Here is a 144179-nt window from a genome sequence, read left to right as displayed (position 1 = left end):
AATTCAAACAGTTATCATTTGTTATGTACTTTATATTTTTTCCAATATGCGATTTCCATCAAGCCACGACATTAAAAATGACATGCTGGTGAGAGAAAAAAATCTTTTAAAAAAATACACCGAATCATGAATAAAAAAATAAGTAGACAGTTTGAATATAATACAGTTAAAGTTGGACTAATTTTTTTGGGAGTGGATATTTGTTACAAATGTGACATGTTAACTAGTAAGCGAACTCAATACAATTAACAAACTCCTCTACCAGTTGAAATATTAATCTTGACTGAATGTTTTACTCTGTATTTAATGATTTAGATTATTTCTGTCAGGTAAAAGTAAATTGATTCTCCTGAGCATGCCGTCATTTCGAGTACGCAGCGGGAGCAGCTCTAAAATTAATACTTTACATCGAGGGTTACGCCTTCAATGTTGATATGATAGTTGTTTCTCGTTTTTTGGCGCCCTTCATAGCTTGCTGTTTGATGTGAGCCAGGGCTCCGTATTGAAGATAGTACCGTGGCCTATAATGGTTTACTTGTATAAACTGTGACTTGGATGGAAAGTTGTCTCATTGACACCCATCCTTTCTAGATTTTTTTATGTGATATTTTTAAGAAGTTACTTTTATCAAACAAATATATAATTATTACATATATGCCAACATCGATGTACGCATTTAATAGACTCTTTCGTATATTATATGTTGTGACCATCAATTCAAATACTATGCACGTACAAATGATAATCAAATTTGTATTAAACTATAGTATATGGCTATGGGTCTCCTAAAATCAGAATCGTCTTTGAAATCACAACCACACAACATTAAAATGTAAATAAAACTATATTCCGCATGATATGATTACAAAGGACAAGGTTCACTTATGGCCCAAAATGGCCTAGAATATCAATTTTATCATAAAACACCAAAATGTTCAGAATTTTTTTCCAAAATAGGTCTATTTCAAAAGCCATAATGCTGAATAAATCAGTTCTATTCATAAAAGTACTTAGTACTCTCCAAATTAGGCCCATTTTGGACATTTATTTAAAATATGTTGATTTTGTGCAATTTTCAGACCTAAAAGCTTTAGGAAAACCTTGGCCGCCACCTACGATCCAAAATGTTTTGTGACCAAAAAATTACAATTTTGATATAGAACTCATCAATATAAAAACGTTTTCGATCGTGGATGGCGGCCAAGGTTTATTATGCCAAAACAATTAAAATTTTGGAAAAAAATTACCAAAATTGACCTAAAATACAAATAATGTATATTTCAGGGGTCATAGATTCAAAAAATTATAAAGGAAGGTGCCAAAAATGTATATTTCAGTCTTAATAGTATTATCACAAGTATTTCTATATGAAATTTGTAATTTTTTGGTTCGGTTTAAAAAACATAAAACAATTTAGGACCAATTTCAACCGTTCGTGAATAGTAATTATCATATTTTCTTGGAGTGATGCATTATTGAAGTGTTTCTGTTGTATTTATATGACCAGGTTTATTTTCGCTATACTCGATTCAAGCACCTGGCGGACTTCGACTCGGCGTTTTTTTTTTGTAACCATGCATGTGTAAAGCAGAATTTCTACTTATTATCATTATATTTTAATAATAAGGAAATATCAAATTAATTTCAAAGGGACACTACTTCATTGAACTATGAAAAGACATTCTCTGTTTAATCCATACCTTATTATTAAGGTAAGAATTATCTAGGTAGAAGTGCCTACAAGTCAAGATTTTGCATAGTTGATAATTTCTTAGTAGCAAAAAGATACGCAACGCGAAGCCAAGGTTGACAATGCGTTTTTCGAGGGGTACCAATCTGCTCTATCACCCTCTCAGCTATGTGTTATTTAATTTATTATACTTGATGTTCTATCATTATAGTCTTTTACAGATTAATTTTATTTTCTATGACGTCACGTACATAAAAACGTTACGGGTATTAACAAAACAACAAAAGTTAAGCAAGATATTTAATTTTTTATTTTGACAGTCAAATAATAAAATCTGAGCCAAAACGGAGAACTTAAGCATTGTGTTTAATTACTTGATGTACTTTCAATTCATTGTCCTTTGAACTATCGGTTTGGATATGTCCAGACGAGAGGGTAACATTCAAAAAAATTGTCACCCTCTCAGCTATATGATACAGTAAATTTTTGGATTCGAGCGTCACTGATGAGTCTTTTGTAGACGAAAAGCGCGTCTGGCGTATATACAAAATTTAGTCCTGGTATCTATGATGAGTTTTTTAATAACACCCTCGTATCAGCCAATCATAATATGGCATTTTTACGTGAAGTATAATAATATATAAATAACACATAGCTGAGAGGGTGATAGAGTAGATTGGTACCCCGAGAAAACATTGTCAACTGTGGCTTCGCCATTTAATTTATTATACTGAATGTTCTATTATTATTGCCTTTTACAGATACATTTTATTTAAAAGTATTGTCAAGGGACGTCACGTACATAACAACATTAGGGGTACGTATTAGAACAATCAACAGAAAAAAATTGATAAAATCCCAAATAAAATCTTGTTTACATAAATGTCGATCGTGTTGCTTATCAAGAATGTGTAGTGTAAATACTGACACACATCATCTAGTGCAGGGGCTCTACAAAGGGAAAGGCAAATTAAATTAGAATAAAACTAAAGATTTCCGTCATCTGCATAAAATAAATTATTAAAATAACGTACTTGCCTTTATTTTGACAATCAAATAATAGAATCAGAGCTAAAATGTAGAACTTAATGCATTGTCTTAAATCAATTTGATGTAAATTCAATTCAAAATCCTTTAAATTATTGATTTTTGATTGGTCTGGACGAGAGGGTAACATTCAAAAACATTTGTGATAGAGTAAATTAATACCCTCGTATTAGCCAATCAAAATACAGCATTTTGACGGGGAGTAAATTAACGTACAGTTATTATAGTAGTGCTGTCAACGGTTAATCGTTTAACCCGTAAACCGTCGGAAGGACCGAATACCGAATACTAAATACGCTAACTGGTTTACCGATTTTTGTTCTTCAATTTTATCAGATTTGATATAGATGTGTAATGAAATCATCAAACATTGTCAAACTAATTTTGTTCTATATATTTAAAAATTATTAGTGGTAATTAATTGGACAGATCAATTTTACAGTATATTGATTGCTATTCTTAATAAGTACGCATAATTAGTATAAATATTTTTATAATCAGTGTCTGTAACTTTAAATCAGAGTTTAAATAAATATTACGATTTACTTTTATATTATTTCAATTTTGATCTTATATTGCGTAGATCTACACCTGAATGTGCAACCTCCGTCGTTCAAGGCTTTGCCATACTATTAACGAAATACCAACTCAAAAATTGGAAAATGCAACTCAACGTGAATGTACTAATGTAAACTTGATGATACAAGTAACATACTTAATAATATCAAACTGAAACACTCACCGCTATTTTCTAAGACATCAAGACAAAATGAAAGAATAATCGATTTCAGACGTTTTCGATTCGATGAAATCAAGATGGTTTTTAGATTTCAATCTGAAGTTAATACAAACGCCATAGTAGATACAGTGTATTGGATTATTAAAAGTCGAGGAATTTTCACAGACAAGCCTTATGATAACACAGGACAACATTCAATTCATCATATTATAGCGTACATTTGTAGGGTACTAAAAATAAGACTTCTTAATATAAAATTAAACTACGGGGTAACCGGTTATAATTAATCGGTCGAACGATTATCCGAGTAACCGTTTAGACAAATCTGCACGATTTGACAACACTTGTTATGTATATTTTCATAAATGTATTTTTAACAGAATGGCAAGAAGAAAGCGACAAGAGTATCATACTTGCAACATCGTCAGCATCTCAAACAATTACCAATACAGGTACGTGAAAACTCCAATAAAGCAGGTTTTAATTCAGAATGCACGTTTCGTATACATAACCATAATCGATGGCGCTAAAATCCCTGACCATATGAACCACTTTATTGATAAGCATTAAAAACTAAATATTTCAAAAAATGATGTCATCTCTAGCTGAAGATCATTTATGTCTGGACAATTTAGCCATTCAAATGAAAATATTTTTGAAACGGTACAATTACAGAAGATGATCGTATCGATGATAGTTCATGTATAACAAATGTGTAAGCTGGAGATATTTTCAAAAACGAGTTACATTGATTTATATTTTTGAATTATTCTCAACAAAAAACAAACCAACACTTTATAGATTTCATGCGTCCGAAAAGCTGTCTTGGATTAACATTCACCAGGAACGCTCAAACCCACTTCTTTTGCAAGCTTATGACGTAAAAGGTCCGAAACAGTTTAAATAAAATTGAGAATGGAAATGGGGAATGTGTCAAAGAGACAACAACCCGACCAAATAAAAAAAAACAGCAGAGGGTCACCAACAGGTCTTCAATGTAGCGAGAAATTCCCGCACCCGGAGGCGTCCTTCAGCTGGCCCCTAAACAAATATACAATAGTCCAGTGATAAAGAACGCCATACTAATTTCCAAATTGTACACAAGAAACTAAAGTTAAAAAAATACAAGACTAACAAAGGCCAGAGGCTCCTGACTTGGGACAGGCGCAAAAATGCGGCGGGGTTAAACATGTTTGTGAGATCTCAACCCTCCCCCTATACCTCTAACCAATGTAGAAAAGTAAACGCATAACAATACGCACATTAAAATTCAGTTCAAGAGAAGTCCGAGTCTGATGTCAGAAGATGTAACCAAAGAAAATAAACAAAATGACAATAATACATAAATAACAACAGACTACTAGCAGTTAACTTACATGCCAGCTCCAGACTTCAATTAAACTGACTAAAAGATTATGATTTCATCATATGAACATCAGGCACAATCTTTCCCGTTAGGGGTTTAGTATCATACCATCATAACATATATGAGAAGAACATAACCCGTGTCATGCCAACAACTGTTTTTAGAATAAATGTGTTTAGTTCCGATGCAAAGACCTTATCAGTGACTCAATATTAACGCGCAAATATGCAATCTTTAATGACTTGACAACAGTATCGTAATTATATCCCTTCTTAATAAGTCTATTCAAAGGTTTTGTTAGTTTCTGAGGTGAATACTGACACCTTTGTGCTTTATAAAGAATATTTCCATAAAAAATTGGATGTGAAATACCTGAACATATTAGAAGTCTGCATGTCGAGCTATATTTACGAATGATGTCTTTATACCGATGATAAAATTTAGTAAATGTTTTGACTAGTTTGTGATATCGAAAACCCTGGTGTAATAATTTTTCAGTAATACATAAATTTCTCTCGTTAAAATCTAAAACATTATTACATACACGAGCGAATCGTACAAGTTGAGATATATAAACACCGTAAGATGGTGACAAGGGAACGTCACAATCTAAAAACGGATAATTAACGATAGGAAATGAAAAATCATCCCTTTTATCATAAATGTTAGTGATATAGATATAGATCGAGAAAAGGGCAGTGGTCATTGTTAGTATTAGCTTTATATAAAGTAAGTTCACCGGATAAATTTCATTAATATACATACTGAAGTCGTCATTATTGAGAGCCAAAATATCATCCAAATATCTAAAAGTATTATTAAATTTGTTTATCAGATGTTGTTTCGATGGGTCTTTGCTTATTTTTGTCATAAATTGTAACTCATAACAATGCAAAAACAGGTCCGCAATAAGTGGTGCACAGTTAGTCCCCATTGGAATTCCGATAATCTGACGATATACGGAATCCCCAAAGCGAACAAAAATGTTATCTAGTAAAAATTCAAGGGCATATATAGTATCAAAGCATGTCCAATTAACATAGTTTTTTTGTTTATTGCTACTAAAAAATGACCTAAAAGAGTTTGAACATATATATTCACATTCTGATTTTTTGAATGCCCATTTAATTAGGTGTGTGAATTTTTTCTTAATGAGAATGTGAGGCAATGTGGTATACAGGGTAGAAAAATCAAAACTTTGAACAGATTCAAAATCACCAATATAAGCAGGCAATTTATCAAGTACTTCCAACGAGTTCTTGACACTCCAAAAGTAATTTATTCCACTATTTTCGAAGGCCTTATTTGAACAATTTATTATCAGGTTTTTAATTGTACCAAGTGTGCTGGTAAGAAGAATAGACAATTTAGTTGTTGAACAATGGCTTGAAGACGAAATAAATTTATATTTGTAAGGGGTTTTGTGTAGCTTCGGAAGCCAATACATAGTTGGGACTTTCATTGTATTTGGCTCTGCTTGTAAAGCGGTGGCTAAAAGTTTATGTTTGTTACAGATTTCGTTTTCTGAAAATGGAGTCAGTTGGAATGTTGGTGAATTGGTGATTTCCTTTTTCAGAACCTCAATGTAAAATTTACGTCAAACAATAATAATATTATTAGTGTCTATTGGGGACAATAGGGGGTACGTTAACATGTTAACAACACCTCGATTTTGGCAATGTGTCTAATGTGAGGTTTTAAGATTTTATAATTATGTGAATAAAACATTGCAACAACCTGCAAAAAAATAGAAGTTATCAAAATCGATATTGTAAAGATTAAAAGAGTCGTGTGCATAATTTTATACCATATTTATGTTATTTGTGTCCCATGTAGATATAGTTGTGAACGAAAAACAAACCACTACAACAAATAGTTGTAATGCTAGGAAAATAAATCAATATTTCAGTAAATGGAGCTTTATTTTGATCAATATCTGTAGTTCAATAAATTCGTATGATTTCTTTTACAGTGCAATATTTTTTACTTTTTATCAAATTAAAATCAGTTTTATGATTTCCGTTCATATTCTTACAAATTTGGGAAATTAATAAAACCCATGTGTTGATTTGAAAAAATAGAGTACATTATTTTTCAGAACATTTCTTTGGACTCTGTAATCTATCTGGAGTTTCAACATGCCCGTTACAATTGCCAGATTTCTGGTGAAAACAATACCAAAATTGAATGTTCTACTCTTACGTCTGATTGTTTTGTTCACACATCGTTGTTCATAAAAATGAAATTTTGTGCGACTGTCATACAAGTGGGAGGTTTAGCTAGCTATAAATTTAGGGTTAATCCACCATGTTCTACGTAAGAAAATGTCTCTAGAAAGTCAAGAATATGCCAGTTGTTATTCAATCATTTTGATGTGTTTAAGTTTTGTGATTTCGCCATTTGATTACGGACTTTTCGTTTTGGATCTTCATTGTTTTTTACTTATAAGTTACCTTTTACAAAAAAGATATTACAACTTTAGTTCTTAAAATAGTCAAACATTCAGAACACGCAGATCAGATCACTAAAACCAAAGAAGTTTTTGACGGAAATGCATCGAACTCGAAAGTTGTCTATTCACTCAGCCAACGAGAAAATTGACAACCCTTTATGCTTACTTCAGTACATCAAAGATATAACAAAACAAATGTCAGTTCTTTGTGCGTTTTAAAATATACATGATAAGTATGAGTCTTATTTCATTGTATGAAGATGTAGCTGTTCATGATGTGATGCAATAAGAAAGAATCAGAGCTAAAGTTTCAATTTTCTAAAAACAAAAAAAAAAAACCAAAGGGACTAAGTTGTTGCTTGATTGATTAGTCTTTTATGCTACTTTCATCACTATTATTACACCCTTACCAAAATGTGTAAAACCATCACAAAAGTTCATCTACAGAATTTTAAAAGTGTTTCTTGATCTTTGTGAAAATTCCTCATCCTACAATAATATGGATATATAACGACCAGGGATCTCCATGACCTTTTTTATGATGGTGCACCTCCATCATTAAAATATCTTGCCCATTGTCAAATGAAACCTACCATTGTAAAATTATCTTCCACCGGCGTAAATCATCCCCACTATTGTAAAAAAAAAATAGTTTCACTAGCCGCTGCCATTTTAGTTTGAAATCATAATCATTGCATGTAATTGCATAACCCTTCAAGACAGACAACTGATTAATTGCGTCATGATATAACATTTCAGTAAATGCTAATGAAAATAGAGATTATTTTTTTCTAATTTAAATCCAGTTATAAAATTAAGAAGTCAAACACGTGCACGTTACACAATTAACATCCCCCTTTAAACATGTACAAAATTAGATGCAAATGCAAAACAGAACATAATAATGTACTGCCAAAAAATTAAAGTACAGCTATTAAAGATGAACAAAATTTGAACTTGATCTGTAACCTGTCATGATATAACTATTTATACCAATTAATAAATCAATATATTCATGCATGACAAAATACGTCTTGAAAGCTGAAAGATGAACACATAGACAGACAAAGAGCAAACCTAAAGTTCCCTTCCACTTCATCAGTAGTGGACTAATTTAGTAATTAGCAATATATCAACCTGCTTCCTTACATAGAAACAAAAGAATGAAAAACTTCTGATTAAACCATGCAGAAGACACAGCGTTTTGTCATGGTGATAGGTCCTCCATCATTAATTTTTCATCCATGAAGATCCGTGATTGACCAGAAGGCTCATTAATAAATACCTTGACATGGCACGGACAGGACAATGATACAGCTTATGAAACCTATGTATATAAATAAAAGAACAGAGTTCCAATGTCCCCCGCATTGCACTTATGAACAATTTCCAAAGGTCATAACTCATTTAAACAAGCATTCTGTATGTATTGCATGGTAATACATAGTCCCATACCAGTTAAAATTCATTGTATTAAAATAAAATTCTAACTTGATTTATAACTAGTGAAGGTGTAAACTAAATTACGTATACCAAGACATCATCTTCAAGCATGACAAATAAAAGTGTTTACAACTGATTATTTACTTGAATTTTATAAGTCCAAGGACCATTACTCTGCACGGAATCATCAGACCGGAACAAAAATCAAACATGATCTGTAACTTGTCGTGATAAAACTTACTACCAATTATGAAATCAATATCATTCAGAATGACAAAAGAGTGCAGAAAACTGATTATTTTATAGAATTAAGTCAAAGAACCATGATTTTGCACAAAAACATCAGACCGGATCAAAACTTGAACTTGGTCTGTAACTTGTCATGATAAATCAGTACACCAAATTAATATATCAAAGAATGACAAAAAAAAAAGTGCGGAAAACTGATAATTTTAGTGAATTTTCTAAGTCAAATGACCATAACTCTGCACAAAATTGTCAGACCGGAACAGACAGACAGACAGACGGATCCCCTTCAACTTCGCCAGTAGGGGACTAAAAAAGTCAATCATCACCAATATATGACTTGTCCAAGCTATTACTGATGGTAATTTATAGTATAATAATAAATATCTGGTAAGAATTGTACCTGCGAGAGCGCTAACGAGGCCATTTTCCATAATTTTTATATTTCCAAGGAACATAATTCTTTTAGACAAAGTCGACCATCCACCATTTTAGAACTTGTCCAAGATATTGCTGATATTAACCTGTAGTTTAAGTTTTATAAAAATATGGCAAGAACTGTACCTATGATAGCACTATTTTTCATAAATGTTAAATTTCTAAGGGGAATAACTCTTTTAAAAACAGTTGATCGTCTACCATTTTAGAAGTTCGAGATATTGCTGATATTAACCTATAGTTTAGATTTTATAAAACACTAACAAGGCCATTTTTCATAATCCTAATGCTTCAAAGGAACATAACTCTTTTAAAAAATTCGAGATAGCAAAATGTAAAAAGTAGGTCCCAATGAATTATTTTTAAACAGTTGCACTTTATCACTAAGGGTTATGGACATCATCTTGAACATGGGAAATGAGTTTTGATAAGATAAACCTTAGCTTGTGGGTGGTCAATAGACAATGGTCAGATTATTATACCATGGTGATAGTAAAAATATACAAAAATGAATTGATAGTTAGAGATTCAGCTACACTTAAACCAGAACACTTTCTGGACCTGGTCACTTGTTTTATATATTTTTTGGAGATCAATCTTGGAAACATTTGTTGTTCATATCAAATGTTATAAGACATTGTTTTTTCTGATTTCGTCCCCGGGGGTATCACCAGACCAGTATAGAAGTCAGCACTTCAGGGTTGACATGAATATCAATTATATGATCATTATAATTATATGATTATAAATTTCCTGTAAAAAAAACTTTGAACTTTTCGAAAAACTAAGGAGTTGCTTATCCCAGGAATAGATTACCTTAGCCGTATTTAGCATAACTTTTTGGAATTTTTGGTCCTCAATGCTCTTCAAGTTTGAACTTGTTTGGCTTTATAACTATTTTGATATGAGCGTCACTGATGAGTCTAATGTAGACGAAACGCGCGTTAGCATATAGATTCAAGTTACTGGTTTTGTATAACATACAATGTTGATGTACATGTATTATTTTACTAGGTTTGACTATTTTATCCATTTGTCTAAAAGCATGAGTTGACAGTAGGAATTTCTGTAGATGGACTTTTTCAGACTATTTTTTTATTTTTCATTTGTACATTCTGTTGATGAATGTATAATTTGCTCTAATGTTGTGGTTTTCTAGTAATTAGTTAAAGTAAGATTTTTTTTGTTATAATAAATATGTAAGTATGCTACGAAATAGTTCATAATCCTTTGTCATATTACTGTGACATGGAATAAATAAACTCATCATAGATACCAGGACTAAAATTTTACACTTACCCCAGACGTTCGTTTCGTCTACACAAGACTCCCCAGTGACGCTCGAACCAAAAAGTGTTTAAAAGGCCAAATAAAGTACGAATTTGAAGAGCAATGAAGACCAAATTTAAAAGTTTTTCCAAATAAAGCTAAGGTAATCTATTCCTGAGGTAGTTAAACCTTAGTATTTCTAAAAATTAAAGTGTTGTAAACAATTAATTTATTATTATGAACATATCAATGATAACTCAAGTCAACACAGAAGTGCTGACTACTGGGCTGGTGATACCCTCGGAGAAATATATCTCCACCAGCAGTGGCATAAATTTTCCGGAATATTATTTTCCCTAGAACAAATATTGCAGTATTTCTTTTTAATGAAATGAAGGGTTATGAATGTTTGATCCCAAGAGAACTTCTTTGAGACAGAACAAATATGACAAGCAATTTGTTACCAATAGCCATATGTCATCCATAAAGATTCAGTCTATCATATGTAAATAGTGCTTGACCTCATTGTCAATGTTCAGTGACTACTTGAAATATTTTTTAAATGTTATTTTCTCCCTCATTATAAGTGTGCTTGACCTCATTGTCAATGTTCAGTGACTACTTGAAATATTTTTTAAATGTTATTTTCTCCCTCATTATAAGTAATAAATTTGTATGTGCGTACCATGCAAGGTCCTCATGCCTGTCAGACTGTTCTCACTGGACCTCGACCTCATTTCATAAATCAGTGAACATGATTACGTTTTCGTGGTCCATATCTTAGACATTATAACCAAAAGGTCTATCATATTTGGTGGATGGAATGATTATCAGGTGTACATGTCCAACTGGCAGATGTCATCTGACCATGATGTCATGTTCATAGATCAGGTGTTAAAATTAAGTACTTATCTTTTGGTCTGTTTTTCTAATACTGTACATGCTGTTTACAAAAGGTCAACTATATTTGGTGTATGTTACCTGTTTTGTGACCTTCTGCTGTCGTTTTTTCTATGGTCGGGTTGTTGTCTCTTTGGCACATTCCCCATTTCCATTCTCAATTTTATTTTTAATATTTTACGATATACATGTCAATCTATTTGGTTTTATTACACTTTGAACTCATTTGCAAGGTTCACTGCTAAATGTTCAGTTTTCGTTTCTAAGCAAAAGGTCAACCATATGTGTTGAATTAAATGATTGTAGGGATTATATGTCTGTCAGGTATCATCTGACATTTCCCTATTGTGATGGTTCATTGGTCAATACTCAGTTTTCCTTGTAAATGTTTTTTTTTTCTTTGATAATTTACGTGATAGGTAAACTATAATGATAATATTTGATGCATGTAATGATTTTAAGGTGTACATATAAAAAAGAAGATGTGGTATGATTGCCAATGATACAACTCTCCACAACAGACCAAAATGACACAGGAATTAACAACTATAGGTCACCGTACGGCCTGCCACAATCAGCAAAGCCCATACCGCATAGTCAGCTATAAAAGGCCCGAAATGACAATGTAAAACAATTCAAACGAGAAAATTAACGGCCTTATTTATATGAAAAATTAACGAAATTTGTCTGTCAGGGTTCACCTTTCATTGACATCATTTTCATGGTTCATTGGTCAATATTAAATTTCCATGGTTATGTCTGTTTTTTTTTTATACTTAAAGCAGTAGGTCATCTATATTCGTTGTATGAATGATTGTATTAAAGGTGTACATTTATATCCGTTTTAATCATCTGACCTGGACACTTTTTTTGGGTGGGGGGGGGGGGGGAGGGGATCATAAATGTTAATGTAACAATTAAAACTTTATATTTAAGACTATCAACTTTAAATCTATGGTCAGTGTTGCAGGCAAGAGATTTCAATATGAGCACTATTATATTTACTTGTTTTCTCTGTACCTTGAATTTGCTACTAATCAAGAAAAAAATAAGATGGCTAAGTACTCACGAACCTGGGAAAATATGACATTATGGCTGTCCAACATTTAGAATCTGTATAATTGTATATACTTTGAGGTAATTTGATAAATGTGCAAAGGAAAGGAACTAGATTTAATATACAAACGAGTGATATCAACAGGGCTGTCGTGTAATAAAAGGAGTTGTCTTTCAGTGAGTGTCTTTTTCCGCAGGTTTGAGCATTCCAGCGAATAAAAACCCATATGTCAATGTAGCAAATGTTTTTCCTTATAACATGGTGGTTTTTTGGGAAGTATTATTTATTTTGATTTTTATAATATCACAAGCTGTTTGCACTCTAGTCTAATACAGCTGTTAGACAGTTTGAGATTCCTCAAATAATTTCCGAATATCAGATTAATTTAACATTGACATATTGAATAAATGAATTCTTTATTTTCAAAAGTAGTTACATTCCATATCAACACACACACATGTACATTTTGACACACAATAAACATCAGAGAACAATATTCTAAGATAGTGCAGTAGACAAATAATCAAATAATTAAGTGTGAACTAAGCTGCCAAACAGATTTCAAATAATTACACAATTTTGTTTTTATTTAGATTTTGTTTGATATCAAAACTTTAGATTTGTCATATTTGGCCACAAAAAATAATATTTTGCCAAAACTGCAGCCTTTCAATTAAAAAAAAGGACACACTAAAATAAAATGGCACTGATCTTCAACACTTTTCATATTACAAGTACGCAATATGTTTTTTCTCTTGGTAAATTTGTATACCCGACCTAAAAATTTAACATCATAGTACCACTACGTAGATTGTAAAAAGAAATGCGAGTTATATTTATAATCTACGTAATCTTCAAAGCAAAACTCTAATTTTATATTTAAGTACATAGTAAGTTCTCACATATCTGTTACAGATGCAAACCAGATTTGCATATACTAATCTTTTATTCTATCTTTTATAACATGTGTATAACATCTAACGATATGTGTATATAAGACTACTGATACCATACACAGTTTAAACCAATACATAACAACAGATGACGAACATCAGTGTCCAAATATATTCACCATTATTTGCACCTCTGAGCAACAATATATAGTTATCATACTCAAAAAGTGGTTACAACTTTACCAATATTTCATAATTTTTTGTTTCCTAATTACATACATAAGCAAACGCCCTAACTCGCCATACGAAATAAAAACCAAATCCAATTTGAAGTACTTTTACAAAGGATTAAAATAGATCGGCACAAACGGTTATAGATGTTTCAACATCGTTTTCTCGACGAAAACCCTAAATTTCCGAAGTATAATTTATCACAGACGCAACCATACTATTGAACAAGTCACATTTTTATGTCATGTATAAACCATTCGTAGACTTATTCAGTGCTTACAAGGATGTTGAACCTTGCAAGTCTTTTCGCTTCTGTGTTTGTTTTTTATTTCCATTAGAGTGTATCAGCGTACAAAAATATATGTACGAATCGACAAAGTTTAGATCTTCCTTGTAGAATTATTTTGCAATTACCGGTTGCCATCCATTTTGAAAAATCAACAACGTTCGTTTTGTTAACGTTCACCTGTATGTTCCATTTCTTACTGTAAATAAGTAGTTCATCAAGTAGTTCTCGTAACATTTTAGGAGATTTTCCAAATAATAAGGTATCGTCTGCAAATAGTATCTGAACTACCTAACATTTACTATGTCAACTGAAGGATTAATATTCATGTCTTCAATCTTGTCATTAATAAAAAAAAAAAGTAGAGGTGAACAGGGTTTCCCTTTTTTTCTCCTAGAATATTAACGAATGAGTCAGACAGTAAATCGACAGTTTTAACTCACGTTTTTACAGACGAACATACTGATCTAGCCATAGTCACAAACCTTGAGCTTACAGCACTCCGTAGTTGTTACCAAAATTTCTCTTGCACCAACGTACAACATGGATTAGTATTACGTTCATCGTAAACCAAAAAATGAAAAAAAAAAAAACATATAATTCCCAAAAATGTTCAAACGTTTTAATTTGAAGACAGTTTTAAATATTGTTCAAACGGTATAATCAAGAAACCCTATTATTTGTTGAATATACTGGCTATTTGACATTTGACTTTTGTGACTTCAAAATCAATAGATGTTGCTATGGTCTCAAGGGACATTAGCCAATCAAAGTGGGAATAGGATTCATAAACATTTGTTTTTTCTAAAACTTCATTCAATCCAAAATGGTTGAAAATGACATTACACATAATTTACCCAAAATTAGCCTATGCACATCATGTGACTGATCAAGTCCAAAATCAATATTGCCAAAAATTCGGTCTTTCAATAACTTCTTTAAACCATCGACCTCAAGATAAAAAATCATCTTGTCCAAGTCCCAATGGTGCAGCACAAAGAAGTCAAACCTTTTGAAAGATACAAATTAACACCACTCAATAAACAAAATATATAAAAAAAAAACAAATTCATGTCAGGACGATTTTAAAAGAATGCATTTAGTCCTTTTTATAAAAAAATAAGTTGAGATAAAAACGTAGGAGTGAGAGTGATTAATTTTTGCAGATACGTTTTTATTTTATTCAGGAGTGCGAGTAGGATGAGAGAATATTTTTTGGAATGATTTTGCAAAAATGTCATCAGTTTATTTTTTCTCAACTAACGCGGTATTTCTTGTCTGCTAGTTATGATATTGGAAATATTGTGTGTGGGTTTTTTTATAACACAAAATGACACAATTTATCTAAGCTTTGGTAGCACTTTTGATTTCTGAATTGAAAATGTTCCACAGCAGAGGATCGTTTAAATAAACAGTAATACGACATTCATATGTCAAGTATAAATATAATTGTGTCGTTCATCAGAAGTCAAAATCTAAAAAAATATATATGTGCTTCTCGTAGAAAATCTTCATAAGTTTTTTGTAATTTGTAATTTCATCCTTATATTTATAATAATAATCATACTAGTCTAAACATACATCCTCTGGTTCTACCGACATATATCGTTAATCGGGCAATTTTGTTGAATTCACAATTACTTACTATCTTAATTCTTTTGTTGGTTTCTTGTTTCTCAAAAGCATCCATAATTCATTAAATCCAAATCTTCTTATTTTTGATGTCATAACTTTCTTAGAGATAAAGACAAAATTGAAATGACACTATGCAAGCACTGTTTGAAAAAACTTCCTCAAACAACTTGATAATGATCTTACTGTAACCCATTTCTTCTAATAATTGATTTAATTAAGGCTTCCACTCTGTCATTTTGTTTTCGTCACCTGGGTGTACCATAATAATGTCTGCTCCACAATCTTAAAGTCAAATAATGAAAATTCATATGAGACCAATATATTCTATAAGAATTCTACGCCTTTCAAACACATTTCTCTTAGTAAGAACGCTTTTAAACTACTAATACACATATAGTTTTACGTGAATGTGTCAGGAAATATACGACAAGGCAACTAAAATACTGCTAGAAGAAAAGTTCAATTCTCCAACCATAGACATGCGTCTAAAAAGTAATGTATGTATTCCTGAATTCTATAACAGTTTCGAATGATTCTTACCAAATCCTTTAAATGCATGAATGAATCTTTATGACAGTAGCATAGCATGCTATGGCAAAAAATAACAACATATATTACATAATATAAAACATGAATAGACAGCAGAGAACAATAGTATAATACAATGACATGACATATAAAGTTATGAGACTATATTAGATCGAATATTCCAAGCAGATTTTACATAATTACATAATTTGATCGTAAGAGACTTATTGAAGTTTGTAGTATATTTAATAGTTTTCGATCATTAGACCAAGAACAATAATACTACGGTAAAAATTGTGTTCGTACAGATCTATAAGCTGGACAAACAAGAACAAAAAGGTATTAATTTTCAAGAACACACATTTTACAACATTCGCATTAACAATATTCTTTAGGAATATTATTTTGTTATATTATTCATTATAGATTTACAATCAAAACCCATAATATAATCAATTATAGAATGTGGTTATAGACTTTCCGAATTGATTTTCCTCTAAGTTCAGTATTTTTGTGATTTTACTTTTTGATAACAAAAGAAAATTAAAAATCCTTATAACTCCGTTCTGATTAAGCGAGAGTGTTTTTTTTTTTACTTTAGAAGTAAACCTACTCTAAAGCGTAAAGTAAAAATGTCGCGATTTTCTATGAAAAAGATATACGAAATATTTTGGCTGTTATTATTTTGGCGGATTCTAAAACTTTTATCAAAACCTTTGCGTATTCTCCTTTAAATTTGCGCAATTTATTTTGGCGGTTCTTTTCTATCAGTGAAAATCAACACCCCGCGAAAATAACCCGCTTTATGGTTTGAGGACGTTAAGGTTGATATTTCTGTCGTGTTTGTTTGAACTTGTCATATAAACTTGAAAGACTAAGCAACACGAACTTCGAAATGAATAGGGGCATGATCGTATGGGATATAAAACCATTTCCTGATCCTGTTAGTGGATTTATATTGACATGGAAAGAAGTATGCAACACTGTTGCTAGTGAGTTTTTAGTTAGAAAAGTGTTGCACTAAGTGTTTTCTTCCTGTCGATAATGTACGAAATTGTATTTCACAATAACAAAGAACCAACACAAATATGGAAAAAGATTTATGCATTCTAAAAGAACAACAGATTCCTGCAATATGCAATCTTGAAATAAAAACATGCAAGATATTAATTAGTAAACAGCCGTTAAGAATTTGAAGTCGCATCATATAGACGTTCTCGACTCATTCTGAAATTAACCTACATTTTCAAAATGGAATGTAACACTAAAGATGACACGAGTTTCAACATAACGTGTACAGGTGAAAAAAGAAAAACTTTATAGAAATAGTGTTTAAAATGTCGGTAAAAAATGTAATTATAAGTATTGAATGCTTCTTTAAGTAATTTTATGGGGTCGTTAAATCGTTGACCAGGCTCACATTTTAAGACAGCGGAAGCGCTTCATACAAAATGTACTTCGGTCAACGATTTAACTCTGAAAAAATTTACAAAAAAGGAGCATTTAATTCTTAAATCATCTAGGAGAGGGAATTTATACAATGAAAACTAATTTTGTTTTCCAATCACAGTAAAACTGTCATATTTGTGATTTTTATGTTATTATTTTCACGATTATATATTGTTTGCACAAAAACATATTGTCAATATTGGTATTGGCTTTGCTAATTGTTGAAGGCCGTATAGTTGTAAATTTCTGCGTCATTGTGGTTTTTGATGAAATGAAATGCTGATTGTAATAGGATTTGAAAAAAAGATAAAATTAACTGCCAGTACTCTTATACCGGTACTTATAAAGTCTCATTGCATCGTTGGTGCCACTGCTGGTGGACGTTTCATCCCCGAGGGTATCACCAGCCCAGTAGTCAGCACTTCGGTGTTGACATGAATATCAATTATATGGTCATTTTTATAAATTTTCTGTTTACAAAACTTTGAATTTTTCGAAAAACTAAGGATTTTCTTACCCCAGGAGTAGATTACCTTCGCCGTATTTGGCACAACTTTTTGGAATTTTGGGTCCTCAATGCTCTTCAACTTTGTATTTATTTGGCTTTTTTAACTATTTTGATATGAGCGTCACTGATGAGTCTTGTGTAGACGAAACGCGCGTCTGGCGTATAAAATTATAATCCTGGTACTTTTGATAACTATTTATTTGCCTTTTTTAATAGTACTTTGTTTTTCGTGATAAAATTATAAGTCACGCTCTTTTCACATGGTTGAGACAGACTCAACATACGTTGAACTGTTACACAAATGTCCAAGGTTATAAGGGGAAGTGCCACAAGTCAGAGCCTGTATTATAGTGGATTTTGTTGGTTGCTGTTTGTCATATATTCTTTTCGTTTATCATTTTTGTCATGCTTTATGTTTTTGATTTTCTGGTTTGAATTGTTTCTCATTTGTAATGTTGGGGTAATTGATAGCTGACTGTACTGTGGGTTTAATATTATAGTAAACGGCCGAAAAGCAACCTATTGATGCTAACACTCATGTCAGTCTGACTAGCGTCCTCGTTGGTAATCATACCACTTTACCCGATTTTTATATTGTAATGTTATTCATCTGGCAATATTTCACAAAATTAATGTTTCGGTTTAAAAGGTCATTGTTTGAGTTTAAAAATAGCAATTTTCTGGTACGAATAAGTAATTTTGTTTGTACAAAATGACAACAGAACGAAATAGTAATGGTCAGAACTAAACAGCTTAATTTGTTCGGACGCTCTTCATTCAACACATTTTTCAGTTGGGAGATTCTAAATAGGTATCGTGAAATTTTAAAAATGACACAATCTCAATTGTAACATGCTAAAATTATGAACAAATATTCGTTTAAATTCACCAAGTGGTTTTAGGAAAATAGGAGTAAGTTACCTGTTAGATTTGTAGTCTGGTGTGCACGTTTCCTTCCCTCTTTCTCTTTTAAAAGATTTACACATACATCATGATCGTTTTTAGGTGAATCTTCATAAGTTTTTAGAATATCTGCATCTGCGTAAGTTTAGAAATAAAACAAAACAAAAGATTACACACGCTGTAATGTCTCGCATGTTTACTGATCATGATTGAATTAATATTGAACATCTGAAGGGAAGTTTTAATTAAAGTATCATATAAACTTATTATGTAAATGAGGTAGATAATTGTCACACGAAGTCTGCCAGACAAACATACCATACAGCAAAGACATTTAACGTATTGCTTATTGTATCAGATAATCAGTTATAACCACAAATAACAAACATTGACAAAAAAACATAAAACAAAACATTATGTCGGATGAACCCAGATATACAAAAATGTACAAACACTTGCAAATATACCAAATATAGGTGACCTACTTCCGTCTGCAAAATTTAAGCTCGAAGAACTTAACATTTACCAAATTACCAAGAAAATGATGCCAACGACAAATGAACAAATGGAAATAACCAGTTGTGCTACCAAATTACTAGCTGTCATTTGTTTTTAACCTCTTTGTACATCATTTTGGTTTTTTATCATATAGAAGAATATAGATATATATATAAAAGACATTAGCGTTGACTGCTACATACTCAAATTAACAACAAAAAATAAGGTCCCAACAAGTTGTGTCGCAGGAATCCAAAATGTATAAATGTATGACCTAGCTATTTGTTTCACTCTTTAATTTGTATTGTAGTTTACAAAATCTTCCACTTATTTCGTTTTTCTTATAAATTTTTCTTGCAAATCGTGATTTTGTATTGATAAGTCTGCAACTATTTGAATAATATGTAAATCTACATTCTGAAGTTCTTCTTATGCTCTAGATACAAAGCAATTTTGTAATTCCAATAAAACATGGGCTGCAGGTGATTGATGTCACAATTGAAATTGAAACGTCAGTAGAACTTTGAGCAACGCCAGAGATCAAAATGGACATTTTTGATGGTGGTGCTTGGTAGTTAAATAAAATAGAATCATTCTAAAAATAAGTTTAAATGTATCCCTTCATTTGTATCGTTAAACTTTGATTTTCTATCACTTTATTGGTTCACTAAATCAGAATGTCTGCCTTTCGAGCAAGCGTCTTATATAGGTCCGCTTTGAAGTACAAAAGATCTAAATTTTCCTTTTAGGATCAAACTAATTCTATCATGCAATGCTCTATGCTCATTTAAACATGGGTAGGCATTATATTTGTCAACGTTTAACAACTCGCTTACGCTCGGTATTAAGATATTGACAAATATAATGCCTACCAATGTTAAAATGAGAATAGAGCACGGAATGAAATAATTATTTCTGAAATTATAGAGGAATAAAAAGAAATAGCAATTTTGGAATTACTTCAATCACGATTACATGAGCTTTTACATTACATGCACAGGTGAAAAAAGAAAATCTTGATCGAAGTAGTGTTTTCATGATCCTCGCAAAAAATGTATTTATAGATAATGAACACCTCTTTTAGTAAGTTATCGGGTCGTAAAAGCGTTAACCTTGTGCAAAGTTTTAGAAAGCGGAAGCGCTTCATACACAATGCACTTGAATCAACGCTTTCACTTCCCAATAGAATTACAAAAGGAGCATTCAATTCTTAAATCAGATAAGAGAGGAACTTACTTGTTTTCGAATCATTTAAAAATTGTCATATTTGTAGTGTTTTTGTAATTATTTTCACAATAAATTATTTTTAACACCAAAAACATCGCTAATCTTGGCTGTGCCGCGGTTGATGATATTTTATCGGGTATTATTTCTTCTCTAACATTTCTCTCAGCTTTGTTTTTCATGGAATGGAAACTGAGTCTTAGCACAGTTTTCCAACCACAAATCCGTATAGATACAACGTCAGTAAGTAAATTACAATAAACAGAAAATTTTTCAGTGCTGATCTTTATATTTTAGCAAGGCATTACGGATATAACTTTTGATAAAAATTTCTTATGTCGGACAACAAGTAGACAGGGGTTGTAAGATTGGATGCTTAGACAGACCAATGATTTGATGCCATGCGTTTGTTCTACAAGTGGCGCTGTGCAGCTTCAAAAACCAACTCTATTGAACAAATATTGATTAACTTAAAACTAAGGGGTGATATCTATTTGACTGTTATATTATATACTATATATTTTATACTATTACAGACCGTAGTTGTTGCAATTATGGTAAATGATATAAAATGAGACTGTCATCAAAGTGAGAGGGTTAGCGCTATAAAACCAGGTTTAATCCACCATTTTCTACATTTGAAAATGCCTGTACCACGTCAGGAATATGACAGTTCTTGTCCATTCGTTTTTTTATGTGTTTTGTTATTTGATTTTGCCATGTGATTATGGACTTCCCAAAATGATTTTCCTCTGAGTTCAGTATTTTTGTGATTTTACTTTTTACATCAGACCCGACAAAATGTTTTTATTAATTATGCTCATTTTGCAACCTAACTATTTTAATGTATTTGTACTTTTCGTTTAGTACTATAGCATAAACAATTCTGTTCCACATGAAAGACTAAATATGTTGGATTTTACATATTTTGGCCACGAGCATCACTGAAGAGACATGTTTTGTCGAAATGCGCATCTGTGCAGAAAATTGGTACCAATAATGTTATTATTCGTATGTACTTCCAAACCATATTCATGATATTGACCTCTAAACAAATTGTAAGCCAATATAAACCAACATGGTTATCTTTTTCAGGGAATTTCTATTTTAGCTTGTGTCACATTTGAATAATTTAAAAAAAAAAACAACACAATAACAGCTGTTAATAATTATAAGGACAGTCTATTTACTATTTAGGAAATCATTTTATTTTCTCAAAACGCACTATCTACATCTTGAAAAATCTTCAGTCAAAGCTTGGTAAAATGTCTTGAAGGTTTTACACCTTTATTGATATCTAAACAACACTAATCTCATGATGTAATGTTCAGTTCAAAGGAGATCAAGTTTTTTTCTTAGTTTCGTTGAGGGAAATCTGGTTAATCAATTATTCATCAGAAGGACCAAATATTGATGCTAGTGCACCATTGTTTGTAATGTTCCTTTTGATTGGATAACGTCAGCAATTTTCATGGCATTAATTCACATTTGATGCTATGAAAACACTCACAGCCAATGCAATGTACTTAATGTATGATTTGACTTCGCATTAGAATGGAGATAATAACCTTGTATTTTAAGCTCCGACGGAATCAATTGGTGATTTGATGGTCGCAAATTAAGCTTACTGGCGACGCGTTAGTTAAGGAAAATTAATTTGTGGCAATCAAATAAAAAAATGATGCCATTGGAGATTAAAATACAATTCAGTTATCTACTTTTAAATAACCATTTTTTGATCATGATAGATTTGATGTAAATGTAAATCAAATTGAAAATAACAATGCTAAATAATATATGACCATTGTGATATTTGATGAAATAAAATGGTAAATATAATTAGCTTTGAAAAAAAACCTATATTAACAAGCAGATCAGATGTTGTACTGTTACACCAATGTCCCAGGTAAGGTAAATTGTTGAGGGTTCACAAACATTACTATGTGTCTGCCATAAGTCTGAACCTGTTATATATTGATTTTTGTAGGTTGTTGTGTTCCATATTTTTTCTTTTGTATTTTTGTTTATTCTTTTGGTCATGATTTATTATTTCGATTTTGTACTGACTGTACTGTCGGTTTTCATGATCGTAAAAGGCCGAAAGGCAAACCTATTGATGCTAACGTTCACGTCATTCTGACTGTGATGGATAGTGTCCTCGTAAGTAATCAAACCACATATTCCTATTTTCCTACTGTTATGTTAGTCATCCGGCAATATATAACAAAATTACTGTTTCAGTCAAAAGGGTTTCGTTCGAGGTTGGTGCGAATACGTAATTTTGTCTGTACAAAATGACAACGGAACGAAATAACAAAGATCAGAAGTAAACAGCTTAATTTGTTAAGACGCCCTTCATTCAACATATTTTCGATTTGGAAGATTCTAAATAGGTATCGTGCAATTTTTAACATTAAATAATCTCAATTGTAACATGTTAAAAATATTAACAAATACACGTTCAAATCCAACAAGCGACTTCTTCGTCAATAGGTATAAATTACCTGTTATATTTGTAGTCTGATGTGCAAGTTTCTTTTCCTTGTTTTCTTTTTCAAGATTTACACATACACCATCATCGTTTTGAGATGAATCTGCAAAAGGTTTAAATATATCTGCATCTGCATTTGACGTATTGCTTATTGTATCAGATTAACAGTTATCACCACAAATACCAAACATTGGCAAATAAGAAGCAACCAACAACATGCCAACATTTTGTCAACATCAGATGTCCCCAGATATATAGACATGTTGAAACACTTGCAAATATATCAAATATAAGTGACCTACAGCCGTCTGAAAACTTGATGCTCGAAAACTTTACATTACACAAATTGTTTTTATCACATAGAAGATAAATTATGTTTATCACATACTCCAAATAAGATGTGTCGTAAATATCCAAAATTTATAAATGTATAAATAGGCTATTTGATTCACTCTTTACTTTGTATTATCGATTGGTAAATTTTCCACTTATTTCCATTTTCTAATAAATTTTTCTTGCAAATCGTGATTTTGTATTGTTAAGTCTGCAACTATTTAATAATATATGTAAATCTGTGATAGTTGAGGAATAAAAAGAAAAAGAAACGTCAGAATTACGTCCAATTTGCTTAATATATACACAAATACATAAAATGCATAAAATGCATAAAAAAGGTAAATTGATGCACAAGACAAGACGCACACGCGGAAATATTTCGTCTGGTTTTACTGGTTAATTTCATTTTGATAATCATAAATATATAGTTTAACTACAAGTATCACATAACACTAAATCAAAACAAATAAAACAATACACACAATCATTGAAATTTGAACAGCTATAACATGTACAATAACAATGCCTTCATTCGTTTTATATCATATTCGATACTAGATTTCATACAGAAATTTAATTTCAAATACTTACATCTTTTTTTTCTACGCCTGTTTTGTTTAAGTTTCAGTAAAAATACTACAGCGGCTATAAGTATAATTACAAAACCCATCAATGATCCAATTCTGCAAAATACAGATCGAATAATTAAAATGTTACATACAGTTATGCACATGATGAAGGTGGAAAAAGAATATACCTCGAATATATACAACAATACACACCATTAAAAATTGATTTTGGACCAGTTCTTTTGTCAGTGTATATTTGTTACACATGTGACATCAGCCATCGATGGTCCTTCAATCCTTCGAGCAAGCTAAGCAAATCAAGATTTTCCAAAAAATTAGGGCTTCATGTAATTGTACAGCCCTGTGTAAAGTTTCTATTGTTTGATTTTTTTTAGACTAAAATTAGTAACTGAATATTGCTTTACACTTTTTCTCTCTCACAATTTTCGTTTTTAAAATATTATGTGCACATGATAAAAAGAAAATGCTAAAGATTAAACAGTTTCAAAGCAATTAGAAAAACCAATTAGATATCAACTGATAACTTTGATGGTTTGATAGATCTTGACCTTCCAATAGTTTTGCAGTACAAAGTACTATTTTTCATTCCAAGATAACAAGAACAGTTTCACACCTTTATTCAATTCTAAGTCATGCTGGCTATTTGTATGTCTTGTTGATCTTTTAAATAGATGTTTAAAAGTGCGATCTCCTTCTATTGAACTATCAAATTAAGGAAGTATTCTTCTGATGTTTCAGTTTTGTTGAAATCACGTTCGGGAATGGTTAACAATAAGATAATATTGGAAATATCAATGAATTGTAAAAAAATATTATAATCAAACTAAATTCTGTGAACAAAATTGTGTACGTGCAAACAAGCATTTTTTAGTAATAAAATTGTAAACTTTTATTACCAATCCGCTCAGTGTCATCAGCTTAAATGTTGGGAAAATGTGTGAGGGATACAAAAAAAAAAAAACAAACGATTTTACAAAATTCTTAGATATGTATATTGTAACAGTATATTGCGGGTATCTATAGTATTGTTTTTTTTCCAATTTTGAGATAATTTTTTACCATTACTGTCAGAACGCTTTTAAATGAATACTTTGCTAATTTTGAATATTGTATCATAAACAACATAGTTCTCATGTTGGTGTTCAGTGTCTTTATGTAATTTTCTATGCTTCTTTTTATGTTTAAATATATGTTCTGTGTTTGTGTTTTATGATTGATTTTATTATCTGCACAGTGTTCTTGTAATACTTGAGACTATATCGCCAACGAAATAAATGTCATGCTTACACTATTCCAGCTATCGGTAATTCAGATCCAGATCTTGTTTCCTCATCTTGAATTAAAAAGAACAATATGTTGACTACATAATGGATATCTTGTACTGTTTCAACTACATTCATACCACTAACCTCTTCTTTTTTTTCTAATTGAGGTTCTAATCAAAGATTTTATACTACTATCTGACTTCTATTACGTTCACGCATCATTGTAAATATAACAGGAATTGATGAGACTGTCATCAAAGTGAGAGATTTAGCGCTTTAAAACCAGGTTTAATCCACCATTTTCTACATTTGAAAATGCCTGTACCACGTCAGGAATATTTCAGTTCTCATCCATTCTTTTTTGTTGTGATTTGTCATTTGATTTTGTCATGTGATCATGGACTTTCCGATTGGATTTTCCTCTGAGTTCAATATTTTTGTGATTCTACGTTTTACCATAATCATCTTGATGGACAGAAAACAATATTAAATCAATTCAAAATTAGCAATTACTTTGAATACTAAATAGCAAAATCACATAAGTACTAAACTCCGAGGAAAATTCAAAAAGGAAAGTCCCTAATCAAATGGCAAAATCTAAAACTCAAACACATCAATGTAATCTATCAAAATTAACCACCCTATTCATTGCTTTTTTTTTGTTAGATTTTTATTTAGGTGCGTTAAATCCACCCATAAAGGATGGCAAGATTTTTAGTATTGAACCGAATAGATTAACATTAACTCTGATGTAGAATCACGCGCTTGAAGTACATCAGTTGATCGGAATATAAATGTCACACAGGTAGAGATATACATTTGTAACATAGTTGTGTCATTCACAATATGAAAACAATATTGTCTAGGGTTCTTTTAGGCTATCCTTTGCAGAATGTAAATTATAAGTTTCCCTTGTTCTTCACGCGCTTGTCTTTATGTTTATTATGAATTTCTTTTAAAACAAAAGAGCCACGCCGTTATGTATTAAAGAAACACAAAAGGACATATAGACAAAGCATTCGCAAACTATGAAAGACACGAATACAAATAGTATGATACAACAATAACACAATGGATGGATGTTTAAGTACAGAGCTTCGCAATACGTATCAAAGAAACACAAAAAATCACACGGACAAAGCACATAAGCAAAAATGAAAGATTACATAAAAACTATAGAACAATAACACAATGATGGGATGCATCAGTACAGAGCCACGTCACATGGATATCACCATTATTATGGTTTTTCTTTTCTGTACCTTGTCTCATTGACGCACATACCACATCTACTTATCAAATATCAATTGTTGTTTTCCCAAAATAGGCTCTAACTGACCATTATTGATTAGAAAGTATGGTTAGATAAATACAGAAAAACGCTTCTAGCGAAAAATATTTATCAAATGTTATTTCAATATTTACCTCTGAAAACATCTGACTGGAGAAGAACTTTTTTTCGACTTTTATCAAAACCATATACACATGCATACTCTATGTTTATGTCTTCTTTTTGTATATTTTTTATAGTTAAACTGAATCCCGTACTATTGGTTGTTGCAGCATACTTGTCTGTAGACGTGTAATATTTAGAGTTTCGCACATCTAAATAAATTGTTTCGTAATCAGGATCATATTTAACCCATCCTGCTTCTTGAGTGCAGCAATCATCAATCAAACAAAATAATGTCAAATGTTCTCCATAACCTGACACTCTTTCATTAACAATCCAGTCAGGTTCTCCTTGTATAACTGCAAAATAATAATCAAAAGACAGATCCTATCTATTTTCAATAAACATATACGGGCAATGTTTAAGGTTGAATCTAAACGACCGTATGCTTATCGATACTTTTATTTCGGCATCTCACTTTATCTTTTTTGTAAAAGTATTTTCATACTCCTAACAATTGTTGTATTTAATTTACCTGTGTATATCTAACGCCGTTTTCTCAAATATTATTGTTTTCTTTTTGACATTGTTAACACCTCAACCTTTTTTTTTTATTATTCAATATCGTATTTATATTGTTTCATATATGAAACCTATTTATTATGTGTACAGTCGTATGACAAAAGTGAGTTCCCACTCAAAAAATGTCCTATCATTTCAACAAAAATCGATTTTTTTTCAAAACATAATTACAAAGTAAATCCATTAGCGATTTTTATAAGATAGATACCATTAGATGCAGAAATGTCTGAAGTTGCATTGTTTATTTGGCAAAAATTTTGATGAGTTTCATTTCCATTAGCTATTGCGTTAAACACAAATGTAATTTTTTACGATTTTAATTTAGTTAGAATGCATAGCAAACTTTTCAAGAATTATTTTTCTTTGTGTTCACCTCATCAGAAATTTAAAATAAGAATGAATAATATCATGGCCAAATAAACAATAAAACTTCTGACATTTCTGCATCTTATTATATATATATTTTATAAAAATCGTTCATAGATTTATTTGGTAATAATTTTTTGAAAAATATTGATTTTAGTTGAAATGACAGGACATGTTTTGAGTTTGGAACTCACTTTTGTCCAACGACTGTATATTTTAAAAGTTTTTTTTTTTATCGAGACCGTGATCGATTTTTTTCATATGCATATAAGAAGATGTTCGGTTTTATAATGGAAAATTCAGGGGTCTATACTCATCTCCCCTTGAAACACTAATACATTGAAATTTTTAATACACGGTGTCAAAATACCACTAGAAAGATATAGTACTGGTTAAAAGGGGGTTCAAATGCCACTGGAAAGATATAATGTTATAATATCTTTACAAACAAACGTTTTCCATGGTAGAATATCAAATAATACTTTCCCTGTGACATATTAATCCCCTCATTTTTCTTCTTACGAGTCATAATTTCAATTTATAATAACATTGAAACTACATTTTCAAGATGTTCTCTCAATACGATGATGAAAATAAATAACAACCAGTACATTGACTGAAAATCATCCCGGCTCCAGGCTATCAACAGTACGTAAGAATTCCCATTTATGATAATGTTTAAATGTCGTAGACAAGTTTAAACATTGCAATAAGTATCTGGCAGTAAAAACATATGATAGAACAGATTGTATATCACTTCATCTTAACCATGTTATTTTTATCTTCCACCTTTTTTTTTTATCATGAAAAATTTAGCTCTCCTTATACATGTCAGAATTTTGATATAAAATTATTAATTCTAAAACTGCTTCAACCATGATTGTATAACAGATTATTCAGTGTAAACAATGACAATATCAAAATTATAATGTAATAGTATAGTAATATAGGACCTGTGATTTTCAAGCCAATATTTTTAAAACTGAAAGTACAAATTTAAGATAAAAAAACATTCCATTATTTCAAGACGTACACCTTTGCAGTTAAAAATAATCACTAAACATTCCCCTTTACAAAAGTTGAATAAACCTCTCATTTAATCCTTGGAATTGACTTGCTTTAAGTAATCGAAGGGTATACACCCTATTGTTTGATTGTGCAAAACGGGTTTGATATTACTGTTCCCGGTTTTCGTATTGTTTGTTGTACTTACCATAAACCTGAAATATGATACAGTTAACACCAAAAAAGGTGCATGTCTGTAATATGCTCATTTCTATAATGTTTATCCAAATACTTTTCAGTATACGCTGTTCCCAAGTCATGGGGTTGGACAAACAGTGTCCCAGTCTACCTTTAACAAATTATAATAATTGATCACTCATTTGTTTAAAGGTCATACTATTGTCACAGTAGCATTCCTTTAACTATAAATAACTATTCGGATACGTTTTTGTCAATACATTGATTCACATTACTATAAAATGTGTCACGGTACTTTTCTATCCCAAATTCATGTATTTGGTTTTGATGTTATATTTGTTATTCTCATCGGATTTTGTCTAATGCTTAGTCCGTTACATTTTAATGTTGTGTAGTTGTTCTCTTATATTTAATGCGTTTCCCTCAGTTTTAGTTTGTTACCCTGATTTTGTTTTTTGTCAATAGATTTACGAGTTTTGAACAGCGGTATACTACTGTTGCCTTTACTCATACAGAAGTTACACGACTTAAATAATAAATAGCACATGTATAAATAAAAGAAAAACATAGTATGTTAATTGTGTAAAATAATTGAAATAAAAGATTAATGCAGACAGGACAACACATATGAATAAATATACCTTATAAACTTATATTACATGCTTTTGTTTATATATTTATTACTTCCTTTTAAAAATAAATAAGGCATATAAAATGCACTTGCATATTTGTAAAAGAAAATCAATTTTAGGATCAACACTCCTAGTTATACGGAATATGAAGAACTGATAATGATCTGATAATCTATTACTGTGGACTCAATATTACTTTTGGGACACCATACTGTTTCAGTTAACAGCACGAGATATAAAGTTAAACAGTGTTGAACCCTTTTCTAATTATGTAAACACTAAAATGTATGCTTTGATGATGTTTTCACAGAATATACAAAACCATTATTGTGTCATTTTGAAAAGAAAGGAGAGATGACTGAAAACATTACAGCTACTGACCACTTTCCTCTGCAAAAAATGTTTTTTTTTAAAACTTCATAACATATTTCTGGGATTAGAGTACCTTCAAATAAAGTAAAAGTGTAGGCTTAAGTTTGCAGAATGGTAAAACTTAGATAACTTTAACATTGCTTGTACGCTATTTCTGCTAATAGTGTTATATTTTATTTAAGAATTGAATGCTTCTTTTTTTAATTTCAATGGAGTGTGAAAGCACGGAATTCTAAAATTCTAAAAATGTGCGCATGGTCAACGCTTTTAAAACCCTATGCTATTATAAAAAGAAGCATTCAATACTTATAATTACATTTTTTTTAGCTAGGATCATAAAAATACGATTTCTATTTTGTTTAAAAAAAAAGTGTTTAATTAATTTACATGTGCACTAGGGAGACCTCGTGTTAAATTTCATTGTGTAATGAATGTCAATTTTAGAAGGATGCGAGATTGTTGTTAGCCAATCAAAATAACGTTATATAATGAAACGTACATGCAATGTAATTATTGTCGTTTGTAGGTATATAGGAACTAGAGAATCTAAAATACAAGTCCTAATAGTCGTCTCAGCAAGGAAAAGGTTCCCCAGAATATGAGTAACACTGTGTCGTTTTAGAAAAATCAAAATGAGAGACAACCGAATGGATTGTAGCTTATATCAGTTTTACCTGCAATACATATGTTTCCCCTTCATTTCATTTTTCCTGGATAAGAGTACCGACGTATAAATAATATAACATGTCTGCTAAGTTTTCAAACCAATTTAGATAAAGACTTATTCTAAATAATAGTATCGCCCGGGCTTGTCTAATCTTTATTTCTAATAACTGTGTGGTGCAAACAAAGTTTGGGGTATATAACAATCGTTCTGTCAGCTCATTTTTAGACCCTCAATGTATTTGCATAGGTATGCTGTGAGGAGTTTGTACATAATTCCAAAAACATTGTATTGTGTACGTTAGTTTGGAAAAAAGAAATCTGAAAGCATTGCATTTTCTCTAGCTAAGGCTTACGATCACATCCCGTTCTGTCGACCCTTGGCAAATATGCCAACATATATGATTACAATTGTATTGATGTGTGTTGGTGCTGGTAGTGCATCACAGGGTAATGTTATGTGTCTAGTGTATGGGACTGTCATGCCGATGTTTTATGCCGCTGGCTAGCAGTATTTTTTGCGAAAAGAAAGCCGAATGAGTAAGTCTTTCCTGCCAGTACCTAGCCTCTGCATTATCGAGACTTCAGCAGGAGTAGCCCCGCGGTAGCACACGGTAACTGATTGCACAAATCAGGTGAATCTATTGGGATCTCGGAGCAGCAAGAGCCCCAGAAAAGCATTGTGTAGGCTCATTGGTATGTGGACATGCCCTAGCACTCATTAACCTTGCCCTAAGTATGGGTAAGCTAGTCGGCCAGGAGAGGGTCGTCACAAGGTTGCGGCATTTTTCCTAAGAGATGAAAACTCTAAAATCAAAATCAACGGGTAAAGCATACTCGTAAGCCTAGGAAGGCATCTATCTATTGGAAAGAAAACCATAAACAAATAACCCTGGTTCACCGTGTTGGAGGTTGAGCTAGGGGTAATTCCCAGACCAAGACCTTGAAGTAAACATAGAAATTCCATCAAGATCAGAGACTATTAGAGCAGTAAAGAGCCTTAAAAACAAAAAAGCGCCAGGAAATTATAAGCTATCAACAGAACTATATAAATCAGATTCAGTCTTAACAGCGAATATTCTACACATACAATTCAAAAAGATTTGGCAAAATATCAAGATACCCAAAAACTGATCAGAAGGTAACATCATAAGACTTGCTAAGAAAGGCGATCTCACAAACTGTAATAAAAGAGGGACAAAAGATACCAAAGGGACAGTCAAACTCAGAAATCTAAAATAAACTGACAACGCCATGGTTAAAAATGAAAAAGACAAACAGACAAACAATAGTACACATGACACAACATAGAAAACTAAACAATAAACAACACGAATAACTTGAGAGGAATCAACTTATTACCAATCCCAAGTTAAATTTTAATCAAAATACTATAGATAAAATTAAAACAGCAATTGACAACAAACTCAGAAAAAAACAGCAATTGACAACAAACTCAGAAAAGAACAGGCAGGCTTTAGAAAAGGAAAGAGATGTTGCGACCACATATTTGTGCTACGATCCAAATGGCAGAGACAATTGATAATTAACTTTATAGACTTTGAAAAAGCCTTTGACAGCATACACAGTGAAGGCTTATGGAAGATCTTACAAGGCTATGGAATACCAGAAAAAATAGCACAACTTATCAAAATGTTCTATACAGAATTCAGATGCACTATAAGAACTTCATCAGACATCAGTTTTCTAGTAAAATCTGGAGTTAGTCAAGGCTGTTTTATATCTTTCCTTCTATACATAATAGTTGTCGATTGGGTAATGAAATCCACCATCAGCAGTAACAACACAGACATCAGATGGACTCTTTTTAACTACCTAGAAGATTGGGACTATGCAGATGGTCTGGCCTTACTGTCACATCTAGAAACACAAATGCAAGACAAAACAACTAAGTTACAAAAGAATGCAAGTATTATTGGACTGAATATCAACATCAAGAAGTCATGCCTCTTAATACCTCAGAGAATCCTTTAATTGATTTAAATGGGACACCCCTATATTGCACTTCATCTTTCACCTACTTGGGCATAGTTACATCTGAAGGAGGAGCCGACAAAGACCCCAAAGCCAGAATAGGAAAAGCAAGAAATGCATTTTTTCACATCTGGAAGTAACGCAACATCAGTAAGAACACCAAAATTAGACTTTATAACCGTTGCGTACTAGCAGTGCTGCTATATGGGATAGAATGCTGGAAAATGACAGAAGAAGACATCAACAAGCTCTCCAGTTTTAACACCGGTTGCCTAGGAACATCTGAAGGAAATTCTGGCCACGTAAGATCACCAACAAAAACCTCCATGAAACAACAGGTTCTAACAACATAGAGACTTTATTGAGGCAAAAAAGAGGGAGATGGATGGATTAGGTCTTAGAAAACCAGCGGAGGACTTGATCAGAGTCGTCCTAAGATGGACACCCGGAGGGAAAAGAAAAAGAAGAAGCCCCAAAACAACTTGGAGAAGAACAGTTGAAGCTGAAATGAAAGAACATGGAATCAGTTAGAGCGAAATAGAAAAGAAAGCACAGAACAGAGATTAGTGAAAAGATCTAGTCTTTGCCCTATGTATCTCCGGGCATAATAAGGAGTAGGTAGGTATATGATTACAATAATGCCCAATTCCGACATCACCATTCTTGACCAATGGAAGCACTTGAACTCTATTTAGTGTGGCGATGTAAAAATGGTTGTGTCTAGTGTTGACAAATTTCGTGAAGTAGTACCTGAAAATATATGTTGATATTCCAACAATTGCACGTGAAACATACCCAGAAAATTCAATAAGTTAATTAAGAACCTTTAGTGACCAAGTATCGTGCTACGTTTTGGCTGTAAATGCTTGTTAAACATGGTAATTGTTTATTTACATTTTATCTTTTACACATGATCACCATAAATATGCCTTTTGATATGATGCAGCAAGTCACAACTGCGACCAATACAAATCAATACACCGTGTCTCCGAAATTCTATCTTAATCCGCTTTGCAAACGAATGTGAAGGTATATAGGAATCAACCGGTCCGCACAGCTGTCTGTAGAATTAAGAACATATGTGTATTAACAAAACTATGATGTGACCAGTTGCACAGAATATAAGAACCCATTTTGTGTCAAATTTGGAAAGAAAAAGGAACATCTGACAGCATATCAATTACAGCCCCTTTCCCTGTGACATATATGTTCTCTTTATGTCATATTTTAAGGATATAATTATCAACATGAAAAGTAAAACTGCAGGCTAAATATATTTGCTTTATTCAACTCTAAGTATATTAAAAAAATAACAATATGGTCTTTAAGTTTTTTGTTGATATAAGTGTACTGTATTTCTTCATGTCTTGCAATCAAGTTTGGAGGTACATATAAACTATCCTGTCCAAACCACTGTTAGTGCAAAGTGTAAATATGTGATGTTAGCAGTTCCCCCAGATTGCAAGAAACAATGTATCATTTAAATAAAAAACCAGACATAATCGAGAGCATCGCAGCTACTCCCTCCTTTAACTGCAACAACATTTTTTAATTACTGGAGTAAGATGATTGACATTAATAGGTACATTGCATTCTGAAGACTGGACAATTTAGATGATAGCTTAATCTAAATAAGAAAAGCCTAGTCTCAGTATTATATCTGTTGAGTGTTTCTTGATAAATGTGTGTTGTAAAACAAACAAAATATCCCGTCTACTTGAATGTTAGTTCAAAATGTAAAAATATTTTTCAGTAGTATCAACAGAAGATAAAAAAAAAAAAAAATAAATAAAAAAAAATTCATATGAAGTTATAATATGGTATGGTGTTAATAACTTTTAGTTTATTTTTTTAAAGTGAACAGTCTCTTGGGTCGTGGCGTTAAACACAAATCAATCATTCAATCAATCCAAACCCTCTTCCATGAACTTCTGTATCTTTTCTCATAATCTTTAAAATTATCTAATAGTACAGGCAAATGCCTATCTCTATTTTAGGTTGTTCGAAGGTATTTCGACTTTTCTAGTTTTCCTAAAGTTTCCGATACAGATTATGTCAGGATTAAACCGTCTTGGAAGAAGAAGTAAAAATATTAAGGAGGAGGAAAGACGTAGAATGAACTGATTCTGAAAAATATATCAGCAAGTTAACATCTCTCTACCATCTCACTTATTATACAGTAACGTGCTTTCTGATTCTTTGTTGATTGTTTATCAAGTTCACGATAAACTTCGACACCGAAATCTAAAATAAATTATTCTATAATAATTGTATATGTTTTTGGTCAACAATCAACAAATGAAATATTTTTGGCTTTGTTATGGATATGAAAAATGTGCAAATTTTACCTATTTTGTATATAAAAGAGGGTCGAAAGAAACCAGAGGGACAGTCAAACTCATTAATCGTCAATAAACTGACAACGTCATGACTAAAAATGAAAAGGACAAAAGGCAAACAATAGTACACGTAACACAACATACAAAACTAAAGAATAAACAACACGAACCCCATCAAAAAATAGGGGTGATCTAAGGTGCTCCGGAAGGGTAAGCAGATCCTGCTTCACATGTAAATGTCGTGTTACTTATGAGCAAACAAATCCAGTAAATAGTCTAATTCGGTAGGTCACGTTTATGAAAGGGAAGAGGACTGTAGTTACGACGTACATGACGTAAGAAACATATCCGGTATCATTTGTGAAACGGTTATTCCATAACGGTCAACCAACTCGTGATGGCGTCCGTAAAATTTACGAAGAGATTATTTCAATTTCACCATTTGGAACTTTTGATTTAATAGCTTCCTTGTGAGCATGATCGGAAATGCAAGCACGGGAATATCGTATCAATTAGGAGATATACACCGTATACAGGTGCTGCTGGAATGTTGCTACTTAGAAATGGAATAAGTACTCGTAATTCCTATCTGTATCACTGGAACTGACTGGAATCCATCCATACACGTATTGATTTAATGTTTTTCATAAAAGTAAAAGTAGCCATTGTAAATTAGGATTTTAATATAAATTGCATCTTTTCTTTCGATGATTTTATGGAATAATTTCCTTAAAAAGTGTTGATGGAAAACTATATATTATCTTGAATTTGATAGTGTACCATACTTCGGTAAATATACACAAACCCAGCTAGAATCTTTAAGGAAAGTAGGCGGAGCTTAGCTATATTACAGTATGTTCCATGGCTAAAGCTCCACCCCATTTTATGAAATATACCCGCCTCTCATATTTTAAGAAACTAGACAAAACAATTAACTTAGAGAGAGAAAAAACAAATCATTTCTAATAATAGTGTTGTCTTAACATGCTTAAATGAGACATGATTTTAAATAACAGCCATTAAAAACCCAGACAAATAAGGAAATAATATGTTTTCTCAATAATACACAAATGAAGTTGTAATTGTCATGTTTTGCTCACTTAAGGGCATATCAAACAGTTTATTTTTGACGGTGAGAATTTTTTCCCTTGAAGATATTTCATTCTTCAATAGACAGAGAATCAAATTTTGCCAAAAAAAATATTAGTCGTCGATTTCGTTTTTTCAAAAAATACTGCTGAAAATTGAACATTTTTGCAATTTTGGAGTAAAAAACGTTTTTTATTTAAAAAAATTAAATAAGATTTTTAATCAACATATACTTATATAATGGGGCTCAAATTAAAGCAAAATAATTCAAGATGGTACGAAAAATCTAACTTTATCATTTAAAGCATTAATTCTTACTCAAATAAAGTCAAAAACGTTATGATGGACCCAAACAACGGCAAGAAATGAACATTAGAAATGCACATTTTTAATTTATTAACATATTTCTAACGGTGTCGATTTGGCCAAAGTGAGATATGTTATTCCTTGAAAAAAATGGAACGTCATAACGTTTTGAAAAATATTTGTCACCGTACTCGTTTTTGAGAAAAATCGAGAAATATGATATTGTTTACTAAATCCCTTCCGTAAGCCTCACAAATTGCGCCAAAAATTAAGACGTTTCGGGAAATAACGTTATATTTCCCCGCTAATTTTTTAAAGGCAGTGCAACGGCAGACAAATGTATTTATAGACTGTGACTTTGTTTGATAGTTGTCTCGATAGCACTCATATCTCATATCACATCTTCTTATTTATAACGAACTAGTATATGGACGAGATGAAAATTCAGTTAGTTTTACAATGAAGTGTTCTTCTTACACTGATTTATATTACACCGTCTATAATTTCACATATCGAAATTAACAAAGAGCTAGTGAAATTTTGCAACCAAACATTTGTCTAAAAACTCACTGACTCTGTATTATTTATTCATGTTGCAGTTTTGGGCTTTTTATTCTTTATAGGCTTCTATCTTTAACAAACATATGTATGTTGACTCTTAGTGTTTTAAATTGGATGTGTCGTTCGGTTTCTGTCGTATTAATGTATGTATATTGAAAATCTTTTCAAAACAAAAGGATTGATTGGACAGGATATAGAAATATTCACATTTCTGGACTTCTCACGTCCGACAGTATATCTTTGCTATAATTGGTTGCGGCCGTTTAGCTGCTAGAATGTATAAATTTACAGCCTTGTTTAGTCGCAATAAAAATGTCGTATATCCTATGCATAATGTAGTGAAAGTTTCGCGCATCTATACGTTTAAAAACCATTTAAATAAATGGTTCAAGGGATATCCGAACCTTGAATAAGATCTCTTAACAACAACAAATGTAACATGAATCTTCAAATAAGTCATATGTCTGATTTTAACACATTTGTTGCGCCATTTGCAGTTGTAGATGTCATGAAAAAAACCTTTAATTTACAAAACAGATCATAAAGACAATAACTTGAGAATAAACTCCACTTAGTTTGGCTGCATACAAGTAACCACTGGTGTAGACTTCTAAATAACTATATTATTATTGATTATTCAAACAAATAAATTCAAAGAGAAAGCTGCGGAAAGAAATTCTAAAATTTTCGTTTAAAAATAAAATATAGATAACTTTATTTTTTTTACCAAAACTGGAAAACTGTTTAAGACAATTATCAGTTGAGAACTAATGATTATGCATTACTATATTACTATATGCAACTAATAAATTGATTGCTTCCGTGCTCCAGTGGCAAATATATCAAGCATATTTACGGCGAGGCGAAAGTGGATCTGAATAAATGATCGATACATTATTAAGATAAAGGGTTTCCTAGTGGTAAAACGTATACCGTACTAGAATAAAGTTGAACAGTGATCAAAATCTTGAGTTAAGCTATTAGCCCCCCTCCCCCCCCTTTTGGATTATGATATTTCGATGGCTTTTTTTTTCCTATCATATTATGGAACCACTGGTTTTAAGAGGGGGTTGGTAATAAGTCAAGACTTACACCGTTTTTTTTATGTTTGTTAAATTATATTTATTTCCTCATACATAAGTGAACACTAAAATCGTCAGATATGTTTTACTTGTATGTCAGTGTATATATTACAATGTTGTCCTATTTCATTTTTTTTTATTACGGTGTCGTTTATCATTTAAAAAGCTTCTGTATATTAGCACTTCAACGCAAAGCTAGATGCTAGATGCAATGATACATGTTAGTTTATGTCGTATTTTATTTTTCTCAAGAGACCAATTTTTTTAATCTTTCTCAAGTCAAATCAAACTTCGAGATTTCTATCCTGAATGACAAAATCTCGGATAAGTTTGATAAAGAATTAATTACACTTTGTGTCGCATTCTAATGGAAAAATAAATTATTACGCATTTGTGCCCGTTGTTCTCTACTGTACTGTATATTGAAGATAATTTTAATAAAACGGAAACTGAAGTGAGTATGGTCTATAATTATAAAGATAATTGCAGTTCTTTTATAATGGACCAAGAGGACAACATTTTTTAAGATATGACTTCTATTTCTGTTAATATTCTGTATGAGTTTTCGGTCGATTCCCGCCGTGCCCTTTCCTTTGAGGAAAGAAACCGCCCTTGCCAGACGGCCATAGCCAATGGTGATCCTGTTATGACGTCGTTGAAACAACGTTAAATTACGGGAAACAATAGTCAACGGTTTCGTTTGTTATTACCTCCCCTGAAACTGTTGGATATGCCCTCAAAATAACGAAGCTGTGTTTACAAAAAGTTAAAAGGGAATGAACAACATGTAAAAGAAAAAAAAATATTGGACATATCTTGAAAATTATCAATAAAACAAAACTTACCGTCAATAGAATAATGTTTAATATCATTGTCAGGTGCGGATTTTGATGGTGCAAGGGGTACCCTTTTATCGAGATACATATGCAGATCGATTATTTTCAAGAGTGTAAGGCCCTTTGGAAGTATTGATTATATATTGAAAATTGCATTGTCAGTATTCTCATGTCAATGATGACAGCCAGAATATTTTGAAAATTATTTCATAGGTTTATATCAACAATGTCTTTGACATTTTCGAAAATAAGTCGTGATCAAATGTTTTAAACAAATGAACTTCATGGAAATATAAATTATAATGAAATCCGCATTGCATTCGATTTGAAGCCTTCATTCATCTAGTAAGATATTGATAAAAAGTTTTAAAGAACAAAAAAGTGCCTTTTTAGTTATTGCCCTTTTACCTTGGTTATTAAGATATGTGCAATACGGGGAACATTAGAACTGTAGTATTTTATTTACTAGTATATATATGTATACGTTATATACCTATGATACCACCCATTGGTTTATTGTCGGATTAGTTGGTATGAAATTTTCAGATGTGAACTTAACCAGTTGGGAGATAGAAATAGGAATTTATGGATATATCGAATATTGTTCTGCTTTTTCCAGACTTTATTATTAAATGAATTGTTAATAACAATATCCTGGTATATTATTGAAATCGTTTCCTGTTGTTGCTAATTATGAAGCGAAACAACATATATAACACAAAATATGCGATACAGAATTATGTTTATTGCTGTACAAGTAACATGACACCTATATCGATCTATCTAACTTTGTATCAACTTGCAGGTCGGTGAATTTTTACTATTTCACGGTTATTAAATATCAAACTGATTCCACTAAAAGAAATATGTAAGGCTAATTTTAACCTTATTTGATATTGTTTGGAAAATTTTAGATTTTACAAGCGTTGTTCTGTTTTTATTTATAGAACTTTTTTCAGTGACATCAAAATATATTGGTATGCATTATTTTACATAATCATAATCATACTGATGAAGGATATCTGTTATTCGGAATATTATTGATACTTACATTTAATGTTACATTTTTAAATATTAGTGTTGTTTTGTACACTTTTCAGGCAGTTTATATAATTTATTTATTGACTAAGGGTATCGTTACTTATGACGATCTTTAACTTCAGATCGTCGACTTATATCTAGCGTACAAAACTATAAGCATGGTATCATCGATGAATGTGTGTTAGATACGTATTTGATCCATTTGTTGTTCGTTACATAACTATATTTGACTTTAGGCAAGAGCTTTTTAAGAAACTTTATTAATAGTAAATCTTTGTTTAACACTTATTGTGATAACTTCTTGGTTTAAAAAAAATATTAATTATATTGTGTTTGCTTCAGTCCTTCATGGTAACCAAATATTCCACAAGGCATTATATGCCCATATTGGGAGTGAAGTTATGATTTCATGTCAGATCTCAAAAGAGACGTCAACAAAGAGTTGGAGGAAAGGTTTAACACTTGTAACTCTAGGATTGGAGATTAACAGAGATGTCCGCGGCTATAGAAGACTTGAAGTTACCATTGAAGAAGGGTTTTATAATCTAAGAATAAACAACATAACTGAATATGATTTTAGTACATATTGGTGTGAAACGCAACAAGGCAAATCTGTAATAACCCAAGGAACAAAATTAATTCATTTAGGTATTTACATTTATCTTCTTCTTATACATTTCTAGTAATATCATTGGTTAAAAGCGACCGCGAGGAGCCCCTGATATTTCAAATGGGTTTAGAAGGCGTGGTTTAATTAGCATATTTTTAGTTTATTCTAGATATTGAACGATTGAAAATAATGCAGAAACAATTTAAAAGCAAACAAGTTAATTTTTTGGACATTTGTGTTGTATAGACCAATGGATGCATGTTCTTTATATTTATGACTTGCTCACTTTGATAGGCCAGTAGTCTAAATGCCACATGTTCAGAAATACGATTAGTTAAATTCGTTAAGTAGTGTGATAGTGACCTACAGGTATATGTATGGAATTAATTGACCCCATATATATCGTGTAAGGTAGCTTATAATATATGAAACATTAGGAGTATACATTACAACATGACATTCTGTGGGGACACCAAGAGATGTTGATACCTGTAAAGTTATGCTACTTTCTTAGTTTCTTGAACTTATTTTTGTCCTGTTGGTTCCTACTTCATTTGTGTATTTTCCAATTATCATTTTACTTATATTTGTTAAGAAAAAACCATATGTTGTTTTATCACGAATTTGAAAACATGTTGCAGTAAGATGTGAATTAAAAGAGATATTCTTTCTAATAAACTTGCAAAGTGTGTCATTGGCAATCATATTTTTGATGACTTTCTTCATCTTCTAATTCCTATTTATAGAAGGTTGTCGATTTATGTCCCCATATAATGAAAAAATTTAAACATGTACCTGCACGAAACTGTGCTGTATCAGACAGCATGGACAGTTTTCTCTTAGGCTATTTACATTTAAAGCGTTCATAAAATACAATTAAAGTATTGTTGATGGTGCGGTTTGGTTTATGACAGAGCATATCTTTTACTATTGTTTTTAAGTGGAATTAATCGTGAAATAGACGAGCTTTATCTAATATGATTAGGTTATATTTGATCTTTAATTTTTAATTTTAATGATTTTAACATATTTCTGACATAGTGAGGTGTTCGATCTGTTAAGTTACTGTGTATAAATCTTCCTGTCTTTTCTGTACTTGCTCTATCATCTTACTCACATTTTGATTTCTTTGATTCCACATTTTGTCATTTTTACCTATTTTGTCTTTTTGTTTAGTTCACACCTTATTGTCAATATAAATAAACTCATCATAGATACCAGGACTAAATTTTATATATAGGCCAGACGCGCGTTTCGTCTACAAAAGACTCATCAGTTACGCTCGAATCCAAAAAAGTTAAAAAGGTCAAAGTACGATGTTGAAGAGCATTGAGGACCAAAATTCCTAAAAGTTTTGCCGAATACAGCTAAGGTAATCCATGCCTGAGGTAGAAAAGCCTTAGTATTTCAAAAAAATTAAATTGAATATATTTTATATGACTGTCGTACAAGTTAGGGGTATAGATAGATATAAAACCAGGTTCTTATCCACCATTTTCTACATAAATAAATGCCTGTACCTAGTAAGCAATATGACAGTTGTGTTCCATTCGTTTGATGTGTTTGAGCTTTTGATTTTGCCATTTGATTACGGACTTTCCGTTTTGAATTTTCCTCGGCGTTCGGTATTTTTTTGTTTTTTTTATAATTTATTCTACCACAATCAGGATTAAAAAGAAATAATTGTCTACAAATATCTTTAAAGTCAAAAACTGCATGCAATGTTGCGGGGACGGACCAAAGTCAAGTTAAATTTATTCTCCAACTTAGCCGAAATAGACCGTATATGCCAACGTCTCCAGGTACCTTTTATAACGTAATTGTTCAACAGAAAACACTAATAGACTTCCAAGAAAAAGTTTGAATTGGCTTAATGTTTATGGGTGTATTTAACAAAGTGTTTGATAACACTATCAAAACAAATTTTAAACTAACATATCAGCATTTTGCTAAATAATGTCTCTGTCGAGATCCTTCTTAACTGTTTAGAACGCTCACACCTGTTTTGTATACATTAATCACAACTGAAAATGACATAAAAGTGGAGTCAAGTATGGTTTAATTTTTTTTAGGTTTTTACTTTGTTTTTAGGGAAATTGGTTTTAGGGAAATATTGTAGATTTTTAAAAACATGAAAATGCAAGTGTTGCATTTACAGGATATTGATACGGTTTTATTTCCCTGTTAGTCATAATGAATAATGTAATTGAATTCATTCGCTTGACTATAAGTCCATGGCAGCGTTAGTAAGAGCCAATGGCAATGGACCTATTAATTATTCTTTCCTGATATACACCGAGTATTTGATTATATTGATTCTCTAGAAACAAAAACGTTTTGAATCTTGAGTGGTGGCAAGGAAAATAAGCTAAAAACTGATGTTACAACGCAAATATTGGATATTTAAAGGATAAATACTTCTCCATTTTTTTAAATGATGTTCCAAAATAAAGTTTGTTTGTATTAAAAGTAATATCATAACTATGTCTATGTGAAATCTGCAATATTATGACCCGATTAAAAGAACATCAACATCTAAGGGTAATTTTTTACAATTCGTGAACTTACTCCAACGTTTGTCAATCTACGTTGAAAAGTAATTAGGAGATCTGTGGGTTGCTTCCCGAGCCCTCAGTGAAGATTTGTACAGTGTCGTTTGTTATCGTCATTTTTCTTAAGTAAGTTTTTCTCGAGAAAAAAAGTTGTATTTAGAAAACTATTTTTGAACGTATCTCTTGTTAATATATGATGATCAGGATTTGAGTCATACTTTCCTGTCTCATATAACCGCATGGTCAATAAAAAAGGACTATATACAACACAACAACAGATCCAAAACGCAGCATAACTGATTTTTTAAAATAAAAACTAACCAACAATTTCAAACAGCATATCACTCCAATCTCAATCGGTTCTTAAATGAAAATGAAATTATTCCAAAACGTCTACATTTTAATCCATTGCAACTGATACGTAACTTTTTGCAAAGTTGAATGTATATTTGATGTTTTAAGTCTCCGATACATGATTTATTGTTATAGGTTATAAACAAGCTCTAAATAACTGTTGTATGCTTTTGTATGGACTTTTTATTTATAGTCTCTTTGCAAATGTATCGTTTAAAACTGAGGTTTAAAATGATAGCTCACAAAACATATTGTTCCATTCGAAAATAACAACTAAATGAACAAAACAGATAATGGGGAATACAGGTTCACCCATGACTTTTTTCCATATCGGCTCGGAAATTATCAAGAGTCCCAATATCAGCACGGTCATACCCGCCTGTTCCTTAAGTTCATTTTATGTTTTGGATTTTAATGTGACGTCCATTTTCATTGGAGTAGTACACATTTCGTTTAGTTGCCAACTGATGCCCGCCTCTGTGTGCCGTATTTTATCGCTGTATGTAGACCCAATAATGGCCTTCTGCAGTGATCTGCTCCTTGGTTGCGTTGTGATCTATTTGACACATTCCCCATTCCCCATTTCCATTTTCAATTTTATAACTAATATTATTAAATGATTGTAATTTTTCAGACAGGCAAATGATGAGCCACAGGACCATATTAAGTGATTCGTCTGAAACAAAAGACAGTACATGTACGTACAGAATATTTGTCTTCAGAAACTGTATAAAAAAAGACATATCGTTGTCACCAGTCTAAAAATAGATTGAAAACAGTATCGTCATGTCATCTTCTACGAGTTTTCATCCTATTTTTTATGTTGATGAAAATGGAAAAATAATTATCAAAGGTACCAGGACTATAATTTAATATACCAGACGCGCGTGTTGTGTACATAAAACTCAGCAGTAGCGCTCAGATCAAAATAGTTATAAAAAAAGCAAAAAAAAGTACAAAGTTGGAGAGCATTGAGGACCCAAAATACCAAAAAGTTGTGCAAAAAATGGCTTACGTAATCTATTCCTTGGATAAGACAATCCTGAGTTTTTTCGAAACATTCAAAGTTTTGTAACAGATAATTTACGAAAATGACCATATCATTGATATTCATGTCAACACCAAGGTGCTGACTACTGGGCTGGTGATACCCTCGGGGACAAAACATCCACCAGCAGTGGCATCGACCCAGTGGTGTAAATAGTTATCAAAGGTACCAGAATTATACTTTAATACGCCAGACGCGCGTTTCGTCTACATAAGACTCATCGGTGACGCTTAGATCAAAATAGTTATATAGCCAAAAACGTTCAAAGTTGTGGAGCATTCAGGAACCAAAATTCTAAAAATTTGTGCCAAATATGGCTTATGTAATGTATTCCTTGGATAAAACAATCCATAGGTTTTTTTTCGAAAAATTCAAAGTTTTGTAAAAGATAATTTATAAAAATGAACATATAATTGATATTCATGTCAACACAGAAGTGCTGACTACTGGTGTAACACCACTAATTTGGGCCCGCCCAGAAAGCACATATCAGAAAGCAGTACATATTTAACACAAAATAGTTTCTACGCATAAGTGTACATGTAACTTCCAAAATATAAAGCTGAAGGACTGATGATCATTATCGAACACTTTTGGACTTTTAGTTTTGAATATTAAAAAACTGCACTAAATTTTGAAAAGAGGGTACATTTTGTCTGTTTGTCAGATCTGAAGTACCTGTTTTGGTACATCCGAAGTTCCGGGAACCAGTTCTTTCTTATATGCCATTAAAGGTATGTTGATTTTTTTCAGTACAAGACACCATAAAGTGTTGCTTTGATATGCGATGATTTCCATTTTATTTGAACTTAAAACAAAAGATGGGTGCCTACTTGAAACGGAGAAATTTAACATAGAAAGCAATTGAATTAGTGGTGTACTTCCTACTGGGTTGGTTGTACACTCGGGGACGAATTGTAAAAAAACAACCTGATGAAAAATATATGAACATTGTGCAGATCACATTGTGGAAATATTATTCAAATAAATAGATTAATACATAATACCTATAAGATTAAGAAACAAATTTCAAATACTCACAAAGCATCCGTGCGTCATATAGTAACCAATCATGTCATTATCATATATCAGCTAAATGTCTCTTTTGAACTTTTGAAGGTCCATAGTTATCAAAGGTATTGGGCTTATAACTTGTTACGCAAGACACGCGTTTTGTCTACTGAAGACTCACCATTGACTTTTAGATCAAAAATTTTATGAATTGGTTACCTACACGACACAATCAAAGCCAATAAGCTGTAAATTCAAATAAATCTCTAAGAAGTATTCGACAACGAAAATTTACTGCTTTTAGCTATTTTCTTAAACTATCAAAGAACTCATCATTAACTTTAAAAAAAAGTCCTTCAAAATAGTGGAATTAACCTTTCTTAGAGTGTAAAAAGTACTTTGGTTTGTCATATGCCTACCTTGATAAAACTATTTTCCAGAGAAAATGGTGGGTAAACCAATGTTTTAGCTAGTTAAACATCTCACTTGTATGAAAATTGTTTATCATTCCGTTATATTGACAGAATTAGGTGAGGATTCCCAACAGACATAATGTTTGAATGTGACATTCGAACCAGAAGCTGTGTTATAATTATAAAAAAATGTACCAATACATTTGACGAAGACACCAACAAAACACATTTTGGAGTTGATAATATATTGACAAAGAAGAAATTTTTTTTTTTTCGTAATTGAAAGTGCATATCGTTTCGATAAAAACGAAATTTAATTATATAATTAAAAACAAGGAAAAACAAAATGGAATTAACACCGTACAAACCTGTTGCGTCTGAATCACACCTTGAGACCCTCCTGCACCAGGAACGCCAACTGATATAACCCGTAGTTCAGCCAATACTTACATCTCATATATCCCAGTGAACTTGAAATTAAGGATACTACTGATACTAGAAGGACTGCTTCATACCTTTATATTTTCCTCAATATTTACACAGATGAAGGACTTCACACGACAATCTATGATAAACGGGACGAATTCCACTTCCCAATTATCAATTTCCTATTTTTTTGCAGTTACATACCCTCTGCCTCTTCGTATAGTGTTTGCATATCTCAGTTGATGTGCATGTTCACACTATACAGAATTCATATAAAGGAGTATGCTCCTTACGCAGTAACTGCTCCAACAAAATTATGAAGAGGACAGATTAAAAATGACACTTCGTAAATTTTATGGACACCATCACGAATTGGTTGATCCATAAGATGTGTCTGTGTCCAAACTAACTAAGGTCATTTTTACCACGCCTGAAATTGTGGTATGCCATTACGTCGTCTGATCGTATTCCAGATTGTGACTGTTTAACTGAGTGTGGATTCGTATTGCTATAAGACGTGTTACGGTATTTTTTCATCCAAAATTCATGTATTTAGTTTTGAAGTTATATTTATTATTGCCATCGGATATTGTCAAATGTCTTATCGTTTGTAGTTGTGTATCTTATTTTTTTATATTCTTTTCGTGTAATAGGGTAAAGAAAATTAACCACCCAGTTCATTGATAAGATTTTAGTTTGGGTCAACTAAATTTACACGATGTGTTTGGTTTACAGCTTGATTTAGAAGAAATACAGATATATCTAGATAATACAATTAATTATCCAATTACAACCACAATTTTATCTTTATAAGTACTGTAATTTTAATTGTCATTAATACATGTAATATTAGTATTACAAACCTAATCTTGAACTCTATCCTATTTGAAGGAAATGTTTCCAGAAATTTAAATGTGACGTCACTTTTGTGCGTCGATATCTTTGGCTAACATATAATACGTTGTTCGGCTGTACTTTTTATATGCTGATTTGGGTTGTTTTACATATTTGTTTTTATTCTGTAGTAAGTCACTACTTCGGTGTTTATCTATCATATAGTAGTTTTTATAACTTTACTGTCTGAAAAAGTATGAATAATTCTACATACTAAGGATTTTCGTATTCCACCTTATTTGTATTTGGCAAAACATTTCGGAATTTTTGGTCCTAAATGCTCTTCTGCTTTGTACTTGTTTTGGCATTCAAACTTTTTTGATCTGAGCTTCACCGATGAGTCTTATGTAGACTAAATGCTCGTCTGGCGTATTAAATTATTAGCCTGGTACCTGTTGAAAGCTATTATTGTTGTGTTTTCTGTGATGTAATGTTGTCATTTTAATGTTATATTTAGCATTGGTATAAAAGCTTGAGGTGTGACTAGCAGCAACACCAGGTTCAAACCACCATCTTTTCTTGAAATGTCTTGTACCAAGTCAGGAACATGGCCATGGTTATATCAAAGTTCGTTTCTGTGTGTGTTTCATTTTAGTGTCTCTGTTGTGTCGTTGTTATCGTCTTATATTTGGTGTGGTTTTCCTCAGTTTTAGTTTGTAACCCGGATTTGTTGTTTTTCTCAATCGATTTATGAATTTCGAACAGCGGTATTCTACTGTTATCTTTATTTCTATCTTACTCCATATAGTGTGATACGAGAAGTATTTATTTATGCAAGACATTGATAGCAATCCACAACCATAGAAGAATATATAAATTAGTTTAACAGATAATGACATATAACTTAAATCATTATTTTACATTGAGACAACATTACCTTGAAAGTTCCGTTTAAAACGATTCTTCATTTTTATTAAGAAACGTAATTTGAAAAACGGGATGGAAGATTCAAGGAAGTATATCATTCTCGGGAATTCTTGGCACACTCTGAAATATGAAACGAGAGAAAAACTAAACTAAACTAAGTGGTTTAAAGGTAAAAGTCAAATGAAGAGCAACCAAATGAAACAAACCCCAAAACAAGTTAATAGGTCAACATATGATCTATATCTTTGAAAGAAATTCCATATGGTACCCGCACTGTATTGTTGTTTTGTTTATTTCGTAGAGTAGGCGATGCCATATCAAAGTCTATCCTACAAATTTTAAACATATATTTCAAATATTCAAATGATTTTAATTTTCAGACAGACAAAGAACAAGCTTCCAGAGTACCTTAAGTGATTCGTTTACAACTGAAATAAAAGACGGCACAGGTAGGTGTAGAACTTTCTGAAAAAAGGACCTTAATATCGTCCTCCGTTTAAAAAAGGATAAAATATAAAATAACAAAAATACCAAATTCCGAGAGCATTCTTAACAGAAAATCTCAAAGCAAATGACATAATCAAACACTTGCTACGAATGGATACTGTCATACTCCTGACTTCTAACAGGCACTTTTTTTTAAGAAAATGTTGGATTTAACGTTTTATCGCTAGCTAAACCTCTTACTTATATGACCGTCGCAAAAAAAGTGTCGTCAAGTAATTATTGACACTCTTTCATCTTATTGTAAATGTTGGTGAAAACGGCAAAAATCTGATAAAAAAGTATGAATATTCGAATATCGCATTTTGAAAATAGCTTAGAAATGAATAAGAGTGTACATACAACGCCTTGTTCTATTATAGATAATTTAAGGCTTTTATTGTCGTATAACACCGAGGGGTGACAAGATTGGTCAAATGAAAACCCGACCGTAGGGAGGTCCTTCTTTAAAAAAATCCTGACAGCCCGACGAGTGTAATACGACTAGAAAAACCTCAAAATATTCGCTATCTGACATATTAACCGTCAACAATATTATCTGTCAGTAGTTGCATCCTATTTTACCGACCACACTAAAGTGGAATATTTTTTTCTGATATGTTAAAATTTTATATGCCCCTACGGCTCATTTTCAAGGTGACATAAAACTCACTAATTAATGTTTATAAAGTTTAGAAATCATGATCTAGGCTCAATAAAATAAATGCATGACATGAAACAAGTAACCGCACAATAACGGTGTATGAAATGAACAAGTCAATTTGTAAGTTATTCATTGTACCAATTTGAAACTAATTGATGAAATAGGGAGTTAACTTGTGGTTTTTTTCCCTTGTCTTCATGACATTTTTATCGCGGTAAAACATATTATTACTACAATAATTTCTAGCGTATTGAACTATGCAGAATTCTTTTAATTTGAATGAACATATGTTTTTTTAACAGAGAATCTGGATAAAATTTCAACCCACCCCATTACAAATTACGTGGCTGTTATTTTATATAAAACAAATGAATATCTGGTAATTTGAACATTTGAGACATTTAAAAATAGTATGATTTAAAATACAGTGTGAGTCCGTAGGATTTTCATATAGATATAAAAAGGAATACGAAACGAAACTTCAAGTACTGACAATGCGCTTTGTATTTTTACCAGATCCTACTATGATTTGTTACTAAAACTACACACAAAATTTTGTAACATCTCTTTCATGTCAGCCTCTAGCAAATGTTCTCAACTTATATTTAAGGCCATTTAATGTGTTACTTAACTACTAGCAAGCCCTTATCATTAATGTATTTAAAAAATGTGATTATTGTGCAATTTACAATTATTAGAGCGTAGAAAAATCTGTTTGGTATTTTATGATTATCATTTTAATTAAATTATAGTTTTGACTTTTCAACTTTTAACCGTACACTTTCACACACTCTAATCAAGCAAAACTCGTCCCATTTAATCCAAAGGTTCACACAAATCTGATATTGCTTCATCTGCTGCAACTCAAATAAAACCTTCTTCTGTAATAAAAAATATGTAAATATGCTAAATATATAACGTTTTTGGAGATGTGTTGGGATTATCAAAGCTGTAAGTTGTTCTTCTTGACAACATTTACGAACATTTAGGCAATTTTTGTTTCTAGACATATTGTAAGCATTCATATGGGCACTAATTTTTGTCCATTTATTGGCATACTTTTTTCTGTACTGTTGTGACTCTCAGTTTATGGCCAAACTCAAGAAAGATCTGCCTAAGTTCCATTGAATAGATTTAATGAGCAACATTTAAAGTTATCTTGATTATATTGTTTTGTAGTCTCGCTTGACGGAGTCAAACAGGGAGATATAGGTATGCTGTTTCTGGCGTCGGCGGCGTCAACAATGTATTACATCTTTTGTTACATCTTTTGACATCGGACTTGGACTTCTCTTGAACTGAATTTTAATGTGCGTATTGTTATTCTTTTAGTTTTCTACATTGGCTAGAGGTATAGGGGGAGGATTGAGATCTCATAAACATGTTTAACCCCGCCGCAATTTTGCGCCTGTCCCAAGTCAGGAGCCTCTGGCCTTTGTTAGTCTTGTATGATTTTAAATTTTAGTTTCTTGTGTATAATTCGGAGTTTAGTATGACGTCCATTATCACTGTACTATTATGCATATTTTAGGGGCCAGCTGAAGGACACCTACGGGTGCGGGAATTCTCGCTACATTGAAGACCCATTGGTTGCCTTCGGCTGTTGTTTGCTCTATGGTCGGGTGGTTGTCGCTTTGACATATTCACCATTTCCTTTCTCAATTTTATTAGTTTGTGATTTGGTTTAGTTTATGATTAACAACTAGTGGTAGGTCAAAGATATATGGTATGCAGTTGTATTAGTATTGGCACATCTCATAACCATGAGATTATTTGGCCCTGTCCTCTCAGTTATTGTCCATTGACTTTTAAATTTTACTTATTTTTCATGTATTAGTTTGTGATTAGGTCAGTTTATGAGGAACTACTAGTGGTAAGTAAATGATAATTGGTATGCAGTTGTATAAGCATTGACATATTTCATTTCCATGGAGGTTATTTGGCTCCGCCCCCTCTATCATGGTCTTTTGACATTGAAATGTCTGCTTAGTTTTCACGTATAAGTTTGTGATTAGGTAATTTTATGGAAACCCACTAGTAGTGAGTTAATGAAAATTGGTATGCAGTTGCATAGGCATTGGTATATCTCCTTTCCATGGATATTATTTGCCCCTGCCTCCTCAGTCATGTTATATTGACTTTGAAACTTTTGCTCAGTTTTCATGTATATGATTATTTCGGTTTATGGGGAACCACTAGTGATAGGTCAATGATATTTGGTATGCAGTTGGATTAGCATTGGCACATCGCAGTTCCATGGAGATTATTTAAACCTGCCCCCTCAGTTAAGGTTTATAGACTTTGAAATTTAGCTTTTTTTCTTAAGGGAACCACTTATGATAAGTCAATGGTATTTAGTATGCATTGACACATCTCATTTCCATCGATATTTTTTACCTTCATTTGAATATTTGCAAAACCTACATTTTAAAGTGTTGCTATTTTAATTTCAAAATGTGCATTATCCAAATGACAAAAAAATGCGAGACATTTCTCTGTGATAACAGTTTATTTAATAATCAAGACTTTGCTAAATTCTTTGCTAAAATTACACAAAAATACTTACATATCTTATGTTATCTTATTTAAATCAATACCTCTGCTAATATATTAAAATTCTAGAAAATGCCGTTCATAATCTTTAACAATGATTAAGTTTATAGATAAGTGAGAAATGCCTTCAAAAAAATTGTTCTCTGGTAACTGTTCCCCGTATATAATATAGGTTAAAAGTATTCATATGTGAAATGACATGAAGATCTTTTTCCAATATGTTTTACTTAATCTTGACCATAGTTTCAATGTTAGTTGAATTTTGAATAATTATGTAATTTTAAAAGTGTTATAGCTGAGACACTAAAACGTTTTCATTTAGATAAACGGTAAGAGTGGATGAACATTAAAAATATTTTTTTTTAAAACAGGTATGCATGCTGGTAACCGCCTCTTCAATGGTCTTTTTGTAACAGGATTTGTGCTTTTATGTTAGTCCATTTGTGGCAATTGTTTCTTCAATAAAGTAAATGCTGCATTCATAAGAAGACGAAAAATCGTTGTTCAGATGACAATGAAAAAACAGGATTTGCTGCAAGGAAATGATACGAAAACCGACACTGCAAGTGCGCAGCTGTAGGCGAAGAATCAGCATCTCATCGATAGAGGAAACAAACACTACATTATTAACAAAAACCGTAATGTCTTTAAATGTTAATGATTAAAATATTCTAACACTTATGACACATTATTTGAATTTAAATATCTAAGGGAAAATTGGTTCAATTATCAGGGGTCTTTCTAACACAAACGATACAAACGGTTCAGCGAACATCGTTGACATCATTTGTTTCTTACATACGTTTGGAAAGTTTGCGTAAACTTTATACACTTGCTGAAAATGCGTCTACAGTTTGTCATTCGTTGTTTATTTGTACAAATACTGCATTTCTTTCTAACTTTAACATTAAATCAATCATCTACATATAGTATTTCCATTAGAAAAAAATTGATTTTGACGTATTAAAGGAAGTATAATCCTGATTATCATAACTCAAAACAATGTCATAAATTACTCAAGTCTGGGAATTGCCCTCCTTTCTTTCGTTGCTGCTATATTCATTTAAAAGGTTATATCATCCCTATTCATTCTTTCATCTGACGAAAAAGATTGATTGATTGATTGATTGTTGGTTGCTTAACGTCCAGTGGCAAATATTTCATGCATATTCAGGACGAGTGACGAAAAAGATGAACTGACAATAAAGGTATATATGAATAGATGAGCAATGTCCTGTGTGTCTACATTTTTTACAAAAGCTATTTTCTCAAATTTTTTCAAAGACACATTCAAATTACTGGTTTTGTTTAACATTCAAAGTTGATGTATCATTTCACTAGGTTTGACTTTTATCCGTTTTTCTAAAACACATGACTTGACAGTAGGAATTTCTGTAGATGGACTTTTTCAGACTATATTTTTGATTTTATATATCTGCATGCTGTTGATCATTGTTTAATTTGCTTAAATGTTATTTTGTCATTAATTTTTTTTAGAAAAACTTGTTTTGTTATATCTTAATTTGTTAACATGGTACGAAATAGTCCATAATCCTTCGTCACATTACTTAAAAATGGAATAAATTTTCTGGAATATTATTTTCCCTAGAACAAATACTGCAGTATTTCTTTTTAATAAAATGAATGGTTAAGAATGTTTGTTCACATTCTGTTAGACAGAACAAATATGACAAGCAATTTGCTATCAAAAACCATATGTCATCCAAAAACCTTTAAAGTTTAACTCTATCATATGTCAATTGTCCTTGATCTCATTGTCATGTGTCAGTGACTACTTGAAATATTTTTTGGAATGTCAATAATTTCTTTCTTATTATAAGTAATATAATAACTACATTTGTATGTGTGTACTATGCAAGGTCTCGTGCCTATAAGACTACTCTCACTTGACCTCGACCTCATTTCAAAAATCAGTGAACAAGATAACGTTTTCGTGATCCATATATCAGATGTTATAACCGAAAGGTCTATTATATTTGGTGGATGGAATGATCGTAAGGTGTACATATCCAACTGACAGATGTCATCTGACCTTGACCTCATCTTCATGGATCAGTTGTTAAATTCATTTTTTTTATCTTTTGATCTGTTTTTTTTTAATACTGTACATTCTATATACAATAGGTCAACCATATTTGGTGTATATAAATATTTTACTATATACAAGTCAGTCTATTTGATTTTATTAGAGTTTGACCTCATTTGCAAGGTTCACTGCTCAATGTTCAGTTTTTGATTTTTCTCATACTTTAAGCAGAAGGTCAACCATATTTGGTAAATGAATGATTACAGGGATTAAATGTATGTCAGGTATCATCTGACCATTGATTTTAAGTTGATAGTCTTTTAAAAGACTATCAACTTAAAATCAATGGTCAGTATGCACTCTTGCGTTTACTTTTTTCTTTGTATCTAACATTTTCTACTGATCAAGAAAACAATTAAATGGCAGAGTACTTGCGATCCTGATTAAAATATCATATTATGGCTGTCAAACATTTAGAATTGATATAGGTGTATATACATTGAGGTAATTTGATTAATGTGCAAAGGAAAGCACATCGATTCAATCTACAATTGTGCGATATCAACAGGTTCGTGTAATTAAAGAAGGTGTCTTTCAACGAATGTCTTTTCCCACAGGTTTGAACATTCCAAGTCTTCAACACTTGGAAAATTTGTAACCAAATGTAGAGAGCAGTACTATATAATGTCAGTAATGTATAAATGGCAGTATATAAAGAAACAAGCTTTCATTCAAATGTTTAATTTTAAATATTTATTTGAGAGTAAAAATTAAAAAAAGTCGGTATGATCGCCAATGAGACAACTCCTCATAAGACTAAATAACACAGAAATTAACAGCTATAGATTACCGTATAGCCTTCAGCAATAAGCAAAGCCAATACCGCATAGTCGGCTATAAAAAAAGCCACGAAATGACAATTGCAAAACAGAAAACTAACGGTCTAATTTACTAAGTATTTATAAGACAATGAACGAAAAACAAATAACACAGCAAGCATGACTTGTATTCTTCTGGAATGAGAATGATGTTTATGAGTGCACGTGTGGTTCTAGTGTCTGATGACTTATATACAAATATAATGTATTGTATGATTATGAAGTACATGCACATGAAATTTTATGTACTGTCTTTAAACAATTTCTTTCTTAACTGTCTTTTTATCTTTTACTTCTGTACTTGAAAATAAACATTTCTGTGTGGAAGTAAATCACGGCTTTTCCATATATACAAATAAGATGATGTGGTGTGATCAACTATCTTCATACATTTTTCCGACTGTACATCGCTCGCCAAGATATTATACAGCTTTCAATCTAATATATTAATTTCCTTCTGACAAAACAATCATTTATGACTTTTAATTTAATCTATGCTATAGAAATATGTTTGTTTACGTGGTATGTGCGATTTATATTTGGTGAATATCAATGCAGAAAACGAGTAAATGGGCCACTTATACAACATTTAAGTGAAGGGCTTATGTGCAGCTAAAACCTTTTAAATATTAGTAAGTTTCTGTTAATATAGTTTAAAAAAACACCAATAAATATGGACGAGATTCAAGGAATATTTTGTAAAAAAGTTCGTGTGGTTTAGCGTCACTGATGAGTCTTATGTAGACGAAACGCGCGTCTGGCGTATAAAATTATAATCCTGGTACTTTTGATAACTAATTACAACGTTAAAAAAAAGATAGAAATCAATTTTAACGTTACGCAAAAAATGGCTAAAATACCATTGTACCTTGGTCTTTTCTGACGCCCTGGACAATTATCCAACCACAGCTACAAGTCTAATGGTTATCATTTTATGAACTACACTAGTAAGTGATCATTCTGCAGTAATTTCGTAAATTTCTGAGACAGGGCCGTTTTTAACCCTTCGTGGTCATAATTTCGCCATTATCAAACCATTTTTCATCGCTTGTTAATTTTCCACCGTTTCTGAAAACAACCACCTTAGTTTTGCTTGTGTTTACAATAAGTTTCCACTTTTTACAATAATATGTAGTGAATTCAACATATTTTGCAACCCATCAATAGTCTCAGAAAATATAACAGTGTCATCTGTATACATCAATAAAAACAATGAAAGTTCTTTTATGTCTACTGGTAGACATAAGCCATCAATAAACTCATTTTCAAAATCATTTAAAACATTAAAAATAGTATAGGTGATAATGGTTCCCCTTGCAATACTCCTTTTTCTACAGAAAATATGTCAGAAAATTCACCTTTAAATTTTACACAGCTCATAAAGTTATCATATTAAGATTTAATAATTGAAAAAGGCTACCACTAATACCACATTTTGCAAGCTTATAATATAAAAAAATTCTATTCAAGTTGTCAAAAGCACTTTTATAATCTATAAAACAACAATAAAGTTTTTCTGCAATCCCAAATATTTAGTAATAATTGATTGTAAGGCAAAAATAGCATCAGTTGTGCCATGACCGGGTCGAAATCCAAACTGAGCGTCAGTTAAAATGTCTTTTTCGTTAGCCCACAATGTAAGCCTTTCATTAATAATAGTAGTAAAAAGTTTGCAGGAACAACTGCTTAGTGTTATACCTCTATAATTTTCAGTAACATTTACATTACTTTTTTTTATGCACAGGAATAAGTATTCCTTTACACCACTGTTTCGGAATATATCCAGTTTCAAAAATCACATTAAACAATTGCACAATTGCAGGTATGAGAATGTCTTTTAAATGTATAAAATACTCATTTAACTAATTGTCAGTACCAGGCGATTTGTTACATTTTAACTTCAACAAAACTTTACATACTTCTTCTTGAGTAATAGACGCATCAAGTTCACACATTCTTGGTTATCAGCTTCACCACCATCGGTTATATTAGGACTGGTTTCAGCAGTTAGATTTTTTAAATGATTTAAAAATATGACGACTTTAAATTACAATTAGTGTTCTCACAGTAATTATCTCGCATTTTTGTTATGGAGGCAAACCAGCTTTTCATAAACTACTATTTTATTCTATATTATACACAGTTTAAACCTATGCATAGCAACAGTATCAAAATATATTCACCATAGGCATTATTTACATCTCTAAGCATCATTATAAAGTTATCACACACAATAAGTGGTTTATGAGTTTAACCAATATTTTACTCGCCATATGAAATAAAGCAAAATCCAATTTGAGATAGACGTTTACAAAGGTTCAAAATAGATCAACAAAAGCGGTTAAAGATATTTCAATATCATTTCCTCGACGAAAACTTCCGAAGCATAATTAATCACAGCCCAACCATACTATCGAACAAGTCAAATGTCTATTTCTTAGTAATGTATAAACCATTCGTAGAACTATTCAGTGCTTACAAGAATGTTGAACCTTGTAAGTCTTACCGCTTCTGTGTTTGTAATTTGCTTTTAAGTATCAGCATAACAAAATATATGTACGAATCGACAAAGTTTAGTTCTTCCTTGTAAAATTATTTTGCCATTAACGGTTGCCATCCATTTTAAAAATCGACAACGTTCGTTTTGTTAACGATCACCTATTTGTTCAATTTGTTACAGTCAATTAGCAGTTTATTAAGTAGTTCTCGTAACGTTTGAGGACATTATCCAAATAATACGGTATTGTTTACAAATGGTACCAGAACTTCATTTACATTTACTAGCCAACTGAAGGATGAATATTCATGTCATCCATCTTGTTATTAATTAAAAAGTAGTGGTGATAAGGGTTCCTTTCTGTTTTCCTAGATTTATTTTTGCGAATTATCTGGACGGTTAATCTACATGTTTTGATACGTATTTTCACAGACAAACATACTGATCATACCATAGTCATAAACCTAAAGATACACCGTCTGGGTTAGCATTACAGTGATCGTAAACAAATAGAATGAAGAAAATAACCCGATTATTTCCAAAAGATGTCCTAACATGTCTAACGTTTAAATTGAAGACTATTTTACATATTATTCGAAGGTATAATCCAGAAACCCTATTTTTTGCAGCAATAGAATTATTCAATATACTGAAAACTTTACTTTTGACTTGGGGACTTCAAAATCAAAAAGTTTTTTGTATGATCTTAAGGGACATTAGCCAATCAAAGTCGGAATAGGATTCATGAACATTTGTTTTTCTAAAACTTCATTCACACACAAATGGCTGACAATGACATTTCACATATTGACCCCAACACTAGTCCAAGGATATCATGTGACTTGTTAAGTCCAAAATCAAAAAACTAAAATATTTTCCAAAATTCGGTCTTTAGATAATTTCTTTTGAACTATCGACCTAAAGATAAAAACTAACCCTGTCAAAAGTCCCTATAGTGCGACACTGAGTTCAAAGATGTTCGGTTGAAAGACACAAATGAAGGACAATCAATATACAAAATAAATCAAAAACAGATAATGTTTTAAAATCACTTTTCGAAGCAGGACGATTTAAAAACAAAACGTATCTAGTCTTTCTTATTTAAAAAATAAATTAAATTCAAATGTAGTAGTAAGAGTGACTTTCTAGGAGACAAGTTTTTATTTTATTTGGGAGTGCAAGTAGGCTAAGAGAATACTTCCGGAAAGATTTTGCAAAATAGTAATTTCCTTATCACCCAAAGCGAAATTTCTTGTTGTGACAATTTTAATTAAGCACATTCAAACCGGATGTTACAATAAACAGTTACTGTAGAATTACCTCCTTTAAGTCCAACATGGATAAAATTGTATACCTTTTATCAATTGTTAAAATTAAAATCCTACATGTTTCGTAGAAACTCACTAAACTTTTTTTTGTACTCATCCTGACATTTCTGATCATAATTAAAATAGTCTAAAAATACAGTATCCGGTTCTACCGACAGGTGTTGATCATTAGGCAATTCTGAGGATGCACAATTACTAATGACCCTAATTCTGCTGTCTGTTCCTAATATTTCAAGAGCATCCCTTATCCAACATTCTTTCATCCCAAATCGGTTTAGTTTAGATGCCCTAAAATTCCGGGAGATATAGACAAAAACGTAGCGACATTTTTCAAACACTGCTTGGATCTCGACACAACTGCTCATCTCTTCGGGTGAAAAAACGTCTTCAAACAACTTGATAATGATATTACTGGAACCCATATAGTTTGATAAATGTTTTAAATGATTCTTAAACGATTCCACTCCATCCATGTGGTGTTCGTCTTCTGTGTGTATAATAACAATGTCTATTTCACAATCTAAAAGTAAAATAGATAACAAAAATTATATGCTTTTTTTCATTCATCTTTTGTACATAAATTAGGCCGTTAGTTTTCTCGTTTGATTGTTTCACGTTTGTCATTTCGTGGCCTTTTATCGCTAACTATGCGGTATGGGTCTTGCTCATTGTTGAAATCAGTTCGGTGACCTTAAGTTGTTAATTTCTGTATCAGTTGGTCTCTTGTGGAGAGGTGTCTCATTGGCAATCATACCACATCTTCCTTTTTATATGATATATTTATTAGAAAATCATATTGGATTAGAATTTGTAAGAGACTAAATAGCTTTAATTTGCTTTAATCCTCTTAATTTAATATATTTTCCATTATGAAGATTTTAATTAGGTATCGTGCAATTTTAGGCATGAAACAATCTCATGTTAAAGATATGAACAAATAAACGTTTGAAACCAACAAGCTATTTTTTTTCATAAATAAGTATAATTTACCTGTTAGAGTTGTAGTCCTACATACGAGTTCTTTCCTTTCATCGTTTTCTTTTAATTTACTTTCACGTATATCATTATATTGTTCAAATGATTTTGCAACTGGTTGAGTATTTTCTCCATCTGTGTCAGTTGAGAAATAAAAATAAATAAAAGAGTACACGCGCTGTAATGTCTCGCAAGTTAACTTATCATGATTGAATTAATGCTAATGTTCCGTAAGGGATGTTTTATTAAAAAGTAGAATCACAAAAAAACTAAACACTTTTTAAAATTCAAAACGGAAAGTCCCTTAACAAATATCAAAGTCAAAAGTGCAAACACATCAAACGAATGGATAACAACTGTCCTATTCCTGACTAGGTATAGGAATTTTCCTATGAAAAAAAATGGTGGTTAAATCTAGTATCATATAAACGTATCATGTAAATCATGTAAATCATGGTCGAACGAACCCTGCCAGAAAAAAACATACCATTCACAAAATACATGTAACGCATTGGTGATGGCATTTGATATATATATATATATACAACTCGTCTAAATTGAAAACTACGTTCAAACCTATGAATGCGTTGGATAAAAACCGCAATTTTTATACGTGTACATTTAAAACAAATTTCGTTGTAGAAGGGTCTAAAACAGCACAAACAACATTTTCCAAAAGGCCTAAAAAAGTGAAAAGTATATTTATACAAAACGCATTTGACTAACAGGTCGAACAACTGATGTTCTTTAACCCTGCTGACTGCCATTGGCGATTGCCAAAAAAAATTGAGCACAAGATGTAACAAAATGGATCTTAATATAAATTTAATAATAAACAGAAAAAAAATAACTTGTGACCACGATGTTATGCCACCAACATACGGTGTCAATATTTTTTTAGTACACCAGATCCGGATTTCGACAATAAATGTCTCTTCAGTGATGTTAGGGATCGAAACGGTATTTAGAAGGCCATATAAAAAGTACCCTCATTTTTAGATAGACTCTTGAATTTTAAGAGTCAATATAGGATGAACGGATCATATAAACCGGAGGGAAAATATGATACAAGCCCAAACGAAAAAATATAAACGAGACTAAATTGAAAACTACGTTCAAACATATGAATGCGTTGGATAAAAACCGCAATTTTTATACGTGTGCATTTAAAACAAATTTTGTTGTAGAAGGGTCTAAAAACAGCACAAACAACATTTTCCAAAAGACCTACAAAAGTGAAAAAGTATATTTAAACAAAACGCATTTGACTAACAGGTCAAATATATATATATTAACACTTCGTATCATGCCATTCACCAAATGTAGTTAACCGACTGTTTTATTGTGTCCGAAAACGGCTTTAAGCTTGAATGGTATGGAACGTCTGTAGTACAAAATGACTAGCTTTCGTTTGTTTTGAGCCTCTTTGTACATCAGATCTTTTATCACAATTCGATGGAAAATTTGGAATAGGTATCATGTAATTTTATAAAAAGGAATATTATGATTAATTATCACAAACTTAAAATTAATCGTAACTCACAATGCTCACAATATATTTTAAGTCTCAAAAATTTGAAAGATGATTTAAAATACGTATAAATCTTGAATTGATCCGAGATTCAACCATTTGTATTCATGAATTTGTTTTGAAACGTAAATTGTTTATACATAAAAATAAAGGTATCATTAATAAATCTTTTAAATTAGTTTCAGTGATTCAGCCTAATTTGATATTTTCCCGGAGTAAAACTTTTCTCTATCATTCCACGTAGCTATGATTATGATATATTATACAAACATCGCACAGTTTTATAACCACATTTCTGTAGAGGAACAATAACTGTCAGCAGTAGGTAAATAACATTAGAAACAGTTGATCAATGTTGATTTTCGAATTTTGACACGGCATTATGGCATTATGGCTACCAACTTTTGATAAAAATGACAAATGTCGGACAAAATATAGATCATGCAATAGTGTATGCATAGATAGAATATCGGACAAAATGTAAACACGAATGTCATTGTGTTTTATCGACAAGTTCCGCTGTGCATGTTGGAAAACCAACTGTATAGGACATACGATTATTTAATCAAAGACTATAAGATGGTATCTATTTTGATATGAGCCTCACTGATGAGTCTTATGTAGACGAAACGCGCGTCTGGCATACTAAATTATAACCCTGGTACCTTTGATAACTATTTATACCACTGGGTCGATGTCACTGCTGGTGGACGTTTCGTCCCCGAGGGTATGACCAGCCCAGTAGTCAACATTTCGGTGTTGACATGAATATGAATAATGTGGTCATTTTTATAAATATCCTGTTTACAAAACTTTTTTTTTTCGAAAATCTAAGGATTTCTTATCCCAGGCATAGATTACCTTAGCCGTATTTTGCACAACTCTTTGGAATTTTGGATCCTCAATGCTCTTCAACTTTGTACTTGTTTTGCTTTATAAATATTTTCACTGATGAGTCTTATGTAGACGAAACGCGCGTCTGGCGAACTAAATTATAATCCTGGTACCTTTGATAACTATTTACTATGATATTATATACTAATTATAAGACTATTACAGATCATAATTGTTGCAACTATGGTGAATGATATAATATGGCATACACTTTCTATTTAGAAAATCCGACAATATATATTAAATATTTTGAATTATAGTAATATTTCACCCTAAACATTTTTAGGTTTTTTGACTTTATTTAGTACAATAAAAAAAATCATTATATACCCTATGAAGGACTGACCTTTTATAGCTGACTATGCGGTATGGGCTTTGCTCATTGTTGAAGGCCGTACGGTGACCTATAGTTGTTAATGTCTGTGTCATTTTGGTCTTTTGTGGATAGTTGTCTCATTGGCAATCTTCTTTTTTTTTATATTATACTGTTATTCGTTTGTACTCCTTAACCATGTCGTACTCTAAATATATTAATAGCAAATATAACAAAGATGGTTATCTTTTTCAGTGAATTTCTATTATTACTTGTGTCATATCTAATGATTTTACTTTAAAAAAAAAACAGGTTTTAATGATTTTTATAACAGTTTATCAAATAATTGGGGAACCAAAACTGTTTTCTTTTTCAAAAACGCATAATCAACATCTTTGATATTTTTCAGTTCAATGTTCGTAAAGTGTCATGAAGATTTAATAAAGTTATTGATATCTGAATAAAGGAAACAGTAGTATACAGCAGTTCAGATATCATTAATCGATTGAAAGAAAGGAAATACGGGTTACAAACTAAAACCGAGGGAAACACATCAATTATTAAAGAAAAACAACGAAACAACAGAAACCTGAAGTGCATAAAAAACAAACGAAATTGCAACATACATAGAAACGAACTATAATATCACAACTGCCATAGTGTTGACTTGGTAAGGGACACTTCACTTCAAATGATACCAAGAATATTTCTCAGTCAACGATAAACTGGTTAAAAAGAAGAACCGAATAAAAATAACAAACATATTAACCGGTACTTAGTGTGTCGTGTCTTTTTTTTAGTTGTACTTTGTTCTGCGTAAAAATTTTTGTAAGTCACGTTTTTTTCCTATGATTGAGACAGAATGTTTATATGATGTACAATTATACTACCGTCCGCAGTAAGGGGAAACTGCTATGGGTTCACAAACGTGTGTGTGTCCCTGTCACTAGTCAGAAACTGTAACAAAGTTGGTTTTATGTTGCTGTATGTCATATTGAATTATTTTTCTATTATTTTTGCTATCAATTAGGTTTTTGATTTTCTGGTTTCAGCTGTTTCTCATTTGTAATGTTGAGGCTGTTGATAGCTGACTGTACTGGACTTGATAGCTGAATGTACTGAACTGTTGGCTTAAATACTTGTAAAAGGCCGAACGTTATCCTATTGAAGCTAACATTTAGTCATTTGACTTTGGTGAATAGTGTTCTCGTTAGCAATCATACAACTTGTCATTTGTTTTATTTAATTATACTATGTATTTGGCAATATTTATTACAATTTATGTTTTGGCCAAAAAGTCTTTGTTCGTGGTTAGAAATAGCATTTTCTTGTACGGATAAGAAATTTTCTTTGTACAAAATGACAACAGAACGAAATAGTTATGATAAGAACTAAATAGCTTTAATTTGCTTTAAGGATGTACTTAGGTGAGGGTAGGTGAAAATTAATAAATTAGGAATTTGAAATTGATACTATGAGCTGGTAGAGCATTCGTTCAGGATAAAAATAAGTTACAATATTGATAGGTCATGGTCTTCCTTTTCGAGATATTTAAGATTTAAAATATGACGGAAAAAGGCGAACTCTGACTTTTATATGATATTTGCATCAATATTTTTTAGGTCTCAAAACAAAAGAAAGAAAATTAAAAATCATCTAAAATTTTGGTAAAAGACCTTTCATGAGCTATTTAGATTTATATGAAAATATAAATGGGTATTACGGGGCAAAATATTTTACCTTGCATTGTATGAAAAAAACACAAGGAGTCCGAGCATTTGACACGAATTCCAAAACCTCACCTAAGTACATCCTTAATCCTCTTAAGATGACATCTTTTCCATTCGAAAGATTAAAAATAGGTACGGGTGCGGGAATTTCTCGCTGCATTAATGACCTTGTGCTGTTGTCTGTTCTATGGTCGGATCGTTGTCTCTTTGACACACTCCCCATTTCCATTCTCAATTTTACCCTTCAACTGTGGACATGAAACAATACACCTTATCGCTATTTAGTCTAATCCGGGAAAAACAGTCATTTACACAACTTCCTGTTTGGGTCATGCCGCCGAAAAATAGAGGTCATCAGTAGTGAGCTGAGGGAGAAAAAACTTTAACAGCGACCATTAAAAAACTTTGATAGAGTATGATCCACTTTTTTCGAAATTAAAATTGAAGTAAAAAAATATTTTGCATGAAAAATTTACGGTAGTTTAAACAGGTCTCATTAAAAAGTATCTTGCATGGTGCATTGTTTAAACAGGGTCCCAGATAGTTTCAACTGGATGAAAAAGTTGAGTAATTTTAGAACTTATCCGGAATGGAATAAATAGCGATTAGGTGTATATCATGTTTAAAATATTAACAAATAAATGTTTAAGTATAACAAACTTTTTTTTTTCAAAAGATATATAACTTACCTGTTACACTTGTAGTCTCATGTACAAGTTTTTTCGTTTCATCGTTTTCTTTTAATATATTTTCACGTATATCATTATCTTGTTCAGATGATTTTGCAACTGGTTGGGTCATTTCTCCATCTGTGTGTTTGTTGAGTAATAAATTAAATAAAAGAGTAAACACGCTGTACATAATGTCTCTCAGGTTTACTAATCATGATTAAATTAATGCTATAGTTATATAGGTATTTTTTTATAAAATTATTATACATGTTATATAAACGTTTTAGGTTGCACTGTATGGAAAAACACAAGGGGTCGGAACATTTGACACGAATTCCAAAACCTCACATAAGTACATCCTTAATCCTCTTAATATAACATCTTTTCCATTTGAAAGATTCAAAATAGGTACGGGTGCGGGAATTTTTCGCTGCATTGATGACCTTCTTCTAAAGGTTTTTTTTTTCAAAAGATATATAACTTACCTGTTAGACTTGTAGTCTCATGTACAAGATTTTTCGTTTCATCGTTTTCTTTTAATATATGTTCACGTATATCATTATCTTGTTCAGATGATTTTGCAACTGGTTGGGTAATTTCTCCATCTGTGTTTGTTGAGTAATACAATAAATAAAAGAGTAAACACGCTGTACATAATGTCTCTCAGGTCTACTAATCATGATTAAATTAATGCTATAGTTATATTAGGTAATTGTTTTATAAAATTATTATATAAACGTTTTATGTAAAAGATGAAGATCATAGTAAAATGAACCCTGCCAGACAAACATATCATTCACCAAATAGATTAAACCTTTTGCTTCTGGCATTTGATAGATAGATATATATTAACTTTTCTAATAATACCATTCACGAAATATATATTTGACCAACTGCTTTGTAGTGTCCGAAAACGGATTGAAGCCCGAAAACTGAACGAATGGCATAGAAAATTTGTGTGACAAAATGATTAGCTTCCGTTTGTTTTCAACCTCTTTGTATACCATATGTTTTATCATATGAAAGATTTGGAATAGCTATCATGCAATTGTATGTAAGGGTTTACTGTCAAAAACTTAAGATTGATGTTATTTCAATATGTTCACAATATATTTATAGTCTCGAAAATTTGTATGATGTCTTAATATTACATCTTTTCCATTCGGAAGATTAAAAATAGGTACGGGTGCGGGAATTTCTCGCTGCATTGTTGACCTTGTGCTGTTGTCTGTTCTATGGTCGGATCGTTGTCTCTTTGACACACTCCCCATTTCCATTCTCAATTTTACCCTTCAATTGTGGACATGAAACAATACACCTTATCGCTATTTAGTCTAATCCGTGAAAAACAGTCATTTACACAACTTCCTGTTTGGGTCATGCCGCCGAAAAATAGAGGTCATCAGTAGTGAGCTGAGGGAGAAAAAACTTTAACAGCGACCATTAAAAAACTTTGATAGAGTATGATCCACTTTTTTCGAAATTAAAATTGAAGTAAAAAAATATTTTGTATGAAGTATTTACGGTAGGTTAAACAGGTTTCATTAAAAAGTATCTTGCATGGTGCATTGTTTAAACAGGGTCCCAGATAGTTTCAACTGGATAAAAAAGTTGAGTAATTTTAGAACTTATCCGGAATGGAATAAATAGCGATTAGGTGTATATCATGTTTAAAATATTAACAAATAAATGTTTAAGTATAACAAACTTTTTTTTTTCAAAAGATATATAACTTACCTGTTAGACTTGTAGTCTCATGTACAAGTTTTTTCGTGTCATCGTTTTCTTTTAATATATGTTCACGTATATCATTATCTTGTTCAGATGATTTTGCAACTGGTTGGGTAATTTCTCCATCTGTGTTTGTTGAGTAATACAATAAATAAAAGAGTAAACATGCTGTACATAATGTCTCTCAGGTTTACTAATCATGATTAAATTAATGCTATAGTTATATAGGTAATTTTTTATAAAATTAGTATACATGTTATATAAACGTTTTATGTTGCACTGTATGGAAAAACACAAGGGGTCGGAACATTTGACACGAATTCCAAAACCTCACATAAGTACATCCTTAATCCTCTTAATATAACATCTTTTCCATTTGAAAGATTCAAAATAGGTACGGGTGCGGGAATTTTTCGCTGCATTGATGACCTTCTTCTAAGGTTTTTTTTTCAAAAGATATATAACTTACCTGTTAGACTTGTAGTCTCAAGTACAAGTTTTTTCGTTTCATCGTTTTCTTTTAATATATGTTCACGTATATCATTATCTTGTTCAGATGATTTTGCAACTGGTTGGGTAATTTCTCCATCTGTGTTTGTTGAGTAATACAATAAATAAAAGAGTAAACACGCTGTACATAATGTCTCTCAGGTTTACTAATCATGATTAAATTAATGCTATAGTTATATTAGGTAATTTTTTTTTATAAAATTATTATATAAACGTTTTATGTAAAAGATGAAGATCATAGTAAAATGAACCCTGCCAGACAAACATATCATTCACCAAATAGATTAAACCTTTTGCTTCTGGCATTTGATAGATAGATATATATTAACTTTTCTAATAATACCATTCACGAAATATATATTTGACCAACTGCTTTGTAGTGTCCGAAAACGGATTGAAGCCCGAAAACTGAACGAATGGTATAGAAAATTTGTGGTACAAAATGATTAGCTTCCGTTTTTATTCAACCTCTTTGTATAAACTGTTTAACTGAATATCCACAAGAAGGACCGAATATTGAATAACAAACATATTAACCGGTTTATCGGACCTTATTTCACTTTTATTAGGTCAGATGTAAATGTATAACTAGCATGATAATTTACACTCCTAAATAATAAATGATCATTGTGGTATTTGATTAAATCAAATTGTGAATGTAATTGGCTTCTAAAGAACTCAAATATACTGAAAGTTATCTTAGACCGGTGTCTTTTGTCTTTTTCGCTTTTTTCAGTGGTACTTTGCTCGGCGTGACACTCTTGTAAGTCACGCTCTTTTGCTATGATTGTTATCAATTAGGTTTTTGATTTTCTGATTTGAATATATCAATATGATTGGACCATTGATAGCTGACTGTATTGGGAGTTTGAATAATCGTACAGGTCGAATATGATCCTATTAATGCTCACATGCATGTCATTTGACTTTGGTGGATAGTGTTCTCATTGGCAATTATACCACATGTCATTATTTTTAAATAGGTATTGTGCAATTTTAGGCATGAACAATCTCATGTTAAAAATATCAACAATTAAATGTTAACATCCGACCAACAATGTTTACATAAATAGGTAGAACTAACCTGTTAGAGTTACAGTCCCACATACAAGTTCTTTCTTTTCATCATTTTCTTCTAATATATTTTCACGTATTTTAATATCTTGTTCAGATGATTTTACAAATGGTTGAATAATTTCTTCATCTATGTTAGTTTAGAAAAGAAAAAAAAAGTACACACGCTGTAATGTCTCACAAGTTTACTAATCAGAATTCTGTTATGTAAGGTAAGTTTTAATAAAAGTATCCTTTAAACGTATTCTGTAAATGATGTCATAGATGTAGGTCAGGGTAAAACGAACTCTGACAGACAAACATATCATACACCAAATGCATAAAACCGTTTGCTTATGGCATTTGATAGAGCGACATGTATTAACACTTCTTATCATGCCATTCACCAAATATAGTTGAACGACTGCTTTAAAGTATGCAGAAAAACAGATTTAAGCTCGAAAACTGAACGAATGGTATGAAACGTTTGTGGTACAGAAAAAATATCTTTCATTTGTGTTCAACCTCTTTGAATACCATATGTTTTATCATATGGAAGATTTGGAATAGGTTTCATGCGATTTTATAAAAATGAATATAAAAGTTAACTGTCACAAACTTAAGATTTACATTAACTCCACATTTTCACAATATATCTATAGGTGGCACCGAATTATTTCCTGGCCCATAAAGTGGTGAAAATTCTAAAAAGGCTATCATTATCCCTATTCGTTGCGTATAAATATATTGTGAACATTTAGAGTTATTATTAATCTTAAGTTTGTGACAGTTAACCAACAATTCTACATATTCAGATAACTCAAGTTCTTTCATTATTATGTATGATGACCATTTCCTTTTTTTGCTATATTTAGAAACCTAAGACCACTAGTGCTTTTATGCTGTGTATCATGCAGTGAATACAAATTTTAAAAATAATCGCATAAATTTATTTTCACCTATATGTAAATTTTTATATTTTTCTATACCTGATTCATCCCTCTGTTTGGGAAAGTATGTTCAGTAGATGCTGTGTATTTGTCCAATTACACTTTTCAGATACATCGACTTAAGAAGGAAAAATTATTTGCAAACGCTATGCCGATTTTATTGTTTGAAAAAATGAAATTAAAAAAACAACACAAACCTTTTATTCTTATTTGAATTCATAACAAAGAGAATCAATGCAACAGCTCGGAAAAATCGTCAAAATCAAAATAAAATAAAATTCCGCAAAAGTTCATTAATGCTTTTGGCGGATTGAAGTCATTGCAAAACATGACGTCATAGAAATGAAAACGCTAAAGCTGAGGTTTTTCCGTTACGTAAACCATCAAAATTCGTATGTAACATTGAAATGATTTTTTGTAGTTAAGTTCCTATTCTATTGCATTATTCGCATATTTACTGATTTCAGGAAGTCAACATAGCGGCTCCTCAGTTACGAAATTTCAACTTTGTATTTGACGAAAGCAAAATGTAGATTAAAAATGGAAATGTTCGGTTTGCGAAATAAAAAATTTATGTTTATTTTTGCTAGCGGTTATTTGCGAAAAAAGTCATGCAAGTTACAGATTTTTTTAAAATGTTTTAGCTTTATCTAACAGGGAGTAAAAAGGAACGCCCACAAAGACGGCATTCTCTATCTTGCGCCAGTTTTTAATCAGACCATATTTGTCTTATTAGAATCGAAATAATTCATGGAAGCCATAGATTTGTAGTAAATGTACACATTGCCATGGCCGTGATATTCGTTAATTTTATCACTAGCTAACGCTCAGGATAAAATTCGAATATCACGACCACAGCCATGTGTAATTTTTCAACAAATCTATGGCTTCCATGAATTATTTCTCAAGTAACAATCATTGGAAATAGTTGATCAAGGCTGATTTTCGAATTTTAGCCCGGCATTATGGATATCAAGTTTTTGATAAAAATTGCATATGTCGGACATAAGGGCTTGCAAGATTGTATGCATAGCCATTTTAATGAACAGATGCAATTAGTTTGTTCGACAAGTTCCGCTGTGCAGCTTTGAAACCTACGGAGCCCTGTTGGTCTCACACAGATTATAAAGTGTTTTTTAAAGTCCTGCGCTGAAGATGTGTAAAGTCTAGCGCTGAAGATGTAAAGTCTAGCGCTAAAGATGTAAAGTCTAGCACTGGAGATGTAAAGTCCAGCGCTGAAGATTTAAAGTCTAGCGCTGGAGATCTGTAAAACCTAGCGCTGGAGATATGCAAAGTCTAGCGCTGGAGATGTAAAGTCAAGCGCTGGAGATATAAAATCAAGCGCTGGAGGTGTAAAGTCTAGCGCTGAAGATGTAAAATCAAGCGCTAGAGATGTAAAGTCTGGGGCTGAAGATGTAAAGTCAAGCGCTGGCGATGTAAAGTCTAGCGCTGGAGATGTAAAGTCAAGCACTGGTGATCTAAAGTCAAACGCAGCAGATGTAAAATCAAGCGCTGGAGATGTAAAGTCTGGCGCTGGATATGTAAAGTCAAGCGCTGTAGATGAAAAGTCAAGCGCTGGAGATGTAAAGTCTAGCGCTGGAGATGTAAAGTCTAGCGCTGGAGATAAAAAGTCCAGCGCTGAAGATGTAAAGTCGAGATCGGCCAACTATACCCTCGGTAAAAAAAATTACGTGGGTGAATTTTTCATCGGGAATCCGAACGTAAGACCCGTGCGGGCTTACCGCGGGTCTCTCGACCATCGAAGGCCGGCAAACTATACCCTCGTAAAAAGAAAAAAATTACTATCGCGGGTTTCGAGGAGAAACTACAACTTCGGTAAAAAAAAAATATTACATGGTGAAAAATTTTCATCGGGAAGCCCGAGGAAGAATATTGCAGGTCTCTCGATTACCATGGCACCGTCAACGAAGGCAGGCATCGTACACCCTCAAAAGCCGCCTCTTGACGATGCACGTCCTAAACATAACCCTAACCCTAACCCTAAACCCTAACCCTAACCCCTTACCCTCGACCGCGGGTAGGTACGCGGTCGACCGATAGCGGGCTACCACGAGTCTCGGCCGCGGGTAGGTACGTTGCCGGCCTTTAGCGGGCTACCACGGGTCTCGACCGCGGGAAGGTACGTGGTCGACCTATAGCGGACTACCACGGGTCTCTAACCCTAACCCTAACCCTAACCCTAGCCCTAACCCTAACCCTTACCCTAACCCTAACCCTAACCCTAACCCCTAACCCTAACCAATGTCCGGCCTTCAGCGGGCTACCACGGGTCTCGACCGCGGGTATGTACATCTCCAGCGCCTGACTTTACATATCCAGCGCCAGTCATTACATCTCCAGCGCTTGATTTTACATCTCAAGCGCTTGACTTTACATCTCCAGCGCTTGACTTTACATCTTCAGCGCTAGACTTTACATCTTCAGCGCTTGACTTTACCTCTCCAGCGCTTGACTTTACATCTCCAGTGCTTGACTTTAGATCACCAGTGCTTGACTTTACATCTCCAGCGCTAGATTTTACATCTCAAGCGCTTGATTTTACATCGCCAACGCTTGACTTTACATCTTCAGCCCCAGACTTTACATCTTCAGCGCTTGATTTTACATCTTCAGCGCTAGGCTTTACATCTCCAGCGCTTGATTTTACATCTCCAGCGCTTGACTTTACATCTCCAGCGCTAGACTTTTCATATCTCCAGCCCTAGATTTTACAGATCTCCAGCGCTAGACTATACATCTCTAGCGCTAGACTTTACATCTTCAGCGCTAGACTTTACACATCTTCAGTGCAGGACTTTAAAAGACACTTTATAATCTGTGTGAGACCAACAGGGCTCCGTAGAAACCCAACTCTATAGTATTTATATGAATTCAAATTAAAGACTATAAGATGATATCTATTTTGACTATAATATTCTAGATCATTACAGACCGTAATTGTTGCAATTAATGTGAATGATATTATGTAGTATACACTATCTTTTTCAGCAGATCGGACAAAATGTTATGTTGAGTTATACTTAATTTGCACCCCAAGCATTTTTATGTGTGTGTACTTTATTTAGTACCATAACAAAAATTATTATGTACCACATAAAAGACTTATACTGTTATTCATTTGTACTCCTAAACCATGTCGTCCTCTTAAATAAATTGTTACCAATTAAAAACAAACACGGTTATCTTTTTCAATGAATTTCTATTTTAGTTTTTGTCATATATATATTAGTTATCAAAGGTACCAAGATTATAATTTAGTAACACGACGGGTGCCGCATGTGGAGCAGGATCTGCTTACCCTTCCGGAGCACCTGATATCACCCCTAGTTTTTTGGTGGGGTTCGTGTTGTTTATTCTTTAGTTTTCTATGTTGTGTCGTGTGTGCTGTTGTTTGTTTGTCTTTTTCATTTTTAGCCATGGCGTTGTCAGTTTGTTTTAGATTAATGAGTTTGACTGTCCCTTTGGTATTTTTCGTCCCTCTTTTATTACGCCAGACGCGCGTTTCGTTTACATAAGAATCATCAGTGATGCTCATATCACAATATTTATAAAACCAAACAAAAACAAAGTTAAAGAGCATTGAGGATCTAATGATTATTCTTTTAAAAAAAAAAGCTTTTAAAAATAATCATAATCAGTCTATCAAATAATTGAGGAATCATTTTTTTTCATTACGCGACATCTTTGAAAATCTTATGTCCAGGCTTCGTAAAACGTCATGCAGATATAAAAAAGTTATTAATCTTAAACAACATAAATCTCAGAATGTGATCTTCACTTCAAATGATACCAAGTACAGTGTAGTAAACTGGTGAACATAATATCCACAAGAAGCATCGAATATTGAATAACTAACATATTTATCAGATCTAATTTCATTTTTAATAGGTTTGATGTAGATGTTTATTCAAATTATTAATCATACTGCTCTATATTAAATTATCAATGTGGTATTTAAAGAAAAAGAAAATTGGTGATTGTTATTGTCTTTGTAAAAACTACAAATTTACTGACAGTTCCCTTAGACCCGTAATAAGTGTCTTATGTCTTTTTAGCTTTTTGAGTTGTACTTTGTTCTTCGTGCCAATCTGATGAGTCGAGTTTTTTAAAAGATTATGAAAGATTGTTTATATGTTGTATTGTTTCACCACTGTCCGAGGTAAGGTAACGTGTTGAAAGTTCTCAAACATTTGTGTGTTCTTGCAACAAGTCAGAGCCTGTAATAGGTTTTGTTTGTCCCTGTCTGTCATATTTCGTTTTCGTTTTTGTTTTTGTCAAACATTATGTATTTGATTTTCTGATATGAACTGGTTTTTTTGTTGCAACATTTGAGTCCTTGACAGCTGACTGTTGGTTTAAATATGGTAAAAGACAGAAACCCATTGATGCTAATATTCACATCAGTTTGACTTTGATAGTTTCTTTGATGGCAATCATACCACATGTCCCTATTTTAATATTGTGATGCTATTCATCAGGCAATGTTTTATAAAATTTATGTTTTTGTCAAAAGTTTTTGTTAGAGGTTTTTTTGACACGAATGAGTAGTTTTGTTTGTACAAAATGACTACAGATTAAAAAAGTAATGATAACAAATAAATAGCTCCAATTGGTTTTGAACCTTTTGACTCATGTTTTTTTTTTATTTTCAAGATTCTAAATATGTATCGTGGAAGATTAAATACAAAAAATCGTAATTGTAACATGTTATAAATATCAACAAATCCAACTAGCGATTTAGACATAAAAAGGATATATAATTACCTGTTGGTATTGTAAACCCATTTTCTTTACTGTCTTCTACACATTCTGCATGATCTTTTTTAGATGATTCTGCAACTGTTTTAGTAATATCTGCATCAGCGTCAGCTTATTAATAAAAACACATACAAGAGTGCATACGCTGTAATGTGTCGCTACATGTACACATATCATGATCAGGGTAAAGTTTTAGTAAAAGTATTATATAAACTTATTATGAATTATTTTTCGATTTGAATTTTATCGCTAATGATAACTGACTTTAAATTAAATGGGTTTATATCATCGTAAATGGCCGAGCAGAAACCTATTGATGCTAACATTCACGTCATTTTGACGTTGATAGCTTCTTTCATGACAATCCTACCACATTTCCCTATTTGTATATTGTTATGCTATTTATCAGATTATTTTTTGTTGGAAGTTAGAATTAGGAAATATCTGTTACGATTGCTTATTTTGTTTGTACAAATTGACAACAGAACGAAATAGTAATGATTACAAATTAATAGTTTTAATTTATCTTAACATTTTTATTCTGCATCCATTTGAAATATTCTAAGAAGGTATCATGCTAATTTAAACATCTCAATCGTAACATGTTTTAATATTAAAACAAATCCATCAATCGATTTCCTCATATATAGGATATATAATTACTTGGAATATTTGGAATATCGTTCCTTTTCTCTTTTTCATTTAATAGATTTGCACATTCACCATGATTTTTCTCAGATGGATCTGCATAATTTTTTTCAATATCTACATCTGCGTAAGCTAAAAATATAAACAAATAAAAGAGTACACACGATGTTACGTCTGGTATTTTATTGATCATGATTGAATTCATATTCAATCACTCTGGGATTAAATTGTTCGTGTTGTTTATTCTTTAGTTTTCTATGTTGTGTCATGTATCTATTGTTTGTATGTTTGTCTTTTTCATTTTTAGCCATGGCGTTGTCAGTTTATTCTCGATTTATAAGTTTGACTGTCCCACTGGTATTTTTTGTCCCTCCTTTAGTAAAAGTAATACTGGTATATAAACTTGTTATGTAAACGAGGTAGATTATTCAACTGATCTGTAAAACTTCAATGTATCATGTACTGTGCTACAACGCTATATTAAAACTGACAAAGAAAGGTAACATACGGCCACCGAAAGCTTTATTTTGATGTGCCTAGGTGGTCGAGTCGGGCATAGTGCAAGGCAATTTTTTGCTACAATATCTCAGTAGCATGAGTTCGAATCTCGGACAGAAAAGAACATTAAATTTGGTTCCGCAAATTTACAAGTTTAACATTGTTGGGCTGATATTGAGACGAAACGTATATACAGAATGTGTTTTCAGCCTTGTATCACCATCACTGGTGATCTCATGGATAAAATCTGTCCAAAAGTAAAGTTTTCACTGGTTTAGACATACATATATATATATATAAAATGTATACAAAAACATTAGCGTTGACCATTTTGACTGTTACATACTAAAATTATCAACCAAAAATTAATTCCAACAAGTTGTGTTGCAGGATTTTAAAAAAATCGTGAGGGTTCAGTGGACATCAGTGTCTCGCCTACTTCTGCTGTTAATCGCAGGCTCAACAAAAATGAGGAAAAAAATCAATAAAAATATTCCTCTTGATACTATTTTTGATTGTAAGAAGCTTCTGTCCAAGTTTGGTAAAAATCCAGAATAGTTTATGAATCTAATAAATGTTTAAAAACTTTAACTGTAGACTGTATGTTATGTTAACTAGAACAAAAACTAAGTTTATCTATAAGTAAAATACAGATATCAACAAAATTTCCTTCTAAATTCTAGCTTTTGATCATAAACAAGCTTCTGTCTACGTTTGTTACAAATCAAAAATAGTATAAGAAAGTTATTAACTTTTTTTTTAAATTTAACCACAGAGTGAATGTGTTGTTTCCTGGTAGAAAATCGAAGTCCATTTATAAGTTAAATACGGAAAAAATGGAATTTTATTTTTACAAAATTTACTTCATGATACTATCTTATGATCATAAACAAGCTTCTGTCCATGTTTGGTAGTAATCCAGTGTAGTTTAAGAAAGTTATTAAAATTTCAAAAGGCTCGACAAAAATATATAAATGTATGAACAGGCTATATGATTTGCTCTTCTTCTCTGTATTATCGTTTATAAAATATTCCAAATTTTCTTGTAAATCATGATTTTCTGTTGATTAGCCTACAACTACTTGAATGATATGTAAATCTGCAATAGTTGAGGAATAAAAAGAAGGGAAAAAAACGAAACAACTTCAAACTTGCTTAAAATATAGAAAAATACATGATATTTAAGAATAAAATTTGTAAGGGTTCCGCGGAACCCAGTGTCTCGCCTACTTTTGCTGTAAATCGCAGGCTCAACAAAAATGAGGAAAAAAATCAGTAAAAATATTCCTCTTGATACTATCTTATGATTGTAAAAAGCTTCTGTCCAAGTTTGGTAAAAATTTAGGATAGTTAATGAATCGAATAAATGTTTTGAAAACTTTAACTGCAGACTGTATGTAATGTTAACTGGAAGAAAAACTAAGTCCATTTAAAAGTAAAATACAGAAAAAAAATGGAGTTATCTTTTTACAAAGTTTACTTCTGGATACTATCTTATGATCATAAATAAGCTTCTGTCCAAGTTTGGTACAAACCCAGGATAGTTTAAGAAAGTTATTAAAATTTTAAAAACTTTAACCACAGAGTGAATGTAATGTTTCCCTGCAAAAAAACTAAGTCCATTTAAAAGTAAAATACGGAAAAAATGGATTTATTTTTTTACAAAATTTACTTCTGGATACTATCTTATGATCATAAACAAGCTTCTGTCCAAGTTTGGTACAAACCAAGGATAGTTTAAGAAAGTTATTAAAACTTTAAAAACTTTAACCACAGAGTGAATGTAATGTTTCCCCGCAGAAAAAAACTAAGTCCATTTATAAGTAAAATACGGAAAAAATGGAATTTTATTTTTACAAAATTTACATCTGGATACTATCTTATGAACAAGCTTCTGTCCAAGTTTGGTTGAAATCCAGTATAGTTTAAGAAAGTTATTAAAATTTCAAAAACTTCAACCACAGAGTGAATATTTGTGGACGCCGCTGACAAAGACGACGACACCGACGACGATGGAATGTAGGATCGCTTAGTCTCGCTTATTCGACTAAAGTCGAAGGCTCGAGAATAAATGACAAGACCCACATGCTGAAAATTCTCGTCTGCTATTATGATTGATGTCATGTTAAAAGTCATGAAGATACAGTTTTACTACAAGTCTAACATAAACACTAAATGTGAACAAATATAACAATATACTCAATTATTTCAATGTAATAAGCAGACACAATAGCAATACTCCATTCGTTTTATATCAAATGTGTTACTATATTTCCAACAAAAATGTAGTGGTATATACATACATCTTTTTCTTCTTCTGCAGTTCTGTTTAAATTTCAGTATAAATACTACAACTGCTACAAGAATGATAATCAAACCTGTCAACGATCCAATTCTACAAAATAAAGATTGTCAATGTTAAAACAAACTTCATTTAGTAAGATATTACATGCAAATGATGAAGGTTGAAATGAGAATATATCAAATTATCCACAACAAAACACACCATTTAAGAATTGATTTTGGGACAGTTCTTCCTCCCGTGTAAATTTGTTACACATGTGACTCCGACCACCGAGGTCCTTCGATTCTTTCAAACAAGATGAACGAATCAAGATTCTTCAATGGTTAAGGTAAGGCATTTATTGTTTCATGTAATTGTACAACCCTGTCTAATGTTTCAATTCTCATGACAAGTTTGCATGAAAATTACAATGCAATGCGCTCGACTCCAACCTGAATTGTCTAGGATTGTCAGTTTTCCGACGGAAAGATGATATTTACTTTAATTTAACATAAGAAATCGAACTATTTATAAGAGAAGGTAATAAAGGCCAAGTTGGTTTATTTGAATCGTTTACATTAAGTTTTTATTGGCTTTAAAAGTTAAATGTAGAAGTATAATTTAGGATTTCACTAGAAATTGCAGTTCATTTGGGCAATTGTTAAAAAAGAGTATACAAATTATGCGAGCAGTACCTCGACTGAACAAGCTCGAAAGCGTATAAGACGCAAATCAATAACGGTCTCAAAATTGTTTTTGTTTTCAAAACTTGCTCTTTCTTTGGGAAAAAATTGTCTCAAAGACAGGAAGACAAAACACTTCATTTATACGTCATATCACAAATATTTCCGAATTTGTATGGTCAGAGTAGATGGCTCAATGAAATAGGTCTCTTCCTTCAGTAATATATATGCATCGTATATACATGTATTTACTTAAGTTATTGTATGGATCTTTGAACCCTCTTAAAAAGACAAATGTACACAACAGTCGATTGCGGTTGATGGAAGTTCAAGTTCATTTTCTTATTTTAAAAGTTGTGCTAACTGGATAAATCTAACAAAGAGTCATTGAGTTCTTTTTTGATAAATGACTGTACATTTAACATTTCAAAAATAATTTAGAAATTGAAAGCATGCTTCAGCTACAACAAAATTGAGAAAGGAAATGGGGAATATCAACAAAGAAACAACAACCCGACCAAAGAACATGGTAACCCAAAACAATACAGAAAAATGTCCGCAATAAGTTGTGCACATTTAGTCCCCATGGGAATACCGAAAAGTTGACGATATACCGAATTTCCATAGCGATCAACATTGTTGTCTAGTAAAAATGCAAGAGCAGTAATAGTTTATCAAAGCAGGTTCTAATTGACATAGTTCTTTGTTTCTGTGTGTTTTACATTTCGGTGTTGTGTCTCTGGTGTGTCGTAGTTTTCTTATATTAGATACGTTTACCTCAGTTTTAGTTTGTAACCCGGATTTGTTTTTTCTCTATCGATTTATGAATTTTCAACAGCGGAATACTACTGTTGCCTTTATTAACTAGGGATAACAAACGTCCAAGTACTCGTCTAGCGTTTTATTTCGTTAAGGTTGACAAATCAGCCAATAATGTCATGAATGTGGTAACGATATATGTATTTATCAAAGTTGTACAAAATCCAACATATAAAATGTTGTTTGTTTATAGTTAACACGTGTTTGGTTAATTATAGTAAGGTCAGTTCGATTGGGATATTGAATTCATGCACGATGAACTCAGGTGGCTTAAAGTCATTCGAGCCATTGCAGTCCAAGTAAATACTATTATTAATCATATGATTTATTTTCAGATTTGTGTACCACAAGTATGGGCAAACCAGTACAAGCTGCTTAATAGCCATATATGTATATGAATTTTCAACAATATTATACTCATATTTATAATAAAATGTGCGCTTGTCTCTGCAAGTTGCGTCTCCCATGTAAGAGTTTGTGGTTATTTGATAAATAATTTATGTTCGTTTGAGTTTACGAATTAGAATTCAAAACGATATAAAGCATCCTCGAAATAAATATTGTTTCTATTTTATTGGCTAATCAATCTATACATGAACGTTTGATCTCGACTTCTAGTAAGTGTTCTATGGGTAATGATTCAGTGATGTTTACGTGATGTATGGGTTTATTTTAAAGGAGTAGGTCAGGTAAGGGCCGATTTTGGCCTCAAACTTCAGGTTCATCTGATGAAAGATTTTGGACACTTTTAAAACACATAAGTGTCTACTTCAGTCGATTCAATTAGTATTTGTGAAAGATTTGAACTGATTTTGTCATTAAAGACGATCAAATTCAGAGGTTGTCGTTTGTTTATGTGTTACATATTTGTTTTTTGTTCATTTTTTTACATAAATAAGGCCGTTAGTTTTCTCGTTTGAATTGTTTTACATTGTCTTATCGGGGCCTATTATAGCTGACTATGCGGTATGGGCTTTGCTCATGTTGAAGGCCGTATGGTGACCTATAGTTGTTAATGTCTGTGTCATTTTGGTCTTTTGTGGATAGTTGTCTCATTGGCAATCATACACATCTTCTTTTTTATATTAAATATGACAATTCTATCAAATATGCCATTAAATGTCACTATTCAGATGTTTTTGGTCAAAAATGAAAGTTGCCGCATCCGTTTTCGATCTCAACTTTTATTTATGTTAGGTGTTATCATCATATAGAACTTACATTTAAATATTAAAAATGAGCATAAATGCGATCACTTCCATTTAAGATGTAAACTTTCGAAAATTTAACTCAAATGCTAAAATTGTGAAGATTTTAGTAATTTAACATGACTTCGTAATGCTTATAACCGATACATGTGCATTGCATTGTAAAAAAAACCAGCCCTTATTTATGTAACAGAATTATTCTACTTTCCAATGGTTAGCTAAATGTTTACATTTTAACAATTTTGTAATACTTTGTAATACTGCTATATATTTTGGCCAAAATTGGGTCTTACTAGACCTACTTTTTAGCCTATCAAATATATTAAACTAAATATTAGCGGTTCATCTTAAACTGACCTAATCACAAACAAACATATGTAAACTAAGCAAAGATTTCAAATTCATTAGACCATGACTGAGGGGGCAGAGCCCAATAATCTCAATGGTTTATACAACTCAATGCTTATACAACTCCATACCAAACATAATTCACCCTCTACGAGTGGTTGCCAATAGATTGACCCAATCACAAACTTATACATATTAACTAAGTAAATGTTTCACATTCAATCGACCATGACGAAGGGGAAGGAGCCAACTGATCTCCATGGAGATAAGTTGTTCCAATGATTATACAGCTGCATACAAAATATCATTGACCTACCACTAGTGTTTCACAATAAAGTTGACCTTATAACAAACAAATACGTTGACACATCATACCTATGTCGTCTCGCCTTGCCGAATTCAAAACACGAGACATATGTATGCTTTTTCCAACCTCAGTGGCGGCGGCATCGTCAATAATGTTTTAGTTTATCTCCATGAAGATTATTGGACATTGACACCTCCGTCGTGGTAAATTGCATTTGACACTTTTACTTACAATTTCATGTATGTTTCTGAATAGGTCTATAAGAACATCTTATTTCTATGTTGATGTTGTTATAGGGCACGTTAGGTGATAAACGATCCATGCAAATTCATTTATTCATTGAATGCTTATTCTGAAAGGTTGCCAATTGACCACGGTTGTTGTTATTGCTCTATTGAGTTGAATTATTTGCAACTGCTTTTTACAGTCTTACATATGTTTTAGTGTTACTGTATTGGCTAATGTGAGGGGTGATCACATGAGCGATCATAAACATGTTTAATCCATGTCGTGCTGTGTTTTGTCCTGAATGCATGTAAATATATGTTCAAAAGTTTAAAATTTTCACAACAACCAGTATGGAATGTACATAATTTAAAAAAATCACACCTTTTCTCAACATTTTGAGTGAAGACAATACCGGATTGGTTATGAAATTTGAGAATTGTATTACAAAATAATAATTACAAACTGTAAAACACAATATTTTACAGAGTTCATTTTAGGTACGATATCTTGTTTCAATTAAATGATATTTTCCAATATCATATTATCAGATATACTTCCCGAACGAGATTTCAACGAAACTGAAACATCAGAAAAATAAATCACTAATTTGAAAAGATCGCAATTTTAAACAGCTTTAGATCAGCAAGATATAAAATTGACCAGCATTACTTAAATGTGACTATTGGTGTGGTGTAAAAAATAGAATATCAAAAAAATACTGAACTCAAAACGAAAAGTCCCTAATCAAATGGCAAAATCAAATGATAAAACATATCAAACGAATGGACAACAACTGTCATATTCCTGACTTGGTACTGCATTTTCAAATGCAGAAAATGGTGAATTGAACCTTATTGCGCTAAACCTCTCACCTTTAGGACAGTCGCATCAAATTGCATTATATTTACAACGATGTGTTAACAAAACAGACAAAATAGGTAAAAATAGCTACAATATGGGTATAGCAGTCATCATTGTACCAAAATCTCAAAACAAAACAAAAATTAACAAACAAGAACAAAAAGCATTTATCAAATGTAAAAAACACATTCATTGTTTATAACATCAGAAAATATAAAAGTCACATGGGAAGAAATATGAAATAATTTTGTCGTTCAAAGTATTATAAAAAAAAAACAATTTTATTTGCTAATTGAAAATTAAGCGGAATAAAATAATTTAAGACAGCAGAGAACATTCTGTTTTAATTGGTTATAATTAACCGACTTAAATAAAAGAGTGAGCTATTAATACTCTAAATGTATGATGTCTCTAGTCTGGTCAAAGGGTCAGAGTGTCCTACTTAATTAAACGATAAATTGTTGAAATTAGATAACATGTTTTCACGTGCAGAGAAATTTCACTTATGACCAATGCATGATTGGATTTCATCTTTCTTATTGGTCAATGATCTTGCGGGTCAGCACGAGTTCACGTGTAAGTGCATTGTGGTCACTTCCTTTTATCATCAGCATTTGATGTGTTAACTTGTGATTCTTATCAAACAATTTGTTCAAAATTTTATATGTGATTTATTTTTTTATTTTATGGATAATTTTGGACTGGAGTGATTTTATTTTAGCTATTTCAGGTAAAATCGAACTATACTTTTATTTTTTAAGCTATTCTATGCTTACATTTTGAACAAACGTACAGTATTTTTTAACCATTCTTCCATTCGGATAGAACTCACGATTTTGATTTATGCAAAACATGTAGCAGTCGGTCAAATTCATTTCTTTGTCAAAGAGATAGTGGGTCAAATTAATTTTCATGTGGGTGGCGACACTGTGCGTTTGCGATCAAAATGTAATTATTTATCATTTATATGATGCTTAACCTGATGTTATTTAACAAGTTACTGAATCCTTAAGGTACATCATCCTAATGTTTTCAGAACTTATATCCGCCTTATGTATTTGTAAGATACACGATTCGTTTAAATTTAACTACAAATTTGGATATTTGCATAACGATAATAATACCATACATGCAAAGTTATACACTTATAATTTATATACGATGTTATTAACGGTTCCATATATTTTAAGTGCTCTTTTATGAAAGAGCAAGACAGTTTAAGTTTTAATGCTAAGCTCTTGTGTTACACACCCATTTGCGTACTTGTTTGTGTAAGGTTGACGATATTTCAATTGGTGCAGTGAGCTTGATTGCTTGTACTTATGACCTCTGTGTATTTGCCTTTTCAATTACGTTTTATGCAGAGTTCATTGTTTTATGCTATGTCACTAAACTCACACTACTTTCGTAAATCTCGTCACGGCAGTTTGTTTGGAGCTTATAATACTTTTGCAAGTTAGCCTAATTGCTATAATTCTTAGTATTTTAATTTATGCAAGTGTACCTTGTTTGCCTTATGTTAACGGTATAAAAAGGATATGTCTCTTATCTATATCACAACCCAATGCTTATTTATTACGAACCAATTTACCTGTCTTTGCCTGTTTGGGTAATGTGGACGATATTTTAATTTTCGCAGAGGGCGTGGTTGCTTGTACTTATGTCCTCTGTGTATTGTTTTTTCAGAGGTTGTGGTAGCTTGGTCTATAACCTCTGTGTACTTACTTTTGCAAATATGGTAGTATGTAGTGGGTATTGTTTTATGCTTCGTCATGAAACTCATGCTGCTTTTTTTGCAGAGGTAATAGTAGCTTGGTCTATGACCTCTGTGTATTTGTTTTTGTAAATTTATTATGTAGTGGGTTCTGTTTTATGCTTTGTCATGAAACGCATGCTATTTTTTTGCAGAGGTCGTAGTAGCTTGGTCTATGATCTCTGTATTGTTTTATGCTTCGTCATGAAACTCATGCTAAACTACTTTTAAATATTATTTCGTCATGGTGATTGGTTTGGAATAAATTAATTTTGTAATCAATTCTTTAGCTACATACAAAATTGCCAGTATTTTGAGACATGTAGCCAGATTGACATGTTTGTCAGTTTGTAATACATGTTTTTAATGTATTATTTTAATTATCTTTACTAGTATAATTCATGTATAGTTTGGGTTGCGATGAACGTAATTGATAATTTTTATGCCGATACGCATGCAGTGTATGGTTGTTTGATTGTTTTCTATATACTAGATTTATTAATAAAAATAACTTTGGACAAGACATATATAATATATACTGATGATATTTTGAAATTCATTCTCTTCATTTAATACATGATATAAAAAAAAATCTTTTCTGTTTAATGGTGATTTTTAAAGAAGAGAAACTATGATAATTTAATTAAGTATTCCTTATCATGCGTTATGTTTGTGGTCCTTGGGTAAGATCAAGTTTGTTTTTTAAAATGAATTTAATTTTATCCATTATTTATATTCTTATTTTGTTTATTTCAAGCTTTAACTATGGACAAAGAGCGCTAAGTATGGCATTCATCTACGGAAGAACTTTCACCATTGAAGGAAATGTGCAATACAGCGTGATATCAACAACTTACATATACTTTCACTTGTCAGCGGTATGCCATAGTTCCGATAATACAAACATAAGTACGAATATTGATGGGTTGCTGTTTCACTGACATTAATGACACATACGTAATTTCGAGATTTAATCCAGAAGTGCGAGTCGTATCAACATGACTAACCAAAGCCTAATTTAACTGTTTTATAAATACAAATTTACAAAATACGACTTCGATCAGCATTTTGATGCACAACTGGATCCCAGTTACAATGAAAGCTCAAAGCACCTATTGTTAGTCCACCATCTCTTTAAAGTTGACTATGTCGTTAATTGTCAAGTACTCTCGTAACTTAAATACAGCACTGAGTTTTAGAGGAAGGAAAATAAAACAAACAAAGACTTCTGCCGCAGTTCATGGATGGAATGGTCCTAATAGTATTCGTGATTCAAGGATTTAAGTCAAATGCGTTTGTGGAATTTTACAGCTTGAAAGAATAAATTTAGTATCAGAACTTTATACTTCGGCTGCTGCGGGTCAGTATTACCTGACAAAACATTTATGATCTTTATTTCATACAATAACAACTGTCTTGTTTTGGGTCAGCATTGCCTGCCAAAACGTTTTATGATCTTCATTTCATATAATTACAACTGTCTTGTTTTGGGTCAGCATTGCCTGCCAAAACATTTTATGATTTTTATTTCTTATAATTACAACTGTCTTGTTGTGGGTCAGCATTGCCTGCCAAAACGTTTTATGATCTTTATTTCATGTAATTACAACTGTCCTGTTTTGGGTCACCATTGCCTGCCGAAACTTTTTATGATCTTTATTTCATATATTACAACTGTCTTGTTTTGGGTCAGCATTGCGTGCCAAAATATTTTATGATTTTTATTTCATATAATTACAACTGTCTTGTTTTGGGTCAGCATTGCCTGCAAAACGGTTATTATCTTTATTTCACATCATTTCAACCGTATCTTGTTTTGGATCAGTATTGCCTGCTAAAACGTTTATGTTGGTGACCCTCTGCTGTTGTTTTTTATTTGGTCGGGTTGTTGTCTCTTTGACACATTCCCTATTTCCATTCTCAATTTTATGATCTTTATTTCATACGATTTGTGTCTTTATTGTCGCCATCCTGCCGATGCTGTCTTTACACATTGTTCAGACTGTCAATGCGATCATTCGATAGGCTACCTTTAAATTGTTTTTTAATTTAATGGCTCGGTTTCACTTCCTGTTTGTATACATGAATTGTTCGTAAATCATGCTATGGTTTTTAATGTTGACTATCTAATTCATATTAATTATTCAAATCATATATATAAAAAGACTTGATGGTTTATTCCAATGTTGTACTAAATGATATGGTCTTTAGAGGTAAATCCATAACAAACCAAAGTTTTATATTTAACTAGACTGGTTATTAACTAAATTGGGTGTTTTTTTCTTTTGGTTAAATTTTTAAAGTATGTGTCAAAAGCTATAAATATTTTCTCGGTTAAAACTTTGCTGATATTCGTAAGAAGCATTTCAATGTCAATAATATGTATGATTTATTTAATAATGTTCCATTTACAAATATTGTTGCTTTTTTAAAAGAAATTGGAATTTATTATAAAATATAAAAATGTTATTATATTTAAATCGATTTTAATTTTTATCACGTTATTTTACTGTTGATTTTTATTTGTATATAATCAATTTGCTTTAGTCAAGAATTTTAGTGTATTAAAGGACCTTTTGCCTTATTTTAAAAATATGCTTTAAATTGCAAAAATATTCGAATTAGCTCTCGCCGCGATATAGCCTTTTTGTGCTAATGCGGCGTAAAGCAACCAACAATCAATCAATCAATCTCGGTTAAAACTTACATCTTTTAACGTGCATCGCAATTAAGGTACAGAATAATTATATGAAACACTATTATACTTTTCATTTTACAAATTTATCTACTACCATACATTATAAACCTTTTAAATGTATTGCATTGGAATAACAGTATGTTAAAATAAGTTTTGTAGCATGCCAGGAGAACTGAATTTATTTTATGTAAGTTTTAAGTAAGTTTGGTGTATTCCCCCCTTTTTTATAGTGGCATTATCGATATAAATTATTACTATTAATATTGGATGGTGATATTTACAGTCATTAAATTTCTAAAAAGCTGTATTATTTAAAATTGTGACTAAAACTTTTCTTTTTACCGTATCATGAATTACGAAAATTATTTCTATAGTCTCATATCAATTCGGATCACAACAAAAATAACTGAGAGTTAAAAAAGGTTTTCATTAGATACTTATTTACTAATTTCAATTTAAAAACTTTTTCCCTATGTAATTCACCCCGCCACATTATGTATGTATGTGCCTGTCCCAAGTTAGGAGCCTGTGTTCAGTGGTTGTCGTTTGTTTATGTGTTACATTTTGTTTTTCGTTCATTTTTTTTTTATGAATGCCGTTAGTTTTCTCGTTTAAATTGTTTTACATTGTCATTTTGGGGCCTTTTATAGCTGACTATACGATATGGGCTTTGTTCATTGTTGAAGGCCGTGCGGTGACCTATAATTGTAAATTTCCGTGTGATTTTGGTTTCTTGTGGTGAACTGTCGCATTGTCAATCATACCACAACTTTTCTTTTTTTTATATTTATATTTCTATACTAATTGTCTGTACTAAAATATATAGAGGATTCTTTCTTAAATGTCTGGAAATATGAATTCTGAAACATACCTCACGACGATTCTATTGTAATTTAATTGCTGTGATCCTGACCGGAATAAGATTTACACCTTTAATCATTTTTCCGGTAAGAGATAATTAAAAAGTAATATCTTGGTATATGATAATATGAATTTTCAATATTTCTGCTAAATGTGGAAACGTTTTACATAATAAAGTGATATTTGTTTGGTGTACATGAATGTGAATGTCATGCTTGTAATTTTTTCAAGTCATATATAAATTGTATTAACGTCGCCAGAGTCCTCAGGTGGATCCACTCTTTCAGCCTAAGAGTGGATTTGTGGCAGATTTTTCTCCCCACCAATAATTTCTTATACCTATACCAAACCTATTGCAACTAAAATTTTCAATTACAAACGCGTTTTGCAGGATCTCGATATTGACGACTTCAAGTCTAAACCTCCTGATTGCACTTGTGCTAGTTCCAAATCACATATAATCCTGCTGGCCACGTTATTACCGGTGACCTTAACATTGTTAATAACACTTCTCTACGAAATATGTTATCGAAAGGTCCCAAATATCGTGAGCCTAAATCCATCAATTGGAAATACAACTTTAAAATTTTGATGGATTCAGTCGAGGATTATGCCAGGCAATGGGCTAAGCGCGAGAAGGAAGACGTAGACACTCTTTCCGAATGGATTAAGGCAGTGAGGTCGTTGATACAAATCAGAATTAAGAAACTGAATGGGTCCATCAATGCCCATGCTACGTCAATCTTTAAAGACCCAAATGTTGCAAAACACCTATCCGACCTCCATGACAAATATGTTGTTGTCCCCGCAGATAAAGCCCCAAATAACATCGTTTTTGTGTGTAAAAGTCACTACATCAACTGCTTGATAAACGAATTAGGTATTGACAATTCACTTGGAAACTCAACATATACCCTCACGACACTTACCAAAGAGGAAATCCTGGATAATCATAGGTTTGTTCTATGTTCCTTTGGAATTTCAACCAAAGATGAAGAACTGGATCTTCCATCACTGTATTGGATACCTAAACTACATAAGTGTCCTTACAAACAACGGTATATTGCTGGGTCTTCCAAGTGCTCCACGAAACCTCTTTCTAAATTATTAACATCTATTTTATCAGCAATCAAAGACGGGCTTCAAAGTTATTGTGAAACTGCCTATTCTAGAGGTGGCGTGAATCAGATGTGGATACTTAAAAATTCAAAAGATCTTTTAGAGTACATACAATCTAACTCTCTTTCATCTTGTAACAGTATTAAAACATTTGACTTTTCTACTCTGTACACAAGTATTCAACATTCCAAACTAAAAGACAAATTGAAAGAGTTGGTATTACTTTGCTTCATAAAAAAGAATGGCCAACGTAGATACAAGTATCTTGTCTTAGGGAGGGATAAATCCTACTTTGTAAAGAATCACTCTGGTTCAAACAAAAAATTCTCTGAAACTGATATTATCAAGATGCTTGATTTCTTGATTGACAACATATTTGTTACGTTCGGAGGACGTGTTTTTCAACAGACTGTCGGCATTCCAATGGGAACAAACTGTGCCCCTCTACTCGCCGACTTGTTTCTTTATTATTATGAGGCTGACTTCATGCAGGAACTTCTTAGGAAGAAAGACAAGAAGTTAGCAATATCCTTTAACTCTACTTTCCGCTATATAGATGATGTTCTTTCACTAAACAATTCAAAATTTGGTGACTATGTGGAACGCATCTATCCAATCGAACTAGAGATAAAGGATACTATAGATACAATTAAGTCGGCTTCATATCTTGACTTACATCTAGAAATTGACAATGAGGGTCGGTTGAAAACAAAACTTTACGACAAAAGAGATGATTTCAGCTTTCCAATTGTGAACTTTCCATTTCTAAGTAGCAACATTCCAGCAGCCCAATTGATACGATATTCCCGTGCTTGCATTTCCTATCATGATTTTCTTGATAGAGGTTTGCTGCTCACAAGGAAGCTATTAAACCAAGAGTTCCAAATAGTGAAGTTGAAATCATCCCTTCGTAAATTTTACGGACGCCATCACGAGTTGGTTGACCGTTATGGAATAACCGTTTCACAAATGATATCGGATATGTTCCTTACGTCGTAACTACAATCCCCTTCCCTTTCATGAATATGACCTACCGAATTAGACTATTTACCGGATTTGTAATCACATAAGCAACACGACGGGTGCCACATGTGGAGCAGGATCTGCTTACCCTTCCGGAGCACCTGAGATCACCCCTAGTTTTTGGTGGGGTTCGTGTTGTTTATTCTTTAGTTTTCTATGTTGTGTCATGTGTACTATTGTTTTTCTGTTTGTCTTTTTCATTTTTAGCCATGGAGTTGTCAGTTTGTTTTAGATTTATGAGTTTGACTGTCCCTTTGGTATCTTTCGTCCCTCTTTCTTTTGCTATTCTTTGTCATTTGTTCAATTGATATGATATTAGTTGATGTAGTTTCGTTTTAATGATGTATTATTATTTCATATTAAATATGAACTTTTATGTCAAATGTTTTATTTGCAAAATGTATTTTTTGCATTTTACGATTTTGAATTAATGACCTTTTTTCGTCAGTTTAGTTTTTATATCATATAGCAAATCAAGCTCAGACTCTGGCATGTGTATACATAGTATGTTTATGGTATCTTGTTGTCTTTTTTAAAATCAATTTTATTTGCTAATTGAAAATTAAGCGGAATAAAATAATTTAAGACAGCAGAGAAGATAATTCTGTTTTAATTGGTTATTACGAACCGACTTAAATAAAAGAGTGAGCTATTAATACTCTAAATGTATGATGTATCTAGTCTGGTCAAAGGGTCAGAGTGTCCTACTTAATTAAACGATAAATTGTTTAAATTAGATAACATGTTTTCACGTGCAGAGAAATTTCACTTATGACCAATGCATGATTGGATTTCATCTTTCTTATTGGTCAATGATCTTGCGGGTCAGCACGAGTTCACGTGTAAGTGCATTGTGGTCACTTCCTTTTATCATCAGCATTTGATGTGTTAACTTGTGATTCTTAAACAATTTGTTCAAAATTCCCACCCACATACCTCCCTTAATGTTATCTTTTGAAGTAGATCTGTATATATGTTTATTTATGGGGCAGATTTTTCTCCCCACCTTTGCTATTCTTTGTCATTTATTCAATTGATATGATATTAGTTGATGTAATTTCGTATTTATTATGTATCATTATTTCATATTAAATATGAAACTTTTATGTCAAATGTTTTATTTGAAAATGTTTTTTTTTGCATTTTACGATTTTGAATAAATGACCTTTTTTCGTCAGTTTAGGTTTTATATCATATAGAAAATCAAGCTCAAACTCTGGCATGTGTATACATAGTATGTTTATGGTATCTAGCTGTCTGTCTTGAATTATAATATTACATGGGGAATGGTGGTATATAGGGTTAAAAAATCAAAAGTAATGTTGGAACTAATTTCATAAACAGACCGAGATTTAAAATTATTCAGAAGTCCTTTAGAAGTTTTTAAGAATCGACATCTGGTTAATATCACTACGCGAGCAAAACAATTGTGTCGTTCAAAGTATTTCCAAATTGATAATAGAACAATAACATTATGACATATAATAGAACAATAACATAATGGCGGGATCTTTAAAAGTACAGAGTCACGTCATATGACCAAAGAAACACAAAAAGTCGAACATACAAAACACACCAGCAAAAATGAAAGATAATACAAACACATTGACGGGATGTATAAATACCGAGCCACGTCAAATAGATATCACAGAAACAGACCAAACAGTAAAAATGTAATATTAATAATAGAACAAAGACAAAAAACCAATGTAACACTTTGTTATGATGATAAACAATGTCAGTACTCAGAATCTATATATCAAGACCATCATGTATTATTTGTGAAGTTGATACGGAATATTCAGCAACAAGGTCTTGGTACCTTTCGATGAACCTTTTTTAGAAAAAGGACGAGACGTTCTTTGACATACCCCTGATTCGTCAACTTTCTGCTCAGAGACTGGTGACGTTTTACAAAGTCTGAGTAGTAGCTACAACCTCTTGAATATGGAATAAGTTGGAAAATGTATAACTCATATGCAGGTAAAGATGATATATTGCTACTAAGGAGGGGGAAATTGATAATTTTAAAATTAAAATCGTCTCGTTTGTTATAAATTCTGGTACTGAGATGACTGTGTATGTCAAATTCGACATATAAGTCTAAAGATAATACGGAGGAAGCAGTGTCTGTTGTTCCCTTAATTTCTAGCTCTGGGGGATATATTAATGGAACCCATTCAATAAAGTTCGGAGAGTTAATGGAAAGAACATCATCAATATAACTGAAAGTGAAGTTAAATAATCTGGCTTCTTTGATCTTCTTGTTTATGACAAGTGTCTGATTCATATGAAAATAAGAAGAGGTCGGCAAAAAGAGGCACACAGTCCGTTCCCATAGAAAGACCATTAAATATACGTGAGACCGTTCTTGTTATCGTGAAATTGAAAATCTGATTTTGTACTGCAAAAGTATTTGAAGGTTCAGATCTGGAAAATCATCAAAATTATCAGTTGATATCTAATTGAAAATTTTGAAAGCTCTGACAATTTAACTTTTAGCATTTCATTTTTATCATGAATATATTATAATTTGAAAACTACAGACAAAATATAATGAATAGGTAAATAGGAAAGTACAAATGTTATTCATGTCAATACAAATTGTGGTCAGTGAATATTGCGGTTATCCATAGTGTTGTTTATTTTCCAATTTAGATATACTTTTTTAACAGTACTACCAGAACGCTTTTAAATGATTACTCTGCTGATCAAGCATATTGTATAATAAACCACACGGTTCTCATGTTTGGGCTCAGGATCTTTATGCAGTTTTCTATGTTTTTTTAATGTAAAGTTTTGCATATATATGATATCTATGTAATGTGCTTGTGTTTTATGATTGCTTTTAGCATCTACACAAGATTTTGATAATACTTGAAACTATATCGTTAACAAAAAATAAATTTAACGCTTACATTATTTCAGTTACCGGTAATTCAGATGTTGTTACATCATCTGAAATCAAAAAGAAAAATTTATTGACTACAATTTTATTTTGCTTTGTTTGAACCACATTCATACCACTGACACCTTTTTTCTGGTTTTTATTTGATTGAGCATCTGCAATCAAAGATGACAAAATGATACACCCTAATGCAAAAACGATGCAATATTACCATCCGACTTCTATTCCGTTCACAATAATCATCTTGATAGATAGAAAAACAACTATCAATTTAAAATTGCCAATCATTTTGTGTGCCGGTAGTATCTTTAATTTCAAGTTCACTTGGATATATTTAATATAAATTATCACTGAATTTATTATTATTAAGAGACAGTACATCATCAATTTACAGAAAGGTGAAATTAAAAGACTGGGCTAAATTTTTTTCTCCTTATGTACAAGCCCTTGGATAAATTCTGCCTTATAGGAATACAAAAACAAATCTGCAAGTAGAGGAGCGCAATTGGTACCCATTGGAACTCCAATAGTCTGTTGGAAGACCAAACCTCCAAATTCAACAAATATGTTGTGAATTTAAAAGTCCAGCATGGCAGTGATATCCTCTTCGGTGTAATTTCCCTTGACTCTGTATGATTTTTCACAAAGAAAGCTGAATTCCTACCCAAAACTTTATATTTAAAACGTCTAGTGCCCTTTTTGTTAAAGAAACATAAGCTGACGAGTTCTTTCAGTCGAGTTTTAAGTTTATGTGGAATAGTGGTATAAAGAGTTGAAAAATCAAACAAACGAAACTGCATGCATCACCCGCTATGCGATTAACACACGGCCAAATATAAAAATTCTGAATAGCAGAATAGCACGCAAATGGTAAAATTACAGATAAGACTTGTAAGAAAGTGAATAGGTTATTACTGAAAGAAACATTTATCCCAAGGATGTTCTGAAGTGAAATTCTAATTTTGGAAACTTTTGCTTTGTTTTAAAGGAAATTTCGGCAACAGCGAACATTGATTTTCAATATTTATCCTATAAGAACATTTGTCAAATATCTATAAATTGTTATTTTTAATATTTACCTCTGAAAGCCTCTGACTGGTTGAGAACCTTTTTTCGACTTTTATCAAAACCATATACACATGAATATCCTATGTTAATGTCTTCTTTTTGTATATTTTTTATAATTAAACTGAATCCCGTACTATTAGTTGTTGCAGCATACTTGTCTGTAGACGTGTAATTTTTAGAGTTTCGCACATCTAAAAAGATTGTTTCGTAATCCGGATCATATTTAACCCATCCTGCTTCTTGAATGCAGCAATCATCAATCAAACAAAATAATGTTAAATGTTCCCCAAAGCCTGATACTTTTTGATTAACTATCCAGTCAGGTTCTCCTTGTATAACTGCAAAATACAAGAACAACTGTTTATTATCAAATGTCAGATCTAAGCTGTTTTCAATAAACATGTACAGGGCAATTTCTTTAATTATGATTAGAAGGGTTTAAAAGAAAATGTAAACAAAAAAACTAAGATATCTTTCAGATTTTTTTTCAAAGGCCATTAAAAGGTGAAAGATTGCTTCTAGTATTATGACCTCGGTGTTTAAATCTATAAAAATATGTACATAGATATTTACCCAATTAGTTGGCTTTGTTTAGGTCGTTAGTTGTCTCAAAATAAATAAAGGGTTGAAAGGTTTTAGATACTGAGACCGAATCCTTACCCTGAAAAACACCTTACCATCTATAGAACTTTTTACATGTACAATTTAAAATTTAAAAGAAATGTTATCATAAATTTCACCGTAATGAGAGAACATTGAGAACAATATTATACTGTTTCGAAATAAAAACAAAGCTCTAAAAACCTTTATTCGTATTTAGAAGGGACCTTAATATCGCCCTATGTCTATTACATTTTTGAAACAGTATCGTCAGGTAATTAAAGTCGCTCTGTGTAACTACTGTAGAAATTAGTAAAAAAACTAAACGGTAAGAGAAATAATTTTACAAAATAAAAAATGAAATAATGCTTTAACACGTTATTAAGATGATAAACAACGTCAGTACCTAGAATATTTTCTTCAAGACCATCGTGTAGTGTATCGTGTTTCTTGTTTATAAAGCCCTTTTCTTTAACAAAAAGGATATTATGCGAGATAACCCTTACTGGAAATATGAATATATAATTGAAGCTTTATATTTTCTCATGGACAGCTTATACTGTACGTTTCGGCGATACAGTGTATCGACAGAATGTAGGTATGCATATTGCTACTAATCATGCCCCTTTGATAGCAAATTTTGTTCCTGTATTGCTTGAATTTTAGTTTATGACCAAACATTCACCTATACCTATCTCGATCTAAACGATATTGTTTTGTTTAATAATTCAGAGTAATTTAAATATACTTTCCAAATTTACTCAAAGGAAATTACTTTAAATACATTTTATATAAACAGCTGTAGTTTTTTTTTTCTTCTAGATTTAGACGTTTTAATTTCGAAAATACAACTCCATCCTTAAATTTACGACAAATGAGAATATTTTTCATTCCTTATTGTTAATTTTCCATTTTTAGACGTCGATGTCCATCGTACGGCCGTTCGTTATGCCAGAGTGTAGGGGTGTCATAGATTTCAACGAACGTAAATTATTACATGAAGGATTTCTTTACCATAAATAACTTAAAACTATAGAGACGAAACCAGTCCAGTGCCACAAATGGGTCTTCAACACAGAGATAAAATTCCTTATCCAGAGGAGACTTCAGCTGACCCCTAAACAAAACTGTGTTCTAGTTCAGTGAAAACGGACGTCCGACCAAACTCTAAAACATATTAATGAACCAAAATTTAAAAAACAAAAAAACATACAAGACTAACAAAGGCCAAGGCTATGAACTTGATATAGATGCAAAAAAAAATTTTTTTATTGAGACTAATTTTATTGGTGAGAGAAAGCCAATGTTTGTGGGGTTAATCACTTATCTTTTTGTTCTCGAACTACGAACAACAAATCTTATTATTTTGTAAAAACATACTTCTCTAATCAAACAATTATTATATTTAAATCTACCCTTGTACGTTGTTTGATTTAACGTCATTTTGTCCGCGATTATTGTTGTCCTTTTGATATTGTTTTACATCTCCACCATCTTTGTTTTTATTTAATATTGTATTTATTTTTTGTAGTAGATAAAACCTATTAGTTAGTACATATAGGAAGATGTGGAACGAGTGCCAATGAGACATAGAATGTAAACTTATGAAATTCATTCCCTCCACAAATATCTGCATGAAGGTTAAAAATACATTTTCAAATATGCAACCATGCAATATACAGTACTCCCTCATTCATTGTGTCATATGCTTAGAGATTATAACTAACAAAACATGTAAGTCTAGTTGAATTTTGTGACAATTTTTATTTAACCAGCTGTATACATATATGCACAAAAAAGATTTCAAATAGATCTTTTTCTTTAATCTTAAGATTCATGCATGTAATTGATTTGAGAACGTACTTGGAATTAATTTAACTTATTAAAAGGTATAAACTTATGCTATGATAACTTTTCAAATGATAAAGTAATTGAAGGATGTAACATAACTTTTTTTAGAATTTGCTGTGTAATACAGATAATATGATGTGTACACAACAAGACATTTGTTAATTGAATAACGTATGTAGTTCCTGCAAGTTTGCAGCAAACACGCAGGAGAAAGATTGATTTGGATAAAAATGTTTGCCTCAGGTCTGCAGCAAACACGCAGGAGAAAGATTAATTTGCATAAATATGTTTGCAGCAGGTCTGCGGCAAACACTCATTTGCTTATAAATGTTTGCAGCAGGTCTGCAGCAAACACTCATTTGCATATGAATGTTTGCAGCAGGTCTGCAGCAAACACTCATTTGCATGGTAAATTGTTTGCAGCATACCTGCAGCGTATTTGCAGCAAACACGCCGCAAACACCGACTCTATGTTCGCTGCAAGTCTGCAGCAAGTTCGTAGGAGGCTGATTTTTCAGTAAGGGATAATGATAGGACATTCAGTATAATAAATTAAATAACACATATCTGAGAGGGTGATAAAGGAGATTGGTACCCCTCGAAAAAGCATTGTCAAACTTGGTTTCGCCGCGGTTGACAATGTTTTCTTGTCTATCACCCTCTCAGCTATGTGTTATTTATATAATGTTTTTGATTTTGGTTTGTTGTACTTACCATTAACCTGAAGTAGGAAACAGTTAACACCAAAAAAAGTCTGTAATACTTTCATTTCTATTTTGGACTTTCCAGTATACGCTGTTTCCAATTTAAAGTAAAGGACAAACAGTGTCCTAGTCTACCTGTAACCCATTCTATAAATAGGTGATCACTCGTTCATGTCATACTATTGTCGCAGTTGAGTGTCACAGTAGCATGCCTTTATGTTCTAATTCGTTTCACTTAAACGAACATAAAATATTTATTAAATAGATTACTGGAACTCTCACATGAACTATAAACTATGTTTATGTCATCATGAACTATAAACTATGTTTATGTCATAAACAAAAAGCAACGCTTATCGATTAATACCTTTAACTATATATAACTATTCGGATAAATTTATGTCAATACATTGGTATACCGAATTTACACGACTTAAACATGTTAAATAAATAGGACACATATAATTGAAAAAGAAAATAAATTGAATAATACATTCAGCGAGGAGCTAGAACACACACATGAATTACAATGACTTTTGAATTTACATTACTATTTCAAACATTATTGTGTTTACATAAGTATTACTTCCTTAAATTTAATGGTACTTGGACATGGTTAATGAGCACTATACTTGATTAACTTTTTCTATAGCAAGAAATTAACACCCTCAATACGATATGACGTTTATCTAAAAGACCTTTCAAATAATATTTGTTGACATATTCTATGTTTAGTCTGATTTTTTCTCAATCTATCAGTTTCAATATGGTAATTTATGGATAATCAGTCTAAATTTACAGAGTGTGTAAGTTGTTCAAATGTTGTTAATATCACAGAGTTCTTCTAGATAAAACAAAATGCTTCTCTAAGCCAAAAAAAGGCCGTAATTCAATGTTTTTGGGTTGGTTTGAATATCTGATTATCATGTTATTCATACGGAATGTGCACATTTCCTTTCTCAATTTTACAGATGTTTTTACTGTATATAGTCTTTAGCATTAATTCAATAACACAAGTTTGAATTAACATAAACATTTAATTTACAGTTTTATGGAGAATATATCCTATATACTTCCTCATTTAAAGTTTACATATATACTTACCATTAATTTTTATTTAATTCAAACTGAAGTGCTAATAATTTACCGGGTTTGCTTAATATCAATTGATAGTCTGGGGGTTGATTCACTAGTTGTCTTCTAAGACATCTGAAATGGTTTTGTAAATATAAAAAGGGAATGTGGTATAATTGCCAATGAGACAGATTTCCACTAGAGAACAAATGACGTAAAATGTAAGCATGTATAGTTCATCCTACCACTTTTAAACAAAACCTCAAATCGTAACGGTACTAAAAGAGGTAGAAGGCCCTAAAATGGCAAATGCAAAACCATTACGATTAGAAAACTGATACCTGATCTTTTTACCAAAAAATAAACGAACAATAAATAAAGTAAAAGAGCATTTAAATACTGAACTCAAAGGAAAATACAAATCGAAAAGTGCTTTATCGAATGGCTAAATTAAAAGCTCAAACACATCAAACGAATTATTAACAACTGTCATATCCAATACAACTTAAGTTTATAAAGTATATAAGCACAAATGAAAACCAAGAAAACAACATTAACACAGCACAATATCTTATTACCGTGATCATGAATGTCAAGCTACGCGAAATGGATATTACCAAAACAATGACTAAACAGTAAATATTAATAATTTACAAATACCCAAAATTATATTAAAGAACACTATAATACGTAATTTAAATAATAAAAACTTCAGTATCTGCAATCCTTACTTCAAGATGAGCATGTATTATTTGTGAAGTTTCTTCAGAATATTTATCAACAAAGTCTTCATATGAACGTTTTTAGAAAAAAGACGGGACGTACTTTGACATAACTCTGGTTCGTCAACTTTCTGCACATGCACTGGTGACGTTTTATAAAGTCTGGGTAACACAAGCAAGCTCTTGAATGCTAAATGATGGGGGAAATGTATATCCCTTTTGCAGGCAAAGTTGTATATGGCTACCAGAATGTGGGAAAATGATAATTTCAAAAGTACTATTGTCTCTGCCACATGTGGAGCAGGATCTGCTTACCCTTCCGGAGCACCTGAGATCACCCAAAATTTCTGGTGGAGTTCGTGTTGCTCAGTATTAAGTTTTCTATGTTTTTTTATGTGAACAAGTATTTGTCTGTGTGTCTTTTTATTTCTAGCCAAGGCGTTGTCAGTTCATTTTCGATTTATGAGTTAGACAGCTCCTCGTGTATCTTTCACGGAATCTAATGTCTCGACTACTTTTGCTGTAAGCCGCAGGCTCAACAAAAATGAAGATTTCGTTTTTAAATCTATTTTTTTATTGTAAGAAGCTTCTGTCCAAATTGGTAAACATCCAAAATGGTTTATGAATCTAATAATTTTAAAACTTTACTGTAGACTGTATATATATGCAGTGTTTACTGGAAGAAAAATGAATCCATTTATAAGTAATAAACAGTCAAACAGGAACATAATTTCCTGGTAGATAGGATTACGGCCCTTGACTAAGGTAACGGGTGTGTATCCACTTAAAAAAAATCGTAATTAACTTTGTTTTCTCAATGACAATTACTTCACAGTACTATAGCTGCTCGCTAGTATGTAGAGCTAATCTGTAAGTGACTTAGTATCGTAAAAACAACTTTAGAAAAGCTGATTTCAGGAAAGTTATGGCAAAATCCAATGAAAAAAGTGAACCCAAAATGGCGTCCTACGCAGATAAAACAAAAACAGACCCTAAAACAATTGAACCCTCAGACATGGTTAGTGTTAAACCTGTATTTATACAAGAAACAGATGTCTTTGGGTCAATATCTGATAAAGAGACTCTGAAAAAATTATACCTGACTGAAATGTATAAAGCTGTCGGTGATGTAGTACCAGAGAGAACAGTTACTGGTCTTCAAAGAATCCGAGGCTGTTGGAGAATTTACCTCGATGACGAAGCTGAAAGAGATATTCTCATATCCAAATGCCTCAAACTTTGTTGTAAATCAATCAGGATTTACTCCAGAAATCCACGTGTAACTGCACACGAAAACGTCAACAATATACGTATAAGATCTACGAAAACGGAAGAAAATAAAAACAAAGAAGGACAGTAATAAAACTAGTAAACTAAGTCAAGCTGAAATAACCTTATTCATGTCTAGCAACAAACAGAGCACACAAGAATCAACCAAAAAATCTCAAACTCTATCAAAGCAAACTGTCAGCATTTCCTTTCTGAAGTCTCCACTCACATCAACTGAGAAGCTTCACGACAAAGAGAATGACTCTAATGCCAAGAGGTCCAAAACAACTGATACCTAATTGTATACATACTTGTAATTATTTCACCTGTGTTTATATAAGAATCCAAATCACAACAATAGTAATATAATGATGTATAAATTAATATTTTATTATTAGTACATGTTCCATTTATCCACATTAAAACCAGATGCTCCGCAAGGCGCAGCTTTAAACGACCGCAGAAGTTGAAACCTGAACAGTTGGGGCAAGTATGGACACAACATTCAAGCTGGATTCAGGTCTAAATTTGGATTGTGATTAAATAGTTGACACAGCATAGGTTTCCGACACAGAATGAATGTGGTCTAATGAGACTTAAAATATTTTTGCCCTGGAGCAATTCACAATGCTGTTGAATATTAATCCTCTCAAAAATATGTTTGAAGAAATTTTCTTTTTATTTATGAAATCTGAAATGAGAAAAATTTAACCCCCCCCCCCTTTCCTTTTTTCCAAAACTGATCTCAATTCAAATTTCTAATGGAGTTTGCCACAATAACTACTCATTTAAATACATAATAAAATATTAAAATGTAAAATAAAGCGCTTGTTATCACTGAATGGTAAAGATTGTTTTAATTTATCAGTTGATAGTAAAAGTGAAAATACATTGTATATTGTATAAAACAATGATTTAAGTTGATTCAACTACTATTATGGACAAAGAAAGATAACTCCAATTATTGTGCAATTAGATATTTCTTGCTATTGCGCAATACTGTGCAATTGAAAATATTTGCTATTGTACAATACTGTGCAATTGTAGATTTCTTGCTATTGCGCAATACTGTGTAATTTAAAATTTCTTGTTATTGCACAATACTGTGCAATTGAAGATATCTTGCTGTTGCTGAATAATGTGCAATTGAAAATTTCTTGCTATTGCACAATACTTAATATAATAATTTTGGATCCTGATTTGAACCAACTAGAAAACTGGGCTCATAATCAAAAATCTAAGTACATGTTTGGATTCAGCATATACAAAAAGTCCAATAATTCAATTTTTGTTAAAATCAAACTTAGTTTAATTTTGGACCCTTTGGACTTTTATGAAGACCAATTTGAAAACGGGACCAAAAATTAAGAATCTACATACACAGTTAGATTTGGCATATCAAAGAACCCCAATTATTCAATTTTTGATGAAATCAAACAAAGTTTAATTTTGGACCCCGATTTAGACCAACTTGAAAACTGGGCCAATAATAAAAAAATCTAAGTACATTTTTAGATTCAGCATATCAAAGAACCCCAAGTATTCAATTTTTGTTAAAATCAAATCAAGTTTAATTTTGGACCCTTTGGACCTTAATACAGACCAATTTGAAAACGGGACCAAAAATTAAGAATCTACATACACAGTTAGATTCGGCATATCAAAGAACCCCAATTATTCAATTTTTGATTAATTCAAACAAAGTTCAATTTGGATCCTTTGGGCCCCTTATTCCTGAATTGTTAGGACCAAAACTCCCAAAATCAAACCAAACCTTCCTTTTATGGTCATAAACCTTGTGTTTAAATTTCATAGATTTCTTTTTACTTATACTAAAGTTATGGTGCGAAAACCAAGAATAATGCTTATTTGGGCCCCTTTTTGGCCCCTAATTCCTACACTGTTGTGACCTTAACTCCCAAAATCAATCCCAACCGTCCTTTTGTGGTCATTAATCGTGTGTTTAAATTTCATTGATTTCTATTTACTTATACTAAAGTTATTGTGCGAAAACCAAGAATAATGCTTATTTGGTCTCTTTTTGGTCCCTAATAACTAAAATGTTGGGACCAAAACTCCCAAAATCAATCCCAACCTTTCTTTTGTGGTCATAAACCTTGTGTTAAAATTTAATAGATTTCTATTCATTTTTACTAAAGTTAGAGTGCGAAAACTTATAGTATTCGGACGACGACGACGCAGACGACGACGCCAACATCATACCAATATATGACCAAAAGTTTTTTAATTTTTGCGGTCGTATAAAAATTAGCTGACCATTTAACTATAAGTCTTTTAATTTTATATCACTTAATGGCCAGTCCACATTTATACAACAGCTACAAGTATCATCCCTTAAAAGAAATTCACATTCCTTTGGAAATTATGTACATATTCTCACATCAAATAGAAAGCAGCATGTGCAAAATCTCAAAATCTTTAGATCTTTTCTTATCATATTTTTTTGTGTATTTTTCTTTCACTTGTTGCATAACTACACAAGTACAATTACGTCACACTTTTGTTACCAAAAAGCTCCTCAGAAACGTTCATGTGTAATCGTAATAAATCCTTCAATATGCTTGATTCAAGTTGATATTAGATTATCATCTGCGATTCCATGCATCAAACTTCAAAAGGATAAAGCACACCTACAAAAATCAAAACAAAGTTCGATTACTATAATTCACACAAAAACTTTGATAATAATTATCAAAGGTACCAGGATTATAATTTAGTACGCCAGACGCGCGTTTCGTCTACATAAGACTCATCAGTGACGCTAATATCAAAATATTTATAAAGCCAAACAAATACAAAGTTGAAGAGCATTGAGGATCCAAAATTCCAAAAAGTTGAGCAAAATACAGCTAAGGGCATCTGTTTCTGGGATAAGAAAATCCTTAGTTTTTCGAAAAATTCAAAGTTTTGTAAACAGGAAATGATAAGTCATACAATACAAGCTTTTATAACAAATAAACTAGTTTTTAGTTAGCTTATTAAAAAGTAAAATCACAAAAATACTGAAGAGGTAAAATCAATTCGGAAAGTCCATAATCTCATGGCAAAATCAAATAACAAAACGCATCAAAAACGAATTGACAAGAACTGTCATATTCCTGACTTGGTACAGGCATTTTCAAGTAGCCAATAATACTATGCAACATTCGCTCTGCAAATATTATGTAAATAGTAGTCCAGTATGTATTTTTATGTTACATGTAAAAACATTAAAAAAAAAATTTGTTTATTTTGTGTTTAGTTTAAAGTTATGTTTTTTTCTATCAACTGTATATATTTTGCTATTGATTGGTTTTTTTATGTATGTTTACAAACTTAATGAGTCCAAAATATGTTTTTTGGACACATAGCAGTCCGTATCTGAAGTCACATTGTTGACCCAAATCATGACCCATATATTGAGGTCAATAATTGAAATGTTGTGTTATGTTTACACATTTATAATCATGATTATTATACATGTACATGTAAAAAAAAACACACAAAGCATGGATAAAGATAAAATCTTAAAATTTAAATTCATGTGGATTTACAAGTTTAATATACTTTCAAACACATCAGAACTCTGTAACCTGCGACAAAATAGCGTTGAAAAAAACAACGTACACAGGTTAATTTAAACATTATAATTTTGTTGTGAACAGTACGGAAGTAAACATTTTTTTCTTACAAAATTAATAACTCTGTTAAAGTTGTGCTGAGTACGAGTACAGCAGTGAACATTTTTCCTTCATACTAAATAAAGGAAACAGTAGTATACCGCTGTTCGAAATTAATATTTCGATTGAGAAAAAAAATATGGGTTACAAACTAAAACTGAGGGAAATACATCAAATATAAGAGGATAACTACGACACAACACTAAAATGTAACACACACAGAAAAGAACAATAATATAACAATGGCCATTTTCCTGACTTGGTACAGGACAATTTAAGGGAAAAAATGATGGGATGAACCTGGTTTTGTGGCATGCCAAACCTCCCGCTTTTATGGCAATGTTCAATATAACATTAAAATGACAACATTACATGACAGGACTACAATACAAATAAATGGGAGAAATAAAGACAACAGTAGTATACCGCTGTTCAAAACTCGTAAATCTAAGGACAAAAAACAAAATAGGGGCAACAAAAAAAGAGGACAGAGAAACACACAAATAGTAGCTAACAAAAGGTACCAGGTTTAAAATCTAATAAGCTAGACGTGCGTTTCCTCCGAACAAGACTAACCAGTGTCGCTCATATGAAAACTGTTCGAAAGCCAAAACAAGTACAAAATTAAAGAGCATCGAGGACCAAAAGTTCCAAAAAGTTGTGCCTTATACGGCTAGGGTTTTCTGACTGTATAATAGATATACATGATAAAACCGAAGTGGTGACTAACTACATAATAAAAACAGATTCATTACATAAAACAACCTAAACCAGGACAAAAGACATCGACGCAAAAAGTGACGTCACATTTGAATTTCTAAAATTTTCTAAATATTTTCCAAAGTTGGTACATAATAAAAATATTTATACGAAATAAAACTCAAAATCATTAAACATTAAATCACAGCAATGCATTACAAATTGTGTCAACCGATCAAATTAACCCGAAATTATGATTTGAGAGTACTCGGATAATCTGAAATCTATGTAAAAGCTAAGAAAACATGCAACAGAGGCTTAAATCAATTAAACACATCTCGGCGATTTATCAGTTGAACGACAGCACAGGTAGTAAGGTCGTCATATCAAGGGGCGTTTAGTACAGTGATTTTGTCATAGTCTGGTTAAGTTAACCATGGTTGTGTTAAGAGTTTTTATTGACAATCAATGACAAAACATAAACATTCGGTTGTTTCGCTAAAGGAACCTCTGAATGTAAAATCAAGCGGGTAAGTATCTTTGTTTACTGCTTATATGTTAGTACATTAAATTTTTCATCATATAGTTGTCATTTGACACAGAATAATGCTTGCGTATGTAAAAATTTATAAGTTGTTGTTCGTTACAAATGCATAAAGTACAGTTATTTTTTAACTGTCTTTTACATCCCATATTTCATTGTGGTATATATCTGCCGTCAATTATTCCTAAAAACACACATATTTGCACACAATTTAAGATTACAGAAAATTCTGTGTCATGGTTTGGTTGCTTAGTGTCATGGTTTAGTTCATGTTCGACTTGGTTCAATTATGTATTTCCTGTCGTGCATGATTGAAATGTTATTAATACGATCAAAATAAACAGAAATAAACCATTAAAATACTGTTAAACAATATTTTCGCTGATATTGTTTTTCGTGTTAAACCCATATTTTCCTATTTTGAGTCAATACAGTTTCGCTATTTTCAATTATTATGTTGTTGTTTTGTTCCCAGACGAGTAGATCTGAATTTTACATATTAACGATGATCTTCCACTTGCAAAAATACACCGCTCGAGAAAATTTATCAGTGTCTAAAGTAAAGCTAAGATAAAATCATTATAATTATCATAATTATAGAACAAGCACGTACAAAGAATAACTAGAGTAATATATTAATGAATTTCAATTATAGCAAATTTCTTTAAAAGTTGGTGCATTCGGAATTCACTTTGACCTAAGAAAGCACATAGTAATATACAATTAGTAAATACAGTATGATTTCCAATGAGACAACTATCCACCCTAGACAAAATAACGTAAATGGTAGGTCACCATACGGCCTTCAAAAATTTACAAAACCCATACCTCTTAGCAAGTTGCAAAAGGCTCCAACAAAATTAAAGATAAAGCAATTCAAACAAAAAATCTTACAGCCTGACTTATGTTCCAAACAATAAGCAAAAATAAATATGATATATGATACATGTATACAGGAAAAACGACAGCCAAGTGCAGCACAGACTGTACACTTTATACAATGCCATACAGAATGTGACGTGGTTTAAATGTTTGCGGGCTCACAACCAGTCCCTTGTCTTAATCCGGGCATACAGGTTACATCACAACAAACTATAAAAAAGTGTTGAAAAGGACTTGACTGATCAGATCGAAACAGAAAAGAAATCAAGTAAAACACCAAAGAAAGAACTGATCTGTTGGTATATTCCAAGCCAAAAACAACTAATAAAAAGAAATCTAAGACAAAAGGTTTCTTTAATTTATTTTAGAATGGAACACTGCTACCAATATTCCTCTGATTGTCTGTGATTTCTCGCCTTGTTGGGTCAGAAACGAGACTTTACACAGTTCAAATATACTAGTACTAAGAACAACAGTACGTGTATCATTGAATTTTTTTTGTTCAATTATGTTTTTCAATCACATTTAATAATGTACATTTTTACATACTTAATACTAAACCGACAGAGCTTTTTCTGATATTATCGAAACTTTATGGGATACAAGAAAAATAGTTTAACGAGTTAAGTGGTACTGCATAATACACTTATACAATATGAAAAATACAATCATTTTTATTCGTTCGTAAAAATAGACATTATGGACCTATTTCTAATTCGAACTTGTGATATTTCATACATTTAAATTCCACACTTTGAAATTATTTTTCATATTATAGCGAACCCTAAGATAGTTTTCCATAGATTCACCTGCAAGTTACCTGTCGATTTAAACTTTTGGCAGTTCTATTGTCCCATCTAACAAATACAACAGGTATTGTTCTCTGTGTAGTTTATTCACTAGGACCTTTAAATTTCTTCCAAGAGAAATCTATCACTCATTGATTAATTTACCTGAACAAAAAATTGAACTGTCAATGATGGAAAAATACTTATACCAATACTAAGAAAGGACTCACAAAACTGCATGTGGTGTTCATGTGGTGTTGTATTTATTTAATACCAAAAACTCGTTTTTAATGTGTTCAATATTAATACTGATTTAAAAAATTAAAAGTTGATTTCTGATCAAATATTCAATATTTTTGTATGTTTGATAAATAAAAATTTGAATATTATTATTTTTAAATTAAGGTCTTCATAAACATAGTCTATAAATTAACAACAACAAAAACATGCAAATTCATTGGAAAATACTAAAAAATGTGTCTAAAATAAACTTTTTATTATTAAATCAGATTTTATATTGAACAGATTGAAAATATATTAATGATAGATTGAATAAATACAATATTGCATACAGTTTATGTGAGTTTATAGAAGTATTTCAATAAAAAAAAAGATAATTTTTTGGTCAGGTAAATTAATCAATGAGTGGTATATTTCTCCCAGAAGAAATTTAAAGGTCCTGGTGAATGAACTATACAGAGAACAATACCTGTTGTATTTGTAAGATGGGACAATAGAACTTACAAAAGTTTAAATCGACAGGTAACTTGCAGGTGAATCTATGGAAAACTATCATAGGGTTCGCAATAATACAGCTTACTCAATAAGTAAGTTTAAACTGTCGTCCAGGTTAACATTTTGTTCCGTGAATGTTTGAAGACTATTTTGTGTCCTCTCGATATCGTTTGTTTAATTTTATAGTTGAGTTATTGTATCATGGACGGTATAATTTCTATGTAGTTGGACACTGACGGGGATAATTATCGTGAGAAATGATTAATGACGTCTTCTTAGAGTTGTAAAACGTAACAGTTAGATAGTAAAAAAAATAATCGTTCGGTATTAATTTTCAAATCACGTCCAAAACATGGCTGATATCAACCTATGATTTAACTTTCATAAAATTCTGATATGAATTGTACATATGAGTGCGCTTAAAATGCAGTTCTCCATATAGTCATATTTCTAAGGGACACACCTCTTTTAAAGTTAATTGATCGGCAATAATTTTTGAATTCGTCCAGGCCATTGCTAATATAAACTTGTGATGTAAGTTTCGTAAAATTCTGGCAAGAATAGTACATTTGAGAGTGCTAATAATGCAATTTTTAATATAACTAATGTTTCCAAGGGGCAAAACTCTCGTGAACGCCCTATATTTCCATTGACCCCACAAAGCGTTACACGGGGTACAAAACTATATGAATGTACGATTTACCGTTTACGCCCAACACATTTGGCATATTTTCCCTTTTAGGCAACAAATATGTATTATTTGGATCTAAACCATGACAAATGTAACCAAAACCATGACGAAATTCTAGACTCTTAACTGAACCATGTCAATCGCTTAACCGAACCATGCCAATTTGGATATTTTGGTTATCCTGCGTTAATTTCTTAAAAACAACAATTTCAATTTAGATAGTTTGACTTACAATATAGATTCAAACATTTAATTTGCTTTTTATTTGCTCATTTGAAAAGAACTGATGCAATCGTTTTGGGAAGTAACATAACTTATCCATGACCAACTTAACCAAACTATGACAAAATCACTGTACTAAACGCTCCTCGATATGACGACCTTACTACCCGTGGACAGGGACAGTCAAAGAAAACATGACCTGTACAATGCCAAAATAAAAGTATCGGCAAGCAGTAGGACTGCTAGGATTTAACCTTTTCTGTTGATGACAAAATCGATGTTAGTGCCAATGTTTACAATATCAAAAGATCTTATTACAACATTAAAAAGATAAAAGTTATTAATGATAAGATATAAGAAGATATATATTCCCTAAATAATAAGTTGGTTTAAGGATTCGATGAGTTTAAACGGACCACACAGTGATTTCCGCGCTTAAATTACTTTTAGGTTTTTAATATCATCAAAAAATTTAGGATGTTAAATACTTTCTTCAGGGACAGTCAAATTTACTGAGATTATGAGTGAATTTAGCAATTATTTGCAGTAATTTATAGAAACGAAAAACCTGCCTTGAATAGTTTACCAGTAAAAATTTAAATCACAAAAATATGGAATCTCGAGGAAATTCAATACGAAAATTCCCTAATAATGAATTTATAACGTTCGTTAAAATCATACAGACACGGGCATAACGAAGAAGTTGGGATATTAAAACACCATATGATGGAGCCAAAGGAACATTACCGTCTTAAGAAGGAAATGATAAATATAAGGAAGGAAATATTGTTTCTTTTGTCGTAAAATTTAGTATGGAGCTTCCCTTCAAAATTGAAATGTCTCAATCTAGAAAAGGACAGCTACTGTTGCTGTTTCCATAAGATTCATCTAAAGCAAGTTTCTTTGGGTAAACTTCAATTGTATATTCAGAGAACTCTAAATTACGTTAGGTGCTGCTGAATGTGTTCACCAAATGTAACATTGACGTGTATTTATTGAGTTATGGTCATAAACTGTGATTCATACCAACGGAATAAATCTGCTATTTAAGGGGCACAATAAGAACCCATAGGAATACCTTCTACCAATGAATGAACTTTTCCCAGACACGTACATGTATTGTCTAGGATAATATGTAAAGCTTCAATCATATCTCCACACTTTCAGTAGCTGTATCACGCATACTTTCCTTTTTCGTTACAGAACACAAACTGCTTTGTGAGTACTTTTTGTATTATTATATTAGAAATGGGTTTAAACCATAAAATCAATTACATAGTGTTTTCAAACTGATGTATACGAATATCATTTTTCATAAATTTATTCAAATAACTTTCTAGAGACTTTATTTCATTTTTTTTAATTTTACATCAATTTTTACAGAGGACAGATGTCTTTTGTGACCCGAAGACATTGTTCCGAATTTATCTATAATAGATCGGGCCTTCTCAAGAAAAGATTTTGACCTTACGGTCATTTACGATGTTGTGGCTTCATGTAATGATATGAACATAAGGAACAGATCTAAGTATATAAATTGACAATGCCAAATAATAAATATAATTAAAAACCAATTGTTCAGAGAACAATTGAAGGCCTTTCCACATCAAAGAAACTTTGAAAAGAAGCTAGTTTCTTCAGACTGATGCGATGAATAATGGTTTTGATATATTTGAAAATGAACTAAAGCAGATAATATGCTACTTCCGGTTAAGTAAATGTTACTGTTGGTCTCATATGATAGCGTCTTTCACGATGATTCCAAAAATATATAGTTTCTATATACTTTTGCCTGTAAACCGGGATATAATTGACACTTCCGGTTTACAGAAAGTCACTTCTAGTCTTTAGTGAATAGTAAATGTATTTAAATTACAAAATATATGGATTTTGAGTACTTTGGTATGAATAAGTGCAAAAATAGCTACTTCCGGTTTTCTCATGGTCACTTCCATTTGTAATTTTTCAAGGTCACATGTCACCGAACATTTTGTACAAGGTAATATGGCTTTATAATGAACTTAGTTGGAGTTATAATCAAATAACTATATATTGAGACATTTCAGGGGCACTAACTCCTATAAGATGCACTTTAATTGTACCAGATCATACATAACATATCTTCATTACAATAAATCAAATTAATGTATATCTTTAAAACTGTCGGAGAAAATCTCAAAACAAGGCAATATCAAAATTTAGAACTTGACCTTGACCTCATTTTTTAAGTTAAGACCTAGGGGCCTCAAATAAAAAACATTACAGGGTTATATTGTTAATAGTTGATGAGTTGAAAACACATACCGACAAATTTATTTTGTAAAGGTAGATAACTCCTATAAAATTTCATCGATTCGCGCCGATCCAAATTAGCAAAAAACTCCTGAGGATGCAACGAACAATTTGTAAATAGGATTTTGTCAATATCTATTTTTGAAAGAGATGCACTCTGATGATAAACAGTAAATAGGGAGATAACTCTTACAAAGAAAATGGTTCGGCTTAGCAGGGTGAAATTTAAAAGCCCATAAACTATATAATACAATACAAGAAATATATACGCGACATGAATTGAAAACTGTCATTTATTATTAAAATGACAAAGAAGCAACACAATGAAAAACATGTATAATGAAATCAATAAATCATATTTATAAACAACATATATGGTTATAATGACAAAACCTTATTGACCCATCCCATCAAAGATGGGGTTACATTCGCCCATCAGGGATGGTGTTACATTCGAATATAAACACTGACATATTGTTTAACCAAATAAAACATGAATACACAATACCCATTATTAAACAAAATTAAAATATTTCAATTTAAATTGGTTCAAACATAATGAAAAATCCGAATTAGCTATCCAGGGAGGGATGGTGGGTATAATTTTTAGTTCCAAAATTTTCCTGCCACTTTTAACTGCAACTGAAGCGCCTTCTGAGATCATATAACATGATCAGGGGAAGGAATAACTTGGTATTTGCGTTTCTACCGAATAAGGACAAAGAGTTATGCCGCTTTCCATAGTACCGCCTAGTTTGTCAAAAAATACTTTTTAATAAAAATTAGCATTTTTGTCAACACAGGCTTGCTCTGTTTGATGGGATGAAAGAATGACAAACAAACAAATATTTAAAAATTAAAAACTGTCATTTATTATTGAAATGACGAAGAAGCAACACAATGAAAAACATGTATAATGAAATCAATAAATCATATTTATAAACAACATACTAGGGTTATAATGACAAAACCTTATTGACCTATCCCATCAAAGATAGGGTTACATTCGCAACAATATTGTTAACAATATCCCCCACCCAAGCCAGTGATAAAAAATTCTAAAAAAAAAAAAAAAGTCTTAACTACCAAAAATAAGAAAAACAAAAAATATCAAAAAAGAAATCACAAATCTGAATAAAGCTACTTCTATCTAAGAGTATTCATACTATAAACTAAACGCTAACTATCCCATGATTATAATGTATTCAAAGATTCTAAAGAAATTTTAATGGCTGCAGGAGGCCCCTGTCCCCGTGGCAACCAAAGCCAAATTTATACATATATTTACATTGAAAATTCTAATTTTCTTTTATCTTATTTTGTTTTTATTTTGATCCAGTTAAAAATCTTTTTTATCTGTGATAAACATTTTTGACTGCTTAGTTTAACTTCTTGAAAAATAACATCGTTAACCGCATAGTTTATTATAGTGCGTAAAGTTAATCAACATCTTCACGAGATTCCTTAAATTTATGACAGCAGGTCGACCAGAGTTCACCCCATCGTCAGCTGCAATGACAGAAGGGGATGATTCATTACTGTTAGTTTTATAATTTCTCTGAGAAATTGGAAAATATGGTATAAAATTGCATGAACATGGTTACAAACCTAAATACTCATTTTACTATGTGTTAAATTATCCTTGAAAATAATGGTGGCAAATGATTGTATTTCTTATAAATATCTCAACTTAATTAAGAACAAAATAAAACAAATCCAAAAATTAAGAAAAAAGCAAAAACAAAAACAACAAAAACAAAACAATAACCATATACACTATACAAAATATTACCGTAAGTCTGTAAAAAGGATTGAAAATAAAGAGGCCCATGCCCCAATTACATTTCGTAATCACATTTACCAACATAGATACAATTAAAAATGAGTATAAACTAAACTGTCAACAAAGTTATTACACTCTTATACATGTAATGAAAATATACTTCATACGTAATAACATTTACTAATTAAAACAATATCATACATTTGAGGAAAAAATCACGCAAAACACAAAGTAAACAAAAACACAAATTGTGAATTTCTTTACCTTTTGTACTCATACCAGAATAATATTAAACAAAACAAAAAACAACTTAAAAACAAAAAAACAAAAAAACAAAACAAAACAAACATAAACCTAAACATGATTACCCGTTAATGGCACAGTGGCAAGAACAAGGAACCATTCAACGTATTTCATGAAAAGAACAGCCTAGTGTCGTATCAGAGGTCCATATCCCCATGATACAACATCAAAACACATACAACAGATTCAGATGTTAAGGACTGATATCCGAATATATTTTTTGTACGTATCTGAATGCCATCTTCCCATTAACTGAATGTTATCACTTGAAATGCCCATCATAGCTCCTGAACTCGCTGCCCCAATCCTAAAACTATGTCCTTTATACACGGCGGTGTCACATCCAGCCCATTGTAACGAAGGTTGTAACTGTCGTGTAAAATACTGCCTAGGAATAGGTTTACCATCCATAAAACAAAATAAAGGACCATTTTGAATCCCCCTCATCTTGCAATATTCCCATACCGCATGCGCTGGACATAAATCTACATTTTCAACATTACAGTTAATTTGAAATTTATGACAAGATTTTCCAGTGTGGTGTTTGAAATGACTCATATTCAACAAAACCGCAAAAGGATGCTCTCCAGTTAGTAGTAAGTTTACAGACGTGAAACTAATAATATTCTTTGGACTTGACGAAGTGCAGGTTATTTCCCCAACTCTCAAAAAAGCATGGAAAGCCATTAAATACATTGCTTTCAACAAAATTTGCAAAATCTTAGAAAAACCTAAATGCGTTAGTGATTCTGCCAACCTTTTTAATATGGTTGGTGTTATAGGTAAACAAGTATCTGCCCTTGCTTTTTTCTTTCGTAAACCTTCCAAACATTTTTTAAATACAAAGTTTTTTGATAAATCAGGAAACCCAGCCATTTTTTGTACGTAATTCAACATAGAAACATATGATGAAACAGTATTGAAGAATAACTCTCTGTACATACAGTATGCTATAAATAACACCAGGTATTCCAACGAAATAGGCAATACTGAACTTGCTTGAAAATATAGAGCTAAGAAATCTTTATAATAGTTGATTGACCTATTATAATTTTGAAATGAATTCTTAGTTAAAGAACCTTCTAGAATTTCTGTAGCAATCATTCTTCTTAAAGATCCTTCATAAGGTGTGAAACATCTGTTGGTGTTTGATCCATCTCTGGTGCCAAACGTTTGAAATCTGATACCTGAAAACGAGAGAGTTTGTCTGCTAAAATGATTTTTAAGCCAGGCATGTGCTTTGCTTCAAAACAAATATTGTATTTAAGAGCCTGCACAACTAATCTACGAACTACGGCCATTAATTGAACGTCTTTAGCTGTCTGTTTGTTGATACAATGGACAACAGCTATATTGTCACAATGAAATTGGACATGTTTATTTCTCAAAATCTGAGACCATAACTCAACAGCAAGTACGATTGGATAAAATTCCCTGATAGAAATATGTAATTTCAGCCAAGAATCTGTCCAGCCATGATAGAACCAATGTGTTCCCAGGAAACCCCCAAAACCTAAATTACTAGCATCTGTATACATGTGCAAAGACTGAGAGGTTTCAAACTTGTGCTGTACAATCAAACCTTTACCATTAAAATGATCAATGAAGAAAGCCCACGCCTTCAAATCTGACTTTGCTTCTTTATTTAAACGTATCTTAAAATGCGGGCGCCTGATGTCTTTTGTTAAATTTATTAAACGCCTCAAAAACGATCTTCCTGGGGGGACAACATAACAAGCAAAGTTAAATAACCCAATTAACGACTGAAGTTCTAAAAGGGTTACCTTTTTCTTATTACTGAAGTAGCCAAGAAGATTTTGTACTTTTTCGAGCTTATCTATGGGAGCCTAATTTCCAATTTCTCTGAATCTAGTTCTAGGCCAAGGAAAATTAATCTTGTTGTTGGAAGCACAGTCTTTTCGGATTTAATTGGAAGACCTATTTCCGCTGCAAAGTCTAAAAACTTTTGAAGGTTAAATTATCCAATTTCTATTGGAAGGTGGGGATATAAATAAACAGGTGAACACAGCTGTAAATAGCAAGTTTTGTCTCCGCAATCCAATGTATAGCTGAACTAAATCGCTCAAATTGCATGAATAGCTTAAACCCATAGCTAAATTTTTGTCAAAATATAACCCCTCCTCTAACGCAAAACCCAACAAATGGTGACAGGAAAAATGCATTGGCACCAAGCGGTAAGCTTGGACTACGTCGATTTTAGACATGATACAGTGTTTTCCGTATTTAAGCATCAACTGGCAAGCATTGTCCACCGATTGATACTGTACAGCTGAATTCTCCTTGGAAATTCCGTCATTAACCGAAGACCCCAAAAGGTGAGACAAATCATGTATAACTCTAAATTCCCCTGGTTTTGATTTAGGGACCAGACCTAAAGGAGAGATTTTAAAGTTGTTAAGGAGGTTCCTTAAAAGGCCCAGCCACCCGACCGGCCTTAATCTCTTCTGTAATTTTTTTCTTTAAAACTAAACAATTTTCCAGAGTTGACTTCAAATTTCTACTGAATTGGTACTTTTAAGCGGGAATTTTAAAACCAGTTTTGAACCCCTCTTATTAAAATTCAATTTTACTTGTGTCATACCCTTTAAGGTACTTGCCCAATTGGTCAATGTGAATAGGTGTAGATATTTGAAAATCACCTGGTTAGAGGGTTCTGTTTACTGGACTGTTTTTCTGAATCAGGGCCCCCTTCTATTGGTGGAGTTAGAATCTCTGTTCTCGTGTTTGGATTGTTGACAATCCCTCCTGGTGTGATCTCCACCGCAAACCTGGCAGGTGTGCTCGTATCTACAAATTCTTGCCGTGCAGCCTGATTCATTGTTGAAAGCATAACAAAACCTTTTCTGTTTAAGGGCTGGAGCCGTGAGGCTTTGTGTAAGAAAGGGCTGTTTCATGGCATTGGTTTTCCCAATAAGGCCCATAGCTAACGCCTCATTGAATAATTCCCCATTTACTCCATCCCATGGTAAGTGCAAAGGGTCTACTTCTCTCCACTGCCTATATGCTTGATCATAAAAAAAATGCAGCCTTGATTCCAGCTTTATCTGCCAAGTTTGCAATGATAGCCGCATATTTCATCAGCTTCGGAGATTCAGTAGGGTATTTTTCAAAATAAATTGCCCCATAAATGCGAAAAGCTTCATGCCACTGTGCCATTGACTCAATTTTTGCCTTACTACTACTATTTTTAACAAATGTTAAACAATCATCCTTCTCTACAGGAACATACTTAACAACTCTGGATTTGGATTTCAATAAATCCTCCAGATTAGTGTATTTGTTAGACCAAATATCAGCTTTCAGTTTTGGGTCCACACCCAAAGCCAGTGGGCGTGATAAACAGTGGCCTCCTAACTCGTTTGAAAATGTACGTGTGTGTGGAGTGTCCTGTAGAAGATGGTTCACCACCTGTTGACTTGGAGATCCTTCAGTTGGCATGAAACACTGTTGACCGCTTCTGCTAATAACATTTGAGCAAGACGGATGACTGCTCTCAAATGATTGGTTATCAGAATATTTGTTGAGTGGGACTGGGATGGTGTCGTCATCTCTGTTGTATTACATGTAGTGGTATCTTGCCTTGGTGGACAAATGGAATTAACACCTTGGTTTGTTGGTATCAAAGTTGGATCTGGTGAGTTTACATCCCTGCCTTGAATAACACCAGTGTTTTTGAGTATTGTAACTACTGTTTGGGTGATAATTGGAGTTGCGACCGTCAATATTCTCAGAATTTGGTCATCATTATACGTATTTGGATCAACTGTATTGGACTGTACATGTGGATTATCAGCTGACAACTGGCCGGAATTAATATTTGGATTTGAAAGCTTGGTACAGAATTGTCAATAGATACACCCAGTCCCAAATCTGAACTGCCTAGGTTTTCAATTACTTCTCCAAGCCTCTGTGTGCTTTTCCGTTTACAATTACTTCTTTTTGGTTCTTTGGATGGCATTTCTGATAAAACGGTTGCTAGAAAAAGAACACAAAATATATTGAATGCATGATATAAAACTACCATATCAAAAAAAAGTGCCATAAGAACATTTTGAACATATTTATACCATCTGCACTTCTCTTTTATACCATATATACTCTATACCCTTAAATTCATTTAAGTGCCGTGTGCACTGATTCTAAATATTATATTTTAATAACCACAAAAGAATTGACATAAGTATCCTAAGCACTACCAATCAAAGCACCATTTGTACTAGAGCGTCACAAATTAATCTAAATGCTATTTGCACTAAAAAATAGATACAATGAGTACTCAAACACAACAAATCTATCTAAATGCCAAATGGGCATTACTCATCAAAGCACCATATGTACTAGAGCCTCATAGAATTCATCTAAATGTTATATGCACCCATCATGTATACAAATACGTACTCAAGCACAACAAAACTATATAAATGCCATATGGGCATTGCTCATCAAAGCACCATATGTACTAGAGCCTCATAGATTCCGATGCGCTTGTGTTAAGTACATAAATGTATCCATGTACACTATTTATCTCAGTGGCACATCAAAAGAGCCTCATAAATTCATGTAGGTGCCATAACACCGGTTTAAAGTACACAATGTATCCAAGTACAAAATTTAGGAAAAAATAAAAAAAAAAATTAATGATATTCTATACATGTGTCATATGCACTATTAACTAATAAAAATGTGAATTCTAATTACAACGATTCTTGGTGAAAAAGTCTACATGTATAATATTACCCTTATAACAAAACGCAAGAAGAAGATATAAACTCTGTAAATATACGCAGTTCTGTTGCCAGTATTTAATTGCCCACCTAATTTGCTATGATAAGGATTGTTAAATAAATTTTTCTTAGTTCTTTTCATGAACCCTATCAGACTGTCTGAATGACCGTTAAAATTAATGCAATATGCAGCTGTGTTTTAATTTGTTAGGGATAAGGTTATTAAATAATTTTATCTTAATTGTTTTATGAACCTTAACAGACTGTCTCGATCACCGTTAAAATTGATGGATGATGCACTGTGTTGTTACTATATCGTTACTTTAATTACAAGCCGTATAGTTTATGAGTTTGTTTATTTATCTTCTGCTCCTATGTGTGGTCCCGATTCGATACAACCACTCGAGAAAGTATCCAAGGAATATAACCTGTTCTGTTATAATAAAAACTGTTATGATATGACACTCCGGTTATTTTAATATAATTATTAATGAAACAAATCATCTGATATAAATATAGCATAGTTGCATAAAACTAATACCTCCAGTTTTGAAAGAAATTGAACATTAAATCGCATTGTTCTGTACAAGCATGTCTATGGGGAATTTTCCTTGAATTTAATATAGCTTTTAACAAATACATAAATAAATAAAGGCCTGTCCAATACTTAACTCTATTAACTTTCTTCTATTTCATAGCTTGAATAATTGACCCTCTTATATTTCGAAAATATTTTGGCATGCCAACATCATAGTTAAAGTGAACACCATCAACATAGTTATTACGATCCGAATTTTTCACCCCTGTTATTTTCCAGGAACGACAATGTGGTTGGTCCTTTATTTGTGATTTCAAAAAATCTGTTAGTCTTAGCAACTTAATCATTATACACATTTGATGCAATGACTCGTGTCGATTCTCTTGGTAGAAGTTGACACATTGTTACTGAATTAATCTCATATCGGGTTGTCAATGTTTGGGATAATAAAATCAGCCGTAACCCCAATTCCTCTGTCGTATCTTCAGAGACTCCTAATATATCCAAATCGTTACCACCAATGTGAACAATTACATGTTCGGGACGATTTTTCTCTATGAAAGACAAAATAGTTTGCACATGATCTGAATTTGAAACTTTTCCGCCGCCGATCCCAAGACATTTTATCTCACAGTTCATCAAGTTGAAATTATGTAATGCAGGTCAATTATAAATAAAAGTTCCCAATCTACGAACGTGTGAGCTACCAACTACGACAAGTTTCATCGTAAAATTATACAGTCTCCCTAATTAAACTATAATTTTATTTTCTGGCGCTTCAGCTGACCAAAATCACTCACTAGATCTAATACAATATTCTCTGGATACTTTTCCTTGTACTTATATAGAAACCGTTCCGTGAAAAGTAATACAAGAAAAACCATTCAATAAAACTAGACTACAATGTTCTTTAAACGCTAGAAATCTCAAGCAGGTAGATGCAAATTACGATAAATTACGGACATATAAATTACAATGTCAAATAACATATTAAAGTTACCTAATTATCTACAGAATACATAATCCTTTTTCTTCTCAAGTCACAATAATCGTGTTATTTAAAACACAAATTACACAGAATGTAATATAATTTTTGGTTCAAAAATGTTCCTGCCACTTTTAACTGCAACTGAAGCGCCTTCTGAGATCATATAACATGATCAGGGGAAGGAATAACTTGGTATTTGCGTTTCTACCGAATAAGGACAAAGAGTTATGCCGCTTTCCATAGTACCGCCTTGTTTGCCAAAAAATCATTTTTAATAAAAAAAAATTAGCATATTGCGAAACAAACATTTATGTCAAGAACAAAATGTGGCGGGAAAAAAAATAATAATCAGACCAAATACAATAGGTCTTTCCACAGAAAAGTGGGAAGACCTAATTAATGAAGGCAAATGTTGAAATCATGAATATACCATCGGGTATAATAAATAAACATGATAAAAAAAAATATGGTTGACATGAACCACCAATTGAAACTAATATTAGGGTAAACTGGAAATCTGTTTTCGAATCCATTGTGACAATAAAATTCGACACCAAAACCGAAAATCATTGATGTTAATTCCAGTGGAGAAGAGTACTTCCCATCTTCTTTACTGTAACTGACTCCAATCCTACAAGCTTTTCCAATAGTGCTATTCATACCATAAAAGAAGCCAATAAAATCAAGATTATTCTTAAAAATTGTAATGTGTATAAACTGAAGATTATTACATGCATACCAATAAAGTCTTTTCTATATATGTTTATGCGTTATGGACTTCCAGTACCACTTTATGTTTTTTTGCTAGATTAACTGGTAAAAAAATTTCAGAAATGAACTTTACGAAAATGGGCGATAGATATGATACTTATCGAACATTTTGTAGGAAATCCTTTTGCTGTCTTTATTTCATAACTTGGAATATACTTCTCTGTTTTCCAGACTTGATGATATTTTATGTAAATATAGTATCAAATACATATTAAGAAAACATTTCCTGGTTTAATAATGGGTCGTTTCCTTTTGTTGCTAATTATGTGGTGACACAAAATAGGAGTTACAGAATTATGTAAATGACAGTACAAGTAACATGGAAACAATATTGATCTATATAATTTTGTATCAACTTGCAGGTTTGTGATTTTTTTTAATATTTCACGTTATAATATCATACTGATGCCACTATAGAGAAATATATAAAGTTTTATTTTCCATCAGAAAAAATAACTAGAATTGATTCAATCAACAAAATGTTACAAGTTGTGTGTTCTTCTATGGGCGGTATTCGAACTCGACCACCTATTTTATATGATATTTAATATATGTATTATTATATCTGCATCCTACGATCTTTAACGATATAGAAATTAATTCCTTCTTCCCGCCTAAATTATCATGTACTGTGTTTTAAAACTCTAGATTCTACTCGCGAGGGAAGGTAATACTAGGCCACCGAAAGCTGAATTATGTTTAGTTCAGTCTAGGTGGCCGCGTGGTTTACAGCGATGGACACAATGCATGCGGTGTTGTCTCTATATCCTTAAAAAATAACATGTTGTGCTTATGTAAAGTAGTTATGAATATCAATTGTGTTTTCAGCCTTATGTATTTTATAAAACTATATATATACATGTCTGTATGAAACGATCCTTCACGATAAATATTTAGCTAATGTGCCATCAATTTCATCTTCATTGCTAATATAGCATGTACTGTGTTACAACTCTAAATTTACTGACGATGAAAGGTACCCCTAGGCTATTTTATTCTAGGTGGTAGAGTGGTCTAGAGAGGAGCTGGACACAGTGCAAGCGGTGTTGTCTTTATATCTCAATAGCATGGGCAATGTTGATAGATAATTACATTTGATATTTCCCTTTTTTTTATTTGGTGTTTTAACACCTTTTTTATCTATCTGTTGTGCATTATATAACTTTAACTGACTTTAGACCTTTTAAAGAAATTATATATATAGTAAATCTTTGTGTAACACTTAATGTGATAACTTCTTAGTTTAAAACAAATAATTACTATATTGTGTTTACTTCAGTCCTTCATGGTAATCAAATATTCCACAAGGCAAAATATGCTCAGATTGGCAGTGAAGTTATGATGTCATGTCAGATCTCCAAAAAGACGTCAACAAAGAGTTGGAGGAAAGGCTTAACACTTGTAACTCGAGGATTTGAGATTAACAGAAATGTCCGCGGCCACGCAAGACTTGAAGTTATCATTGAAGAAGGGTTTTATAATCTAAGAATAAAAAACATAACTGAATATGATTTTAGTACATACTGGTGTGAAACGCAACAAGGCAACTCTATAAAAACCCAAGGAACAAAATTAATTCATTTAGGTATTTTCATTAATAGAACATAATCAGACATGATTTATGAATTTTATATTCCTGTTATAAATGCTCCACCATAGGAAATATTCTAAGTGGTATAATTCTAAAAGTTTAAATATTCGAATATTTATTAATACAAACTCCAGCAAAAAAATTATCTTATACGATAATAATGCATTTTCTTTTTTGGTACTATTTTTTGGCGCAGGCTTATTTGATATATAAAATATGTAATCACACAGCTTGTTTATTCATTTGAAAAAGTTGTTTCAACTGATCATCCGGCGTGTTCAATTATTGCGAAAACCATGTTCACCGTTTTAAAGTCAATGTTAGGTTGTAAATTGGATGTTAATTAATATTTTGAGTTGTGACTTTTTGTTTTTCAGTGTCAGTAGTTTGATTTTTACTAAATGTTAAGTAATTAATATTTTGAACGTCAAGTGAAAATTTCCAAATAGTTGTGAACATTAATTTCCCTGATATTAAAAGTTTTCTTTGGTTTGAAGCGTTGTATCCAGGTCGAAATCCGATGTGTCAATGACTGAGCATAGGGGATGTATTTTCAAAGCACACGAAGAAATATACATATATGCAGAAGAAATGCAGACAGACCGACGATCATTCGTAGAAAATAATAGATTTATGTATAGAATTAACATTTTTTTATTTGTTAGAAACCTGATTTGATTACTTTTAATTAATTATTAAATTCACGGTAAAATATTTACTGAACGTCTTACGAGAAATCATCTTTTATACTGCAACTACAGCTGTGTTTATTTCCTAAATATAGTAACATAGGTATATTTCGTATAAAGTCAAATTCATCATGGAACACTGTCCATTAAGGGATTAAGATAAGTTTGACATTACGATTTAAAAAGCTATCAATGTAGTAATTTAAGTTGCAGGATAAAAACAATATTAGATCAATGTCATAAACACTTTTTTGTACTCCGCGGCAAAACTGGGGAAGGGCTCGGTAGAACCTCGCCCTTCCCCAGTTTCTCCACGTCATACAAAAAAGTACACATTTTCCTGACATTGACATAAATATTGTATATTTCTGTTGACATTTCAGCGAAGTCATCCAATTACGTTTTTTATAGATCCGGCTAACTTTTCTGATTGGCCGACACTCTAGCGCGTGGATATGGATTAATACGCTGTTGCTAAGGACCTTAGAAACTAGCGATAATTTTCATTCTCATTCTACTCGAGTGATATGAAAATTATCACCAAAAAAAGATCAAAGGAAGAATACAGATAATAATAATGCATACCACTTGACCTCAAATACAAAGGATATATAGATTTTAAGTTCGCTTTCAAGAGTTGTGTTTGTTTTTTGTTTCCTGGTGACAACACAATAAAATACCTTTCGATAGAATCTCCTAATTGCAATGAATTCATTATTCCGAGAAATTAGTACAATCTGAGTGTCTTTATGATGTAAAGTGGCGTCATTTTATATCTATATTTGTTAATAAGTAGAGCTTTTTTTATTGTTACAGTTGCACGAGTTTTACTGTCCCTCAAGTATTGTTTACTTGTTTGGCTTTATAAAGATTTTGATATGAGCGTCACTGATGATGTAGACGAAACGCGCGTCTGGCGTCCTAAATCATAATCCTGGTACCTTTGATAACTATCGTCTCTCTTTTGCGAGTACATTGATTCTTTATGAGAATACTACCATAGGTATAAAAAAAAACTTGATAAAGAGCTGCAATTCAGAAAAATAATTTCCCATCCAACATAAATATTAATCTTACATCATTAAAATTAATATGTGTTTTTTTTATCAACTGCTGATTCGTCAAATAGTTTACAACAATTATATTTTTTAACATCGATGACGGTACTAATTCAAAGTTATTTTGATATCTTAATATTGTATATAGCTATAAAACTTAATAAGGAGACCGTTCAAGAATGGACACTTATATCTAATTGAGTTATTATAACGAAGCTGTAATTGAATAATGCATGTTAAATAATTGCTGCATACAATTATTTGGGGTAGCATGCACATTTCAATAAAAACTTCCCATTTGAAGCCAAGAAAACTTTGACGAACATTTTTCTTGTAGTGTCAAATTTCAAACTACTGTCAAACAGAAAGTCGATGTTCAAATTATTTGTTTTCAAAATAACACTAGCAGAAAGACGAAGTTGAACTCACATCGAAACAATTATAATTTGTGCTGACAAAAAAATATTATAAGGAAATATTAAATATATATAAAAAATTTGTTTTAGTTTACAGGATATTTATTAATAACAATCAACACGGGATAAACGTGTGATTTTTGTTTTTTGTAAATTTGTCTACTTGACCTAAAAGTCTTGACAATTGTGAATCTTCAATAGGAACGTTTAATTCTATAAAACAAATTAAAACAAAATAAAACCAAGAATACATTATGTCATTCAACTCCAATTTAAAAAAAAACCTGAGCAAAAGATGCTGGGTCATGATGAATGTGGTGGCGTGCTTTTTTTATTACTGCGATTTGAACTGAGTGATGTATGATGCATAGTGGCGACATATATTGCCTTCGTATTGGTTAACAAATAGTTGTTTTATCTTTGTTGTTACAGTTACAAGTACAGTGATCCGTTATGAAGATACTACCATAGGTACAATATATAATATATACAACAGCAATAAATTAACTATGCATGAAATCCAGAAAACGAATTTTCCCTCAATTATAAACCATCTAACAATTGCATTATCTCGTTTTCGAGCATGAAAAATGTCGTAAAACGAGAAACATGTATTTATTTTGGTTTACTGATGTAGTTTACGCCCAGTTTTAATTTTTACAACATTTGTTACTTTATCGTCAGTTTGACACTTAATCTAGTCATTGATATTAGTGGATAGACATATTTATTATTGATTATTTAACACACGTGTTTCTGTTAATATGTTCTGCATGGATGATCATAGTATTTAAAAGTTATTTTGATACTTCAGTAATGTATAAGCTATGCTACTAGCCATGGTGCTGTTTTCTGCTCTTGGTCGAGCTCTTGTCTCTCTAACATATTCTTAGTTTCCATTCACAATTATACATAAGGAGACCTGCTTCTCTAGTGATAAGATTAAATGAATCAGCGTATCCAAGTTTCCTGAAGCTAGCATGCACACTGTAGTTTGTTATCCTCGCTTTTCGTGAAATTTTAGTTTGGATTTTATCTGGAATATTGTTGATATGAAATGCATTAGAGTCATCCGGTTCAGATTAGGGACAATAAACTCCTCTTCCTTTATGATCAGTAAAATTTTGAGTTACACACATATGCATGCAAAAAACTACACACTACTTATGACACACGAACAAACCCTGAATTTCAAACAGCAAAGCACAATAATATTTTTCAGTTTCAGAGAAAAATCAATCTACACCATAAATTAAACCTTTCAATAGGAAGTTAATATAACGGTTTCAATTTCTTAAATTTGTATGAGAAAATAAAGGGGGAAACCCACAAAACAGTAATATTCATTTGAGAAAATAATAATTTCTGACTAAACGCATTACAAATAGGTGACATAAAGTCACCATATTACATAGTTCAACATACTAATCTTGAAAGCCTGTTTCAACGTGTTTTGGAATTTACGGGAAATCTATCATTTTACAGACACCTATGCAATTTTTTAATGGAACCGATGGAAAACATATATGGAATGTTTGGTACCTGTTTAATGCAATGCGATAGCAACTTAAAACCACAAAAACCCTAAGAGATCTAGAGTCTTCACTTAAATTGAGATTGTGTCTCTCAATTTTGAATGTAACACGTCTTTTGATTGTCTGAAAGTTTTTTGTCTTTCGGCTCATGGACATAGTTAAGTCATGTGATCATGACATCATCAGTTTTTTCACGATTTTCTCCTTAAGAATGGAATTTAGTATTAAATTATCAGGATTTACTGTAATATTGCTCTGTCTATTCAAAAATAAGCTCAAAAATGTGGTGCACATTTTTTAAATAACAAGCTACGCGGGTTGTTCAATCTGCATCACAATTTTTATGTTATTTTTTCATAGACAAAAACAAATATTGCAGTCATTCCTTTGTTAAACATTCTTTATTCAAAATGCCGGAAAGGATTTAACAAAAAAAGTAAATCAAGTAAGTAACTTCATAGCTTATTTGTATCTGTTCCTATCGTGTTGTATATCTTGATAATTGCTTTATTTTTCAGACAAACTTGATATGAGCTTCCAGAGTACATTACGTAATTCGCCTACTTCCGTTACAGGTACGTTAAGAAAATTGTTTTCATGCCTGATATGTTTAACCGTCATAGTGATAATTTATGATTTTTCTTAAAAATCAATTGACATTTTGTAGCACATGGAGCGTACAAATACTAAATTCACTTGTAATGAAGTTCACCGTCTTTTATTTGAAAACCACTTCGTTTTGATCTCGTCAAAGACAAAAGTCAGAATGTTTACTGTCTTATAGGTGCGACAGTGGATAAGTTATGAAAAGTATATGTTCGTCTTGCATATCTCATATAGCCTTGACCTAGTTTTTATGTAGCAATGGTTTAGATTTTTAGGAAAATATCTATCTTTCAGAGCCTAATCAATATGTGAATTGGTTATCAATAACTCAAAATTGTATTTTTATTAATCTATTAGTATTTTATTATGTACGACTATCATAACTGTAACTGTAACTCCTTGACACAGTGATCAGCAAATATTTTGTTTATGAGAACGACCGTTATAAGGCATTATTTCACAAACTAATTGTCATGTTCTGCTTCATAATGATGACTTTTTCCTGGAGTGGATGCAGATTTGTTGAAGGGGTCGTCATTTCAATACGAAATATTTACTATATTAATATCAGCAAGGAGTGAAAAAAAATGGACGATTTCATGACATAAAATAGTATTTTTCTTATCAAAAAGGGGGCATACACCCTGTACATCCAATCCTGAAACTGAAACTGATTCGCTACAGATGGTAGGTTAACATAGCCTTGAAACCATAATATCAATTTTATCTAGCGTAAAAATTGAAGCCTAGTATCTTTGATGAGTTTTTATTTTCTGATATTAAAGGATTGTCAATACTGCTATGAACTTTAGATGGTCGTTATTTTTGTTTTGTATGTCATTCATATCTATCATTAACATTTTCACCTGACCATAACCGAAGATTCAAAAGTGTCTTTCCTCTATAAAATTCAAAGATTGCTAGTGGTGAAACCATGCATTCAGTTAACTTTTATGCATTTCGTAACTTAGTGTATTTCAGTATACGGACTTAAATAATTTTACATTTTTTTTTCAGGAATTGGTCAAAGCTTCTACTATGGTCTTTCTATAACAGGATTTGCAGTGTTATGTCTATCTGTAGGTTGCAATGTTTTCATCAATAAATTCCGAATGAAAACTTCGAGAACAGAAGAACGGAATGACAATGAGCATCAGGACGTGATGCATGGAATTCGTTCAAATAACGATTCTGCAAATGATACAGCTACGCGAGAAAATGCGTACGTTTTCTCACATTACGCAACAATTAACGAGAATGAGATGATCGAAATGTTACATCCATCAAGCAGTGTTAATCGGTCAACTCTGCCTTGTACTTCGAAAAATTTTCCAACTTTCCAACCTAAACTTGATGTTATTGAAGACACCAACTATCAAAAATTGGACCAAAGAAGAAAAACAAACAAAGAATATAATGTGAGCAATACAAGAAAAAAAATCAAAACAGGGTCATCTTCTTCATCAGAGCAGTCAGGAGAACTAAGCATATCAGAAAGGGATAGAAAAGCGTATGAACATACAAACCAATACAAGTCTTTAAATATGAATGATATGGAATATTTAAACAGCTACAGCACACCAATGATTTAAAACAACTAAGGAAAAGTTTATCATAGAAATGAACTGGTAGTAAAAGAACAAATCAGCAACAATGAAAAAGAAATTTAAAAGCCAGTGGTGATTTATTTTCAAACAAAATTTATCAAAATCACTGGAGTAAAAATGTAAAGAGTTGTGTACATAATTTTCTACCGTATTTAGGCATTGTTGTGAACACAAAACAAACCATCATAATGTATAGTTGTAATGCTGAAAAATAAAAAGATATATATATTTCAGTAAATAAAATGAGCTTAATTATTATTAAAGTCTGTAGTTCACTAAATTCGTATGATTTCTTTTATATTGCAATATTTCAACTTTTTACTAAATTAAACTCAATTTAAGGATTTCTGTTCATATTCATACAAATTTAGGAAAATAATGAAACCAATGCGTTGATTTGAATAAAAAGAGTGCATTTTTTCAGAACATTTCTTTGGACTCTTTAATCAATCTTGATTTCAACATGTTGAACACAGTTACTTCCATTCGCCAGATTTCTAATGAAACCAATATCCAAATTGAATATTTTACTATTACGTCTGTTTGTCTTGTTCACACATGATTGTTCATAGAATTTTGTGCGACTGTCATACAAGAGGGAGGTTGAGTTAGCTATAAATTAAGTTTAATCCACCATGTTCTACAAAAGAAAATGCCTCAATTCAAGAATATGACAGTTGTTATTCAATTGTTTTGATTTTTTTAAGCTTTTGATTTCGCCATTTGATTACGGACTTTCCGATTTGGATTGTCCTATTCTTTGATATCTTTTTTTACTTTTTAGTAACCAATTAAAAAAAATATCAAATAGTTCTTCAAATAGTCAAATAATCAGAACAGGCAGATCAGATTCAAAATGATAAATAAGCCTAAACGCTATATATTTTTTTGTTTTTGTTCTGAATTAAGTGCCCCCGACATTCATTTAAGCTTTTGTTGTCCCTGTACAGCATTCAGCAATGGTCAAAATTATGCCAAACATCACGAGTTGTGAAATGAGTTGGTATTGGCTTTAAATAAGCTAATTCACCCAGCCAACACGCAAATTGACAACCCTTTGTGACGAGCTTACTTCAGAACATCAAAGATGTAACAAAACAAATGTCAGTTCTTTATACATTTCTAAATATACACGGGAAGTATGAGTTTTGTTTCATTGTATGAAGATGTAGTTGGTTGCTCATGATGTGATGCAGTAAGAAAGAATCAGAACTAAAGTTTCAATTTTCCTAAAGAAAAACACAAAAAAAAACAAAAAACCCAAAGAGACTCAGTGGTTGATTGATTGATTAGTGTTTTATGCTACTTTCATCACTTTTGTTATATCCTTAACAAAATGTGTAAAACCATCACAAAAGTTTATCTACAGAATTTTAAAAGTGTTTCTTGATCTTTTGTGAAAATTCCTCATCCTACAATAGTGGTGAAAGGCCCCATCAATCTTTATGGATATATAATGACCAGGGATCTCCATGACCTTTTTTATGATAGTGCACCTCCATCATTAAATTATCTTCCCCATTGTCAAATGATCCCTACCTTGGTAATAGTTATCAATGGTACCAGGATTATAATTTAGTACGCCAGACGCGCGTTTCGTCTACATAAGACTCATCAGTGACGCTCGTATCAAACTATTTATAAAGCCAAACAAGTACAAAGTTGCAGAGCATTGAGGATCCAAAATTCCAAAAAGTTGTGCCAAATACGTCTAAGGTAATCTATGCCTGGAATAAGAAAATCCTTAGTTTTTCGAAAAATTTAAAGTTTTGTAAACTGGAAATTTATAAAAATGACCACATTATTGATATTTTCCACTGGAGTCAAATCATATCCGCTATTGTCAAAAAAGCGTTTCACTAACCGCTGCCATTTTAGTTAGAAATTATAATCAATTGCATGTAATTGCATAGCCCTTCAAGATAGACAATTGATTTCTTTATTAAATTATATTTCAGCAAATGCAAATGAAAATTCAGATTTAAAAAAGTAAATTTTAAATCCAGTCAAATACATGCTTCTATATTGATTAACGCAATCAACATCCCCCTTTAAAACGAGTACAAAATTAGATGCAAAACAAAACATAATTTGATCTGTAACTTGTCTTGATAAAACTATTCATACCAATTAATAAATCAATATCTTCGTGTATGACAAAAAACTGATAGATGAACAGACAGACAGACAAAGAGCAAACCTAACGTCCCCTTCGACTTCATCAATAGTGGAATAATTAGCAATATATCAGCCTGTTAACCATTCCTTACATTGAAACAAAGGAATTAAAAAAAATTAATCACACCACACAGAAGACAGTGTTATGTCATGAAGAAAGTTCCTCCATCAATACATTTTCATCCATGAAGATCATTGATTGACCAGTTGTCTCATTAATAAATACCTTGACATGACACTGACATGACACTGATGCAGCTTATGAAACCTATGTATATAAATAAAAGAACAGAGTTCCAATGTCCCCCGCATTCGCTAATTAACAATTTCCAAAGGACATAACTCATTTAAACAAGCATTATGTGTGTAATGCATGGCAATATATAGTCCCCTACCAGTTAAAATTCGTTGTATTAAAATAAAATTCTATCTTGATCTATAACTAGTCAAGATGTATAAAGTGTTTAAAACTGATTATTTACGTGAATTTTTCCAAGGACCATAACTCTGTACAAAATCATCAGACTGAAACAAATATCAAACATGATCTGTAACTTGTCGTGATAAAACATTATACCAATTATGAAATCAATATCATTCAGAATAACAAAATAAGTGTAAAAATGAGAATTTTCTAAGTCAAAGGACCATAACTCTGCACAGAATCATCAGAACGGATCAAAATTTTAACATGATCTGTAACGTGTCATGATAAAACAGTACACCAAATATCAAATCAATATATTAAAGAACGACAAAAATAAAAGGGCGGAAAACTGATTATTTTAGTGAATTTTCTAAGTCAAAGGATCATAACACAATTGACAGATCGGAACAAAATTCAAAACAGACAAACAGACAGATGAAGTGCAAATCAAATTGGTCAGTAGGGGACTAAAGAAGTCAATCATCCACTAATATATGACTTGTCCAAGCCATTACTGATGGTAATTTATAGTATAAGATTTTTTAAAAATCTGGCAAGAATTATACCTGTGAGAGCGCTTACGAGGACATTTTCCATAAATTTAATATTTCCAAGGAACATCCTTCTTTTAACAAAGTCGATCATCCACCATTTTAGAACTTGTCCAAGATATTGCTGATATTAACCTATAGTTTAAGTTTTATTAAAATCTCTCAAGAATCCTGTGAGAGTGTTTACAAGTCCAGTTTCCCAAAAAAATCTTTCTTATGGGAATAACTCTTTTAAAAACAGTTGATCGTCTACCATTTTATAACTTGTTCGATTTATTGCTGATAGTATATCATAGGTTTTATAAAACACTAACGAGGCCATTTTCCATCATACTAATACTTCAAAGGAACATAACTCTTTTCAAAAAAAACCTGATTGGACCATTATATAATTTGTCCGAGATATTGCTGATATTAACCTATAGTATAAGTTTTATAAAATTCTGGCAAGAATTGTACCTGTGAGAGGGTTAACAAAACCGGACATACAGACAGACACACTGACAGACGCCCAGTATTTCCATGTTTCCTGCAACGCATTACGCAGGGGACAAACATATGTGATATGATTGCCATTGAGACTAATCTCCACAAGAGACAAAAATTACACAGAAATTAAAACTATAGGTAACCATACGGCCTTCAACAATGAGCAAAGCCAATTGCAGTAAGTTAAAGTGCACTTTTGCAGGATAATTTGACAGCTTTATTAAAGCTGTAAAAACCAAATCCAAGATAGCGAAATGTAAAAAGTAGGTCCCAATGAATTATTTTTAAACAGTTGCACTTTATCACTAAGGGTTATGGACATCATCTTGAACATGGGAAATGAGTTTTGATAAGATAAACCTTAGCTTGTGGGTGGTCAATAGACAATGGTCAGATTATTATACCATGGTGATAGTAAAAATATACAAAAATGAATTGATAGTTAGAGATTCAGCTACACTTAAACCAGAACACTTTTTGGACCTGGTCGCTTGTTTTATATATTTTTTGGAGATCAATCTTGGAAACATTTGTTGTTCATATCAAATGTTATAAGACATTATTTTTCCTGATTTCGTCCCCGCGGGTATCACCAGACCAGTATATTGCTGATATTAACCTATAGTTTAGATTTTATAAAACACTAACAAGGCCATTTTTCATAATTCTAATGCTTCAAAGGAACATAACTCTTTTAAAAAATTCGAGATAGCAAAATGTAAAAAGTAGGTCCCAATGAATTATTTTTAAACAGTTGCACTTTATCACTAAGGGTTATGGACATCATCTTGAACATGGGAAATGAGTTTTGATAAGATAAACCTTAGCTTGTGGGTGGTCAATAGACAATGGTCAGATTATTATACCATGGTGATAGTAAAAATATACAAAAATGATATGATAGTTAGAAATACTAACTGCAGAAAAAGAGAGAGTGACATGTACATTCCTCATGCTAATGATAGATTGTTGTTTGCTTAACATCAAGTTATAAATATTCCCAATTTCAGAACAGACAGATAAGCTTTTCCCATTTAAACCACTATATATATAGATCAATTTTAGAAACATGTATTTTATTTTATATTGCAGCAATGATAGCACATTAAAATGAATGACATATGTAACATGATCTTTGATGATTGCAATTAAAAAAATGAAATTATGTTTGGCCATCAAAATTGATATTTGTGTTAGATTCAGCTACAACTAAACCAGAACACTTTCTGGACCTGGTCACTTGTTAATTGTACTCTTGCTTTTTTAGAGATCAATCTTGGAAACATTTGTTGTTCGTGTCAAATTTCATAAGGCATTGATTTTCCTGATTTAACATTACAATATTTCATCCATCTCAGTCCCAGTATTTTATCACACCATCCAATCCACATGATGCCACTTCTAATATTTTGCCACAACACAGCGAAACACTCATCATTGTGTGATTTGAATTTTGAATAAAGCTTTGTTGTTTCCATGTCCCATACATAACGCTTTTCATCTGCATCTCCTGATAAATGAAATAACATTGAAAAATATCTATAAAATTTAATATTAGAAAATAACAATAAAACAATTAAGGTAGATTCATGGTATACCGCCATCTTGGATTGTACAATCACAGTACAAAAGCGATCAAGTTATTTGCCCAAATCTGCAAATTTGGAGACAGATTTGCAATTTAATGGTTACACTGTTTACTTATATAAAGACAACTTGGTGATGTATTGTATTATTTGAAATATTTAAACAAATATCATTTTTTTATGTTTTTAGAATCATTTTTTCAAATGAGCCATTTAAGGGGAGATAACTCTTTTAGTAAAAAATTTATACTGGACTAATAGGGAAATTTTTTATTTTTACTTGTAGCAAAAAAACAAGTTCGGTGACACCATTTTTTCTTTTTATTTTCTTAAAACATATAATAAAACCTATTTTCTCACAATTTATTTCAAAATTTTATCTCATAGAAAAAAATTTTATGCACACAAATGTGTTTTTTCATGAACAGTCTAACCAAATTTTGGCAATTTTTAACAACTCATAGCTTAAGAAATGGCACGGTGACCCATACTTTTTAATATATTTTTGAAAAAAGCTTAGTAAAATCTTCATTTTGGCAAATTATAAGAAAATTCTGTCTCAAAAAGTCTATACTATGATCTACCTTAAGTAGATTTATAACATTTGCATCCAAGCGCGTCTAGATGGCCCTTGATGTTTTAACCTTTCGACAAGCACCTACATGTAAACTAACTAGATCAGAAAGACTGATTATCACCGTAATACGATTTGTTCTAAATTTTCTATAAAATTTTAACATACATATCCTTTTCCATTGAACAAATCAGTTACTTCTAGACAAAAAGGGATTTAACTCTGAAATTAAGATTGGGAATTAGCCATGATAAGGAATGACCTTTAAGAGTATATTACAGAAAACATATTTGAACACATTTACAACAAAGATAAAGGGGTTGGGAATTATAGGAATTTTCGCAATTGTTATTTTCTTGTTTATTGTATGAAATAAATTTTCTGGAAATATTTTTGTTTAACTTCTGAAGACAGATCTTACCAAATTTTTAATGAAAGCAAGTTGAAATCCATTCTTTAATTTTTGGTAAATGCATTTACCAGATGTAATATTAATTTATAGAATGCATCATTAAGTTCATGCAGAGGAAGATAACTGTAATAAGATCGTATAAATTCTATTGTAACAGTTATAATCACCTTGAAAAAGACATAAATAATGTATTCCAGAATTCTTGAAATTGTCTGAAACAGATAGATCACACTTACTTTGTTCTTCATTTGATATGTTGCAGCTTACTGTTCCTCTCATTAAAAAGTCAGTTGCACTGATGGGAGTGGACACATCACCTGCATAAATATTATTACTGTTTTACTACTCTATATATGATGTTTAATATTGTATTGTTCACATATGCCTTCAACCTCTGGGGGTAAATAATGTGCATTTCATTAATAAATAAATAAATAAATATTGTTAAAGGCCATTATTTTTTGCCTCGAAATGTAGAAAATAGAAAAATAATACTCACTCCAATATTGCAATTGACTGACAAAACTAAACATTTAGCAACCAAATTGTAATTTTGCATGATTTTAATATGGACTTATAAATCCAGTTACTGGTATGTTGTCAAATCTTTACTGTAGAATTGAACATTTCTATTGAAGTTTTTTTTTTTTTTTTTTTGGTATAGAATGCTTGATCAAAGCATAGTTTGTATGCATTATGAACACCTTCATTATATGAAAGTATTAGCACGTTAACCCCCCTGTAAACCCAAGAAATTTCAAATAAACTTATTGTCTATGTCAATTATGTTTCAAATATTTCTACGCATTGTTAAAACATTGTAACTAAGCATTTGTAGTTATAAATGCACTTTATTTTTCCTTAATACATAACCTTAAAACACTATGTGAATGTTGCATTCCAACAAAAAGCTGGAATCTTATTTTGTTATAATATGTATATCAAGTATTTATTGTTTATAGACAAATTCAAATTTACTGCTTTTGTATGACATTCAAAGTTGATGTATTACTTTACTATTAAAGTTTGACTATTGTTTCATCTGTCTACAAACATAAGCAGACAGTACATACAGTAGGACGATCTGTAGTTGGACTATTTTCATATGTTTTATCATTCTACAGGTTGAATATTTTTGATTTTATATTTCTATCTAATGTTGATCATTGTTGTTTTATTTTTATTATTCATAAAAATAGAAATTTTGTTTTGTTATTAGTTAACATGTAAGCATGCTATAAAATAGACATTTCTTCATAATATTAGTTTCAAATGGTTGAAATATTCTGGAATGTTATTATATCTGAATCAAATTAATAACATTATTTTTTTCCTAACGCTATAAAAGGTACATAATATTTGTTCCAGCAGGAACAGGCATTATTATTTTATTATTATTTGTTTATAACAAAGTGTCATGTTGACTGTTATGTGATACAAATAAATGTTGACAATCAGTTGAGTATGTTTTAAGCTAAAATGCCTAAAGAAAATTCAAGTTTTGCTATTTAACATTTGGAATATTTTCTCTGTGATATGCTCATCCAATTGAAACGAAATTACTGATTTTTTTATTATTTGTTTTCTTTATACCTTTAATCTTTTTCTGCTTCTGATGAAAAAAAAACCTATGAGATGGTTGGGTCCTCAGAAAACTGTTAAACAATATCCCATTTGTATGGCTGTCCAACATTCAGAATCTTTATAGTTGTTGTTGACATTTATATCTTAATGGATTTATTTTAGCATGAGGATTATATTTAAAACCAGGTCATCCATAATTTGTATTTTCTCCTGGCTTAGCTGTTCATTCAAAACGTGGTAATTCTCTTGGCTGTGCATGGATAACAAGTTGACCTCTATATATTAATTAATGATTTATCACCGTTCGTTGTTCGGTTGTTGTCTTATTTACGTAAACCCTATCATTCCTTTGTTTCTAAATATTGATGAACCAAGTATTGATACTGTGATTTTGATCTACCTTCAAAATCGGCAGCAGGGCTCCAATAGGTCAAAATTAACAAGATTATCCTTAAGTACTTCCTAAACGAGGTTTATTTTTAGATATTGAATGAAAACTTGCTCTTTATGGTAATTTATCATAGAAATGAAAGAAACCCAATTAGTGAACTAAAACCTCATTATGACAATGGGGTTTATAGGGAAATACTGCAATTATACTGCTACAAAGATGGCGACTGATAAACAATTAACTTGCACATGACATCTACCTCAGTCACCGGAAACAACTAACTGGTGATTAACTGTCTGAATTAAAGGCTCCAAATGAGCCTGAATTGCTAACCTAGAGATCAGCATACACTACAAACTGCTCATAGTCTGAAAAGACAATTTTTTATGCTCGATCAGTAAAGTCGAGCACATACTTTACTTGACAAGACTCGACATTATCTCGACAGTTCTTAACTGTACTCAATTTTGGTCTCGAGTTTACTTAATAAGTCTGATTCAGTCCTTTATTATCTTGGTGTAGTCTGAAATGGTCTCGACAAAGGCTCGACCGGTCTCGACCTGTCTTGGCCAGTCTTGACTCAGTCTCGACCAGTCTCGACTTGTCTCAAGCAGTCTAGATCAGTCTCGATCAGTCTAGACCTGTCTGGACTCAGTCTTGACTGGTCTGAATCAGCCCATCCGACTCGATTACATATTGCTTTTACAAAATTCCAGGTTATTTGGTAGTTTAGTTCATTGCTCTTTAATTAAAGGATTTAATCATTAGGTAAAAAAAAAAAGCAAGAATTATAGATTTGATTAAATTCAGATAGTCATCTTAAATTATAACTTTTTTCAAAACAACTTGTATTTTCATACAATTCTACAGCTATCTCAATTATACATTGATCTTACACAATTCAAGGTTGTTATTTAGTTTGGTTTATCGTGTCAAATTTAGGAAATGATCATGTAATAATATCATAAGAAAACCTGGTTTTTATCTGTTAATTCCAAAAGAACATAGAACAGAACAAGTGTTATTCAGGAAATAATATTTGGTAAGTGACGTAGGGAGGTTATACTGAGTTTCCCAGTGAATAGCAATACTAATACATCAGTAAACAAGTTGAAGTTATTTGATTTCATACACACACGTTGTTGTATGGCGCAGTGTCTGCGAAAAAAAAACACAATTTATATGTAATGGATGTGGAACAGGTGTTTTGCAATATATGGGTCTTTAAAAATAATGTGTATTCATGAAAGTATTGAAGTATTTTTTATTCTAATTTGATAAACGATCTCACTGCCTTAGCTATTTACGTATTGCCCATTGCGAGGCATAATTTTAAGGAAAAATTGTTTTAAGTAATGAACGAGAGTAATTGGCTCAGGGAAATGTCGTAAGCTAAAAAATCGTTTCTCATTCTTTGTGATTTTGTTTTGTTTTGTTTTGACAATTTCCATAGAAAACATAGAAGTAATGGGCTACTTTTGGAAACCAAATTGTATATTAAAATATCAGAAAAAACAGAATTCCTACAAATTGTTCAGGGAATAGTCCACATTATGATAGAATGAAATTCATAACAGTGTCGTCGGCCGTAAAACTTTTGTTAGTAATAATACTGAAAAACTTAACTATAACTTGTTTGTCATTGGCGATGATTTTATGCTCACTCGGTCTATCAGAGGTCTTCCAGTGGGGATTTAAATAATCACTTGTTGCACATTTCGATACATAAAATGAAACTTTCTTTTCACAAAGCTTTAAGGGAATTTGTTTTAAATAATTTTTATAAAATAAGTTTATTCAGTGTAAAAAAACTTTTTAAGTTGATAGGGTTAATTCACAAAACATCTTATTGTTTAAGAGAACAAATACTTCTACGTTGTGTTCATTTAAGAGTGGCCTACTATTTATTCAATGCTAAACATGTGGGTTTTGTTTGTGAACAGTTCCAGATAATTAAAAGCTATTGTTTGTTTAATCTTTCATTCAGATATTTGTCAGTTTGCCTTGGCTATTCAAATCCAACACAACCTCTCACGAATTTGGTATTTTTCTTACAAAACTTATATTCTTGTGATGTATTCTTTTGTTGAAGAATGAATGTTGCACCTTTTTTTAATTTTTTTGTCGTTTTTTGTGTCTCATTGACGTATAAGACAACCCGACTACCGCTTTATTCATATTTAAAAACATACGAGATGACATCAATAATAATTCATGACACAAAATAACTAAATTAAACTTACAACAGAAGAAAGATGATGAACATCGCTTTTATGGTCTACTTAATATCGAAGTCACAAGATGGACTTTTTAAAAATGTTGTAAATTAATAAAAAGAAAACAACAAAAAAATTATTTGAATGTTTATATTTGAAAAAAGTAACGTTGTGTAAATCATAACAATTATTCTATTTCAAATAAAAATCAACTTGTTGAATTTTTCCGCTGCGAGCAAATTTTGACTTTTGGTCGCATTTTTAATATCAATTTTCTTGTTTTATTCTTGTTTGAAGTTGCACTGTGTAGTTTATATTCTTGTATTGTTTAATGCCAAAATAATCCAAGACAGACATAAAAAAGTTGGTAGGTTTTAGAAATAATTGATGCAAGCTATACTTTATTAAGTATACTGTTTTCTGCTCTTTGGTTGGGTTATGGTCTCTTTGAAAATTTAATTCTCATTTTTATTATAGATATAACGTCATATAAAAATAAGAATATGTGATGTGATAGACAGTCAGACCAATTCTTTCCAAGGACCAACAGACGTTAGCAAACTATAGGTCCCCGTATGACCTTCAACAATAAGCAAAACACATTCTGTATAGTATGAAAGCTTCAAAAGGTCTTGGCATGACAAACACGAAAGTTGAGCGAGAGAAAAAAACACGGATGCCGCATGGAAACTGGAAAATGGTCCGCTATATTACTTACGTCAACTCACTAAGTTGAAATTAAAGACCTGACGAATTTTAATCCTTATCTATGGATGTAATGTATGTTTTAAAAAAAGGAAAATCATGGTTTTTGTGGACATTTATATAATGCAAGTCTTGGTTTTAAATTATTTGGAAGTAAGCTTAAAGTCAATAAAAATAATCACTCACAGAAATACGACAAATTCATCAACAAAAAATGAATAGACGAACTACAATGCACAGAATATCATATACATATTTTATTTGCGATCATAAAATGTACGAAGTCGTCCATTACTGTGTAAATTGGGTCGATTTAAAAAAAAAATAGTTGAATACGTTTCTGTTGCCAAGGGTTTTTCACAAGTATAGTAGCAGTATAACAGTTTAAGTTTCCTGTATACACCAAATTTTACATGTTTCCACTACAATAACCTAAATGCGAATTTCAGAAGGTTTAATCCAAATAACTTTCTTACTATCCAATAACTTGCAAGTACGAAAAAGATAGGGCAAAAGTATATTTTGTCAATATGTTTTGTATTTGCACAACTTTTGAAAGTGTATTATACATTCGTTCTAAAATAAAATTTTAGACCAGATAAAAGTTAAAAGATGACATACTTCGACAACCGCAATTGTTAAATCGCTTGGGCGTCCGAAAAAAGATAATCAATCAACACATGCATTGTAACTTTAAAAGCCAGTTAAGGATGTACTTAGGTGAGGTTTTGGAATCTGTGTCAAATGTTCGGACTCCTTGGTGTTATTCCATACAATACTATGTAAAATATTTTGCCCCATAACATCTCGAAAAGGAGGTCCATGACCTATTAATATTTTTGGCTTATTTTTATCCTTAATTGATGCTCTACCAGCTTAAAGTATCAATTTTAAATTCTTTATTTATTAATTTTCACGTAACCTCACCTAAGTACATCTTTAAGTAATTTTTTTCTGAAAGAACTGCGATATCATATTACGAAAATTGATTGCCAAAACATAACAAAAACACAAGGAAAAAACGTTTAAGTATTCAATATAAATCAAAGCACAAAGGTATTTCCTGATAAGTATTTCGATTTATTTTATTTAGGCGTTGAGAACCTTTGGTGACCCAACAGGTAAAATGTAAATAATAAGGACGTCGTGAGCAATCTGTTCCAGTCAATGGGATATTAAAGAACGCCAATCAATGGTCGTGGCTACACTGTTATGAATTTGATTCTATATGTACTTTACTACAGTCAGCACTTATACATTACCGCATAAATAACCTCTTACTCCAGCGGGTAGGTGTTGATAGACAAAAACTGGTTTGAGTATGTACACGTAGTACAAATATTTGATTGACTCTTTGCAAGTCGACGAAAAAGCGATAGTTATCGTCTGGTACAAATGGCGAGGGGGGGGGGGGGGGGGCACAATAACTTATCTACAAAACAACTATAAAACACAAAACATACAATGAAAAGTTACATGACCTCATTTTAGCTCAGTATAGAAATACTCAAAGGGTCTCCGTCGACGCTATTGGGCTTAGATGATGATATTTACTCTATGTCCCGTGGAACCATTTCTCATTTTAATAATTTTGGATATCAACTTTAGATACAGACAACAGTTGTAAGTACTTACATTGAGTGACTTTGCTTTAATGTGAAACGTAAAGAGAAATAGAAGCAGACTAACTGAATCGACCGCCTGGACATAATTAAACTTACTACTATCACATACCATTTACATATGTTGCTTATCTATTTCGAGGATGTAAATATGAAGTAAAAACCAGATAACGTTTTGGTAATTTCTATTTATATCTAAATATAAACATTGTGAATATTTTCAATACAATATGAAAGATGCTACGGTGTATGAAACAGACAGTCAACTTAATTAAATTGTTAATATGGTTATACGAATGTTCATTTTCTAAGAAAGTTTAAACGTAAAAATAAAAAAATAGAAGACGTGGTTTGTATGTTTCTTTTATGTTATCATCACAATGACAGTAGTCTAAATATATAGAGGTTCCGATTTTACAAACAAGTTTAAAAACGCAAGTCCAAGGATTCAGAGTTACTCACAATCTTAATGTTCCTGTTGTTTTTTTGAACATTTTCTTGGTATTCAAGATAATACATTATAGACGTTACTTTTCGTCCCAGTCTCATAAGTTTGTATGCTTTTAAAAAAACCTTTTGGTATAAAGACAAAAAAAATGTTACAATTTTTAAACGATGTTAGAACTTAAACATCATGTTTAACTTTATAGTCAGAAACATTTCTTCAAACAACTTGATATTAATGCCATCTTATACCATTTTTTTTACTCGAGATGGTAAACAATCAAGAATATGAACGATTGCCAATAAGACAACTTCTCAGCAGAGACCAAATATCGTGAAATTGAATAACTATATGTCACTTTACTGCCTTTGACGATGAGCAACACTTCATATCGCATAGTAAGCTTTAAACGATATCGTATTGACAAATGTAGAACGACTCAAACGACAAAACCAATGGCCTGGGTTAGGTACTAAATAATAAACGTAAAACATATATGACATACAGCAAAAAACGACTACAACTGGTATACAGGCTACTAATTGTGGGACAGGCACTTACATAACGTGGCGTATTAAAAATGTTTGCCTGTGCCAATCTCATAGTTACATGTTTTGACGACTTGATGGTCAAGAATGATATCTGTTTGTGTAAAATATCATTAAACGTTTCTTGCAAACTTTTTTTCAACATAAGATTTGAATGATTTAATCCTTGCTTTCACTTTTTTCGACTATGTGTCCAGTAACAATACCTTCTGATTCATCTAAAAAGAAAACAATAAACAATTAAACATCATCGATAATTTTTATAAAAAATCAACGAAATTATTAAACACACGCAATGTTTCTGGTTGGATAAACAATTTTTGAACTAAAAATGGTAATATTTTTAAATATGTGGTTGCTCATTATTAGAAATGTAAACGTTTTCAAGCAAATTTGATCTTTCATGGAATCTCATCAATAACAAATTGGAGTATTGTCAGTATTTCATGATAAATCGGACTGGAAGTTCATGCTCCGGCACCAGCATAATATGCTACAAATATATTTGTTTTTGGCGGAATAGCAATATATCACCGACTGTAGCTTGGGATGACATATTAGTATTAGTAACAAAAGGTCACCCGACATTCATTATAGCAGACATGATAAAGATGGAACCGATGAATAATAAAATATCTCTTAACTTTCGTTTGGAGTGACACTAGGATCCAAACATAAAAAAGGAGGAATAACATATGCCGTCCGATTTTCCTTCTTTCGTTCGTAACAAAAATAGGGGATACGTAGAAAAAATAATATGTGTTTCGACATTAGTTCCAGGTGACATACTAAAATGTCCAAAGAAACAGATGTACAGCAATATATATATATTCGGACTTTCGTTTGGGGTGACATAATAAACATTTAATATAACGGAAAAATAGCAATCGGTCAACCAATTATCGTACGAGGAGTATTATAATTTCAGCAAAGAATTCGGATGTGGCTTCACCAGGAACCCTCAAAGCTTAACCTTTGCTATTTTAACAAATTAATATGTAGAAAAAGATAAAGCGATACAAAAAGTAAATTTACAAAAATACCGAACTCCGAGGAAAATTCAAAACGGAAATACCTTAATCAAATTGCAAAATCAAAAGCTCAAACACATCAAACGAATGGATAACAACTGTCATATTCATGACTTACTACAGGCATTTTCTTATGTAGAAAATGGTTGATTTAACCTGGTTTAATAGCTAGCTAAACCTCTCACGTACAAACGCAATTAGTTTCAGTGACAGTTGGTTTAGGCGAATTAATAATAACTGAGTAAAAACAATAAGTCTTACTTTCTTTCTTTGAAAAAAATGTTAAGATTAAACCAGCTATATCGTAGACAAGAACATTTATTAATAGGATGTCTGATCATTTTATTCAAACAAATATAAAATATTACTTTTTTTTCCCAGATATTGTAAATCCACAAGGATATCATCAGCTCAGTAGTCAGTGCCCCGGAACTGAAATGATTTGTAATAAACCATACTGAAACTGTTTATTTACAAATTTATAAATTATCTAAAAACTAAGGCTCAAAATCCCTAGGCAAATTTAACATTATATAGATTTGACTATTATTTTTTGTTCCTTGTGATAATTGACCTTCAAGTATATGACAAGTTTATTCAGAATAGGGCTTCGGACGCCAAAGATATAAAGCATTGTTATGATTTTAGATCACCTACTTACTTTGTATTACCGTGTGAGAGTCCTTATCGTCGTCTTGTAACAGTTCTGATTTTGATTCGACAGTTCGAGAAACAGCTTGACCTCCAAAATCTGGAAAAAAAGAGAAATAACGTTTTGAAAACGACTTTAATTTTTGTAATAATTAGCCAATAGATAAAATCAAGGGATATACATGAAATGGCGTTATATACATCGTTAAATTTGACAGGTATAATTACGTCATAATTTGCACATATTTCATGAAAATTCACAAAGGTCTCAATAATCCTATGTCTTGCCATACGACCACTATTGAACTACAGGCTCCTTACTTTTAACAGGCACATATATAATGTTGCGGAATTAAATATGTTTGTGAGTGATGTAGAGTGCAAGATAAGAACAAACTATAAAAATCTGTTGAAAAAGGCTCCACTCATCAGATAGAAACAAATAGAAATACATCTAACAAAACAGAGAGGGACATGGACGGGTACTTATACATCCCACTAACAACAAGACATTTAGTACAGATCTAATAGTACTCGCTGGTACTGACAATTTTAACTAGCTCAAAACCATTCATTACATTTAAAACAAAACTTGTATCTGAGACTAAAATATCAACCAGTACACATCGAATATTCAATGGATTTTGTGTAAAGACGCCATTAGGAGTAAGTGAGAAAAAAAACCGTGACTTTGTGCAAAGCCAAACTATAGGTATCGAAAGATTGTAGTACCGTGAGAGTACATATGTGTAATATTTAGTATGGTTTTAATTTACTGATAACAAAATCAATATTTATACTAATTAAAACAATATTCCAAGATATATTTACAGTGTTGAATATGTAACTTTTAAGAAGAAGTTTATCCTGATCGTACCTAAATTTCCATGCTCGGATTACAACATCACCGTAAAATGTAGGACCTATCTTGAAAATTCCTTAGTAACTAGCACATGGTGGCGAAGTTTGTATGAAGATACTTCAAGTCATTTAAGATTCATTTTAAATACGATTCTTATAAATTGTATGCTAGACGACCATTTGATAAACTAGTATATGAGATTCACCAGTGGTGTTCGAATTAAAACCATTTAAAGGCCAAACAAAATAAAAAGATCATTCAGTTTGAATGTGTTTTTTTTTTTTTTTTAATTTGTACCAAAAACACCTTAGATTATCAGTCTATGTGTATGAACATTTTTACGGTTTTGAATAATTTAATAGTAAATTTACAGAAAATGTACATGTTAATGATTTTTCGTGTCACACAAAGTGCTGACTACTGCGAAACGACATCATAATATCCAACTTTCGTTCGAGGAGAAATGATAAATAAAGAAACTGAAATGGATGACATAATAATACAGACTGTAGTTAGGGATTACAATGAATGAATGAATGTTTATGTTTAACTCCACTTTTAAGCGTCACAGTTTTGATTTATGAAGCATATAGAAACGAAATCTCGAAGTCCCTCTGGCAAAGTTGACATGATATGGATTTGACTATAATGTTCATGTGTGATAATTGGCCTTCAAATATTTTACTTTGAGCGTTCCTGGTGAAGGTCAATCCAGTAAAGAGCTTCGAACGCCAAAAAAAATATCATTTTCATTTTTAATCACCTACTAACTTCGTATTTCCGTTTGAAAGTCCTTACCATGTGGTAACCATTCTGATTGTGTACTATGATACTCATTATACGATTTTTCGACTGTTTTGTTAACAAATGATACATAAGTTCCAACTGAATTTTGGACAGTTAAGTAAGCCCTTTATAAATAAGATATTCTTAGAAAGATGTTGGTTAAGTTTTATCCAATTGACCATGTATTTTCAGATGATTTTATTTCGTAAACGTTAAAGATCAACGGATACAAGTGATGACAATGACTAACATGAGCCCTTTTGTCCATTTGGCCCTGCCATCTAGGTGAGCCTAAAAAGCAAATGGTATACACAAATATGCAACTAGTTTTAGCTTAATTGGAAGACAAACAGCAATTCATTCACTCATAGTATAACACATTTGTAACTATATTATAGTTTTCTAGACTTAGTTTTTGTGATCGTACTCTTCACTGTTCTGCTTTCGTTTTGTTGAACGTTCTTTTTTCTCCACCATTTCACCATAGGTACAGTCACTACAAGTAGTATAAACACAGCCGATCCAAAACTATAAATAAATTAAGATTTCAATATTCAAATTTCAATTTGCATTCTACAGTGATCATTCTTTGTTTTTGTTTTTTTTATGTTTTCCAATATGGGTCTTTCCATCAAGCCATGACATAAAAATGACATGCTGCTGGGTAAAAAGAGGATATATCGAATCATCCAGAAAAATACAGAATACAGTTTGAATA

General features: G+C 31.7%; 2 protein-coding genes and 1 long non-coding RNA gene across 3 annotated transcripts; all 3 read right to left on the bottom strand.

The window, feature by feature from the left end:
* Positions 1-14966: 14966 nt before the first annotated feature.
* Positions 14967-29140, bottom strand: LOC143047284 (uncharacterized). The gene is made up of 7 exons (XM_076220324.1): positions 29039-29140; positions 26910-27236; positions 25507-25552; positions 24221-24312; positions 23307-23396; positions 19099-19215; positions 14967-15974 (listed from the first exon to the last, which is right to left on the bottom strand). The coding sequence occupies exons 1-7, from the start codon at positions 29097-29099 to the stop codon at positions 15907-15909; spliced, it is 801 nt and encodes a 266-aa protein (XP_076076439.1). The 5' UTR covers positions 29100-29140; the 3' UTR covers positions 14967-15906.
* Positions 29141-66255: 37115 nt separating this feature from the next.
* On the bottom strand, positions 66256-121896 carry LOC143048903 (uncharacterized). The gene is made up of 8 exons (XM_076222769.1): positions 121862-121896; positions 77156-77247; positions 74370-74486; positions 73713-73817; positions 68009-68128; positions 66884-67003; positions 66421-66540; positions 66256-66281 (listed from the first exon to the last, which is right to left on the bottom strand). Exons 1-8 carry the CDS (start codon positions 121894-121896, stop codon positions 66256-66258), a joined length of 735 nt encoding a protein of 244 aa, XP_076078884.1.
* Positions 121897-139870: 17974 nt separating this feature from the next.
* On the bottom strand, positions 139871-143989 carry LOC143049059 (uncharacterized). Its single transcript, XR_012970031.1, has 3 exons — positions 143889-143989; positions 141824-141913; positions 139871-140349 (listed from the first exon to the last, which is right to left on the bottom strand). It is a non-coding gene; the product is annotated as an uncharacterized LOC143049059 (long non-coding RNA).
* Positions 143990-144179: the final 190 nt, after the last annotated feature.

The sequence above is a fragment of the Mytilus galloprovincialis genome, chromosome 10 (genome assembly GCF_965363235.1).
Source record: "Mytilus galloprovincialis chromosome 10, xbMytGall1.hap1.1, whole genome shotgun sequence".
NCBI lineage: Eukaryota > Metazoa > Mollusca > Bivalvia > Mytilida > Mytilidae > Mytilus > Mytilus galloprovincialis.
Note: the sequence above shows the minus strand (reverse complement) of the source record. Positions and strands in the feature narration are given on the sequence as shown.

Coding starts and splice junctions, on each gene's coding strand:
- LOC143048903 (XM_076222769.1), bottom strand. CDS start 121,896: ATGAATTCATTGCAATTAGGAGATTCTATCGAAAG. Junction 73,818..74,369: donor CGATATTCCAAATATTCCAA/GTAATTATATAT, acceptor TTTATTAATAAG/CTGACGCTGATGCAGATATT. Junction 68,129..73,712: donor TGGGTTTACAATACCAACAG/GTAATTATATAT, acceptor AAACTAACATAG/ATGAAGAAATTATTCAACCA.
- LOC143047284 (XM_076220324.1), bottom strand. CDS start 29,099: ATGAGCATATTACAGACATGCACCTTTTTTGGTGTTAACTGTATCATA. Junction 24,313..25,506: donor TTACCGATAGCTGGAATAGT/GTAAGCATGACA, acceptor TGTATTTTGCAG/AATTGGATCATTGATGGGTT. Junction 23,397..24,220: donor CAGGCGTAGAAAAAAAAGAT/GTAAGTATTTGA, acceptor AACCTTTTGCAG/ATTCATCTCAAAACGATGAT.